General features: G+C 40.8%; 3 protein-coding genes across 5 annotated transcripts; all 3 read left to right on the top strand.

Moving 5' to 3' along the window:
- The first annotated feature begins 3,748 nt into the window (after positions 1-3,748).
- Positions 3,749-40,551, top strand: LOC109992920 (activin receptor type-2B). The gene is made up of 11 exons (XM_065948734.1): positions 3,749-4,297; positions 25,761-25,968; positions 29,153-29,259; positions 29,405-29,550; positions 30,021-30,164; positions 30,294-30,437; positions 31,027-31,175; positions 31,366-31,480; positions 31,570-31,708; positions 32,228-32,358; positions 32,897-40,551. Exons 1-11 carry the CDS (start codon positions 4,246-4,248, stop codon positions 33,116-33,118), a joined length of 1,557 nt encoding a protein of 518 aa, XP_065804806.1. The 5' UTR covers positions 3,749-4,245; the 3' UTR covers positions 33,119-40,551.
- A 619-nt stretch (positions 40,552-41,170) lies between these two features.
- Positions 41,171-102,254, top strand: sugct (succinyl-CoA:glutarate-CoA transferase). 3 transcript variants are annotated; one of them, XM_065948735.1, is made up of 15 exons: positions 41,172-41,358; positions 42,238-42,286; positions 42,397-42,470; positions 42,564-42,649; positions 44,068-44,118; positions 44,324-44,444; positions 46,296-46,387; positions 46,830-46,973; positions 53,198-53,293; positions 60,853-60,924; positions 61,013-61,110; positions 61,740-61,842; positions 97,792-97,855; positions 99,544-99,615; positions 101,533-101,670. In XM_065948735.1, exons 1-14 carry the CDS (start codon positions 41,238-41,240, stop codon positions 99,564-99,566), a joined length of 1,194 nt encoding a protein of 397 aa, XP_065804807.1. In that variant the 5' UTR covers positions 41,172-41,237; the 3' UTR covers positions 99,567-99,615; positions 101,533-101,670. The 3 variants fall into 3 exon arrangements, with proteins under 3 accessions (XP_065804808.1, XP_065804807.1, XP_020500732.2); XM_020645076.3 differs by lacking the exon at positions 99,544-99,615 and having other exon boundaries at positions 41,173-41,358; positions 101,533-102,254; XM_065948736.1 differs by lacking the exons at positions 97,792-97,855; positions 99,544-99,615; positions 101,533-101,670 and adding an exon at positions 66,436-67,531 and having other exon boundaries at positions 41,171-41,358.
- LOC114920929 (P2Y purinoceptor 8) lies at positions 84,663-92,074 on the top strand. Its single transcript, XM_029279730.2, has 3 exons — positions 84,663-87,129; positions 88,319-88,713; positions 88,902-92,074. Exons 2-3 carry the CDS (start codon positions 88,340-88,342, stop codon positions 89,353-89,355), a joined length of 828 nt encoding a protein of 275 aa, XP_029135563.1. The 5' UTR covers positions 84,663-87,129; positions 88,319-88,339; the 3' UTR covers positions 89,356-92,074.
- Positions 102,255-122,670: the final 20,416 nt, after the last annotated feature.

The following is a 122,670-nucleotide window of genomic DNA, read 5'->3' as shown; positions in this document are numbered from 1 at the left end:
AATAACAGCAATGTGTTAGTGTGTGTGTGTTTGATCTTCACACAGTGTTTGTGTGTGAAGCCTGCTCCATATGACAGAAATAGTAAATCCAACACATTTTGTGTTTGTGTGCAATAGGGAGAGATCACTCTATGTCTGCTGTTTGTAGAATGCCTGCAGGGTGTGTGTGTGTGTGTGTGTGTGTGTGTGTGTGTGTGTGTGTGTGTGCGTGCGTGTGCATGTGTGTGCATATGTGTGTGTGCGTGTGTGTGTGGTCTTGATAGGAGATGAAATTATATCTACCAAATGTTGTTTCTCAACCCCCAACAAGCGTTTACTAGTGAATCAATATTATAAGTCAATTTGGCTCACACACACATTAAACTAGAAAAGGTAACTTAATGTTCATATACATGGGGGGGGGGGGGGGGGGGGGGGACATGTTTATTCACTGTAAATGATGCATGACCATAGACTGTATGCACAGGACTGGTCCGATCACCGTGCGCAAAATGAAACTGCTGCATTATGTTTTCTGTTCTCCAGTTTGTTGCACTCTTTAGTTGATATTGTAATTCTGTCAAACTACACATTGATATCAATGCAAATATTCTCATTATAGCGTTGTATATCGGACTCTGATGCTTTGTCTACCCGCGTTGTTCTTCTAAAACATGTCTTGCCTCAGGAGACCCCCCCCCCCCTTCCTGTCAGACAGGGAGAGTTTCCCGCTGTGAGGTGCATGTGTGAACAACTAGATCAGGAGGTTTTCAGGGGCAGCCTTCCCGAAATTCGCTACGTTTTCAGGAGTGCATATGTGAAAACCTCTGTGTGCTGTGATGGATCACTGATGTCACTGCAGAATCCACACACAGGTGGAGTTCAACCCCTCAAACACTTGGTCCAAGTGTGTGTCTGTGTCTGTGTGTTTGTGCTTCCTACTCCTGTCTCCGTGTTTCTGGATGTGTATGTTTGATGCAGAGCCAAGAATAACACAGCTGTCTGCTTCAAGTCTGTATTTTGTCTGAACTTATGTAACTTGAGCTGAAATGTCCACACAGCGTGCAGATCATTCCACCCATTGATTGCTTGACTGTATATCTGAAGCCTTGATATGGCCGCCATGTTGGTTTACCTTGAGTGAGACATGATCATATTTGGACGAGAGGGTGTAGCAGGAGAGGAGGAGGCCAAGGCTAATTCATGAGCTGCTGGTGAGTTAGTTAAGCATCATGTTTTCTACAGAATAAGACATCTGTGGTGGCTGGCTCCAAAGTCATGGGTCCGATTCCCATCTCTACCTTAAAGGTAGAGTCAGTAGAAATGTTTGTTGCAGCTTGTACATTCAACATTTAAACTGGGCCCCTCCTCCTGGGCTCATCACCACCAGAAGCGCACACCCTGTAGGGTTAGCCTGTAGGTTTACTGCTTTTGCCAACACCACAAGATAACGTTTGTTGTAACGGAAAATTCAATAATTTAGCAAGCTAGCTCAAGCTAACCACCGGTGTTTGGCACCTGCCTGTCCAACAAAGGGCAGGCCAACTCCACACTCATGTCTGAGACCAAACCCAAGGTTCAAATAGAGTATTAGGGCCAGACCTGAGAAGTAAATAATCTTTTCCCCTAAGTGCATAAGGACTTTTATTTCTTCTTCCTATCATTATTTGGTTGTCTAAACAATCTCTGTCTTATTTTTGTTCAGGTTTAAATAATTCAACTCCATCCCGACTTTAATATCATTCAGATAGTTCAGTGATGGATGCATTGAATCTTTGCATTTAGTTTAAATGGGTCGATTTAAATGGCTGATTTTAATATTATCAGCTTCAAGTTTTGATAGCACATCATGCCTCAGTGAGAGGCAAGTGTTGCTGTGTAAACCATAATATCCGATTTACACAGTCATAATTATCTCTCTCTCTCTCTCTCTCTCTCCCCCCCTCTCTTCTTTAGGAGCCATCTTGGACTCGGTTCAGCTCGGTTCAGCTCGGGTGCACCAAACACGGTCAAGTCTATTAAAACGAGAGACAGCACTTCCGATCAAGATTATCAAAATAAAAGCAGCCTGCGTTGCATTTATTTGCTTTGTTTCAAACTGGAAACTGAACATGTGAGACAAAATAACTGGAGGAATTTTTATTCGCAATTAATCGCTAAATTTCAATAGTTCATTGCGATTAATTGTATTTTTAGTATGTTTGAAATGTTGACCCTGTATAAACCAGCTCTCTCAGAACGCTCCGTTTTGGTGTGTGTGTGTGTCTCTTTAAATGCAATGAGCCCTCCCTGAGTTTTCCCCGTAGACATCGCTCACTTCACTAGTGAGAATAAAAATGACGGACCTGCGCAAAAGTTTTGCTCTAGTCGGGGGTGAAGTCGATGGGTGGAGATACCAGGGGAGGGGAGGTTTTTTTTTTACCAGAATCTCACTGTGATGTCACAAGGAGAGCAGATTTGAAACGGAGCATTTCTCGCTTTGTTGTAAGACTTATGCAGACCACAAACAAAGGACTGGATGGGTTTTTGTGGGTCGGTAGACACTCAGCTTACCCAAATAAATGTTCACAAACACTGTAAACGTGGATTTTTCATAATATGTCCCCTTTAAGTATGTAATGCATTAATATTAGACCTTAATTAATTGCGACTAACTAGTTAATGCTGACAGCCCTAAAAATAACACATTCATGCTACAGTGACAATATATTGATTGAGTCTTTCGTGGTTCTGATTAATGGAAGATGTAACACAAAGAAAATAGACATTTTGGATGTTTGCTTTAAAAATATACTTAATATGAATAAATGAATGTCTGCACTCTGCAGGATGTTTAAAGCTCTAACAGCTAAACTTTGTCATCCTGTTTGATTTGATTGGTTGGTGCTTTCAGTCTCTTCATTGAAGTTAAAAACTATCACGGTAGTATTTGAGATCTATAATCAAACAGACTGATTATTAGTGTCATAAAACCGACAAACAAACAACTAAACTGAACAGAACTAGCAGCAACCTCTGAGGTGTCAAATGTTCCTCTAGTGTCCACTAGAGGCTGTCTCCTGCAGTGAGTCAATCCCCATAGAGCCCCCATAGATGTTATATTGTCCAACTTTCCAGCAGAAATAAACATATTAACAGCCTGGAACAAAACTGACTTCTCAGTCAAACAGTATGGGCTGATTTTTTTTTACAACTCACCTGTTTACATCATATTAAGGCTTAAACATAGATTAATACAAAAACTACATTCATAATGTAAATATTGCTTTATCTTGTATATATCTTATTTTAGTAGCCCTACTTGGTACTTATTGCTTATTTTATTTCCGACTGCTGTATTGTTAGAAGAGCAACGGTAACACCGAATTTCCCCCTGGGATTAATAAAGTATTTCTGATTCTGATTCTAAACTGAACCCGAATTAGGTGTGTGGGCTCTTTGAGTGACAAGTACGGCTGCACCTTCAACAACTGGGGCCTCAAAGGGTAATGACTGTTCAAGTAATAACGTGTTGTGTTTTTTAACAAACCATTTACAAATCCAGCCCTGAGAGGACGTGTATCTGTAGATTTTTGAAGAATCAAATTCTAATCAAATGTGCAATTGCAAATCAATGCCACCGTTCTGTGTTTTATTCTGAAGTGGGAAGCAGGTGACTTTGGGCCTGTTGGTGCAGCTTGACACTTCCTCCCGCCTGCATGTCCCCATCAGCCCCGACCAGAGAGAGAGAGAGAGGGAGAGAGAGAGAGAGAGAGAGAGAGAGAGAGAGAGAGAGAGAGCTGCACTGAGACAGGGGGAGATAGACAGAAAGGGGGAGACGGGCGGGGGAGAGCTGCTCTGCGGGCTGTTTTCACGCCTCCTGCTGCCTTCCTTTGAGTTTTGCGGACTGTTTCGGAGCCTGCAGCCAGCTGAGAGTGTGAGTGACCCCGGGCTGAATCGCCGCTGCTGTCCGCCGCGCATGGCTCCGGATCGGCTGGGAACTTCTCCGTAGAACCGTGCGGGTCTGGTGCGTTTTGGACGAGCAGGAGACCGGGGGGAGGAGGGGGCTGCTAGCTGGATTATTACACACTACACACACACACACACACTGCCCACACACACAAAGCCCAGAGGACTAACCCCCGGGCCTGGCTGCGGGTCGCGCTTTTACGCAGCGTCTTTTTCTACGCTTCTTGAACTCGTCTTTTAAATGCTGGAGAAGGATCCGGGGGACGACAGGAGGACACCCGGCGGCGCAGCAGCGACCGTCTCCGACTGAAAGGGAATATGTGGCTCTCCTGGCTGACTTGTGCACTTCTGCTGGGAACTTTATGTGCAGGTAAAGAGAGAGAGAGAGAGAGGGGGAGAAAGGAGCTTGCCTGGCGGGTCGTGTTGTTTGTTTTGTGGGTGAAAGGGCTGCAGGTTGCAACACTGCAGCCTGCAAACATCACACACAGCGCACGGGCTCCTGCACAGCATGCTACAAACATTTGTACTGTTTTGCATTAAATACGCGTGTACTGTGGCGTTTTGGCGTCACATACACGCGTGAAAACAAGAGTACACAGCTGATAAATGCTTTAATTGTTTCCCCTTGCCGAATCTCGTGGACTGATTTAAGAAAGATTTCCTGCATGCATGGAAGCTGGGTCTGTCTCTGTGTTGTAGTGTTTCTCCTGCAGTAGCACATGGCGATAAAAGGAGAGCAGGGCTCATGCAGGCTGAGGGAGGAATATAATGCAGGTTTTTTTTTTATTTTTTTTTAAGGAGTTCCAGTTTGATCTTGATTTATCTTCATTTAAACCTCCTCCCCGGACTCAGTGTGAGGAGACGAAACCGTGCATGTTGTGTCTGTGCTCACCGAGCTGCTGTGGCTGCAGATTAAAGGTGGACTGAGGATAGTGAACGTGCCAGTGTCCTCATTTTGCACCGAATGAAGGGAGATGGTATGTGTGTGTGTGTGTGTGTGTGTGTGCGGGTCTCACCGCGAGTGTTGACCGAGGATTGTGAGGAGCATCATGAGGACGCGTTTGATCCGTGTTTTGATCGGGTCACTTCAGTGCAAGCCTGCATTTGCATTCACTGTCAGTTGTGTTTGGCTGCATGTCGGGGGGGGGGGCTTGGCTGCTTCTGTGTGTGTGTGTGTGTGTGTGTGTGTAGCTGCACACTGCTGCTCCATTGTCTGCTCAGGCATGCAGGCGGATCGATACTCGATCAGCAGAGCGCTCGCGGAGAGCTCGCGTCTCAGAAACCACCGATAACCGGACAGATTTACTGTTGTTTTGGATCGTTTCCTCCGGTCCTTTTTTACTCCAACCACACGGCGGGTGGATGAATGGAGCGGCTGGCGCTGCTCGGTCATGTGGCCTCGTAGTAGAAGGAGAGGAGGCGTGCGCGCGTGCGTGCTGAGAAATACTACACAGACAGACACATGTGACACCAGAGAACATCCCATAATGTTATTCAGTTATATTACAGGGGTGGGTTTTATCAGGAGATGCAGGTGCCTACCTCTCCGCCATATTTAAAAAGGCTATTTGACTGGGCCTACAAACATGGAGGTCATCACCTTCTTGTCCTGTTTGTGTGGTCGCTGTGTGTTTGTGTTGAGTCACACGTTTTCAGGGAAATGTCAACTTCCTTGAAATGTCAAAGCCAGAGGTTTACTTTATTTTTAAGCATGAACAAAAACAGCTGCATCATGAACATAATGCAAGTAAAAGCTGCTGCTGCTGTTACTGGAGTTTACCACTAGGGGGCGCATCAGAGATCTTCGTCAGTATACAACTAAAGCTACCTGATGTGTCGGATGTAAACGACAGACATTTAGTGTGTTTTACGTGAACTTGAATATCAATCGGTTTTGAATGGGTTTTTTAAGTATTCTGTTTTTGTTTCTGTAAACATCATGTCATGATTTTACTAACAGGGACAACCCCTCGTTTCCACTTGCGTATGTGACTGGTGTAAGTAGATCCGTAACCCTCTTGATAATCAACATCGGCAACTGAATTGAACGGAATAACCTATTGGCTAGTTAGGAGCCGGTAAGCGAAGCTGGCACACTGCCGTACGGTCTCTTCAAACCCAATGCAAAAGTTAAATTTTTTAATGACCGTATAAGCACATTCTGGACCAACGTATTATGGAGGGGAGGAGTTTCGCAGACACATTTGATAGCAGGGAGCTTCCCATAGGAATGAATAGACTTCAGGTTAACTTGCCTACGCATACATGGGTATATAGAAACAGGTCCTGTGCGGTTTGAGAAACTAATTTTCTTACCTGGAGAACTCAGAAAGAAAGCATGATACAGTAGCATGTATACGCCTTACCCTGGTTTCTGACTGCTGCCGACTACCTGCACAGGCGCGGCCTTAGCCAAGTTAACGCATATGCGAAACAAAAGTGACCGCGGCAACAAGAAGGTCTGAAGACGGTGTGAAGTTTTCTCTTTAGGTAACGAAAGCATTAAATATAATTGGACGTTTAGATGGTAGAAGGCACATACTGAGCACTGAGCACAAAGACTGAAGTGCACAATCGTCAAGGTTGCGAGCAGCTGCATAATGTCTTATACTATATGTGCCTCTGCGTCATCAGTCTCTTCTACAATGATTTCAAAGTCGTGACCGCTGTTTTGACTTTCTGTCTTGTAACGGGCTGAAAGGAGGCATTTCATCAATAAAGAGTGCATGTAAACATTCTGACTGAGCAGCATTACAAATCAGCTGGTCTGCCTTTGTTGGTCATGCAGAAGCATGAATATTAATTTAATTCAGTTTTATAACCAGATAAAACATTTCTCACAGGAGCTTTAACTGAGACCAGATTCTGTGGTCTGTGAGGTGATGTCATATCGAAGTGTGTCCACCACAATTTGTTGAGAATGTCCCTGGCAGGCTCATGTTGCTATTCTAAGGGATCCCTACAGAGAAATACTTTTTTGTTACTGTGGAAGAGTTTTGTTTTTTCACTCTACAAACACACCACACTACCCTGATAAAAACAGAGGTTTTACCTCAAAGAACACAGGAGATGTTGCTCTACAATTGGCTCGATTGGTTTGTTTTTGTGTGTTATTCTGTGTGACTTTAGTGTATTTAACAGATCCAACACAATGTTTGTTCAACACACGTTAATAATTGATGTGAAAACGTTATATTTCTTTTGTACCTTTTGCAAAAATGAACAAAAATACAAGTGAGGTTTTTGATTTAATGTCCAATAGTTTGATAAACTGTTATGTCTTATTGTCTCACGTACACTTTTAGTTTATGTTGGACAGATTTTAGGGGTATGAACGATTTCAACAAAGCCCAAAAGACAACATCACAATCAGCAGAAATATAAATGCTGAAGGTCCAGTTTAAAGGGTTTAGTCTGATTCTGAAGCTCTGCATTGATTTATTACAGCTCACACTTCAATATTGTTCACTTAAGTTTATTGTAAGACTTTTACATGAGAAAAAGTGAAGAGGTTTTTTTTCTTCCTGATGTTTTTATTCAAAATAGTTGGATAACATTTAAGTCGGGTAATTAGATGTTTGTGTACGTTCCTGCACCAAGATATTTATTTATTTTAAAGATTCACAGTTTGTTTGTGGTGGCTACTATGAGGATGAAATATGTTCCAAGAATACACACACACACAAAAGCTACGTGTATGTGTGTTTTACAATATGAGCCCTGAAGAGCTGCAGCAGCAGGTTTCTGAACAAAAGGGAATGTTTATCGGCTGCGGTTCTCCTGCTCACAGCTCTACCTCTCGATCAATACAACACACACACACACACACACACACACACACACACACACACACACACACACACACACACACACACACAGGAGAGGCAAAACCCACCACAGCAGCCTGATGATGAATTCAACATGGATACTGAACTGATCTGGGATTTCTAATCAATACAAACATTTCAGAATTTTACATTTCTGATCATCGACTGCGCTTCACCATCTCCGACAGCAGCAGTAGGTGGAGCTCTCACTCGATTTATTCCCCTAATATTTATTTCACACACAAACTGATCAGCTGTGGATTGGAAGTTTTTCAGTTGAAATGCATCCTGGGAGTTGTAGTCTATTTTTTTTTTTTTTTTTTTTTGTCTATTTATGTGCGACTTTAAACTTTAGTTTCTTCTGCGTTGTCACCTATCAGGTCGTTAAACGTTGATATGATTCTAGTAAAAATGTAAGTACATTGAACTATTTTGTTAGCTGGCCTCCTGCTTCAGTTTGTCGAGCAAGGTCATCGCATTTGCACGTCATACCCAATCTCAGTTTGTTCGCATCGGTTAGATCACATGAGATTTATATGAAATCACGTGAGATTTTAATAGGACAAAGGAGCTCTAATAAGGTGTTACACTGCTCCCTCTGTCACATGTCAAACTTTACATCCTGCATGAGTGATGAGCTGTTTTAAGGTGTTGGTGTGCTGTGTGTGTGTGTGTTTGAGATAAGAGAGGAAAATGTGAGAGTGTGCAGGTTTCTCTTTTTGAATATCTCATCACAGCAGTACAACAAGAGTGTACGGTTATTGCACATGACAGCATTGTGTGTGTGTGTGTGTGTGTGTGTGTGTGTGTGTGTGTGTGTGTGTGTGTGTGTGTGTGTGTGTGTGTGTGTGTGTGTGTGTGTGTGTGTGTGTGTGTGTGTGTGTGTGTGTGTGTGTGTGTGTGTGTGTGTGTGTGTGTGTGTGTGTGTGTGTGTGTGTGTGTGTGTGTGTGTGTGTGTGTGTGTGTGTGTGTGTGTGTGTGTGTGTGTGTGTGTGTGTGTGCGCTTGTTCAAAAACACATCAGGTAGTCACTTTAATCGCTGACGCACGGTTGTCCCCCCCTGAGTACAGTTACCTTTTGTACATGCGCCATAATAATATGACACACGTGACTTTACGTCATCATGAAGCGTCCTTTAGTTTACAAGGAAAATAAACAAACATACACAATCTGTTCAAATATGACACTTGATATGTAGTTTCAAAAAGTACCAAAGCTTTAAAAAAAACAACCTTCACATCTTCTGTCAAAAAGCTGCAGCCAGAAGATCAAACGTGATTAATGAGATTGAACGTGGTCAATATTCAGTTTTTTGAAGACAACTGTAGTTTACGTTAACAAAAACATTGGCAATGTTTAAGTTCTCAAACATTGCCAGCACCTTTGTGCGATCAGTTTGCAGGAGTTTGTCTGCAATATTTGGTCTTTAAAAATGGTAAAAGACCCAATATTGGATGTCTATGACTCTTCAAGTCATTGATATGGTTTGATTTTATTGGAATTGTATCAAACAGAACTTATTGTGGCAGATGTTAAAGACAGTCAATGTTTAAATCTGAGTTTTGTGTCTCAAAGCTGCAGCAAATTAAATCATTGTTATTTATGCGGCAGTGGAAACATGAAGCTTTGCTGATCTGCAGCATCCTGTGTTTGATGATTACATCTGCTGCAGAACACACAGAAGGAGCTTGCCTCTGTCTAACATTAGAGATCTATCAGGGATCTATCAGAGATCTATCAGGGATCTATGAGAGATTCATCAGATCTTTGAGATATCTACCAGAGATCTCTGAGAGATCTATCAAAGCTATTAGAAATATTTCATAGATCCAATAGATCTCTATTAGAGATCTGTAGATCTATCAGAGTCCTATCTGGAGTCCTCAGTGTTTATGGAGCCTGAGTGCTGACCTCTCACTACTAGGACTCCCTGCAGGGCCTGAACACCAGCAGGGGGAAGGAGGGGGGGGGGGGGGGGGCACACAATGGTAGAGGGGTTGCCCGTGGCTGCAGGCAAGATTTAAATGGGCAGTGTCTGTTTTTTTTTCTCCTCATGGCTCCCCTAAGATTGATGACAAGGAGGTCAAGAGGGGGAGGAGGGAGGGGGAGGGGGAGGGGGAGGTGCAGGGTCAAGAGCAGACCCAGAGGGAGAAACTGAATCCAGGTTCAACGAGGAGAGCTGCAGGAGCGTCAGATTTCTCATCCTGCACCAACCAGCTTCTGAAAAAAACAGACCTGAAACTGCAGGAGGAGAAGAGAACAGTGAGAGCTTCACAAGAACAACAAAACACAACAACAACAACAACAACAACAACTGCAAAGTTTGAAACAGAGGCCTACAGCAGAAAGCAGGATGAGCTGTTTTCAATGTTACTTCAGTAAACTCTGAGTTTAAGAATCACTTCTACAGCTTAGAGATCAGCCTTTATAAAAACACTAACCCCTTACTGACCAGTCAGGGGGACCAAGTGATCCCCCTGTCTGTGCCACCATCAGAAGTAGGCGCTGTGCTGTGTGTGTGGAGCTCCTACTGTTTCTCTATACACGTTGTGCTTATGCAACTCTGTAACACAATGTGAAATCACAGACTGGGACACCAATAATACGCCGTTGTGGAATCAATATGATTGTCTATAATATTGTATAATAATAGTGGAGCGTTGTTACGGCACTGTTGCAGAATTGCACTCTGGGCTTTACTGTTGACTCTGAAATGTCTCCACAGCTGTTGGACTTCCAGGACACACATTCAGACCTTTGTGTCGCATCAGGACAGGAACACTCTTCAGATTACTTTTTTGTCTCTGAAAGAATAATAGTTAATAAATAACTGACACGCTCTTCAACAGGAGTGAACTGTGTCTGCAGCTTTAATAAAGACACAGTGTATGTTTGCCCCCTTGGGTTTTCCTGGGACGTTTCTTCCTGCAGGATGTTTGTCCCTGCATCATCACACACTTTCAGGGCCTGACAGTTTCATGATCCTCCCCTGGGAGAAGACTGCTCACTCTGCAGACTGTTTGTGTTGTGAACTTGACGTTTTCACCCTGAGGTCAGACCTCCTCCAATGACGGATGACTTCTTTTACAAGCTCTTGTCTGTGTTTATCAGTCACAGTCACCCGAAAAAGTTTGATCCTGACACCTCACCTGCTCACAAGCTGCTGATGGATATTTTTAGAAACACACAGCTACTGGTGGGACTTCTGTTTTATGCCATCTTGCATGTGTCCAATGCTTTCACACATACACAAAACTGAAAGTTTTCAGAAGTATTCATCGTGAGCTGCATGTGTGCACAACTAGTAAACATCTTACTAGATTGATACCTGTTTTTGATGCCATGGCACCAAAAAAAGAACGCCCTGTTTACATGACCTTTTCAGCTGAAAACGGGTTTGAAAACAGAACCATCTCTGTCGGCGAGTAAACTGGCAATATGCTGTTCGTCTGAAAACGGAGACTTTTTATACATGCTTGTTAGGCCGTGAGTCAATAACCATGAGCGAGTAGGTGGACTACAACAACAATGGCAGATTCCCGTGTTGTTACCGTGTAAACATGGTCCAAGACATGGTTGATTTTTTGCAGTGTAAATTGCAGAAAACTCCTCCTCGGTCTGAATTGTACTAAAAGTACTTATTTTTTTGTGCAATTTACGCTGTGCAGGAGTTTCACTGCAATTTCGGATTGGAGTTATTCCTCTTCTATAAACTAGAAATAAAATACATGTAGTTTTTAGAGTTTCAGTACTTTTCGATACCATGGATCATTTGAATAACGTAGATTGTATATTTTTCAAACCTGTGGTATCAAAAGAGAACAAAGGGATTTGTTCGATGTTCTTTAAGATTAAAAAAAAAGGGGAATTTTCATCACAGCTTTATGTTTATTTCAGTATTGTTGGTAAACCTCAATAAACACTGAGACTTCAGTTTAATGAAACAACCTCTGGTAATCACCCAGCTTCTCTTTTTTTAGTATTAGTTGTGTATTTGTTGTATGTTGGGTGTTTTTCTCATGTGCAGCTCAGACGTCGGCAGTGTGTTTACAGTAGCCGAGTTGCAGAGTCCACGTTTCATTACACTCATTGCTCTCTGTAATATACGACCAAAGCTCCTCTGACCTGCTTCCTCAGCAATCAATACTGCTGGTGGAGGAGGAGACCCTGTTTTCATTTCTCTCACACACACATAGGGACACACACATCGTATCGTATCATTATCTCTAAGAGAGGCCTGCAGAGATTTTTATAGAAGCAATTTCAGCAAACACTTTCTGTAAAGTACTCTTGAAAGCCTCACATACTCCAAACAGAACCTGAACACGCCACGGGTAACAACAACACCAACTGATTGTTCACAGAATTCGACCTTTACATTTCTTTTGTATAAATCTTAAAGATTTGCAATGAGAAATTTGTCTCATTTGCTTTGACCTTAAAATCCTCACAATCAGGACCAGTTCTGAAGGTGGTCACTGATTTATGGAGTTCTGTGCCTCATAATCTGGATTCAAATCTCAATCTGACTCTTAGTTTGGAGTAAACAGGAGAGCATCTGAACATTAAAAACATTGAGCTGTATTTTAGTACGGATCCCTGGACTGTATTGATGACTAACTTTGACAAATATTAACACAGTTTTAGTAACAGAACAAAAAGACGCCACAGTTATCGAATGTTTCACGCTCTTTAAACACGAGCAGATTTTGACAAACCTCTGAATGATTTCGGTGATCTAAAACTGGTGAAATGTTGTTTTCAAAGGGAACAATTCTTATCAAATAATGAATCAAATTGGTCATAAAGGTATTCAGACATTTGATACACCAAAAGACAAAATCTACAGACACGGTTTCCTTCAAAAGTCCACCTGACTCTTCTGAAGGAGTTCCTCAGGGAACACTGCTCAGTCCTCTGTGGTGTCATAGCTTGAGTGTTGTTGGATTTTTTCCTTTGTTAATTTAAGATCAAGTCATTTAAAGGCAATAATTTCAAGGCGAGGAGTATATTTAGTTTTTTGATTTGATCTATCCTATGCACCTTTTAGTATTTAAACATTAAAATACAAGCTGTTACTTCATGATGTTACTGCATATTGTGTATATTTTTAATTTGCAGTCAAATATTGAACCGCCTCTGAAGCAGTTTGGATGTTCAGAGAAACCTTTCATAAATTAGTCCTGCTGAGCTGTGAGCAGTCTGCCAATGAGTATAAACCTAATTTTATGGCCAGGACTGTCATCATAACTCTCTGTAAGACACACAAACACACACACTCACACACACATACTTTGGCAAACATGCAAAACACACACAGAGAGAAACACATAAAAGTGATTAGCAGAGAGCTGGTGAGGTTGTGTTTGTTCTGGCTGCAGTGGAGAGAAAGACGAGCAGCTAAAGGCTCTGAAACAGCCTCTCACTTCATCAGCTATTTCATATTTTTATTACTAACACATTAACTCGACAGCATGATCACCGCAGTAAACATAAACTTAACAGGGGTTTCTAAGAGGTCGAACAGAGTGTTAGATTTATTTAACTCTGTGAGCACTATATGATGAACACTGAGCTAATCACACTATGACTCTTTTAAAAAAAATCAGTTATTGATCCTGTTAACTTGTCTCTCTGTAGGTTGCTACTTGATGTATGTAGTGATATGATGTTCAGCTTGGAGCTCTGCTGTAAGGGTCTCTTTATATGATATAAAATGTGAGTTGATTGATTGATTAGTTTTCGTAACATGAACTTAAAATCCAAAACATTCCTGCATCTTCACCAGAACCCAAGACACTACTTATACACATCTGCTGACACAGGACACAGATCATCATTTAATAAGATTACTCTTTTAGGATCACGCTCTATATACATTATATTTGACTGATGATCAGTCGAGGCAGAGTGTACAATGCTTCCCAACAGACCAATCACAGGGCTTGTGGATTTGATGTGTAGTTATATTATAGAGGAGGTGCACGTTAGGCTATGCTGTAGGCGTCTGCATTGGTACAGGGCTGCACAAATCTTTGGCATATATGCTAGGTCGCAGATTCAACTCGGAAGTATAACTCAGGCTTTAGATGGAGAGAGTGAAGAATGAAACATGTTTTTTTTTAACCTTTAGGTCTTCACCTGCTGCAGATGTTTTCATACACACAGTTACAGATAAGTCTGCTCATTGAAACGTGCTGAATAAGTCAGTAAGTAGTCAGTTCATGTTCATTCAGTGACAGGTGTCCAGTCCTCTGTTGGCTTTTAACTAACAAGCTGTGTGAACCAATGTGTGTGTTAGAATCTGTGCTACTGTGTCAGAGTGTTAGTGTGTGCAAGTATGTGATAGAGTGGGTTAAAGTGTTAGTATGTGCTAGAGTGTGTTGATGTGTGTTAGTGTATGCTTATAAGTGTGTGTAAGAGTTTGTTTTAAATGTGTGTTGGAGTGTGTGCTGGAGTGTGTTAGATTGTGTAAGTATGTTGGAGTGTGTGTACCTGCACAGATAGTGTTATCTTGCTGTTTGGACCCAAACACACAGATAACAATGGAGCACAGGGCACTTTATCCAAACACACAAACACACTCTGCAGGGATGTGTCCAGTTCTGTTCAAACCGTCCAATCAGAGCACAGCGTTTCCTCTCATGGTTCAGACTGGGAGCAGTAAAAGGCAGAGTGTTGGTCTGCATTGTGTTTGCTGGGCTGTAAAGTTTGGAGCCTGGCGGTGACAGATGGGGGGGCTCTCTTTCATTGACAAACCGACGGCTCCCAGGGGCCCAGACTGCCCTCCTTCTCCCCCTCCCCCTTCTGCTCCTCTCATTTGTTCCTCTCTTCTCTCCCTCGAAGTCTACAGGAATGACTCTCCCTCTTTGCTGCCATTTGTGCAGGGACGGACGGGGGGCCCAGTCTGGGGGAGTGTGGTCCTGTCTGGTCTGCGGGGGGGCAGATGTTGTCTGGACAACAACAACAAAACACACACACACACACACACACACACTCTGACGCTGGTTCTCTTATCTGGTGGTTCCTCTCCTGCAGCTGGGATTTGTTTGGGTTGCATCAGAGTGAAGAAATCCAGTTATCAGCTGTTAAAACGGGACAAGTCACATGCACTCTTTGCCTTCTGGAAACTAACTCACATGTGCTTTCTGTAAACTGGGTCTGCTCATGCTGGATGGAGGTTGTCAAAAATGTCAAAACACGTGTTTTAAAAATGATTTATTGATCGATTGGATAGAAAGGTACCAAAGCTTTAAAAAAAAACTACATCTATTTCATAAGACAGGTGTGCAGGAGAGGAAAGAATCCATCAAACACTGCCGGTAAACTCCTGCAGACAGTCTGAATTGTACAAGTACTTTGTCAATATTTGGGCAATTTAAACAGAGCTCTTGTTGTCATGGTGTGTATTGAAGCAAGTGTCCATATTGATTAATTTTTACTTCACTCGTATCAAAATCTAAAATTCTTGTATTTTTATAACCTCATTTGGTTGCAGCAATTCTCAAATGTTTTAAAACAATACAATCTTTGTTATATAAGGATCAATATGATCTTAAAGTACCAAAGCTTTAAATAACTACATCTATTTCACAAGATGTGTGTAGACCGTGTGTCTAAATCGCCCCTGAGCAATGTTCCATTCCCAAATGTTACCAACATGTTTGCAAAATGCATATGGCAGGAGTTTGACTGGAATTTGTGGAAAACTGAAAACCGGAAATTACTCAATATTGGGTGACTTGGGTGACTATTGTTTGTTGCAGGGGTATCTAACCGGTATTATTATTGTTTGGTTTTACAATGCGGGGTACACCAAAAGACACATTTAGGTCCCAGTGGGTTGTAAGATGTTTTTTTTTCTATGTTTAAGGGTATCACTGAATGAGATGCAGGACCCCACTCAGGTTTATAGGTGGACCCTAAATGTGGTGTCTTCTGGGTGTTCTCTGGATTTTTATAGGACGTGTCATTGTTCTATTTGGGTCTACCACAGTTTTTTATTGGGCCCCAAAATGTTAGTCATTATTCTGGAGTTTCTTAAAGGTCTGCATTGTTTTGATCTGAATACTTGGAGGTTGGATCTTGGTTGTGGTTTAAGCTGTTTTTTTTAAAAAGAGCTCTCTGTTCGACCCCAACATCTCCTACAGTATTTTTAAGGGTTCGTTAGGGTGTTTCCCGGCTCACAAAACGATCCATCACAATATTTTAGGGGGTCCTCAAAAATCTTTGATATTTTTAGAAGCTCAGAGATTTTTTTTTTAGATATTCCAGGGTCATTAGTATCATCATGGACTTTGTAAAAGGTGATCCATGAATGCATCTGGATACTTTAAGGGAGGGCCTTTACTGGGACTCCATGTGGGGGTTTGTGGGGTTCTGTGATTTTTAGAGGTCAGATATATTTTAGATGTTTGTGCGTGAATTCCAGTTCTGACTTTTATGCTTCCTAAAGGGGCATTTAGTGATATTATCTTCCTTATATCAGGCTGAAATGTTTCAGGTATCCTAAATGATCATTATTTTATAGCTGGTTCTCATGATCTTTCTATGGGGGTTTAGTTGTTGATTGGGGTTGCTGTGTGGTCTTTAGGTTTTCTTTGAAGAGACTAAAAAGACAAACAAGATTTTCCCAGCTGTGGTTGGATGCTGGTACTCTAGTTTTTGTTATCCAGAAGCTGATGAAAACAGAATTGACTGTATGAGGTTATAAATCTTTGCTTTCCTCTGATTTGTCAGATTCTGCTGTAACAGAATCTGATGCCCGCTGACTCGCTCACAGGGTTGCAGCTGTTTGCAGCTCTCAGGTTTACAAATATACAGATGTTGGCCATAATTCAGATTCTTCCACTATGAGCATATGTTCAGAGTGTGTTCCCTAGAGAGCGAGCGAACAGATGGCTGCTGGTTTAACGAAGAAGCTGCAAAAGCATTGTACAGAAGTATACACAGGAAATCTGTGAGGACTTCAGATCATAAGTACATGAGTAAAGAATTCAAAGACAACAGTTTTCTTTTGTACCAATGATGGGAAAGACGTCCCAAACAGTGATCACTTTGTACATTCAAAAGGTTTGAAAATAAGATTACAGTAAGGTTGTGTCGATAACAGAATTTTAACCGACTGACAACATCAATACCTGTTTGATACCACGGCAACAGAAATAGAAGTCTCAGGCGCACAAAATTGGGTCATTTCATGTTTACAACCACCAACAATTGCAGACAAACTCCTGCACGCTGTCTAAATTGCACAAATATGTTGACAACAGAAATGTTGCCAACTTATGTGTGCACTTTAGACGGTGCTCTCGTTCTCTCTCTCACAGAAGCTTTTGGTAAAAAAAAAGAAAATGACTGCGCTGATTTTTTAAAAAAACTTCTTGATTATGTGGATCATTAAAATAACATTCATTTTAAAACATGTGGTATTGGAGCATCAAAAATGTTGGCGACCTCAGATGATAGAAAGAATAAAACATCATGACTTTCATGTTTTTTAGATTTTTATAATTGAACACAATCACACAGCAAAGTAAAAGATTGAGGCAGAGGTAGACCAGCAACTCCTATTTTCTGTGTAAGATTACTTTTTTTAAACAGATGTAACAGATGTTACATCAGTCTCTACTAACACACCAGACTACATTGATAAAAGCAGAGATTTTACCACAGAACACAGGAGTGGTTGGTCTACCTCCGCCTTGGTTCGTTTATGAGTTCTATTGTGTCACTTAGAACAAGACAAACCCAAATTGAAGAGGTAGATCAACTCCTGTGTCCTGTGAAAAAAAATCTTTTGTTTTTATAAATGCATGTCTGGTGTGTTTGTTGAAAGTAATGTCAGAGCTGTTTGTGGTTAAAAAAAAGTATCTTCCTATTATTACCAGTTAGTCCTTTAAAAGTCAAAATCAGACCCAGTTTGGCCCAGGGTTAAAACTACCAGATCATTCAGAACTTTATGTTCTGTTTAGTTTTGCAAAACAAACCAAAGTTTAATTTTCTAAAGCTGATATTTGGATGAAAATAAAACATCTGGATATACAGAAATGAAAAGATGAGTAGAGTTAGTCTCTCTCTCTCTCTTTGTGGTCTGCTCTCTGCAGCGATGAGGCCGCGGTCTCCGAGGTCAGCTCTATTGTGTGCAGCTCTGTGTGTTGTCAGGGCCAACACACTGTGACTGATGGCACTTAAAGCTGCTGTGTGTGTGTTTGCAATTAAGTGTGTGTCTGTCATTGTGTGTGTGTCTGCATGGAGCTAGAGTGAGCGAGCAAGATAATGACGAGGTCTTATCATTTTCAGAAAGAGTTCAGCAGTGTAGAGACAGATTTCTTAGAGGCTATAAATAGCTTCTGTGTGTGTGTGTGTTTGTGTGTGTGTGTGTGTGTGTGTGTGTGTGTGTGTGTGTGTGTTTGTGTGTTTGGGGAGGGGAAGACCGTTTTGGGATCCAGCTGGATGCGAGCCAGGACTCGGCTGAGAGGAGGAAGAGAGTAAAAGTGAGGAGAGGAGAGAAGAAGAGTCTGAAGAGCTCGATCAGTTCCAGAATGTAGTAAAATTTCAAATCATTTATATTCTGTGTGATCATTGTGATCAACAAAACCACTCCGTGATGTCAGCTGATCGATGAAAACTAATTTTGCATTGAGTTCGACTTTGATTAATGAGTTTATGATGGATATAGTCATGACGTCACCTCTTGTTATGTCTTGCTGAGAATCTTTGATGGCTTCTCTCTTCCAGCAGTCAAATGGATTAAATATGTTCCTTAAGTTTTTTTCCAGATTTGTTAACTAATAAGAGAAATGATTGATATCATTAACCTTAATGATATGTCATTTTCTTTACAGATATATATCCCCTCTTTGCTTAGATTAAATAATATTAATAGTAATACATTGTACTTATTTAGCACTTTTCTGAAAACTCAGAGACGCTTTTCAGTGTGAATGGTTTCGGACATTTGTTCCAGCTAAGGTTGGCTACACACTTGAAGATTTTAAAATAGAGACCACAAACATGAGGACAGTTTCAACAAATTTTTAAAATGATTCTCCTCCGACACGCACGCACCAGACGATTCAATCAGACCATGAGACATCACACCAGCTGTTTGTAGTAATGACTTCACAGTAAAGATTCCACAGACAATGAGATCTCACGAGAAGCTCTCGTTATCAAACGTGACTTAAGAAGAAAAACAGATATGGAGGATTCCACAATTCTACAATTCCCTTAGCAGACACTTTTATCCAAAGCGACGTACATCAGAGAGTAAGTACAACACAAGCAAGGATCTAGAAAAAAGGGAACAATGTCAGTAAGAGCAAATGATCAACGTCATCAGCTGGCAGTTCTGGCATGTGTTCCGTTTTGCAGCAAAAAACAATAAAAAGAATAACGGGTGAAATCCTGGCTGAGAAGACGGTTTAGACACGGGGTGCATCCGAATTGCCAAGTACCTACTCAGTCTGTCAGTAGGCAGTAGGCAGTAGGCAGTACTATCCGAGCTGTATGCTGTTTAGTACCTACTTTTCAGTAGGCGCGCACAGTAGGCAGATATTTGTTCCTACTTCGTCTGATTCATTCAGTATGGAAGTGGCGTCATTTACGTTACCCGAACCGGCCACATCCACCCGTTTTTTTGTTTTTTTGTTTAGCTTTATTCAAGAAGATGCGTGTATACAGTCAGGTAAAAAAAAAAATATATATATCACAATTTAAATCAAGTAAAAGACAGATTAAATAACTAAATAACATACAGTACATCAAGGAAAGTACAAATGAAAGACAGTAATATACAGAATATAAAATAAACCAATACAGACACATTTAAATAGTGAATTCATTCGAGAGGGGAAAGGTTTTATAATAATGCAGACATTTGTTATATTTTCTGGTGTTAATTAAAAGCAGCGATTTCAGTCGGGACTTTAACTCTAGATTAAAAATTGATTCAATTAATCCACGCTCGTTTGTTTTGATTTTGAGGCGCACATGAAGTGACGATTTGCACAGCATTATGGGTGGTAAAATGCAATTAATTTCCTGAAAGGATGCATCCGATCCATACTGCATAAAACCCGGAAGTTAGTATCCATGCTGAATGACCACGAAAGTTCAGTATACTGAAACTCCCTACTGAAAAGTACGCACTGCCTACTGAACTGTGGCTATTCGGAAACAGCCACGGCCTTATCAGTCACAGTGCGAGTTGTGACGCTTCCCTCATTGGCTATTGCGGGCATTCTGTCGGAGGCAGCCCAGTTTGGACTCATAAATATTATTCATGTTTGGTATTCATGATTACAGATCAGGGGAGGCTCCTTCAATCCCATAATCGTCTCGTGTGTGTGTGTGTGTGTGTGTGTGTAGCCAGCCTTAAAGTTTTCTGGAGTCTATTTTCCCACAGGGTACTTTTACCCCTGTCAGTCAAATCTGTGATATTTGGTTTTGCTTATAAAATAGATAAAAAAAAATTTAAACTGCTGTTTCTGTGAATATTCAATTAACTAAAAGTGAAGTGAGACCACCAAAGCTTCACTCGCTCACGCTAAATCTTCGGTCAAAATTGAAAAAATGCCAAAGAGTGCAAAAGTTGACCAGCAGCATCTGTGCTCTGAAATGTTCCACTTGAAAATTGATCATAATAACCATTAATTGTGTGTGTGTTTGTGTCTTTGTGCATGTGCTTTTGTGTGTTTGTGTGTGTGATAGACCTTGATTTCCTGCATGTGCATATCATGAAGGCAATTAATGATTTGGGCCTATATGTCTGTGAAAAGTTCCCATGGCTTTGCATCTCATATGTTGCCCTCTGATCTCAGTAAAATATGCACACACACACACACACACACACACACACACACACACTTGGGCGGCCAGATGCTCGTGTGTGTGTGTGTGTGTGTGTGTGTGTGTGTGTGAGACCCCTGACCCTGGTGTCTGGAGCACACAAAGGCTCTTAATAATTGTTCTGTGGTCATTTAGCATGATAAAGTCGCTCACACACACTCTGAGAGATCTGCATTTCACACACGTCTGTTTCCATATCATCTAGGAGACCCATTAGGTCATAGGTCACACACTTTCACACATGCATGCAGTTCAGACATGTAAATGTGTGTGATGTGATTGTGTGTCTGGGTCGTTGCAGCTGGAGGATGTGTGTGTCTGAATCCTCTCTCTCTCTCTCTCTCTTTTCTCACACTCTCTCTCACTCACTGCTTTTCATAACAAACCTGCAGCTGTCATAGTTTAAGACCTCGGAGACAAAATCTGAGCTCTGCACAGAAACGTTTGTGCTGGAAGGCTGTAAGATGGTCTGCTCTGCAAAGCTCTGCAACTTCTCTATCAATTTTATTATCACTAAGATCGATCAACGAAAGACACGTCCTGTTTGGACATATTTCAAATTGACTGAGAGGTAGAAACAGCTTTGAAATATCAATATGTAGGATATCTCCTGAATTAAGTCATAACAACAGAACGCAGAAAGATTTCAAGACCGATGCAGAGCTGGCTAAACACTGAAGCTTCCATGTCTGAAATGTGGCAACCTGCATGCACATTGACTATACGGAGGATGTAGCAGGGGTAGACAGCTCTCTACAATGTTTTGAATTTGGACTGCAGTACCTATTTTAGACCCTATGTGTCCGAGTTACATACTGCTCTTTTTATCTCTAAATTCTCATCTGAGAAAAATACAGATTTGAATCAGACGTGACTTGTTTACATCAATATAAATGTGAACGTGAGCTCAGCCGTGATTTGTACCCGAGTATGAGAAGTTACTACAGCTGCTACAGCTAGCTGTGAGGGGAGTTTTTGGAGCTTGGAGACCCCAACACATCGACTATGCGGTGCGTTCCCTCAAATTCAACGACTTGTTCAATACTATAGTTATTGGATGTGCTTCCTCCTTTGCATGAAGCAGGAAGTGTCTTTTCTGCTCATGTTGCACTTTGTGTCGTCATTATTTTTTTTAAGTAAAGCTTAGCTGCAGGTCGCTTGCTGCAGTCTGCCAGGATACTTTTCTTACAGCTTTATTAACACGCTGCGTCGCACATGACGTAATGTGACGTCAGCTCAGCAGGCTGGCAGATAAGTACAACTTTGATTTAAAGTTCTCAATACTCACCAAGGTTTTTACCCTGGAAGATTTATGCTGCTGTTAATAATTCCACAGATGTTAGAAATGGAACTATATCAGGTTGGAACTAGTTCGTGTGTGTGTGTGTGTGTGTGTGTGTGTGTGTGTGTGTGTGTGTGTGTGTGTGTGTGTGTGTGTGTGTGTGTGTGTGTGTGTGTGTGTGTGTGTGTGTGTGTGTGTGTGTGTGTGTGTGTGTGTGTGTGTGTGTGTGTGTGTGTGTGTGTGTGTGTGTGTGTGTGTGTGTGTGTGTGTGTGTGTGCAGTGGCCTCGGCTCGTTCGTCTCTTGTTGAACTTTGTGTAACTCGCTGCTCAACTTTTTAATTGAAAAAGAAGTTGTACTAAATGTCAACTGACACACACACACACACACACACACACACACACAAACACACTCGCTGACAGCTGCCTGGCCCATTAGCTCACACATCTCCATGGCGACCAGAGTTGACCTCCAGAATACTGATGAGGGTTCAGACGAGGTGCTGAGCTCCTCTGTGTACTCTGCTACAGTACTGTTACTACGAGGGTCGTCATGATACCGGTTTTAAACTTTGATAGGATTCTAGTAAAAATCAGAAAGTCCGAGACACTAATGTTGGCTAATTTATTGTTTGTATTGATCAAAAATCGCAAACTCCTGCAACACCGTCTAAATTTCACAAAAACATCTGCAACGTGTCTGTACTTGAATTGTTCATGGACTCATTCCTCCCCTATCTAATGTCGTATCAGAGCTGTGACATCACTGACCTGAAGTTTAACTGCAGCTGTGACTGCAACCATCACAGCTGCAGTGTGTGTGTGTGTGTGTGTGTGTGTGTGTGTGTGTGTGTGTGTGTGTGTGTGTGTGTGTGTGTGTGTGTGTGTGTGTGTGTGTGTGTGTGTGTGTGTGTGTGTGTGTGTGTGTGTGTGTGTGTGTGTGTGTGTGTGTGTGTGTGTGTGTGTGTGTGTGTGTGTGTGTGTGTGTGTGTGTGTGTGTGTGTGTGTGTGTGTGTAGAGGGTGGGTGGTGATGGGAGGGTCAGTGAGTACTCCCACATTTCCGGTTGCCTAGCAACAATTAATGCACAGATTGGCTGTAACATCTGTCACGGTGATCGCTGCCAAATAACGCTGCTCGCTCTGATTTTGCTCTCTCTCTGTCTCCACTCGTCTCCATCCAACTTTAGAAAAACTTCCACATCGTCCTCCTCTTTTTATTCTGCTGCTGTGATTGAATACCTTCATAAAAATACTTCACATGATTTATATATCACTTAAAAATAAGTTTGACTTTATCTCTGACTTTGTAAACTCATAGTTCATCACGAGTTGTTAAAATATTCTTATTCGAAGTTGAGCCTTTTTGTCTTCATTTCTTTTATTTGATAAATAAGCATTCAGGACACATTTTCTTAATCCTCTGATTTTATTATCTTCTATTTGTCATTTCTGAAACAAGTTGATTAACATCACAGACAGCATGAAATGAGGCTGGTGAACACACGGTCAGATTCTATCGCTTATCGGAGGAAGAAAACACTGAGGGTGATGAGCATTGAGATTTAAATGATAAAGTCATCACACAGTATGGGATTATAAAACAATAACCTTTCTGTTTGGGACTTCTTCAGAACACCATATTTCAGCCTGATGGTGTGGTTTTACTGGATGAAGCTGTTTCTCTTCTACCCTGCAGAGGGCGCTGTGTCCCATGAGAAACCAAGATTAACTGCAATTTATTATTTTCATACCCAAACCAGCACAAGTTTATTAAACTAAACAAATGTTCAGAGTTTGTTTAGGCTCAGGAAGATATCCTGTTTATGCCAAGGTCATTTTCCGCTTCAATTCTTTTTTGAATTTGAATTTATTTATTTAAAAGGGACAACGCAATTTAACATTGTTTCAATACAGAGCATGAAGCTGATGGGCTGCATAAAGAGTACATAGCTATTGCTAATTTCCAACTCTTGTCCCTAGTTTGATGCCACATGACATAAAACAATACAATATCTGAAAAGCCTGGCTCAGACTACAGGATATTCGTGCCCATTTTGATTAATTTCTCACTGATGTACCAGGATGTATATCTTACTTTGTTAGCTTGATGCGAACACCAACCTGGAAAATGCAAGTGGCTAACAGAATCAGCATTGCAATAAATTTAGCTTAGGAAACGTTCTATTTCCATTTTATTTATAAACTTTAAAATAAAAAATGCTGACTCATGCTATTCTGGTCCTGCTGCAGTCAATGCTCAGATCCTGTGACATTGCATGAGTCGCTCTTAACTGTATGTCTTCCTGGGACGTCCCCCTTTGCTGCTTCCCTTTGGGTGGTGGCGTGAAATGCTTTTAAGGACGCATTTTTCCTTTGCCAATCGAGGCTCCTATCTCTTTAATGAAGAGGAACAAGTGAGCATGTGCAACTTATAATGAGAGTCAGTGGCGGCCTGGAGCACAATCGTACTTACTTTGCCCTTTTTTAAATTGGACATGTATGTTCAGAGATAAAACTAATTAAAAAGTCTTAGTAAGTGATGGTCTGTCTTTCCCATCGTGAGGAGTGGTTGTTTCAGTGGTCGAATCTCTACCATTAAGACAGTGTGAAGGAGTTTGCTTTCATTCTATAATGAATATATGTTCCCAATACTGGGTGTCTAGGACTGCTGTTTTTTGTTGCCGTGGTATCAAACAGGTATAGATATCAAATGGTTTAAAAACCATTCTGAAGTTTGAATTTCTTGCATCATGACAACTTTAACTTTGGGCAAAAATAATCTGTAGACCTTTGAGTATCTGAGTACAAACCCCCATCTGAGAACTGTAGATTGCGGATGTGGAAATGACAAACTCTTTATATAGTCCTCCATATTTCCCAGTGTAAATCTGCAAGAGGTCTAGTGTTTGTTTGTTAGAGTTACTGAGATCTCAAATCTAAGAGCCTCTTCATAAACAGAAGATAACGAACAAACAGAAAATCATCTCTGTGTGACGTTACAGACTGAGCTTTGCCAGAGACGTCATCCACATTAGACTTAATAAATACTATTTATGGAACAGGTGAAACAGTTTATACAGACAGAGACAACAAGGCACTACCTAGCAGACTGCTTGAAGCTCCCATATGTCATTCAAAGAGACCATTCTCCTGATGATATATGATATATTATAATATAATGTAAACAGGTCAGTTGTATAAAAATTCAGCCCATACAGTTGTCATAAAGAGAGAAATGAGCTATAGAGAGCAAAACTGTTTTTGTACCAGGCTGTAAACATTTTAATTTCTGCTGTAAAGTTGGAATTTTAACATGGGGCTCTATGGGGACTGACTCACTGCAGGAGACAGCCTCTAGTGGACACTGGAAAAAGTGCAGTTTTGTTTGCACTTCAGGATGAGCTTCGTTATTTATGTTAATATTCTTTTTTAAGTAACTAAAGTCAGTGTGTGTGTGTGTGTGTGTGTGTGTATGTGTATGTGTTGCTGCTTTGCTTCTTTGGTGGTGACCTCATTTTCAGCGACCTCAGAAGTCAAAAGTCACATCTGGCGCCCATAACTTCCTGAACACGAAGCTCTTTGATGAAGGACGATCTGTGTGTGTGTTTCTGTGTAGAGGTGTGTGTGTCTAAAGGCTCAAGTTGCCTAAAAAATTCCTCCTGCTCCTTTCCCCTCTCTCTCTCTCTCTCTCTCTCTGTTTCTCGCTTGCCCCCTCTCTTTGTGTGTGTGTGTGTGTGTGAGAGAGAGAGAGTCTTACAGGAAAAAATGCTATCAGATCAACTGTATGTTAATTGGTTAGCATCACAGATAACATAACTCCTCTGCTGTGAGGTCCCTTTACACTGACTTGTCTTCTGTGTCCGTGTGTTTGCAGGACTCAGCGATGGCGAGGTCGACACTGCCGAGTGTCTTTACTACAACGTCAACTACGAGATCGAGAAGACCAACCAGAGCGGCGTGGAGCACTGCGAGGGAGAAAAGGATAAACGCTCGCACTGCTACGCCTCCTGGAGAAACAACTCGGGCTCCATTGAGCTGGTTAAGAAAGGATGCTGGCTGGACGACTTCAACTGCTACGACCGGTACACACACACACACACACACACACACACACACACACACACACACACTAGGTCACGATACCAGGAGACAACTAGTAAAAATCCAAAGATATTGATACCTGTTTCAACACCTCAGCACCAAAAATGGAAGCACATTATTTAAACATCCTGTTTACAGCAGTAGGCATACATTTCCCATCATCCACTGCATCCCCAGCTCCCTCCCTTTCTCCCCAGTTTGACTGACAGGTGCTGTCTAAACACTGTCCATGTGTTACTTATTTAGGTAAACGCAGACTTTACTGACGTTAAACTTTTGATTCCAAAAATGAAAAACTCAATGACGACATGAATCCATTATTTCATTTAGTCGGTTTTTCAGTGCTTACCAGGCTTTTCAGTTGTTATTCCGAGATAACCACACTGGTTTTCCTTCCGATAAGAAGTTATTTTCAGTTGTTTTCATGTGATTTTGATAACTTGTATCATGGGAAAACCACTTTTGTTATCTCAACATAACGACATAAATGTGTGGAGAAGATGTAAAAACAACCAAAATGTACTTAAAAAGTCCTCATCACAAGATAAAAATCGCCTCATTGAAAGGATTATAATTCTTCGGGGTAAATTCACCTGTTTATTTTCCTTGTGGTATCCCAACATCATCAGTTTTTAGTTTCTTCTGAAACACATTTGCATTCAGACTCCTTTTGCTCTCGTCCAGAACATTTTTCTGTGATTATGAAACGGCTCTTCTTTATGGATCTGCAGCTTTGAAAGCGACCTGCAGCAGAGAGAAGAGTGGCTCTTTACATGATGCAACAGCTTCTGTTCTCCTCCATAATCACACTTTAAAGATCATACTGAGGCAGAGCAGAAAAGAGAAGGGAGGAAAAAATAATAAAACGTCTCTTTTATAACACTTTTATGCTCACAGCTTTTCCCCGGACGCGACTGATCTGCAGCAAGTTTCACATTTTCCCCGAGGCCTTAAAAAAAAAAAATTCTATTTGGGTCAAGTACAACTGCTGCCAGACTACTGTGGTAATACTCAGCATTCCCCAGACACTGTTTGATTGACAGGTCTGCTGTTTGGCTCCCTCGGCTATTTAGACTACACCGGTGACTGACAGAGTGGAGCATCGCTCAGCGTAACAGATCTCTGCAGCCGTCTACAGAGAAAACTTCATTCTGTCAGAGTACAGGAGAACAAAGAAGAACTACAGTCACCAGTACAGTCACGGGGACATGTCCTGTTGATAACGTCGAGTGGTAGTTTGAGTGAATCTGAAACAGCTAGTAACAAATGTGACTCGAGTAGTGAGATGAAGTAGCTCTGGTAGTTGAAGTTGTGCAGTGTAAGGCAGGGGCGTCTCCAGGATTTCTGGGCCCCTTGAACAGATGTCACATCGGGCCCCTCCACCACAGCCTCAGCTAACCCTATGATATTACTACAACACACCTCCATACACATATGACTTTTCAATACCACATACCGCAAAAGATCCAATCTCTGTTATTTTAGTGATCAAAACCATCGAAAAGTTCTGAAGCTGTAAAAAAAAACAACAACTGGTTCCTGAAGAGAAGAATGAGTCCATCAAAAATTGCAGGCAAACTGCTGGACGCTGTCGAAATAGCACAAATACGTTGGCACCGTTACGCTAGGGCTTCATTATAAAACATCTGTACAGAACTCTGTTACAAAACTTAAAACATCTATTTCATATTCATTCATATTTGTCGGAGCTTTTCTAATAACAGTAGTAGTTTTGGTAGTAGTAGCAGTAGTTGTATTTCAGCAGGGAACATCATTCTGGCCTCACATCTTTCTCACACAGACCTTTTCCATCAGTTTGGGTTCATATGAGGGGAGGGGAGGCCTTGGTATCCCAGAAGGCTTTGCTCTGTAGTTGCCGAGATTAGTGTGCACTCACTTTGTTCTGTTCCTGGACGATCTGAGAGGAGGGGAGGAGGAGAGGAAGGAGGAGAGGAGGATGGACAGGAGGAGAGGAGGATAGGAAGGAGGAGAGGAGGATGGGAAGGAGAAGATGATGGGAAGTAGGAGAGGAGGATGGAAAGGAGGAGAGGATGATGGGAAGGAGGAGATGAGGATGGGAAGGAGGAGAGGATGATGGGAAGGAGGAGATGAGGATGGGAAGGAGGAGAGGTTAGGGAAGTAGGAGAGGAGGATTGGTCGGAGGAGTGGATGATGGGAAGGATGAGATGTGGATGGGAAGGAGGAGAGGAGGATGGAAGTAAGAGACAAGGATGAGTAAAGGTGCAGGGACAAACCTGCAAAGAGAGAAAGGAGGAATGAACACAGGAGCTGAAATTCAGGATGGAGGTTAAAACAGATAAAAAGTGTAGTTTGGTCTGACAGAGGGAGGGCGGATGTTTCTGGGCTGAAAGCAGCCTGAAGGTGTAGAGACTGAAGGAGTTTCACATGCTGTTGAGATAAATGAGTCTCTGTGCTGATGTGAAGCCTCTGGTGTGTGATGATGAACAGTCTGACACAATCCAATCACAAATCTCTCGCTCTGTCTTCTCTCTGCAAGGATAAACATACTAGTTTTATTTAGTGATTCACTTCTTTTATACATACAAAATATTATAATGTCTCTACAAATGAATATCTTATTTGGTTGCACAGTGTTTCATACACACAGGGTGCGATCGTTTTTCCCCACACGGTTTTATTCTGCTTTATTCTTGTTGCCTTGTAACATAAATTATTATCTTGGTTGTACAAAAATGTGATCTTGTGTTGACAAAATAAGTTATGAAATGATCTTTCTTATTTTAACTTATTGAAGAGTTAATTTGCATGAACAGATAACACCCATTCTGGGAAAGAATACCTGAGTGTTGTAATTTACACTTTAAATTACTTTAAATGATCGTTTTAAAAAGATGATCGTTGATGACATTTTAAAAAGATGATCTTGTAAACATGTTCATGAGAAGTTTGCTTTTACTGTACAAGTTACAATCATTCAGTACTCTGTTGTAATTCACTGGACTGTTCAGAGTGAAACATCTTGACAGTTATTGGTTTTATTTTTAAAAAACATTTAGTGGACACATTTATTGTACTTTTGAAACATTAAGTTGACGCGCTCGTTGTCCCCAGATTATGAACACTAACCTGTTGTGCTTAGAATATTTTCAGCTGATGTTGACTGTGTGTGTCTCCGTCTCTCAGGCAGGAGTGTGTGGCCACAGAGGAGAGTCCTCAGGTCTTCTTCTGTTGCTGTGAAGGAAACTTTTGCAACGAGAGGTTCACACACCTGCCGGACGCCACCGGTCCACGTGAGTCCGCATTATGATTGGACAGTGAAGAGTCCCGTCTTTTGTACTATTAAGTGAAGCTTTGTGCATGTCATGGAGGGTCTTTACATTTAAATGACAATGTCTGGTTTTGTGCTTTTTTCTGGTGTGTGTGTGTGTGTTACAGTGATTAAAGCCCCGCCCAGCGTTGGCGTGCTAAGTGTGATGGTGTACTGCCTGCTTCCTGTTACCATGCTGTCAGTTGTTTTGCTCACTGCTGTATGGATGTACCGCCACCGGAAACCTCCCTATGGACATGTAGACATCACTGAGGTACACACACACACACACACACACACACACACACACACACACACACACACACACACACACACACACACACATATAAGGCTAAGACTTAAATGTTGGTGTAAAAAAAGAAAAAGTTACCCACATATTCATTGTATCTGCCATTGTATCACTGAAGATGATGGTGTTATAGCCCCCTTTAGTGGTGGTTTGCTGGTACTGCAGCTGTACTTCTGTCAGCTCATCACTCAAACACAGAGAATCAAGTTGTACAAAAGCAGAATCTTTTTCCGTCCACTCACAACATCATCACATCCAAAAACAATTCAATACAGAAACAATAATATTATAAAATTCCAATGATGACTTTCTAAATCTGAGATTTTCATGCTACAAAATCAAATAGTTTTTATTTTAATGTTCGTCATCCTTCTGTTGATATTCTTGAATTTGTGATTACATCAAACCCGTTTCTCCTCTCTGTTGTCCTCCAGGATCCCGGTCCTCCTCCAGCCTCCCCCCTGCTGTGTCTGAAACCTCTGCAGTTGCTTGAGGTGAAAGCCAGGGGGCGCTTCGGCTGCGTCTGGAAGGCCCAGATGATGAATGAACAGGTGGCCGTGAAGATCTTCCCCATTCAGGTTGGAAAGGCAGATTTTTCTTGACATGCTCTTTTGTGTGCTATTTCTTTTGTGTCGAACCAACTTTTACACATCTCCTCCTCTTCCCTGTTCTCCTTCACCTCCTCCTCTCCCTCCCACTGTGGACAGAATAAGGACTCATGGCAGAACGAGAGAGACATTTTCATGACACCAGGGATGAGACATGAGAACCTCCTGAGGTACATCGGTGCAGAGAAGCGAGGGAGTCACCTGGAGGCCGAACTCTGGCTCATGACAGAGTTCCACGAGAGGGTGAGGTTAAGGAAGGAGGAAGAGAGGGAGAGGGAGAAGTCAGCACCAATAGAAACAAGTAATGTGGTTGATGTCCACATCAATTTAAGAGATCAGCTAGAGTTTGATGGATTGAGTCAAAGGCTTGTGTGCATTACTTTAATTTTTGAGAGATCAGACTAATACAATATTGTGTCCTCTCCAAAATGATTGATTTTTTTAAATTCTTAAATTTTTTGGTGATATCACAAAAGGGTTGTCATAATACCGCATTTTCAAACTTCAATATGATTCTGATAAAAAATAAACAATATCTAAACCGGTTTTGTACCACTGCAACAAAGGAATAAGTCCAGTTCAAGCGGCCCCAGAATAGATCCCTGAGGTACTCCTTTATTGATCACAAGGTAGAGGGAATTTAACCCTTGAGCTTGCATTGTTTACTGATGTTTAGTTTATTAATCTGCTGCCATTGAATGTCTAAAATAAATAAATCCATATTGAAAAAAAGATTTTGAGGATTCTGTAACAGACAGTGTCAGCTCTATTAGTTTGTTTTGGTTTTGAAGGAAGAAAAAGCTAATAAAACAATGTTTGTTTGTGTCTGCAGGGCTCTCTGTCAGACTTCCTGAAGGGAAACATTGTCAGCTGGTCCGAGCTGTGTCACATAGCCGAGTCGATGGCGTGCGGCCTGGCTTACCTTCACGAAGACGTCCCTCGACAGAAGGGGGAGGGGCCTAAACCGGCCATCGCTCACAGGTCTGCAACAAAGAAAATGTCCACCATTTGGTCATGGGCAAAACATTTAAGGTCCCAGAGCTGCACCTGCTGCTTAGACAATAAGCTTTATTGTGATGTCAGAGGAAAATGGCTGCCATGGGAATCAGGCAAAAATGTAAGATGTCAGACTGGTACATTTCATATATTTAACCCTTTGCTTCTCTTTTAGGGATTTTAAGAGTAAAAACATCATGCTGCGTACAGACCTCACAGCCGTGATCGGAGACTTTGGTCTTGCCGTTCGCTTTGAGCCGGGGGAGCCACCTGGAGAGACCCATGGACAGGTAAGCTGCTCTGACTGAAGCACAACAGTGTGTGTTAATCATTGAACATCCCATCATAACTCTGCGTGTGTGTATGTGTGTGTTTGCAGGTGGGGACGAGGCGTTACATGGCTCCTGAGGTATTAGAAGGAGCCATCAACTTCCAGCGAGATGCCTTCCTCCGCATAGACATGTATGCTGTGGGTCTGGTCCTGTGGGAGCTGGTGTCCCGCTGCAAGGCTGTTGATGGTACACACACACTAACACAAGACATATGTACATAATAAAAAGCTTACACTTAACAATTGTTTTGGTTCAAAACACTTTAAAAACTCCAACTGGTTTGTAGTCGACTGTTTTAAAGAGTTAAGTTTGGCATTTGGTCGCCACCATAGTTTTTTCGAACCAGGAACCTTCTCGCTGTGAGGCAACAGTACTTACCAATTTACTAAACTAACATTTAGTAGTAGCTGTATTGGAATGACTTAAAACTAGATAGATTGAGACCATGAATTCATAAGGAAAATGTTTACTGAGAGAATGAACCATCTAGCAAGCACAAACATTTTATCATAGACGTCTATACAATCAGTCAGCTACATACAATCAGTCCAGTCGTCCCCTGCTGGACATTAGAAAGACTACAGGTGAATGCCTTATACCCAGACAAAACAAGTGTATTCTGTGATTAATGATGAATCCTTTAAATGAATTAGAAAGAAGGGCATTGGTTTGTTAACTCAGTGCGTGTGTGTTTGTGCGTCACAGGTCCTGTTGATGAATACATGCTGCCGTTTGAGGAGGAAGTTGGTCAGCATCCGTCACTGGAGGACCTGCAGGAAGAAGTTGTCCACAAGAAGATGAGACCGGCCTTTAAAGACTTGTGGCTCAAACAGAGCGTGAGCATCCCACACACACACACATACACACACACCGTAATTAGGTACTTTTGTTGGGAAATTTCTAAGCGGCAACCTGCAGTTTTGAATAATGAAGACAAATACAAGTGTTCCACTGGAGGCTGACTCCTGCAGTGAGTCCCATGTTAAAATGTCCAACTTCACAGCAGAAAGAAACATGTTTACAGCCTGGTACAAAACAGTTTTGGTCTCTTTAGCTCATTTCTCTCTTAGTGACAACTGTATAGGTGGAATTTTTATGCAACTTTTTATGCAACCTGGTGTGTTGTAGCTTTTTGTCAGGAGGCTTTAGCTAAGTTCCATCACTGACTTTAAACTGTCGGCTTTTTGAGCGTGTTTCAGCAGCCAAGATTGATTTAGCCCACCTTAGCTCCACCTTATTGCTTGTTTCTAGATTAGCCGGAAGTGAGCTTGAGTCAGTATTTCCAATATGGCGACCACCATTGTTGTGGAATGCCTTTTTCAGAAACCAATGGATGACTTCACTGAGACATGTTTCCTGGTTTTTTCACTGCAGGGTCTGGCTCAGATCTGTGAGACGGCGGAGGAGTGCTGGGATCACGACGCTGAGGCTCGACTGTCGGCTGGTTGCGTTGAGGAGAGGATCTCCCAGGCTCGCCGCCTCACCACCAATATCGCCCCGCCTACCTCGGACCACAACGCCCTGCTGGTTTCCACTCTGGCTCCTGTTCCCATGGTAACCAACGTGGACCTACCGCCCAAAGAGTCAAGTATATGAAGATCACGTTAAAAAGAAAAAAAAGAAACACTTTTTTTGCAGGCCTGACGTTCCAAGAGATTCTGCTCAAGTTCGGTTCATCCTCCCGTGAAAACGACCGAATTATCTCAGAAACACACACATACACTCACAGACTGCACACACACTTCATCTTTTCTCAGTGGATTTTACAAACTTAAAGCGGAAAATGGCGTGAAAGCAGCTGCTTTTCGACCTCTCTGGACTTGTGTTTTTGGACTTGTTACGTTCTCATTTTTGGATTGTCTCTCTCTTCGTCCTTTTGGACAAATATTACCAGCACACGTCTTCATTTTCTTCGAGTTTCCTCGAGTCATTCGTGTCTTTTTTTAACCAAGTATGTGTGTGTTTTTAATGAGAACACCAAGCAAACATGCACACACACACACACACACACACATTCACAGGAAACCCAACACTGAAACGCATTCAGGTCCCGACTCAGTGAATGCTCTTTTATCTCCAGGTACCTCAGCGATGACTTTCATTACTTTCGCCAATTTTTTAAACCATTTTTATCGTGCATTCTTACATCTGCTGTCTTCTTCTATTCCTTCAAATCTGGACTTTTCTACCTACCTGGCAACTTTGCAACCATGTCAGCAAGCAACCACCTCAATCCGCCCACGGATGGGATGTTTTTTTTGTTTTTTTTTTACTACGATGCTGCAAAACCCGTGTAGGAACGCAATGACTGTTACAAAAACACCAACAGCGAACCTTCAGATATCTGTTTTTTTTTTTCTACCTTCTCTTGGACTGTTTTTCTTTCCGATTATCCTCCTGAGACCACATGATACATTTCACACATGACTAACCTTCGGATCCAACGGGTTGCATCCAAACAGACAGGAAACAGGAAGTGAGGTCAGAAGGAAGGACGGGAACAATAAAACATACAAGGACTGGTTGTGATTGTATGAAGGTTTATCTCTATTTTTGGTGTTCTACTGTAAAGACTTGAGGTTGAAGATCAAGAGAGGTCCGACGGTTTTTCAGGAAACCAGGAAGTGAACATCTTGCATGCAGAGATTTGATTGGCTGACTGCGTTCAACCACAGCATTTTGGTTGGCTCGGGAATAAAACTTCTCAGGTAACCAGGTCTACAGGGGGATTGTGACCCGACATCAGCAGCAGGTTTCCACACAGTCTAGGCAAGGGGCAGGGCCAATAGCCGATGGGAGGGGCTTCCCTGAGGGGTCTAACCTATTGGCTATCCTGAATATGTTAAGGTGCCCAAACAAGGGGAACAAATGTTACCCTGACAAGGTGCATGACCTCGATGCATACAGTGGTTTATGCTTTCAGGTCAATGTGAGAGTGAATGTGCAAATGTGTGTGAGTGACAGAGTGTGTGAGAGAGTGAGAGATAGAGAGTGTGTGTGTATGTTAGTGAGTGGTACAATGTGAACACATAAGTCACAAGATGTGACACTTTTTCTTTTTTCAATTTTAATGTTATACTGTTTGTGCTAAATGTTCAAGTTTTCAGTCTGGTTGTTTGTTTTCTAAAGAGGAGGTAAGTGACAGACCTGTGACTCTGAACTTCAACTCTAATATCGCCCCCTTCTGGTTGAGCTGCAGTACTGCAACAATCTGGCAAAAACGTATAAACTGAATTCTGCACAAAGTGCTCCCTTTTTTTTGTCCTCTAACAGAAATTGGCTTGCACATATACATTGGCATAATTTCTGTATGTGCAGTTGTGAGTTCTCTTTCAATGATTGATATGATAGATGAATTTCACCTGTCTTATGAAATAGATGTTTTATAAAACCTTTTTATACTGTTGAATATAAAATAAAAGTAATTGCATTGTTTTAAAACACGTGTCATCAAAAAGTAAAAAAAAAAGATTATTTTTAAAAGTTAAATTATTTTCCAAAATTATTCTAAATATAGATTTATCCGCCACTGAAAAATAGTCCACAAGTAAATCCACTCTTCCTTTGTGGTTTATTAAAAATCCACAAATGTTTAAAAAGTCATTCAAAGTCTTCGGCCCTCTACTCACTGACCTCCTCTCCTCTCATTGTCACTCTCTTTTGTCTTTCCTTCAACTGGGACCAAATCCGGGGCGTCTGTCTGTTGCCTCGGAAACAGTGAGTCCAGTTCAGAAACTCATGTCATCCTTAAAAAAACAACAACACGTTGTTCCCAACAAAAAGAAGCTGAAACATAAACAAGGAGCAGTGTGTTCTTTTTACGGTTCTTTTTGTTTGTTTGTTGTGTTTTAGTTCCTTCTGTGATGCCATACGTGTTAACAGTGAATGTCGATGATGATGATGCTGCTGATGATGATGATGATGATGATGATGATGATGATGATTCACAGTCAAAGATTTCTGTATATTCCTTTATTTTAAGTTCATTTGACTTCCGGTGCATTGAACACATGCAACACTCTGTCTTTGTACGAAGTCAGTGAAGCTAGACGAGGCATTCGAGGAGCGTCGTGCGTTTCGGCTTCGGGAACGAATAGTGCAGAAAAAAAAAAAGACAGAAAAGCTGAAAGAAAAAATACAAACAAAAAAACAAGTTGAAACAATACTGCTCATAAACCACAGATCACCTCAATACACCAGAAATACCTCAGAAGACTTTTCTACGTGTTTTTAGTTTCTTTGACGACTTGTAGTCATGATATTTTTTATTCTTTGTTTTTATTTCACTCTTTGATTGAAGAGGGTTTTTTTTTTGGTTTTTTTCATAAAATCTACAAACTGATTGAAGATTAATGCTACCAGGTAACAGCGAGACTCGAAACCTCCGTGTTGTAAATAGTTATTAGAGTGTGTTTTTGTTTTTAGACTGAACTGAACTGCCGATTTCATTAAAGCACCTGGACTGAGCTGGACTACTTCCATCCCCTCATCTCATCTCCTTTCCTAACCTCTTAACCCTGTAAGGCTAAACCATCAAATAATCATCAGAGAATTCTAATCTAAGATCTGGAGTTGTTGTAAAACTTTCTAAAGAGAGAGACTGAAAACTATTTTTCAGAAAAATTTAAAACATACACATTACATTTTGAATGAACCATTGGAAGTTCAAACTTTTATTCCCCCTCTGAGACTTCTGGCCTTTATTGATTGTTATTGTTGGATACATCTTCATTTCAGTATTTATCTAAAGATGTCCCTGTTGAAGTTTAATTAACAGTCTTTCTTTATCTTTTTCAAAATTGGCAAAAATATCCTTGAGGAATCACATTTGTGTCACCGATTGACTTTCATTATTTTTGATGTAGAAACGTCCTATTGGACAGCTTTCAGTGCCCTGGTGGATACTTTATGCACTGCATGTATCAGGTTGTATTCATTGGGATTTTCAGGAGAAAAAAACCATCTCACAAAAGATTCAGAAGTCTCAGAAGTTGTCTTATCAGATATGATAATTTTTTTGTTATAGGGTTAACTTTCCTTCTCCTTTCCTTTGCTTCCTCTTCTCCTCCTCGGCTCTTTGCGCCTCGCTGCCTTTTACCGCCTTAACCTTCCATTTCATCCACTTTTTTCTCCTTTTCTCTCTCGTCTTCCAGTCCCATTAAATGGTTCCTTCATTCTAACTTACTTCTCTGCCTTGTTGCACTTTGATTTGACTGATTATCTTCCTTTTACCTCCACATCTGTCTGAATCATTGAAGTTTTCCAATGTGGTCTTCGTTGTGCCTTTATTTGACTTCATCTCTGGAGCTTCCTTCTTTACTTCCTCTCTATCCTTCCTTTGAATGTAAAAACCTCTGATATTTCTAAAATCACACCTGAGTGTCTTTGGATCAAAACACGTTTAGAATATCTGATTTTGATGAAATAACTAAAGCAGTATTCTAAATGTATTTTGTACCCATAACCAGATGTGATCTCTATGTGACAAATACTCTTCTCAGATGATGCTGACCTGCTGTTTTTTTTGTCAGGATGCAGACCCACTCAGATCCAGGTGTTTCCAGGTGTTTCCAGGAACATATTACCTCATTTAAGCCACACGGGCAGAAACGATGTGCTAGGAATGCGTCAGTAGTCAGTGACGGTGGGAAAACTCGGGCAATATTATCATTCAGGTTTGGGGATGAGAAACACATGCTCATTTTCACATCGAAACCAAAATCTAAAAACATTCAACTGTCGGGGGAAACGCTTCTGCATCCAGCATTTAGAGATCAGAAATACTGTTAGCATTGTTAGCATCCCACAGGGAAGCCAGTCTAGTATTAAGCCCAAACAAACAAAGGGGGACCAATGAGGAGAATGCTAACGATGCTAAAGTTCTTGTTTTTAACTAACCCAAGTGCCAAACAGCAGATATTTCCCCCTCACAAAGTAATTAAATTGAAAAATACACGACATTCAATTCATTTCAATAAATAATCAATGCTTCAAATAAAACAAGTCATTTTTGACTTACGCTAATACACATTTAATACTCAGAGCTAGCTCTTAGAGCTTTGAGCTGGCGAATATATCACACATGAATAGCAAAGCCTCTTAGGAGTTCATGCGACCTTAGTAACTATGGCGATATCCGACAGAGTTTGAGGGCCACATTAAAGAAAAAAACGTAAGGATTAAGTCGTAAAATTAACAAGACGATAATCTTGAAAACATAATGAAAATTAAGTTGTTATATCACAAGTCATAACATTATGAGAAAAAAATCGTAACATAAGAAGGAGGGAATTGTTATATTACCAGATTAAAGTCGTAAGATTATGAAAATAAATCTGTAACTTTACGAAGAGAAAGTCGTAACATTTCGATGATGAAGTTACAATAGAGGACGGCATTTCCCTGTTTCTGCCTTCACAGTATTTTAAACTGAAAGTCACCATTGAAAAGCTCATATTTGAAGGCGACGCTTCCTTTTCTGTGGCCAATCAAGTGCCTGTTAGAAGAACTCAAGAAGTAAATTGTTGTTGATTTGTTCAGAACGTCGAGGAATCTTTGTTGTTTTAGTCATTGACAGAGGGACAGTGTGACAGACTGTGGTACAGTCAAACAGAAATGTGTGAAAAAGATACAAATACATATAAGAACTGACATCTGACACTCTTACTCTGGGAACATTTCTCTTGGCTGAAGCTGTAGAGCTTTCTATTTCTTCTGAACAACACTTTTTTTCAGACTGCTGTTATAAGTGAGTGATCAGATCTTAAACTTGTCCAGACATCACCAGTTAGTTTATATTCTGATGGGTTGTTGTTGGAGCGTCGTAAGAAGCTCTGGTGACGAATGTGGAAAAAAGAACTCCGTGTTTTAATTCCTTCCTGGTCTTTAGAAAGTCCTGATGTAACCTACCAAGAAAAGGAATTCTGCTGCAGTCTGAACAAAGTTTATGAAAGGGGTTTCCCAGGCATGTTGTCAAGGAGCCATTTTGAACAAATTGCTGCTGTTTCTCCCCGATACTGCAGGAGTCCCATGACTCTTATCCTCTGAACAAACAGGTGTGTAAAGATGGCCGCCTCATGTTTTGATGAAACATCCTGTCCCAGGTGTTCAGCAGTATTGACGATTAAAAATTCACTTAAGAAAAGAAGAACTGTGAAATAAAACATTTTCTTACCGGCATAACCCTCAATTACAAAATCTGCTGAGGAGGAAATTGGTTACGACACCAGAATTTTAAACTTTGAAACGATTCTTTTGAAAATCCATCGATATCGAACCTGTTTGTTACCACGGCAATAACAAAAGTCCAAGTCAACCAGTATCGGACAATTTATTGTCTTTGATTAACTAAAATTACAGGCAAACTCCTTCACACTGTCTTCATTGCACAACAATCCTTGGCAATGTCTTGGCCCTATAACTTGTTAAAATGTAAATCAGAATTTAAAATCCATGAATACGAGCAGGATTATTAAAATTCACTCCTTTTCTTTCGAGGGTTGTCCCGAGACTTGTCAATTTCAATACGATACTAATAAAAACCAAATGTTATTGATACCATGGCAACAAAAATAGAAGTCCTAAACACCCGATATTTGGTCATTTCTTGTTTTAATGATCCATGTATTGGCAAACACCTTAACACTGTCTAAATAGCACAAAAACATTAACCACCTTTCTCGTTTTTAAACGTTGCCAGATAAATGTTTTTATGCAATTTAGACAATGTGCAGGACTTTGTCTGCCCCCCCTCCCCCTCATCTTACTGCACCTTTTGGTTTAAATTATGACTGAAAATCTGCAGCTTTTTAATGCTTCAGTACGTTTCAATACTATCGATCATTGTAATAAAAGAGATTTTTTAAAAAGAGCTATCCAAAACTGTAAGATGTTTAACAACCCTAGTTCGCATTGTTCTGAAGACTTCCCAGATATAACCTTAAAGCTTTAAATGAAGACATTTTTTTCTAAATATAATCCAAATATTATTTTCTTCATATCTGCATCAAATTTGGATGATTTTTAAGTTGATTTGTGGATTTGCTTAAGTCCTTAATAAATATATTTATTTTCCAGTAGCACCCGAATTAAGTCGGATAAAAGCAGACGATAAATATAAAGAAAGAAACCGGTTTTCTTTTTGGAACATAATAAATACATGAACTAGGGGACCGTCCTTAAACACTGTTTTGGTCATGTTCACTTGAGGCGGCCATCTTGACAGATCTCCATCCTTCTCCACCAGTATGGTGACGAAGATGATGATGAAGATGATGTGAAATGTAAATCTTGTACCCTATGTTTTACTGTTGTAGAACCCAGAGACTACTGATTCAACAAATATGCTATAAAAAAAAACAGAAGAAGAAGAATGTGTGAGAGCTGGTTTCATGGCTGTAAAAAAAAAAAACTAAACCGACATTGTCTTTGAAACTGAATACATGTGGGCGAAGCTGTTTTTCATGACGTCTTTGAAATATATAAATATACTGTATGTACGTTCAGCAGGTGGAGGACATAAGTAAATAAACCCCGCCCCCGCCCCAGGTGCTGTCCATCCTGTCGTGATGCTGTTCAAAAGTTCCAGTGGGTTATTTTTTTATTTTCATTTAAAAAAAAAAAAGAAGCAATGATCACTGTAACATAGACGTTTAATTTACTGTCCAGATCAAATACCTGCACACCAGTAAGTTTTTTTTTAATGTGGTGGTTTGTAGAGAAAACTGCTGTGTGTGTGTGTGTGTGTGTGTGTGTGTGTGTGTGTGTGTGTGTGTGTGTTTGTGCTGTAGTTTACTCTTATTTCTATCTTCCTCTCTCCACCCAGTGCCAGGATCATTACTGTCTGAATGAATGTAGTTCCAGTACACACACACACACACACACACACACACACACACACACACACACACACACACACACACAGCAGATCGGTTACTGAGAAAATAAATAAACTCACTGTAGAAAAAGAAGGGTTATTACAATTGTATCTTTTTGTATATGGAAATAAACAATAAATACTGTCAAATCAGTTTGCACAGACCTCTGTTGTTTTCATTTCTGTCTTTACAGATTATTAATTTAAGAGCCTTATTTTGAGTTTTTATGTAAGAAAACAAACTGAAAGTTACAATTGTTCGATGGTAAACTATACACACTTAAGCAGCGCCAATAAGATCAGAAGCTGCCACGTGGCATGTTACAACATCACCTAAATGTTTTGTGTTCTTTGTGTAATGTTTGACAAAATCACTGAACAAAGATGATGATGGGCATTAGATCAGACTGCTTTAAATTTAGATGGATATAAACTGAGTATAACAATTTATTTTGCTCCATAATAAAACCAAGATCCAGTTTGTTTACAGTCTATAGTTTATATAGGCCAGTTTACAACAAACATGGGTGTGGCTGAAAGTTACCAGTTAACACGGTCCCTTTTTAAATCAAAAACAGGCAAGGATATCATTTGATTTTTAATAGTTTCTTATGTAGCCTAGTATCTTTTATATCTCTATTGTAATAAAAAACCAAACACCAGACCAGAGCATTATTTTTTATAGATCTATATATCTTTGTATATCTTTTTATAGGACTTTGCACCAGACTAAAGAGCTTCCTAAATCGTGACTTCATAAATTCCTCCTTACTTTTAATTTGAAGGGGACGACCGGAAGATGAGTTTCGGCGGGTGGAGGTTGATGCTAACAGGTTGAAAATGTCGGCTTCTTTCAGAGTGTTGAACAGCCGTGTGTCGGCTCTGTGTCTCTTCCTGACACCGAGGAATCATCCGGTGCAATGTTCGGTGGGTGGACGGTGGCTGTCATGCTCACAAACAGGTACCAAGAGGGAGCTAAAGCTAACTGCTGATGTTAGTCCAACCGTTCTGTTTACTGTTTTCACCGGGATTATGCTGCATTCAAGTGCTGCTCGGATGGTCCAATTTCCCTCTTCTAAAAAACATGGACGTTAAAAATGAACAGATTTATTTAATGATAGGAAAGTTATCTTGTGCCCTCAACTTGTGATTAAAAACCATTTAGCTGCATTATAATTAACAGCCAATAATTTTCGGCAGAGGTTTTTTAACCATGCAGCCCAATTTTACTTTGTTCCTTCAAGATGTGTGCATAATATGTGTTAAATAATTTTTTTTATTTGTTTGTATGTCAACTTGGTAAATTAATGAACCAACTTTTTCGTTTGACTTCTCTGTTATTGTTCCGGCTACACGTGATTTTTTTTTTCCCACGGTGGAAACTAATTTTTCCGATTTTTCGTACACCACGTGAATGCAGATAACTATGTAACTATAACGTGATAGAGTAACTCGTAATCTTGAATTAAAGAATAACTGTTCTTTTGAAACGTAATATTGCGGTGATAGGACTTTTTTGTATCACTTTGACCGGCTTTTATTGACATAATACATCTTAAATAACTTTGTTTTTTGCAGCTTTTAAACTGAAGTCAGTGATACACACATGAATACAGTTAATCATTTGTAGATTGTAGCTTCGATTGACGTATTGGCCCATATTTTACAACTAATAAAAAAAGGTGTGTTCTCAGTAACTCTTGTTTTAATCGTATGCAACATCTGAGTGTTATTGTTACTTATTTATAGTTATTTATATTTTTAATTGTTTACTTTTCCTCTTAAATGAAACAATCAATTCAAATAAATCTGATTTATCATTGAGATTTAATGTTCCCAGGTGATACCCTTCGGCCACTAGAGGGCGTCAGAGTGTTAGACCTGACCAGGTAAAGTCTGTCTGAAAACTGCAGTAATATTCTCTTTTTTTTTTTACATCTCTTTAATGTATTATTTATTTATATTCTGATGTAAAATGCAAATGTTTGAATGTCTGCAGAGTTCTGGCTGGTCCCTTTTCCACCATGATCCTGGGAGATCTGGGAGCTGAGGTTGTCAAAGTGGAGAGACCAGGTGAGTCATTTTTTTCTACCTCGCTTTACCTTGCCTCCTTCCGGATGTCAGACTGTGTGAGCCAAGACTTATGGGAGTCGTTGTGTGGAACAGGTGCAGGTGACGACACCAGAGCCTGGGGGCCTCCATTTGTCGGTGCAGAGAGCGCCTATTTCCTCAGCGTCAACCGGAACAAAAAGGTAAGTGTTTCCTGAGAGTCAACTCATACAGTCTCACCATAGACTGTATGTAGGAAAAAAATGTAGACACTGGGACGTCACCCTGCTGTGATGGCAGGTAGCTGCTAATTTGTGGTAACATCTAAATAAAAAAAAAGTTTTGACTGAGTTTAAAACTAAAAATGCAGCCTGTACAGTCCTGAAGGGAGAAATGAGCTATACAAAAACTGTTTTTGTACCAGACTGGCATGCCACTGATGGATGGTATAAAATTGATTGATTGATTTGTTTAAGCAAATTTGATCTTATCTTAAAAAAATAGAAATGGAAACATCATTTCCCAGCCCTAACTGCTGACCCCTGATGGCTGTATCTTATCTGAAAGCTCTTTTCTAACCGCTGTTAAATAACAAAAGAAGAAAGCAATGGTGTCCAATTACACAACTGGTGTTACAGACTAGCTGCAACCTCCGGTGTCGAAAAAAAGGAAGCCAATATCAACAATATCCTGCATTTTTTCGAGTAGCTGCTCGAGGACTGCTCCAAGAGATCCGAAAGTCACATACACAGCCCTTCAAAAAAAGTCAGTTTCTGAAGCAGAAATTAAAATGTTAACAGCCAAAAAAAAACAAAATAGGTCTGACTAGCTCTAGTGTCTCTATTGGCAGATAATTTGGGGTGATTTTTTTTAGATAACTCATCTGTTTTGATGTTCTGAAGGATAAACGTTATTTATGATAATGTCGCGTAGCCGACCTGACTGACATGCGTACACTGTGTTGCTGTTTGTCAGGAGGCTTTAAACCTGCCTCAGCTCCAGCTCTCAGCCTGTCGTGGGGAGACTGAAAGTTAGTTCGACACAGAATTTCCAGCATGGAAATCGCCATGGCTTCTAAAAGCCCCCCTGCAGTTGCAGATGGGTGACATCACTCAGGCTTCATCCATTAATATTTACAGCTTATGCTTACAGACTGTCCAGATGCTAAGAAACTAGCTTAGCATCTCTTGACTTAAGGAACAATCTATGTTAATAAACATTATAAAGGAAATGATGAATAGTTATATGAGGTTAAATGCAACCCCCCCGCCAACACTGTAAACTTGTTTATTTCTGCGCTAAAGTTGGACATTTTAATATGGGAGTCTATGGGGCCTGACTTTCTGTAGGAGACAGCCTCTAGTGGACAAAAGAGGAACTGCAGTTTTTGGTAATTCAGTGTTGGCTTCACTTTCTAGCTGGTGAGGTTAAAGTCTGGTTCTCAGTCATGGCAGGATCATTTATGAAACATGTACGGTATGTAAGAACTTGTGCATAATTTGGAGAATGTCTGGAATAAATCTCAAATACATTTGATTGATTTATCAGGAACGTAACACACCGAAGGCTCTATTAGTCTCGTGACTGTTAATAGCGTGATGCATTGATGGTGTGATTTCAGAGCATTGCTGTGGACCTGAAACATCCCAAAGGAGCGAGAATCATCCAGGAGGTACGAGTCACACCCAGAAGTACATTCTTATGGGTTTTAAATAAAGTCTAAAAACATGACAAAATATGATTTAAATCAGGATATACAAGTCTGGGATTCCTTCTCAAAGTTAGACGAATCAATCCCCTCTGCAGAGCAAACACGTCCGTAAACATGAAATACTGCTGTAGTATGTTATCGTTTTGTGTTTATGTTTATGTGTTAGCTGGCAGGAGTGAGTGACGTGCTGGTGGAAAACTACTTACCGGGGAAGCTCCTTGAGATGGGTTTAGGATATGAGCAGCTGAGCAGAGTGAACCCGCAGCTCATCTACTGCTCCATCTCAGGTACGGACACGATCCCTGATCTAACTACAGCTGTTTGTTTCACAACCTGATGAGACGTGTGAAAAGTAACCGTCAGTCTGACGTGCCGCTCACAGCTTTTTACCAAGACACGAGGGGATGTTTACAGACCGAGGGAGACAGAAATGTTATGATATGAGGAAAGAGACATTTTAGGTGACATCACTCCAAAGAAGAGCGGCTGTGTGCTCGGTTGGTGGAGTCGGTCTCTCTCTTCAGGGAGGTTGTGGGCTCAGTCTCCAGCTCCTGCAGCCACATGTCCGATGTGTCCTTGGGCAAGACACTTAACCACAGGCTGCTCGCACTGCTTCGGAGGCAGCGTATGAATGTGTTTGAATGTGTTTGAATGGGGTTAGTTACTTCTGATGGACACTTTACACAGCAAACCTCTGCCATCAGTGTGTGAGATGGATGGATGGATGGATGGATGATTTTGGTTCAAAGAAGTCATCTCTTCTACCTGCGGACCTGCAGTTCACAGACTGAGCCACTAGATGTCGCTGGTCTCAAATGAAAGACGAGCTGTGCTCCTGCTCTCTCATGTTTCCTCTCTTCAGAATGTGAAGTGAACCCTCAAGGCCTGCAGAGACACTCAGCTCATCACAGCTCTAATTATACCTCACACTGCAGAAACATGCTCTTTTTAAACAATGATTGGACTTAAAACCGTTTACATTTTTTTTGTCAACTTTCTTATTTCAACTTTGGTCTCATCAGGTGATGCATTTAATTGTCAAAGCTGTGTGTGACACATGCACGGAAACTGATAAACAACTTAATAATAAACAGAGATGAGTACAGCAACAGCAGTTTTTAACATTACAGGTCTTCTTTTACTGAAATCTTCTAATGTTATCCACATTGAATTGCTTTTTAATTGATCTTAAATGATCTAAGAACATTTTTAAACACTTGTGCAAATGCAACTACATAGAGGGTTCAAGTCCCCATAAAGTACAAAGTGTGACGAGTTCAAGCCTCCACAAAATGTCTTGATTTGATTGAATCAAAATGAATGATTTGCCTAAATCTTCAGGCAGAATGGTGATCCCTGTTGGAGATGTACTGGAAACATTTCAGTTTACGATCACAAAGGAAGCCGCCTGGTGAATGCAGCAGTTCTCAAAAACTTTTGCAACATGGGGCTCCGGTTGGCAAAAGCGGTTATTTCCTGCTGTTCTGTACAGAGGCTGTAATTCTCGAAGTTGGCAGTCCGGGTTTGAGTTCGACCTTCAGCCTTATCTCTCTGCTTTCCTGCTTTATCCACTGTCCTGTCTCCTAAAAAATACATAAACAGCCCCCAAAAAACTCTGCCGCTGAGTGAGCTCCAGTATATATTCCTCTCATCCAAATAGTCTAAGTTTTTTAAAAGCTTCTGTACTTCTTGGTAATTTAAACATTACAGAGATTGTATGTTTTTAAACAAGTATTGAAAAAGTATACGTTGCATGTATGGAACATTTGGATAGGCGTAGTCTTTCTGCTTCTCACACTGCTGAAGGTCATGTTCACTTCCACAGTTAAAGACGTGTTTGAATTTTCTGTGAACTGATTTCTGTCTCGGAGCTCGTCTTCAGTTTTCGTCTCAACATGTGAAGCAGAGTTCAGATCTGGTTTTCGTTTAAAGACACGATGGGATGTTTTCTGTTAATGTGAACCGTCTCAACTCTTCAGGAAATCAATCTGTGTTCAGTCAGAGAGGCAGACTAAACACACAGCTGGAGAAGGACGAGGGTTCAATTCCCCGCTGTGTTTCCTCTTTGATTAGATTGAAACTGCTAATGTGTGTGTGTGCGTGCGTGCGTGCGTGCGTGCGTGCGTGTGTGTGTTTAGGCTATGGGCAGACCGGTCCTCAGTCTCAGAGTCCAGGCTATGACTCCATCGCCTCTGCTGTATCGGGAATGATGCACATCACCGGGCCAGAGGTCAGACTCCTCTCTTCTATGTGATCTATTTGCTGTTATTTTTTTAAGCTTTTAAAGGTCACAAGTTATAATAATTTTCAACAAGTTTAAATAAGTGTCAGAGCTCCCCAAAAACAAAGTTTCTTGCCAAAAGTCCACTCAGATCCTGTATTTTATCATGCCTATCAACCCCTCTATTTCATCCAAACCAAATATTTCTTCATGTTAGAAAATCAAATACACGTCAGAATGTTTTGTTTTAATATCATAACAACAAAAGACACTATTAACAACCTTTTCATTTGAGTTTGTACATTGGTCCTCCATATAAAACCATCAGAAACTACAATCCCATAATACACTGCTCTCTAAGGGCTGTAAAGAGATCATCATAAAAGGAGCTGTGGATGTTTCCAGTCATACAAAAACCCTTACTCCCATAATGCATCACTCCTGCTTACAGGATGGAGACCCGGTGCGTCCTGGTGTCGCCATGACGGATCTGGCCACGGGACTGTACGCACACGGCGCCGTCATGGCTGCCCTGCTGCAACGGCACAAGACCGGGAGAGGGGTTCATATCGACTGTAACCTGCTGTCCTCACAGGTACCAGAGTGAGTGTGTGTTATTAAACTAAATGACTTTTTTAAACAAGCTGTAGATTTATATCGTAAAGTCTGAACATTTTAAACACAGTGATTCATTTTCTTCAGTTTACACAAATACAGCGATACGTTATCTTGAAACGGTCTCTGGACTCGAACGTCTTATTCGCCTCCTGACACCCGGGGGTGTGTTTGACTTATCACGCTGCTTGTGTGACAGTGTTGCTTTTAAAAAACAAGTTTTATGTTTCACGTTCTCTCATTTTTGAACGTCTTTGGCGGGAAAAGAGACTGCGACACACACCAGTTCAGCTCTTTGATAAATGTTATCGTCCTCCAGAGAGAAATGCAGCCTGCTGACAGAGTTTAGATGTTTGGTTGTATCACCTCTCAGAAGATCTAAACACATCTGAAGGACATCAGTTGGTGAGAGACAATCACAGGGAAGCATCATTCAGAAACTATTCTCAAAAGTTTATTACAATAAAATGTTGTCAAAATATTCAATTGTATGTTACTCTTTGATACCAACTGTTTAAAAGAAACAACCAACAATCTGTATTTGTATTTATAGTGTCAATAAGTACCAAAGCTTTAAAACACTTCAGTCACATTTTTAACCAAAAGCTGCTGAGAGGGAGACAACACTGTCTAAATTGCACAAATATGTTGCCAATGTATTTGTGCAATTAAGACACTGTGCAGGAGTTTGCCTGCAGTTTTTTTGATGATTTAAAAAAAGAAATGACCCAATGTTTGGTGTCTAGTGCTTCTGTTTGTGTTGCCATGGTATCAAACAGGTATCAATATTAGCTGTCGCTGTGAAGGAATTCCCACGGCGGAGATTGAGGGTGGCTCAATGGTGCAGTTTGCGATATTGTCACACCACCCCTTTTTTTATTTAATCAGGGGTCGGCAAGTGATTGTGACTTTTTATTAAGGCCCGAACACGAACCGTGCGAGGACCCTCTTGAAACCCTAGCGATTATTATTATTTTAATTTTTCTCCTTATTTTTTCTCCGCCTCTTTGCGGTCACTTTTGAGGGCCTGAACGTGCCCGAAAACTCACCAAACTTTCCACGGTCATCAGGTCTCGTGAAAAATCTTATATTTTGGTGGTTTCGTGAACGGAGTTTGCAAAATGGCTCAGTGGCGCCCCCTTGAAATTTTCAAAATGGCCTCCCCATCAAGGCTTTTTTCATGTGCACTCACAAAAATTGGTACATATATTAAGCTTGTCGGGACGGACTAAAAATCCTCCTGCGGAGTTTCAAAAAACCCGACAGGAAGTTCACAGTTGAATTTCACAATAATGGCCCAAAATCGCCGATTTCAGCCTTCCTATTTGAACGCACTTGTTCGAGGGCGCTCATCCGATCAGCGCAAACTCAGTGTCAGTGCGTTCTAGACAGTCTCAGCATATCTCGTTGTGCTCTGTACGTTATTTCGTCAAAGGGCGTGGCCGTGGCGTGCATTTTACGTTTTTTGAGCATTTTGGCAAGTTGCCAAAAAAGTAAATGGTTATATCTCTGTCATGCAGGGTTCAATCATATTAAAATTTCTCATAAATGATATGGGACCTGCCCTGAACACATCCATGATTGACATTTTTTGCTTAGTCACAGCGCCACCTGTTGACAACAGGAAGTTACTGCTTCTCAATTAGCATTAGCCATTGCTACAAGGTAGCTCATTTCCCGCTCAGAATTGGTGTGGACCATGCTAACACCTTGGCCATACAACACTTTCAAACTCAAACGTCTACGTCCAACGCTCTCGCCATACGGATACATCATTCGTCGTCAAACAGGAAGTGGTTGTAACTCTCATATACTTTGTCTGATCTGCCTCAAATTACTCAGGTATGATCAGGGTTGGCTTCTGAACACACTGACATAACAATAGTCAACTTTAACCATAGCGCCCCCTTCTGCAAGGAGTAAGTACTACGTCCTATATGCTTTGTCTGATCTACTTCAAATTACACATGTATGATCAGGGTTGGCCTCTGAACACATAGACATAACAATAGTCAACTTTAACCATAGACTTTAGACTTTATTGTCCCCGAGGGGAAATTCTTTTTCACAGCACCGGTACTGTCCAACAGACAAGTCCCACCAAAGAACATTTATACACAGAAAAACAGAGAATAACACAAACAAACAGAGTTAGACAACAGTCAAGAGTTCCCATTCTGGCCTGTTCAGCGAGGCCTTTTGTTCAGGACCGTTATTACAGCGGGGATCAGGCTCCTCCCGAGGCGAGCCTTTCTGCACCTTAGTGCTCTGTACCTCCGTCCTGAGGGAAGTGGGGCGAGGTGAGTGTTCAGTGGGTGTGTGATGTCCTGTTCTATTGAATTTGCAATGCGTGTGATGGCCCTGTTATTGAGTTCTGTTAGGTTGGGTGTGGGGAGACCGATTATTATATTATATCCTCAGCTACCAGCTCCGCTGCTATCTTGACGTTAGCACTGGGGGGTACATAAACACAGCTGAACACAAGTGTTGGAAATCCCCGGGTGAGATAGTAGGGACGTAGTTACAGGGTCAGCATCTCTACGTCGGGCATACACATTTTACGGTGCACCTTGATGTTGTTACACCACCTGTCACAGACCCCGCCGCCCCGCATCTTCCCCCGATTGTTCCGTTCTGTTGGACCTGATGATTGTGAAGTTGTCCAGGCTGACCTCGGCATCAGAGACGGTCTCGTCGAGCCAGGTTTCGGTCAGGGCGATGATACAGATGTCCCTGAAGGCCTTTTCCAGTTTGCGTCTGGCGTGTAGCAGGTCCATTTTGTTACGGAGTGAGCGGACATTTGACAGGATGATGGAGGGCAGAGGTGGTTTAAAAGGACGTATCCTTTATTCTGCTGCGAATACCTCCACGTCGTCCTCTTTTCCTCGGCCGAAGCTCTGGTGGGAGATCCACAACAGGTTTGATGTTGCTCAGCAGCGAGGTCCGGTGCAGCAGGAGTTCATCGCGGCCGTAGGTGAGTAGCCTGTTGCTGATGTCAACCGGTAGTGCGAAGCCATCGCAGACCAGCCATAGAATCGCGAGCTGAGTGACGATCACTTGGAACAACTTGACCATGTCTGAGCAGCAGTGTAGCTCAGATAGAACACTTAACAGTAGAGTGTGGAGTCAAACAGAGTGCGGTCTGTGATGTCGCAGCGAAGCGTGCGCCATCTTGGATCCCTGGGTGCACTCGTATTGCTAACAACCAGCCTCCTACTGCAAGGAATAAGTACTACACACCGCTCAATTTGCTCCATATTTCATAGCTATCATGACAGTGCCAGCCTGAACTGTTCCACGTCAAAATTTTCTGTGCTCTTCATTACGCTGCCTATTTCAGCATACCATAGTACGACTTTTACACAAATCGGACTGCACGGCCTGCTGCTTAGCCACGTTCCACGACTGCTGCACTCCCGCGGTCGCAGCACACCCCGACATAAACAGGGGTGCGAGGGCCCTTCATCACCGCTTGCGGTTTTAATTTATTTTCTTATTTTCTTAACAACAACGCTATGAGTCTGTGAGCAGGGCTGCAGAGAGTAGACAGCGCCTGGTGCTGAAGCTAAGCACCGTCATGGCAGCAGCAGGTAAATAGAAACCATGAAGTATCAATAAATGGATTGATAAAGAAAGATACAGATGTATGGATGGATGGATGATAGATAGATAGATGGATGGATGATAGATAGATGACAGATTGATGGATGGATGATAAAGAGATGGAGAGATCTAGAAATTGACTCCACTGTAAAAAGTGAAACGCGGTCTGTAATTGTTTGGAGGCTGTGAGGTCTCGATCTCTGCGGTTAACTCCCACTGCTGCTACACATAAAATACCCACAATCCCCCCTCCTCCTCTCCGTATCCCTGTGGTGCATTCCTGTACGGAGTGCTGCGACCACAGGCACGTCGACCACAGAGCGGTTGGACCGGAGCTGAACAATGAGAGCACACAGCAGCGGTGGATGTGGATCCATGTGGAGCGGGTTTAAGCTGACTCTGGTTTGGCCGTCGGGGGAAATTTAATCATTACAAACCAATCAGAGAGCACCGCTGCCTCTCTGCACGCCGCCTGCAGGTCCTGAAACAGCTGTAAACATCAGGAGACACTCCACACCAAAGGCTGAGGAGTCATAAGTCTGAAGTTCAGCCTGCAACGTCTTAAATTGTTGTGGTCGTTTGAGGAAATGGCTCAGTCATGCAGAAAAATACCGACGTTTGAAGATGAGAAACCGTTTTTGAAAGATGGGAAAGTTTTCCCCAAACACGACGAGAACAGGACCGTACTGATCTCTGTTAAATCTGACCTCTGCAGAATTCACACTTGCTGGGATTTTAGCAATTCACCATTTAAAAAAAAAAATGTTGGCTGATGAATACGACAACAATTACAAGAGAAGATACTCAGAGTTGAAATTTGGTTTGTTTGCTGTTATTCTTTATCAGAGTCATCAGTTTGTGTTGTTTGGACCTGTCTAGATTAAAATGCCTTCATCCAATCTGTGTTTTTATCTTCATCACAGCGGACATGTCCGGCACCACAAACAATAACTTTTAGAGCCGATTAGAGTCAACTCTATTGTCAGTGCACAAGTACAAGTACTGAACAACAAAATACAGTTTAGCATCTAACCAGACATGCAAAAAGCTTCAAGTGCTAAGTGTAAAGCAAGTATGAAATGAAATGAAGAAATAAACTGCTGTACACATTACAGCAATAATAGTCTCAGTTATTGAAAAGAAGAGTGAAAAAGTGATTCATCTTCTGATTCCCCTGTAATTGATCTTTTCTAGTGTGATGCTGGATTAAACAGAAACCTGGCAGAGTATTTTACATGTTTTTAAACAGCTGGCTGTGTTAGCTGTATACAATATATCTTGCACGACCTGTAGTAAGAGTAAGAGAAGATTTTAACAATAACAGTTTTTCCAAACAGAGCAGGGATTGACAGAACCACCCATAAGTTCAAGTCTGTTTCTCTTCTCTGTTTAAAGCGTTTCGATCACCTCTGATCTCATACTGTTCCTCTTTCTCTACTATCACACATTTCTTCCTCTGTTGTCGTCTTTTCTCGTCAGTGGCCTCGGGCAAAAGTTCAGAAACGATCACGAATAGGACTTTAAAACAACTTCCTTCAAAACAGACAAAGAGCGGCTACGTCTCACCAAAAACTACAGGGAATATAATATTCATAGTTTGCATTTTTATTAAGAAGCAACCTTTTGATGTTGAAAATGAAGCCAACACTGAAGTGCAGTTCCTCTAGTGTCCACTAGAGGCTGCCTTCTGCAGTGAGTCACTCCCCATAGAGCCCCATGTTAAACTGTCCAGCTTTACAGCAGAAATAAACATGTTTACAGCCTGGTACAAAAACAGTTTAGGTCAGTATAGCTTATTTCTCTCTTCAGGTATCAGTGATGCAGAGTGAGGGGCGTGGCCTCTTTGAGTGACAGGTGGGAGCTAGCTGTCTGCTAGGTGTCACCTCAGCTAATTCAGTCACTGAACTTAACCACTGGGCCCTATCTGTCTTGCTGTGCGCTGTTAGTCGAAAAAAAAAACAATGGGGGAAATTTTTGGTCCCAATGCATCATTTCTTTATACAGTCTTTGACTTTAATAAGTATTGGAAAGTTTTCCAGCTCTGTAAAATTGGTTGTCATTGCTTATATTTTGGATGTTTGGCCCCGAACCGAAGTTCAGATTGAGTTTCAACCAGCAGCAGCTCTTCAGAGCCGTGAAATATTAGTTGCTGATATAAAGGCCGATTGTGTTAACCCAAAGAGGCCCAGCACGCCTGTTCTTCTTCTCAACACTTAAAGATTTCACTGAACACAACACCGTCAGTATGAAACAGAACATGTGTTTAATAGGAGGAGGTATGACGTAGCAGAATGAGGTGTTTCTAACAAGCGGCTAACAACACTCAAGGCCAAGTCCTTCAGCAGTCGTGGAAATTCATTCACATGTTTTCAGCACCTTGTAAATTTAGAGAAAGCGCAGAAAAGGAGCTGCTGGTTTGTTTCCTGGTTTTCTTTTTTAAAGGAAGAAGAATTGGAGGAAAAGCTTTTATGTTCTGTTGTTACAGGAAGGAGTGATGATTGACCACAACCTCCAACACGACTGATGACAGCTCAGATTTAACACATTCTCTCCCCCATCCTCTCTCTCTCTCTCTCTCTCTCTCTCTCTCTCTCTCCTCAGGTGTCCTGTCTCAGCCACATTGCTGCTAACTATCTGAACGCGGGGAAGGAGGCACAGCGCTGGGGGACAGCCCACGGGAGCATCGTACCTTACCAGGTGACTTCCTAAACACTCAACTGTCTGTCGATTAAACACACAAACACACACACAGGAAGTGTTAATCGGGCTGCTAATGTAACGACAGCAGAAACACACACGCGTCCTGTTAGCATGTAAAAATCACTGTGACAATGCCTCACAATACAATAAAACATCAATACAAATATGGGCAATTTAAATCAATTTGACAAAAAAGTATATTGCGGTACTCTTTTGACAACCGAACCAGCAGAGGGCGCTGTCCTCTGTCTTGTTAGTTGAAGAGGAGAGGCCTACAGAAGTGGAGGAAGTGATTGAAGGTTTTGAGGTTCAGAAGATGTCTTGTTTCAAAGCTGGAGTGTAGACGTGATTCGGGCAGAAAACAGACGACAATAGACCAGCAGCAGTATTTGAAACTGAGCAGAGCGTAGTGGCGTTCACTGTGAAGCTTCAATTTAAATGTGTGTTTGCTCTGAAACCAACTCACCAGTGGTAACAGGATAGAAGCTTGACGCGCGGTTGTGTTAGTGTTCTCTTAATAAAGTTACATTTTGACTTTTGGTTAATTCGGTCCGTCAGAATACAGAGTTCCATATTTAAGTCTGGTGCTTGTGGAGTCGTTGGGAACACACTCAGATGTTTGACAGTTGTGGAAACGCTGAGCAAAAGTCCTGACAGTTGACGTCAGTGTTGAGGGAAATCAAATGGAGGCACCGAGACGATTATAAAACAATTAGAGAGCATTAGTGTCAGTCACTCTGGATGTGTTCATGTTGCTGTGTGTCACTCTGCTTCCTCTCTGGAAGTGATTTCCTCTTCTGTTATCGCTCATTATCTCCCCACATATCATCTTGATCAACACCGCTGTCACCAGACTCTTTTTATATCTTTGTTTTTCTGTTCCACTCCTTAACAGGTCAAACATGCTGTTTTTATGCCTCCATACAGGAGAGTATTTACAGTTAAGATCACGTTTAACCAAATATTTTAGAGTTCTTCATATTCCATTTCTATGTTTTTATCTTTCTGATTTGTTTGTTTAAGGATTGAAGTACATTTAGTCATTAAGAAGAGTCTAACCGGCCTGGGTTCGAATCCAACCATGGCTCCTTTCCTTACATGTCCTTCACCACTCTCTCTCTCTTTCCCTGATATCTGACTCTATCCACTGTCTGCTCAGCTTATGGCATAAAAATTCCAAAAATAAGCTTAAAAAAAAGTCTAACCATGAGGTTGATGAGTAAAACTTGATTATTTCGATAAAGAGTGCTGCAAGAGAATCAGTACATTTCCAGTTATTTATGGCTTGTAGATGTTTGAAATAATGCTTCATCTTTCATTCAGCAGTTACTTTTATATGTCACTTTTTTTTTTATTCTCCTTTAAATTTCTCGGCCTGTAACCTTTTGTGTGTCAGCTTTGGACACTCGCTGTCTTTAAGTTTAATTTATTTTTAAAGTCACTTAACTCAACCCGTGTTTAACTTTTTTTTTTACCTGTGTTAAACCGTGTGGACAATGCTTGTTATAAGAGAGGCAACCACAACTATTCCTGTTTGTGCAAAAAATGTGCAATCGGAATAGTTTATAAACAACTGCTGAATTAGTCCTGCAATAAACACGAGTCATTGCAGTATCATTTACAGGAGGGACGTCTCTCTTGGCAGAGCAGGGGATTCTCAGGAGAGCGAGGACAGATTGTCTCTTTGCCTGTATAGAGGATACAGTCCTCCTTGATTTATGTCTGTGAAGGAAAGTTCAGGTTTTACGAGATCGAAGTGTATATCACACAGTAACAGTCAACTGTGGCTATGACCGTACCAGAATTCTAAACGTTGATATATCTGTTTGACACCACCGCAACAAAAATAGAAGTCCTAGACCCTAGAATATTGAGTAATTTCTTGTTTTTAATGACCAGAAATGACAGTTAAACTCCTAAATTACACAAAAACATTGGCAACATTTTGATATCAAACTCTAGTGGGACATATGTTGCATGAATGTTTCAGTTTTTCCAGATGAAACCACCATATTTCACACTGACATTCACATTTTAATTTGAATAAATGGCTTCACTATAAAATACACTTCGATACAGTAAATCTTTTTTTTTTTTTACTAGATAATTCCCCTTATGTAGCAGACGGCTGATTTCACTCCTTATCAAATTGAATTTAAAACCAAATAAAACACATTTTTCGGATCTGGTCTTCTCTGTGCTGATGTAAAAACATTAATTATCTGTTTCCTGCACGGCACAAATACACCAGAGCACACAGGGGCATCAGCAGGATATTTTAAAATGACGGCATGAGGAGAGGAAACACAATTAGAAGCACACAGGAAAACATTAAAAACATTTTAAAATAGATGTCATTCATTTTTCGCTCAGGAACGAAGGAGCAGAAATATAACGCCACACTCTGTTTAAATGAAATAAATACATCCAAATACACACAGCATTGGTATAAAGGTAAACAACTGCCATCGTGTTGGACTCTGTTTCTTTGTCCGCAATCTTGGATTTCAGCAGGGCCTGTTTTATGTTCAAAAGGGAAAATCTCCCGTCATGAGGGACACGTGTAAAAGGGCAATGTTTGAAAATTTCAGGGAGAGGCTGTCCTGAAATTTGATGGTGTGAAAAATAAAATGTGTTGTTTTTAGCATATATTGCCTCTCTTAAGGTTAATGCTACTCACTACCTCTTGGTTTGTTTGGTTAGCACATTTTTCCTGTCAGTGAAGAAGATGAATGACACAAACATTAATGTTTCATGTTTGCTGGACCTCTTTTTATTTAATTGATAGAGCAACCTTTGTTGCACAGAGCCTTGTTACAGAGGAACAAAACAAATCTTTACTTTGTTGATGTGCAAACCAATCCTTAATTCAATACAAATAAAACACAGCGCCTTATAGACGACAAAACGTATACAAAAGAGCTTAAAATGTGAAATATAACCTTAAAAGAGATAACTATGTCACACAGACTAATAGGCCTATATTCATAGGATTATAGGCTGCAAAAACTTCCTGTGGCCACAGAGGGAGAACACGGACATTCCTTAGATGAAATCCACTGAGTCAGTTGTTTTCATCAGGATATAGGACATGTATTTCAGCCCTTATTAAACCTACTTTTGTCACAATGAACGCTGTGAATGTAGCGTATTGTTTTGCACTTTGTACTGTACTATGTACAAAGAAAGGGGAAAGTCTTTTTGAGCACTTTGAAAAGGAGCAACTTTCTCTTTCCATGACAAGTCACTGTTAGCATTCTGATAAGTGACATATTACTCTTATACTGGTAAACAACCAGATTGAATCAAACAGTAAAATGATCTGTCAGATAAAAGGTTAGTAAAAATATAAAACCCATGGAGCATTTAGTAATCTTATTGCAGGGAGGATACATGATTTGGATTTAAAACATAAAGACATAATGATGGCAACAGAGAAAATTCAAGAAAAAATTCAAGAAGAAGCTAAAACACTTTCAGAAAGGCCGCCTTCAAGATGTCTGGTACAAAAACTCCAAGTTTAGTGAGTCTGACTTTTAATGCTAACTGAAAAGACGTCAAAGTTTTCAGATGAAAACGTTTATCATCTGTTAATTTATAAAGTATATCTTAATTGAAAAATGTAGTGCAATGAATTCACTTTCTAATATCCAATAAATCGATTTCACACAGTCAAACAAAAAGAGGCTTTTCACACTGAGCTTCCTTTGTATCAGATTCTGTTTCACATTACCGTGAGCCTGAGGGAAGAGATGTTATTATGGAGGTTTATGACTCACATTTAACCATCACACACACACACACACACACACACACACACACACACACACACACACGTTCTGTGCCTCCTGATGTTTCCCTCCATCTGCTCGGCGTGAACATGGAGACAGCGGCTCGTTTTTTGCGGTTGTCGTCTCTCACCATTCATAGTTATAGCGGCGGACTATAACACCAGTTATAGTCCGCCGCTCGGATCTAATCCTCGTGTGAACCGCCTTACCCACAATGCCGCACTCTCTCCCTCGAGCAATGCAGATGAAAGCAGTGGAGACTGGTTCTTCGGAGATCATGACAGTTGAAACAACAGAATTATTGGTGTTTCATGGTTGCGGCTTTGCGAGGGAGATATTAGTGCAGGAGAAGTTATCCATCCTCTCCGAGTTCACATCTGATTTCTGAGATGGTTCAATTTAAATCTCCACAAACTGAGACATCTGGCATGTCAGAGAGGAGACACATGAGAGGTTCACTGCAGACAGTAAGAAGAGATGAACTGAGAGCCAACACAAAACTAAATACATAAATATATCAGATCATAAAAGGTCATATAAATGTTGTGCAACACAACTGTGAAACATCAACATATTTTATGGTTTGATTCAAATGTCTATAAACAAAATAGACTTATTTTAATAAACAGGTAATTGCAATAGCTTAAGGACTAAGATAATTCCTTTTAGAGTAAAATGTATTTTGCAGGACGATAACCGACTTTTCTTTTTACGAAAATAAAAAAATTCAAAGTGCTCATAGCATTTTAAATAGTATGATTTTTGTTTTAAATTTGTTTCTAGTGTCACACTAAATACACTTCTGCAGAAGAAGCTGAGAGACACTCAGCTCTTACATATTAGCAGCTAACAATTTGTCTATGATGTCATTTTGCAGAGTCATCAGTTATGGAGCAACATGATCCTCTAATTAACGTAAATATTGGCTTTTGGGGTTCCTCAAGGTTCCATTCTTGGTCCAAATAGTTTTAGTTTTTTATTAAATATATAAAAAATATATTGTATAATTTTGTTTGTGGCACCTGATGCATCTAAATGCAGTGTTCACTCTTACATCTTGTTTTTATTTGGCCTTGAACACTTCCAGAGAGGAAACAGAGTGACATGTGTCTGTAGCTGCTGAATGCTCTACTTTGTTAAAGGCTTTATATGCGACTTTTTTGATCCAGCAGATGTCGCCCTTGAAACCAAAACAACTTGCGCTGCATTGTTGTGTTAGCATGCTAATGCTAGCGATCTTTATTATGCTCGTATCTTCACACTGCATGTAAATTTACCCGAAATGACCGTGATCTAGAAACGCTTACGTGACATTCAATTAAGCAGTGAGTACAGTATGTTATTCTTTTTTTCTCTAGTCCCTCAATTAAACAACTTTTATACGTGAGTGGATGAGCTGGCCGGCCGTCCCGGCGATGTAAACAAACTGAAGATAGGACTTGGAAAACTCGGAAAGCATCTCAGACAGTGGGACTCGGGTGTTACACCCATTGTAGACAGTCATGAATCACAGTTATTTCCACAGGATATACTTGATTTCTATTACATTCAACTGTGAAAAATCACATATAAAGCCTTTGAAACTCTTACCTTTGTTATGTTTGCTGCTGGAAACTGGGACGTTATGGCCACTAAAGGCCCACACAAAAGCTGTTAAACACATCTTAGCATGTGTATAAATAGATTGGTTAATATTAGGGCTGGGCACGTTAACGCGTTATTTTCGCATTAACTCATTAATTAATTATCGCCGACAATTATTTTATCTCGCATTAACGCAGTTTTTATTATTTATTTTCTTATTGTAAAAGTCTGTTGCTCACTGGCTTTTATTTTGTAAAATTCCATCGTGAGCGAGCCTAGTATGTTGCTTAATGCTGCACATGTCTGCTGCGGCGCTCACAGGAAAGAGGAAACAGTGTTGCCAACAACTCTGCCATTAGTGTGTGAATGGTAGTGAATCAGTAGGTGTGCCCTGTGGTGTAAGAGCGCTTTGAGTGCTCAGAAGACTTATTTTAGCTTAAGCTTGGTTTTTGGTCTCCTCCACCTCAACCACAAATGCTGAATGATCCACATTGTTCACCATCTAGTCTCTGTGTCCGTCTGATGTGCGACAAAAATGAATGTGCTACAAAAGTTGATCTTGAAGATGTTATAAAGCTCTGTGGAGCTGCGGATTCTGAGAGAGTTTTTCTACTTTTTAGTTTTGTCCTTTTAGCTCTTTGACAGTTTTGTTTGGGGTCGATGTGGTTTGGGTATGGCCTTCAGCCAGCAGGGGGCAGAAGCTGCCTCCCTGCGACCTCACTGCACCGCCCAAGTCTCTGTTTGAGGCTTTGTGGTTGAATGTCCCATCGTAGTCCCCCTTTGGACTGTGTGCCCACAACTCCCTGAGGCTGGGGATGAAAGCGAGGCGGCGGCCAGGGCAGAGTGCTGAGTGTGGTGTGACGAAAGGGTTAGTGGTCTAAAAAACACACACACACACACGCACACACAGCAGTGGTATGTGGTCACTGCTCTGTGTGTGCATGTTGTGATGTGAGACAGCAGATTTTACGTCCTTTCATGTGGCGACAATTTTTTATTACAGCGATTGTTAGTGAGAGAGAGGAAGAGGAGAAGAAAGTGTTGGTAGAGGAGGAAGAAAAGAAAGATGACCTTGGGGAAGGAAAGAGAGAAGACAAAGAGGATAAAGAAGAGACATTCCCCTTCGACAGCTGGCCTTTAAACAGGTTTCCTCAGGGAGATTCATCTGATTAAACTTCTTTAAAAACATATGTGAGACTGAGATAAAATACAGATGAATCTCCATCTTCTCACCCCCCCCCCCCCCCCCAAAAAAAAAAAAAAACCTCACAGCCTCATAATTCATCAGAGTAAATTTCATATCTACCTGCTGGACATGATCACCTTGATTAAACTGATTATAATTCTCATAGTTTATGAAGTATGGTTGGATCGCCGATGCCTGTGAACCTTCTGCTGCAGCTCTTAAAACAACATCAGGACATTAAGTCCACTGCTGGAAATACTTTATAACCCAGGTACCACAGACTCTGCTTTCCAATCTCTTATGCATATCTACAGTGCGCCTAAAGGGATTTGTTAATAAAAATGTAATGTATTCTCCTAACTAAATTATCCAGAAGCATTTTAATTAATTCAAGAATGATTTGTGTCCTCTGCTAAAATACAAAAAGTCTGTTTATAGCAGGACACTCTGTGTGCTGTAGTGAAATAGTCCATTCATATTCATGGGATCATAAGGAGCTAAACTCCTCTTTAACACCGGTTGAAATAACAGCATCTTATATTTAATTCATTCACAATATCTCATATAAAAAAAATTATCGAAGCCAACACATCTGAGTTTGAGCAGCTGGACACATTTCTGCAAAAAAATCAAGATCTCTGTCATTAAAATAAAAACTGTCTTTTTTAGTTGTTTGTAACTAGTTTATAACTAGTTGTTTATACTTTATCAACCTGTAAAAATCCCTGATATGAGAAAAACACAAAGCTGTGCTTCTATTTCTTCTTTTTCTTCTTTTTTCATGTTTTTAATCATTGAAATCCTTCATGCCATGACATCAACAGATGTATTAAAAATCTCAGCGATCATGTATTTATTACTTTTTTTGTGGAAGTGTTTCCTTGCTTCCTGCTGTAGTAATTTACCACTGAAGCCGTTTCTGTCCTTTTTCCTACATCCAGTTCATTTTATTATGTTTATTCAAGTGGCTCTAAAAACTCTCCACTCTGTTTCAGGGCTTCAAAACCAAAGACGGACACATCGTTGTGGCTGCAGGCAACGACAAACAGTTTGTCAAAGTTTGTCAGGTAAGTCACATCCACAGATCAGCAGCTCTGACAGAAAAATAAGATTTTACGTCAAATATTTAGGTTTTTTTGTTTTTGGTGTTTGCAGGTTTTGGAGCTCAAGGAGCTCACAGACGATTTAAAGTACAAAACAAACAAGCTGAGAGTCCAAAACCGCAAACAGCTGCTGCACACGCTGTCTGAGAGGTATTTATACACAAACAAGCACACACAATAAACAATATTGATACCTGTTCGTTACCATGGAAACAAAAGTAGATGTCCTAGACACACAATAATCGGTAACTTATTGTTTTCACTCATCAAAAATTGCTGACAATCTCCAAGGAAGTGACAATATTTGGACAAGTAGTTGGAGCTACTGCTTAAATTGGAGATCTAATTTAAGCAGGGACCTCAAGTCAGAGTGTAACCACCAGCAGGTGACTCGTTCACTGAGTAACTGAGAAAAAATTAGAATAAAAATGCAGGTACTCTCATTAAAGAAATAACAGATCAGGCTTTTACTTTGAAAAGCATGACGCAGCCATGTCGGATGCATGCCATGTGCCACATATCCGACTCTGGAGACCTTGACTCTCCAGAGTGAACGACGCTCACGTTCTCATTCATTGGTTACAGATTTACTTGTTCAGTTCAAAGATATGAGCACGTTCAACACGTTCAGGCGCAGCACAGCGCTCTGAAAATAGCGCAGGCTGGAGAGACAGATGTGCTGAGTTTATGACACTGTAGAGTTGAAGGGGTCCAGATGATGATTTTAAAATGTGGGTGGGACTCCCGTGGTAGTGATTAGTCAGTGATGATGTTTTCAGGTTTCTGCAGGAGAAGACTTCTGATTGGCTGAGGAGGTTTGAGGGCTCAGGTGTTCCTGTTGGACCAATCAACAACATCCAGGAAGTGTTCTCTGATGCACAGGTCAGTCAGCCAGTAACTACAAACACACAGAAACACACCTGCGTCTCTTCTTTGTCTTGCTCCCTGTCTGCTCTTGTTGCCTCATATACCTCACCCTTATACCTCACTGTTAGGTGGGGGTTGTTTCTGTTTGTATAAATCCAATGAAGAAATCGTGAAACAGACTGGAGATTATAACACCGTTTAATCGGCCGAGGTCAGACAACTTCATCAAACAAGCATGCTTCCAAATCACTTGACTGACAAAGTGCTGACAAAGTAACAGTGTTCACAGTGCTGCTTATATTCTGTCAAAAAGGTGCAACCCCCAAATTCCTTTCCATTTGGGTACATCACCATAAAACAATAAAGATGACATGACACTGATTTGTATACGTAACAACTGTAGACTCTCTGTCTAGCAAACAGTTGCTGACAACATATGCTTGGCTCCTATCCAAACATAGATCTGCTACTACTTAGGTGCTTCACTCATATAAGGTTACAGCTTCAGACACCTAAAGGTAGGAGTGTTAACAGGTGGTAGGCAGACTTGATTAATACATTTCACGAAGTTACAAGATTAATGAATTTCATGAAAATTCGTACTAACACTCACCCTTTCATATTTTTTGTTTATCGTGATGTCGAATTTTGGAGTATCTTCAAACACTTCACATCCTTCAGATCTGCACAACCTACAGTACAATAAAAAAACAAGACTGGCCTTTAATGGCTTCAATCTACCACCTTCCTTCCTAAAGAGCAATGAGAAGGGTATTTAGATACATGAAGGATCCTCATCCTCATTCATTTACCTATGTTTTTTTTTTATGTGTTGCTATGGTGATGTAAAGGTGTGGTGTTTTTGTGAAAATGAAATAGTACTTATTTGCACAGAAAACCAACACACCTGCCATAGTTCACTCTGGTACTGAAATATTTTTGTGCAATTTAGTCAATGTGAAGGGGATTATTTGGGTGCAAATTTTGATGGACTCATTCCTCTACATACCTGTTTTATCAAATAGATATTGTAGATTTTTTTTAAGTTTGTGGAATGTTCAATATTCAGTTCAGTTTATTCGTCATATGCATTTAAAGGTACAGTGTACAGTACATGCAATGAAATGCAATGAAAGGCCCAGACACCATTTCATCCGTTAAAACCAAATGTAATAAATATAAGAAATGAATGAAAGACAGTCGATCATTACAAGACCGGATTGTGTTGTTTTAAAAACAAGGAATATTGTAAAGTATCGTAGGTACAATAATATTTTGACAACCTTACCTCCATGCAGAGATAGACCCCTCTGGACTAGTATTCATTTCCTGTCAGGCTTTTTCATCTGTCATGTGATCAGTTGAGGACTTTACGAGTAAAAGAGGAGACACCTGAACGCATCATTAAACCCAGAGCTGCAGTGTGTGAACGCTTCAATAAGACACAGCTGAGTGTCTGGTTAAAGAATACAGCTGCAGTGTGTGCGTGTGTGCGTGTGTGCGTGTGTGCGTGTGTGCGTGTGTGCGTGTTCTGGCTGCTCATCAAACTGTCCCTCCATATGGATTGAAAACACATGAGTCACAGCTAACACGTTACACAACTCAGCGTGTTACATTAACACACTGCTCCAGGCCCCATCATTGTGTGTGTGTTCTGGGAACAAAGCAACAGGACATATGGTGTGTGTGTATGTGTGTGTGTGCGTGTGTGCGTGTGTGTGCGTGTGTGTGTGTGTGTGGAAGTTAAATGAATCACGTAGCAATTATCTCTCTCTCTCTCTCTCTAGAATAAAAAACAAACAATCTGATTAGTCGATGAGTTAAGGACCATTCTATTTTCATTTTAGCTCCACCTCCTCCCAGTGACCCCCATTAGTCGTTATCACTGGTTGGCTGTGGCTGATTGGCAAATGCTCTGTTTGATGTGTGTATTTTTGTCAAGATCGCTTACAACCTTCGTCATGATAGTATCAGTTCTGCAGGCATGTGAGCTCCACAGTGACCGCCCATTTTTCGCAGCTGTGGTTCCTTGAGTAAATTTCCAGATTCAAATCCTTCATTAACAGTTCAAAAAAAATCTTTATATCAGTATTTTAAATCCTGGAATCAAGCCAACCAGCTGGTTCAAAGTTTGCTGCAGCTCAGCTCTCAGCCCCTGAGTCCCCCAACCAAGAGCCTTAATCCCAATGTCCACATAAAGTCGGTGAGTCCTGCCCCACTGGGTCTGCTTCTGGAGTGTGAGCGCTTTAAAGACTGCCGCGGCGCTTGCTGTGGAAACACAATTACTGTTTAGAGTGGCAGCCATGGTGGCGGAGTGTGCGGCGCTGAAGAACCGCTGTGCGCACGAAGTATGTGGAACAGGGTCTGCTTGAGCCACGGTCCATCAGCGCCACATTTTTGCTCCAGCCTATGGCTCTCGCCCTACCCCACTGGGTCTGTTTTTGGAGGGCCATTGGGGGAGCTTTTATCACAGGTTTCACTCAAGACTCAAAATGTGACTCAGTGAATTAGGATTCTTGTGCATGGTGCTGTGGTATTTATTGAAATAATGAAGATAACATAATAAAGTTGATGAACTGCTCTGTGCTAATGCTAATGTTAGAATGCACATCACTTAAGAGTGTGTAGACAAACATGTGACTCAAGTCCATCCTCTGTGTCTACTGTCTCTGAGGCTAAGACAAGTTTTCTTTGAATGTGTTTGGTGGACAACAGCTCCCATCACCACCTGGCACGGCACTGTCATATAAAAGCTATGACTCAGTGTGCGTGTGTGTGTGTGTGTGTGTGTGTGTCTGCGTGTGTGTTCGGTTGCGTGTGTCTTGTGTGTGTGACTGTGTGTGTCAGACCAGCCCATCTGCCTCTGTGATCGTGCTGCACCAACTTGTTTTTAACTGAGATTGTACACACCATCCCCTCCGCTCTAACACCCGTGAGTGCTGACTGATAGCAGACACGTTAACACATCTGGTACCATCAGAAAACAGCACCCCCCCCCCCCCCCCCAAACTTTTGTTGTACTCAGCTAAACTTCCACTCTTAAACCAGACCAGACTGACTGACTTTATTATGTTGTGTTGTTGGAGAAACTTGATTCTGATTGGCTGCAGGGAATCAAATAATTCCTGAGTTCTCGTCGTCATTTGTTACAAATGTAATAATAACAGAAGGCCAGAAAAAATTACAAATGTCTCTGAATGTTGATTTATGGACCTCAACAGAGCATCAGCGCTTCATCAGCATAGAGTGGTAGTGACAATTAACTACCTTACAATTTTGGTGTTTTTTAAAACGTTTTTTTTTTTTAACCTAAAAATTGGGCTGCATCCTATGTACTACAATAAAATGTTGGGAGAGGTTTTTGTAAGGCACTAAAATATATCTCAAGCCTTGTCATGGCCATGTGCTGCCTGCTACCACCTGAAGTGATCTAAAAATCTGACTCCCATTCATTGTGCATTGCTTTGTGCACAAAGTGTGATAGGGTACATAACGCGGGCCGTGTGTGTGTGTGTGTGTGTGTGTGTGTGTGTGTGTGTGTGTGTGTGTGTGTGTGTGTGTGTGTGTGTGGGGGGGGGTGTGTGTGGGGGTGTGTGTGTGTGTGTGGGTGGGTGGGTGGGTGTGTGTGGTTGTGGAGCTGAGTTTCCTTCACACAGCAGCTCTGCAGAGAAGCTGCTGCTAATCAGGACAGTAGGAGGTCACGACTGAAAACTGAAATCTGGAAGTCATTACCAAAGAGGCCTCTCTCTCTCTTTCTTTCTCTCTCTCTCTTTCTTTCTCTCTCTCTCTTTCTTTCTCTCTCTCTCTTTCTTTCCCTCAATTTGAGAAGTTTATTTCTGACAAAGCATCAGAGTGTTAAAAGCATTGAAAGTGTCTTACAACAGTGCAGTTGCACTCAGAGACCATCGGTGGGCACTAAATCCCACCAAACTCAATTCGTACTTAATGTTGCTCTAAACTTTGGAGATAGCTCTCAAGACTACAATACCCATAAGTCTAACCTGCTGCCACTGCAGAGACCTAGTAATAAAAATCTTCTGGTTACAACCTAAAAAGACAATTATTAAAATGTTATTGTCACTAATAATGTTATTAGTTGATTCAGATGTTTGGCCCCTTCTTCTCTCCAAGTTTCTGCGGTGCATTTGATTTATCCCAGCTGAAGCCTAAACAGCCTCTGAAGTGGATAACTAACATGTAAGATCAGATAAGACAGCCTCTCTTTAGGCTCAAACCACCCACTTCTACCATCATTAGTGCCTTACGCTATACTTAGCCAACAAGGGGAAACATTTATCCAACCTAGTCCCGTTCTCTCAACAACACGGAAAGCTGGACATAACCCTGACATTTGTACAGCCGTGATTTTTCAATCAACTAAAAAAAACCCAACCGCAGACAACACCAAACTGTGGAGATTTAAAGCCTTGCTGTCAGAGGCCAAACATGGACACAAGTAATTAAACCTGCAACATGTGTAGCTCCTTCAAACAGCACTGCCTTAATTGAGGGAATATAACTACAAACCATGCCAGTAAGGGTGGAACAAAATATCAATATAATCTCCTGAAAATCTTAATTTAATTTAAGAACATATTTCACTTCCAGTTTGACTCACCATGTCACTACTTCTTAACTTGAATGGAAGTTAATTGGCCAAAGAAGAGGAAGAAGAAGAAGAAGACGACGGTGTTTATATCGGACATATTTAATAAGAACTTGAAAGAGGAAGAACAACAAGAGGTGAAACATGCAAAAAAAAATCCATCCATCCCAAGACGTTCCTCTCCCCAGCAAAGTATTTAGCTCCCCCTGGGGGATCCTGAGAGGTTCCCAGGCACTGAGGGTATATAAAAATCCCTCCAGGGCATTGTGGTCTACGCTGAGGACTCCTGGAAAGCCTCCAAAGGCAGATGACCAAGCGGCATCCAAATCAGATGCCCGAACCACCTCTAGTGTCAATTTCCTTTCTAGAGAATTAAGTCTCCATTCTTGGGGATGTTTGTGCGTTACTTTATGGATATGAAGTGATTTTATTTAGTCACTAATGGCCCAACTAGGTTAAACTATAATGCATGGAATTTAACCATAAACCCTTTTAGTGTAAATTACTTCTGTGTTTTTCTTATAAAAACTTCTCAGCATTAAACCGTAAATACTGGATGTGTTGGCTTCTCTTTCTCGGAAACTGAAAACCTAACTCAGTAACAGACAGTTTTATTGCTTTTACTGATGAGTGAGAACTCCTGAGCTTTTACTGAAGGCATTTACTCGTTCTTTTTTGTTGAATTATAGCCTTGTTATCTTTAGAGCACTTTTTTTTAATCTTAGTTTGGAAAGAAAATCTACAAATAATCTTTATAACTGTCTGGAAACTGACAAATTAAACAGAAACACCATAGAATTATTGCTGAAGAAGATGTCAGTCTTGACTGAAGTCTCATTCCCAGGTCAGGAGGACCTCACACCGCGTCATGGAAGGCAAAGCGAGCGATCAGACGCATTCTTAGAGACACTCCTTCCATATGGGCTGGACTGAAGGACAAGTGGAAGGATTGAAGGTGTGGGAATCGACCAAACGTTTCAGATTTCCAGGTTAACAGAAAGATCAGATGCAGAACTTTAGCGTCAGATTCTATTCATATATATTAGACGTGACAGTATTTATGACTTTGTAATAAATGGAATGATCAGACCATAGAGTTTTTTACTAGCCTGGACACGTTTGGTCTTTATCCTGAGTCTGGCTTTCGTGGTTTTTCATTTCTTCCAGCATATTTTTTTGGAGAAGGTGGAACATATTTGAGTCCAAGGAATGCTTGATGACATCCCTGATTTGACTTTTATTCTAAGTAGAATTCACATTTCTCATTTTCACTTGTCATGTCAGGTCATGATAAGTAATTGCAGCTTGCGGCATGTCATATTAATCTTGTCATATTAACATTATGGCAAGTGATGTTATGGCAAGTCAATTCAGGCCATTTCAATTCATGGCTTGTCATTGCAGGTAAATGCAATTAGTAGGTCATTTCAGGTTATTGAACATCATATAGCACATGATATCAGGTTGGACATGCATTAATGGAGAGATGTCTGGGTAATGGGGGGTGCTTCACAGGGAGCAATCATGAGCTGTTGGGGGTTCTGTACATTGCTTTAGGGCACCTCAGCAGTACTCGGGAAGTAACCTGGCACTAACCAGGACTTGAAACAGCCACCATTCGGTTCCCAAACAAGTCCCTACAATATCTACTGCTTTCATGTCTCTATGGTGTCATGTCACATTACATTATATTATTTGTAATACATAGTTTCTACTGTGTTGTCCCAGTGTTGTTTGAAAGACTCCAATACTCGGATTTGATAATTACAAGGGGAGACATTCATCAGAGGAGAGTGGAACAGTAAAATATTTACACCCCACAGACTAAGAGGAGATGGATGAAAAAAAGAGGAGGAAACTTTTTGACACTTTGACGCACTGGATACTTTCTGAACAGATATTGAAGAATGTATGGGGTTTGTTTCAGGAAAGGCTGGATTAAAATCGTGTCGACAGACTCAAGGCTTCCTCCAGGTCACATAGTCCTAACCTCCACTATTCCCAGAGAAACCACAGGCTGACAGCTTAACAGAGCTCTAGGGAAATATGTTTCTGGTCTGGATGAGTGGTGGACTAGATGGCTGAATGTGGAGCTATGGGAAATAATTGATGACTGACGTTCGAAAATGAAGTGTCCAAGAAAATAAACATTCTTAAGAAGACAAGTGAGGGTTTATTGTAGTTTCAAAGTGAAGCCAATAACTTAAAGCTTTGGTTAATATAATGGCACATGACCTAATACTTCACTTTATTCCTACATCCTTTAGGAGTTTAAAAGAGGCCATGTTATTTTTCCAAGAAATAGACTAGTACAATTTTTGGAAGCACTGTTTCCGGTTCTGTTTGTTTCTTCAATGTTGGCACAAAAGAGAAATTCAGAGTTTCAAACAATGATCGTCTCCTCCAAGGAAACTTTCCACAGATTGTAGAGGCTAAGCATCACTTTTTATTGTTAGCTTTTTTCCTCCAGTATTTTGCTTCTCTCAGTCCTGCTTTGGCATTGTAGTAAAGCCTGGTCCACACTTAAAATAATCATGGATTCAACAGTTTTCTTCCTGTTGTGTGTGGTGTGCTGTTCTGGTCATTGTTGCTCTTCACACACTAAGTTTATATTCACCAAAACCAAATTCTTGACTCTCAAAACTGGATGTCATGCAAATTTTCTTGCTGTCAAACGTGACATTAGAGTAAACAAACGTGACTGACAGTGGGAATGAGGAATTTCAAGTTTTTGGGACTTTTTTTAGCTGAAAAATCAGAGAAAAAAAGTTGAACTATCGATGAATCTGTGGCGATTGTGTACACATTGCGTTGTACAAGTTATAGAGTGAGATGGAGGTGTATTAAAAAAGTGATTCTGGAGTTGTTGTGATTCCTTTTTCAGTCATCTCAATTTTCCAACTGGCTATCATTTCTTTACATTACAGTTCACAGAATGAGTGCTTGGATGTCCTCTGGGTTGTCCCCACACAGCTGGAGATCAGATCATAAGTATTGAACATGTTTAATGTATACAGTACAATTTGCATCGGGGAGGCCCCTACATCTTTTCGATCAGATTGGATCACTCTCAACACGCCTCACAGCACAGAAACATCTGGCAAGATCATCTATAGAACCATTTTTTAAAAATTGTGACTTTGCTAAAGATTGTCAGAAAGGGAGGATCGGTCGCTATCAGCCCTATTTTCTTGTAGTTTGTACTTAACTAAACATGAAACTTAACATGAAACTTCTCCTAACAGGATTGGAAAATGCCAACCTATGTTCACCTGGCATTGGTCTGAGTGACACTTTGAATGCATTAGGTAGATCAATCTTTGTTTCTAGACAGTCACAAGCTAATTGAACTGATGTTCCTTTAGTTTTGGTGGTTTGGGACAAAGAACATTGTCAGAAAAGCTTTGTCTGTTCTCTTGGGGGGGTTAGGTGGTTTGGAAGACACCCACTAAGCTTCTTCCTCTGCTAAGAAATGTTTCTCCTCCAGATAAATCTTCCTTTCTGTCAAACGATGACTACTGTGTTATCATAGGGAGTGTTGAGTCAGCAGGGATAGCTTCTTATAACTCTGCTGCGGGCGTTTTTTTGTAACAGACCCAAGAAGAAGCTTCAATGACAGAAAAGTGATGAGAAAACACACATGAATATTAACACTGTTGGCCCCTTCTTTGAAATCAGTCATAACTTACTCTTAAAAACTGCTTTACAAATTAACCGGAGCTCACTGTTGAAGGATGTTATCGGTATCTTCCTGAGTAGAAGATCCATCACTTGGGATAGAAATCACAGATGACCCAAAACTAAATTACTTCTTCCTAGAAAGCACAATGTGACCTAACAAGGATGAACTGAGGATAATGAATGGCTTTGTAACTTCAGAATGATATGCACTGTTATAAATCAACAAAAGCAGTGGCGTATATCAAATGTCACTTATTTGTTGTTCAACTTACATTTTTCAGTGACAGGCTTGTTGACATGGCGGACTCTTAAAACAAGGTGATATTTGATTGATATGTGAAGTAAGATTTACAATAAAACAATTTAATTGAACAGGGAATATTATTATTATTAATAATAATAATAATAATAATAGTAATAATAATAATAATAATAATAAAATATCCTTTATTAATCCTGCGAGGGGAAATTCACTCAGTTGTTTATACTCTGAAAAGTTGTGATATTTGTGAAGAAGCATGGTTATAAGCCCATAATGTAGTTGCAGGCAAGTTTGGTATTCTTCCTTTTTAGTCAAACTTTGCAGGATTTACTATAAAGTTATTCTTCAGCAGACATAGCTACTATATAACACCTTAAAATTAAAATTTAATTCAGATCTAAAACATTTACTTTTTCTTGGATTCTACCATCCTGAGCATCCTGAGATAGATCCAGAAATGACAGACGAGCATTTATCAGGCAGGAATCCCCCCCGGTTTGTGCCTCAGTGTTTCTATGAAAGCATTGAATCCCTGTAATTCCAGAGGTTTTGTTTCCTCTGGTGATACCACCTGCTGAAAGAATGATGGCCTGAGCACATTTGTCTTTCTCTCTGTCCACCAAGACTCTTGAAACTCAATTAGAGGAGGAGCTGTTCCAGCTGGCTGCTGTCTCCTGCGACTAATAGCTCTTATCTGCTGAACTCAACGAAGGATTTATTCTTCCTTCTAAGTCCCTGTGAAGACTCTCCAGTCGATCTGTGTGTTTTTGAACTAGAGTCTTTTATTTTATCCCAAAAGTATTGGAAAGCGGTGTGTAGTCAGAAGAGATGACTTAGTGAAGTTTTTTTGGCCAAGTGCTGTAGTTCAGTTTTGATCGTCGAGGGATTTGAGCACAATGAACCAGAAATGTATCAATATTCCTAAGCGGTTTGTTTGTTTCCATATACAAGCATGAAATTACCAAACAGCCTTCCAGATTGTCAGAAACTTCTGTGTGATGCACTGATAAAAATGTTTTAAAACAGCATATTTTAGGTCAAACTTGATGCTTTTACATGTGCTTGTTTTAGTGCTGACTTCTTGATAATGTTTGCCAGCTATATGCTTTCAAATCCCACTTTTAAGATTGTGTTGAAATATTCAGGAACAAAGAGTTGAAAAAATAAGGGCTGATTCCAAATGTTTAGAATTCCCTGAAGTTGTTAACCTGCTGACTCAAGGCACTAGTTCACAGGGATTGTGCGAGTCCTATGGTCTTTCCAAATCCATGAACCATTAAATTCACCAGGGATCTGGACCTGACTTTCTGTAGACTTCCAGGGAGTCGAGTTGGGGTGCAGACTTTGCAAACATTCCTCACATTGCTTGTTGTTTTGAAGGAATTGTTAGCTTCAGGGACAGCAGTGTCACATAATAAATTCACCACTTTGGTCAAAACCAAAAATATCCTGAAAACTACTTCATTGATTTGGATGGAATTTGGTCCAAATATTCATATTTTCCTCAGAATTAACTTGATGATCCTCTGAGGTTTCATGTAGCACCATCATAAGGTCAACATTTAACTGATTCAGGTTACTTCTCAATTCTGGTACTGTTGAATTTGAGTTCTGCCTTTGCCACAATTGATCAAACTGCAGCATCCTAAACAGTCTGGAGGACTGTGTGGTGTCTCTGGTGTTGCCCTGAAGTGTTTAATCTTTCTTTGAACTAGCAGACTGTTCTTATTTAGCTTAGATTCTTTCTAATTATGGCATCCCCCAGGGCTCACTTTTAGGTCCCATTCTTTTCTCCACTTACATGCTCCCTCTTGGTGATATCCTCGTAAACATTTCATTGATTTAGTTAAGGGGGCTCAGGAACTGCAGTAATATGATGTGAATGCATAGAGAGGAAGAGAGAGAGAGAGAGAGAGAGAGAGAGAGAGAGAGAGCGGCACATGAGCTTAATGTGCCAGATGCCCCAGCAGTCTTAGCTCATAGCAGCATAACTAGGAGCTGGTCCATACCTGCACCAGCCCTAACTAGAGGCTTTATGAAGAAGGAAGCCTACTCCAGAAATACTTGACAGTAAACTGTAATTTTTTTCAGATATACATGATAACTCTATTCAACAGTCATCAGAGGGTCGTTTTTTATTGCCGCCTTGTAGAACTAGTTTAATGCAAAAGACAGGGGAATTCATTATCAAGTTATCTGATTTTAGAAAGTAATAATAGTATAATAGTTTTCACAAAAAGCAGGATTGTGTTTATTTACAAAGGAATTAGTATATTGTAGATTTTTTGTTGTAATCTAGTTGCCAGATACTTTTGGTTTTTCTTTTCTGAACAATTTAAGTGAAAAATATTAAGTTAGAGCAGTAGACATTTTTTGAAAATGTTGTGTTTGTTGTGTTTTGTTGTACTGTGAGTATGCATGTCATGGATGTGTTTTTATGCATCTAACTGGAATTTTGTCAAAAAGATGTGGAGACTACAGGAAGAGTAGCAACTGTTTAACAGAAGCAAATGGGGATCTTAATAAACAAACAAACAAATACTCTTAAAGGTACAGATGGTGTCTGCCTTCGAAACCTGACTGGTAGATGATTCAAAAGGAGAGGGGCCTAATAAATGAACCTCCCATACTTCATTTAGAGAATGTAGGAACCAGGAGCAGGGTTGCATTCTGGCAGTGTAATGTTCTACAGGGGTAATACAGCACCATGAGCTCTTTAAGATACAAAGGTCCCTGACCATTAAGAAGTTTTTTTAAGTCAGAAGAATAATTTTTATTTCTATTCTAGATTTTATAGGGAGCGCGTCAACTTATCTATTTTGTCCATCATTCTGCTGTCCATTGAACACTTTAGTTTTTGACCAAATACCAGCAAAAAAAGGTTTCCATTACCAGGATTTTATAGACAACACTGATGACATCATAGTCTGAGCCATATGCTTAAAATCTGTATTCCTAATGTTGTATGATCATACAAGAGAAGGATACAGGCCTTAACACACATTAACACCAGTCCAATTTTGAGTTAAGTTATTTTCAGGGCTGCTGGGGATCTGATTTTCGACATGAAAAATCATACTGTGTGTCTAAACTTTCGGGGCTCACACTTACAGAAACTTTTCTGCATAATTTATCTGTAGTTATTTCCTAGATATGGTTTGCTCTTTGACGTAAGCTGTCTCTGCAGAGTGAAATCTAGTTTTTTAAAGGATGGGTCAGCTCCTGTGACCCCTTGACGCATGAGTATAAATGAGGTTTCTGGATTAGCTGTGATTGATCTCAGAGGTCAGATGAACCTTTGGTCTCTTTAAAATACAGAACCTGTTCATCCGTCAGCACATTGAGAGCATTTCTGAGGAAACGAGGAACTAAATGTCCTGTCATATGAGCAGAGCAATGGAGCTGTATTCTTCTTGTCATTCATCTTGTCAGGTTTTAGGCTGGTTGCGCTGTGCTGAACAACCTGTTCTTCTTCACTGTAATTTGTGTTCTCGGATGGAGAGAATGAGGTGTTTATTTCTGAAGACACTCATACCTCAATTACCTCCTTATAGAAGATCGACTCTCACGAATTCAAGCCTCCAGTTTAACTATCGGCTAAAAGTGAGATACAGTCGATAGTATAACAATGTTTTAACCAGTTAACTAGAAAATAATAGAAATTTGACATCACACTTTTGCTGAACCTTTCAAATGCAGGAGGAATAGCTGCATATTTTGGGGTGTTTTGGTTCGAGTTTTCCTTTATTTATTTCCTTAATTTGCTAAGTAACTGATACCGCTCGATTATGTTGGTACAAAAAAATACTTAAAACAAGATGATTTTCAAGCAGGATCTGGTTTTAAGAAGCATTATTATTCTTTGATAACATATGCAAGCTTATCATTTGTGTTAACAACTTACTAATAATGAAGCCAATAAATAATTGTGTGGGAACAACTGCAGTTCCTGGTACGTCCACTTGAGGCTGGCTTCAAAAGTGAGTGGATCCCCATAGAGCCCATGTTTAAATATCCAACTTCACAACTGAAACAAACATGTTTACAGACTGTTACAAAAACTTTATTGGTCTCTAAAGCTCAAGTATTCATTGGTATACTATGTAGGGGGTGAATTTCTTTCTTTTCTTTCTTTATGACTTATTTGTTTTAATTTTATTAGGATGAAGAGTGTTGCATAGATTTGCATACTTAGGGACGTGGTTGAGTTCACAAATAGGTGGATGTGATGTAAAGACTTTATCAGGAGGCTTAAGCCCCTCCTCAGCTCCACCTTTTGGTCTGTTTTTTAGATCGAAAAAAAATGTGTATTGTCAGCATTTCCAACATGGAGACCACCATCGTTTGGCTTTATGAAGAAACCAGTGGCTGACATCACTGAGACTACATCCATGTTTTTATAAAGACTCTGGTTTATACTCATTGTACACCAGACATAACGCTATCCCAGGAGAAACCTGGAAATGTTGTTCATGTTTGGCACAAAATAAAAATAAAAAAATGGCGCACCAAGAGTTAATAGTATCAGAATCACCAATAGGGGTTGACTGTGTGGAGATGATTAATATCTATACAACTTTGAATAAAGTCAATCAGATAGTTTTTCAAATCTGAACCAGTCTGCTGTCTGACAGACCAACATGTCCTCCTGTAGAGCAATGTAGTCCACAGCAGAGAGCATATATGGTCCCATGACTGAGCTTTAATGTAACTAACATGACTCAGCAGAGTCCTGACTTTGAAAAGGAGTTGATTCATGCTCTGATTTGTCACCTCACTGCTCTCTGATCACACGTATGTTCTCCTGCTCCGACGCATTAATCATGAGTACTGTCAGCTGTTTAAGTTTAGAGTCAGGTCATGGGGAAATTCCCACACATCCTGGAAACACCTGGAATCCCTAAATGCACCGTCCAAGGGAGGAAATGTTGTGGTTTATTTTATGGTTCTATGAATGTCTCAATATTATCCTTCTCTGGGATGCTATCCATTATTTTTGAAAACCCCTTCTCGCAAAATATTTAACAATTTGATCTAGTTAAATAACAGCCGGTTAATTATGTTTACTTTTGATTTTACCTCAAAACATTTTAGTCCGGCTGCCAACAGCTTTAATTATGTTGTCAAAAAGGGCAGGAGCTTCAAACGATGATTAAAGTGGTTTGGTTTATTTTTCTCTTTTCTTCCACTCCTCTCTTCTCCTCTGCTTGTTTATTCTATGTGCTCTTCCACTTTTTCCTCTTCCACTCATCATTTCATCCTCATGATTCACTTTCTTCCTCCTGACGATGATGTTTTGATGTGAAGCAGGAAAAAATTAGTGACAGCATCAGGGTGTGTTAGCTGTATGTGCTCACCATATGTTGCATTTTAGCATGTTCACTGTTTGTTATTTATCAATATATTTGTGGTGGCCCAAGAATAGAGTCAGGATGGCTGTTTTCTTAAGCAGAGACAACCCGATGTAGATATGAGATGACTGTTTCTTTTAAGTTAGCCAGTTATTGTTGGTCACCTGCCACTTTCTTACTGGAGATTTGTGCAAGCGGGCAGCGGGGGTGTGATGTTTCCTAATTTCCCGTCAGCTGACACCAACTAGCTAATTCTCCAGCTAATGGATCACCCTAAGGCACAGACTGTTCACCATTGCTGGTGGTGGGTTCCGTTTGATCTCAGAAGTCGGAAATTTCCTAGTTGCCAGTCAGATACGTCATCAGGCATGCGTCATAAAGTTGGAACTCGGACTCAGAAAGTTAGAGGAACTTCAGTTGCCTTGCTACAGGTATCAACAGTAAAGTTTAATCTGTACACTATAGTGTTTCCTAGCAACTTGGGCTTTATGTTGTGTAATTATTTCAATCACACTGATAGTATTGTTTAAGTTCTATCTGTGGACATGTTGTTATGTTGCATTTAATCTATGGCATAGTGTGTTGTTATCGTCATGATAAAGTGTTACAAGTTCACAAAACAAAAGTAGTCCTGGAGGTGTCCATGTTGTTTGTCTGACTTGTTGTCAACTGGTTACTGGAACATTTCTAGCCCCGACATCTGCCTTCTGAGGTAAATAGAACGTACCATAAGTAATTGTTTGCTAACCCCTCACTTCTCTCAAGCCCCACCCTCTTGTTCTAATATGGCCACTTTAGGCTCCAAACATGGCATTGGCTGCTGCCAAAGTTCTAAAGTTCTAAACTGCAGTTGACAATCCATCTGTGGACACCCCTTGGACTACATTGATATATTCAGTCAGTAATAAGTTCACACAAAGGTAGCTGAAAAGGTCCTTCACTCTGTCAGGTCATAATGTTACAGGAAGAGGAAGTGCATTCCTCACTAGATCAGAGACGTTCTCAGAGATCTTGATGTGAAGTTTTCTCAGAGGAAGGATTTTAAACCATTAACCTCAACAGAGACAATCTAAAGGAACATTTAGTTTTTATGGTTCTGATGAATTAAACATTTGTTTTTAGGTAACTTTGGCCCTCAGTCTGCTGACCATGTCTGGTTCATGAGGACACTGAGCAACCTGTTTTAGACTTTCCAATTCCTAAATGACCCAGATTACGAGTAAAGTGCAGGAGTTCAGAGGTTTTTGTCTCCAAAACAAAGCTGTGACCTCTGAGTGACTGTGGAAAGGAATAAGTAGAGTTTTCTTGTCGACAGTAATCAGAGAGGGAAGAGGATGTGATGGCACTGAGGGAGGGTAATATAATGAAAATAATCAATTGGAACAGCTCAGCGGTAAGTGGAAAGCAACTCTGGGACATCTGGGAAAGTGTGAGAGGTGAGTTTGATAGAATCCATGTACGCGTCAGACTACGAGAACCTTGCAGAGTCAATTTAAAACATGCTAAGAGGAGGAGGACCGTGTTTGTTCAGATCACCATTACAACAGTAATGATGAAACTTGAAGCACTTGTCTACTTCCTTTGAATATTTGCACCGACTGCAGTCATCCCAGCCTGTGTCGCTGCTGCAGGATGGAGCAAAACGACAAGAGACATTCAAAAACTTCTGTATGTTCTCATCATTCAGACTTTAAATAATGAAACAAAAATAGGGCAACGTTTTTAAATACCAGAAGTAACCTTACAAGATATTTGATTCCTCACGATTATGTATTTCCTATAAAAGATGGAAACACTATGGAGGAACTTTTTTTTTTGTTGCAGATATTGATTGTTGACAGCAGAAAACAGGACTACAGAGTGAGTCACCACTTGCTGTGAAATGTTACACTTAAACTCAGCAGCTGCCAGGCGTCAGAAATACAAGATTGACCAAGTTAATGTTACTTTTCACGAGAAACAAATTTGACAAATACATTACTTGAAAAACAAATCAATACAAAATATATTTTGTCCAAAAAAATGTAATGGATTGCAAGGTTTCAAACTTTTGTAAAGTGCAGATAAAGTTGACAAACATTCCTCAGGAGAAAACTGCCATGAATGATAAAGGGACCGTATGAGTTGAAAAAGATTTGGCACATCAACCTTCAGTGGCCTCAGGAATGCCTCAAGTGGTAAAAGGAAAAACACAAGTATTTGCAGCCAATAAAAACAGATGATTTGATGTTATGACAACAGGGACTAAATGTGATGTTTTAATGGGTTTGAATGGAGACCTTTTTGTGCTTCTCTTGCTCATTGTCAAATCTTTTGAAATAAACACAAGGTGCCCGAATGAAAGGATTAGCACTCAGGGAATGGTAAATGGATTTGAGCTTATATACTTTAGCTTTTACACTGCATGTCACACCTACCCATTCACACCCATTCACACACTGATGGTAGTGATCGCTATGTAGTATCATCGATCAGAAGTAAGTAATCCCATTCATACACCGCCACCGGAGCAGCGAGAGCGGGGTTAAGTGTCTTGCCCAAGGACACATCGAACCCTCGACCTTCCGGTTGAGAGGCGATGACTCTACCAACTGAGCTACAGCTGCCGGGGGAAGACACCCCTCATCCCATTTAGCAACCAAAACAGCATTGTCATCTTCAACAGACCTGGCTCAGTTTCTGTGCGCTTGTCAGGTACCAACAATGCAGATACTTGTCTTACTGCATGGCCCCTTCTGGCCCCCACATCTCAACCGTGGGAACCTCTCATCACCTTTATTTTCCCGATTTGTTCAGCGACTACTCGGGAGGGTCTCATAACCGTCAGCTTCAATATTTGTTAGTTCAGAGTGCAATAGTTTAATCACAATTCAAAACACCACTTGTTTTTATCTTTTGAGGACGTGATCTGAGCTTCAATCCAGAAAAAAAGAAGCCCTTAATTCTTCTTGATAGTTTTCTTTTGGACGTATTTAAAAGCATCAGGAAATCCTTTCAACTGGACTCAAAACTTGATTAGGGTTGTCAGAAGGAAGCCTGAAAATAAGAGTGATGAGCTGACATACATCTGAGCCTGTTTTCTGTCACAGAAACCAGCATGGAACATATTTTAGAAATGCTCTGATCGAGAGAGAGACAGAGAGAGAGGGGGAAGAGGAGAGCAGAAGGGAATTCATAAGTGAGAAACGAGAAGAAGAGGGTTTGTACTCTCTAAAGCAGTCTTTAAACCAGGATGTGACATCATTATTTATTTGTCTGACAACTTTGAACTACAACAGTTGAATGTGAAGTCATGGGGAAATCTACTGACGCAAAGGTAGATAATGTTCAATATTTACTTTAGAATATACAAAATGAATAAATTAAAAGTCCTGTTCAATAAAAGACTTATTTTCATTTCTTTAGTTTTACAATGAAATCAACTAACACACAAATCTCTGTGGTGTTTATTGTGCAAATACAAAAATACATCCATCCGTCAATCAATCCATCCATTCCTCTACTGTATCTATCTAATCTCTTTTAATTTATGTTTCTTTCTTCCTAATTGTCCTTCTCATCTTCTTTCTAGCTTTCTTTTTCTGTCTTCTTTCATTTTTCATTCTTTTAATTTATGTTACGTGTATGTTATGTTTTAAAAAATGTGGTAATGAAACGGTTAAAGTATGGAGAGTTTTCACAACCTTGCTTTCTTTTCTATTTTTTCTTTTCTTTTCCTCTCCATTTTCTCCTGTTCTTCTCTTTTTCCACTCGAACTTTATTATTTGTTTCCTTCTCTCCTCATCTTCTCCACTTATTTCTAACTTCTGATGAAAGTCAGCATGACATTTAGACAATTTTGTGTTGTTGCACTTTGATGCAGTGACTCCTCCCGCCTGCAGAGGGTGTTGTGCGTCAGCTGTATGGAGAAGAAGAGCGTGAAGGAAGTGGATTTGATCGGTTCATTGATAGATTTGGCAGTGAGACCTCCACCTGAAGTCAGTCAGACACATCTAGAGGGAAAAGAAACGTCGAAGCATCATGGCAAATGTTTGAGGGAATCAAACCCTCAAACGGTGGCCGCATGCAGCCTTGCGGCCTTGCTATGCAGTTTCCTCACATCATCTGTTTGTGGAAGCTGGAATGTGTCTGAGCATAGTTTGGTTTGTGAGCCATAATCAAATCAAAATGTGTCTGCATACTTTCCCATGGGGACGGAGGAGGAGGAGGGGACGTCCAATTAAACGGTGACACTCCAGAGATAAACAGACGGAAAATAATCAGGAGCGGACGGAGATCCAAACAAAAGAAGGGAGGGAGACGGAGAGAACATATGTGGACATCGGTTTATGTTTCAGATGTTATTTTTGGACTTTTTCAGAAGCAGAAATGAGTTTGTGTGGCTGCTTATGAGCTAAAATTCCAAAATGTGTTGATATAAGAGATCAAACAAGAGGAGAGCAGGCTGGAGTTTTCAGATGTTAGAATATGAAATCCCAATGACGTACATGTGGAGCAATGTATTTATACCAGAGCTTAAAACACATTTAAATCCTATCCTTAAAATGGTCAAAATATCAAATCAAAGTTGACTTTTTTTATGCGTCAACAAAAATCTGTTGATGAATTATTATATGTAAGAAATCGTTGCAGTGAAGACCATAAAGAGATTTTGTGTGTCTGAAACCTTGATCGACATCAGGTGAAAGTCTTAATGTAGCTCAAGGGCCTGTGTCCATCTGTTTTTGTTTTTCTTAGTGCCAGCGTCTTTTTCAATTGTCCCCAAAGAGCGTTAGCAGCAGCAGGCGGTCGTCTGGAGAAAATGCATGGCGCCCCGTGTCCTTTTTTCAGATCACACTGCCTTTTCTCATGCAGCCGCCCTGAGCACCTCTAGTCATTATCATTTAACTTTTCAGAAGGGCACAGCTGATGTCACCGGTGCTCTTTACAACCAGCCAATCATGTAGTAGATCGGTCAGGTCCTTGCTCTGTGTCTGATTGGAGCCGTGATAGAGGGTCCGTCATTATTATTAAGCTCATCATCCAGACAAAGTATAGGAGGGCAAGCATCCTCCGTTCGATCCTCATAATGAAGGAAGAAAAGGCTCTCCAATATGAAACAGTCAAAAGCAATGGAGCAGTGTCGGTCATAAAGCGGCCGTCAAGAGCCTGTTGTCATAGAGACGAGACGCATGTTCAGAGCTTTTATCCTCAACAGCAGGAGGACAAAGGGTCTTATATGTTTAAGTCAGAATCAGAGGAGAAAGCAGAATCCATTTGAACATAAGTCATTACAGCTGGTGATACTAAATTCATCTTTAGCATAGTTAGCTGTTAGCATGCATACAGAAAAAGAAAGCTACTGATTAGTGCTAACATGTAAACAGAGCTTGGCACACGCCCGCTAATCTGTTGATCATTAATTATCAGCGTTTAAATGATTATTTCTAAAGTTGGACATTTTAACATGGGATCCTATGAGACCTGACTCACTGCAGGAGACGGCTTTAGTGGACACTAGAGGAACTGCAGCAACTTGCAGCCTTTCTCTGACTGTCTGACCTCAGCCTCCTCACCAACAACAAGGGGGAAAAAAGTGAACTGAAGGTGAACTGTGTTTCTTTTGGACTCATAAAGGACAGAGCAGCGTGTTCAAACACACACACACACACACACACACACACACACACACACACACACACACACACACACACACACACACACACACACACACACACACACACACACACACACACACACACACACACACACACACACACACACACACACACACACACACACACACACACACACACACACACGCAACTGCACTGGCTCAATATACAAGCACAGGTTGAAACAACTGGAGCACAGCAGGGATTTTTCTGCTCTCTGGAAACTTCTGCAGTCCAGGAGACAGAGCCAAAGTGTCTGTGTGTGTGTCTGTGTTTGTGCGTGTGTGTGTGTGTGTGTGTGTGTGTGCGTGTGTGTGTGTGTGTGAGAGAGGGGCTTGCATATGGAAAACACACTGTCTTTTTCAGTCGCAATAAACCTTTACAGCTTCACTCTCATTCATGAAAATCACTGCAGCTCCTCTCCTTCTCTTTTCTCTTCCCGCCTCTTTCTGCCACCCCTCCTCTTCGTTTTTCCTTCCTCCTCTTCCCTCTTTCTCCTTTTACCATTCATATCCTCTATTTCTTCCTATCCTCCCCTAGTCGTTTACTCTCTCATTCTCCTCATATACCCTGTTTTTTTGTCATTGTTTGTCTTTGTCTTTTTTTTTTTACATTTTTTCCATAAGCTTTACGATATTACATACAGATCAGTTATTGGTAAGGAGGTGGTAAAATGTCATTGTGTGTGTGTGTGTGTGAGAGAGATCAGATGTGCAATTGGATGATTGTCTCTTCACTGAGCATCATTTGAAATCATTTTTATTCCTGCCTGAACACTTGAGCTCAGCCCGATCCAGAGGAAACACTCATCCTCTCCTTTTATCCGTCTCTTGTTGGCCGTTTGTGGTGTGGTCTTTTATGAGTTTAAACACAGTCACATAATTCAACATCCTCTGCTGAACGCTCCCATTTATGGTTCATGAAGTTTTACAATACCTTCATAAGTTTTCTATGATCCAAGCTAGAACTCATATCATCGAAGTGTGAGCTAGGCCTTCAAGACATGTGCTCTTTTAGGGAGGTTGAAGACGAGTCGTGCTGCTTTTCTCGGCATCAAGGTCAGAAACTTAAACTTCGACTCGTTTCCAGTTGTCCAGTTGTTGTTTAACCGAAGATATTTCAACTTTGCACCACCTGAGAACTTTCAGGACTCAAACTTTGTGTTGACGTCAGCTTTAGCTATCTGCGTCCGTTTTCTTTTTAATCTCTTTCACTGATTTATTGGGTTAGAAATGTAAAATAGATGTTTTTCTGGAGCTCAGTGTTTAAACACTTGCCTTCGTCTTTGATTGGATATTTCTACATGTTGTTTTTTTTTTTAGTGACCCTGCAGTGACTGAAGTTGATCTCCAGTATTTTCCTGTGAGATCTTCATGTTTTCTCAGCCTGCTTCGTTGAGTTTTACAGATGACTTGGAAGGTCTTCTGGCAGGCAGCAGGTCTGTGATGAAATGTCAAAGCCTCCGTAAAAATCACTTATAAAGCAGCTTTATCCTCCATAAGTCCTGGATCAGTGCCGAGTTCATGCCGACTTTATGAATTTATCACTTCCATCTCTGCGGACTTCACCACGCTCGTCTTTAAGCGGGGATTCGTATCAAAGACCTCTCACCCTCTCTTCACCTCGTCCTCCCTCCCTTCAAACATCTGCTGGCCTACGTTCAGCCCTGAGGCCTTCGTATAGACTTTAGATCACATTAAAGATTAATTTTCCACTTCTCTCTGTAGTCAGTTTTAAAGTGCTTTAAAGAACCAGAGTTTAAAATACTAAACTGCAAGTTTAAAAAAAAACGCCAGAGAAACCCATAGACAGAACTTTATTTTATTCATCATCTGACAGTACTGACATGGAAGACGTGAGTGAAGCTGGTGGCTCACTACAGTGGGATGTACGCCTGTCCTACCCAAGCTTTTGTGGCAATCATTTTCTATTAGTTTAAAGTCCATGTTTACTTGTTACATTGTTCGTTGTTCATTGGGGATCCTCTGGATTCAGTTGGTTGTTGTTTCCTTACACTGTGGGCTGCTGAGATAGGATAGGATAGGATAGGATAGGATAGGTTAATACTTTATTGATCTCCAGAGGGGAAATTCGGGCGTTGTAGAAGAGGGAGATGAGATGGAGATGAGCTGCTGAGATGGCTGACAGGAAAACCAGCAGCTTCATTCTGACTCTTCTGATGTCTATACTGTCTTTGTAAATCCTGTAACATCGGGGGAATTCAAATCAATCCAAGTCATTGTGCTATGTTCAAGAGCTGCCAAATTAAGTGTAATTTAAATATTGTCGCGCCTGTGAGCCTTGAGGAGGAAGATAGCCCTGCACACTTTCTTTAAATGCCACAAAAAGTTTTAATTCATCACAATCACAACATTTGGTCCAGAGGTCTTCTTCAATGGATCATTTTTGAACAAAGGAGGGGTGCCACACCCATATATTGTATTTATACAGATTTAAAAACTAATATTGTAGCACTATGAGCTTTGGCAATAAACACATCTCGAAAGTCTGAATGTATCACAATTAATAAAAAATTTAAAAAAACTTTTAATGTAGTCAAGCAAAGCGTTCTCCTTCAGCATGTGTACACTTTACTTGTTGGCTGGAGGCATATCAGAGTGTCTAAAAAGGAGTTTGGATTTATTTTTTATTCGGCCCTGACCTGGACTTCTTGAATAAATTAATTGGAGGAACAAAACCATTTATTTGGATTTATTTGTATTCAGGGGGTAAATGTTGCAAACACAGGTATTGTATGAAATTTGAATAATAGCATAAACTAAGCTACAGCTTATATTCACTCTTTTTTAGTTTATTTATTGAAATTTATTTTGTTACCGCTATATTGAGCGATGCTATCGCACATCACATAATTTTCTCAACATGCAAGCCTAATGTGTTCTGCTTATTGGTAGCATGACCTGAATGAGTTCTCAGAGATTTTTTCACATCTATCTTCTACATCACGCACACTGAGCCACGTTTCTGTCTTGGGTTCTTTTAATTTCCCACGATGCTTTTCTCCTCGATGGACTGTCGTTTGGAAAGTATCTCAGTCGCATGTCACTTTGGCCAACGTCATTTCATCCACGAATGTATTCCAATTTTTATTTCATCACCCTTTCTGTTGTACCATCTCTCCTCTTACACCTTTACCTAACAGCTGTACCACATCTCTGATACTGTATGAAGCATTGGGAATAATCAGCAGCTGTTAAAGTAGATGAGTCAGACTGTGTGTGTGTGGGGTGGGGGGGGGGGGATCTGAGGCTCATTTATCTTTGTCATGTTTTCATCTGACCCGCCCATGTTGATGCTGCCAGTGTCGCTCAGACTCTCATAACTCCAAGGTTTGGGATTAATGTCTCCACAAACAATGATCTCATACTTGGCTGTTTTCCTCACTGTCTGCAGCTCCTGAACAGCTCCCTGCTGACAGGAGGTTACTGTCCTCCTCCACACCTGGAGCGCAGCTGCTGTTTCACACACAAACACACACTTGATCAACTTTTCTCCCCGTTTGTCTCCATATGGGCAACTCTTCGATCCAAAACAAACTCGATCCATTTGTTAAAGTTTCCACTTCTTACACAGAGACTCTCACGCTAACCAAAACACAGTGTGCCTGATTCGCTCCCATGTATGCTGAGAGTATATTATGGAAGTGACACTAAATTGAATCTATGTGTATGTGTGCGTCCCATCGATTGTATAAAAGTGTCAGTGATGTCACCCATTGGTTTCTGAAGAGAAATTATGAAACACAACGATGGTGGTTGTCATATTGGAAATGCCACCGTTCAATCGGCTGTATAACTGCACACAATCCCAGTGTGAGCAGTACAGCATGAGCCGATTCCCTTGCTGTGGGACATTTTTGTCATGAATTTTTTTTTGCACAAACTGACAGTCAGCGTCTGAAATCGCCATGGCAACATCAGGCATGCCCTTTTAATCTATCTCCCCCTCCGATCATGAAAGAAACAATGGCTATTGTTTATTGGTGATGCAGATTGTGGGTGTGTGTGGGTGTGGTTGTGTGTGTATGTGTGTGCGTCATCATACCATTTTTACATAATCTATTAGTATTTTCAATAAGAGCATGTCAACATGCCAATATTTGCATTTGGCTCGAGGAACCTACACACTTACAGAGCTTCCGTGATTGGCTGTCGGACGATGTTAATCTTCTTGATGTGTTTTTGAAGTAAATGTATTCATCGACTAGTTTTATTTTGGGCTTGTATTTTTGGTGACAGTAGAGTAACTGACAAGAAATATCGACTGGGGGAATGGGAGTTTGACTAGAATCAAACAAGGGGCATTGTGGTCTTCTGCTATGTGTCCTGACCACTAAGCCAGCGGATGTACTGTTCTTTTTATTAAATTCTGTGTTTGTATCCTCTACGGGGACATCAAGAGAAGTGGAACTCTGTGGGAAACACAAACAAACACTCTTTAAAACACACAAACAAACACAAGAAATGACCAAACACAGTTTACTGTTATGTTGTTGAGTTGTTTGCTAATGTATTAAACACGTGTGGTTTGTGCTGCTAAGGTTTTTTTTTTTGGTTTTTTTTCCCTTGTATTTGAGTTTCTAGAAAAGCGCTATAAAAAACAATGTATTATTATAGGGTTGGAGATTCAATATGAATGTATGAAATAATATACTTTATTCACGAATAACTAAGGTCTTATAAATTGAAATCACTTTAAATCAATCGCAGATTGACAGCGTAATGCGGATATTTACGCCCTTGTTATGCCTCGCCTGCTATGTACAACACAATGAGCCTTTAAATGTGTAACATCAGAGGTGAAACACCACTGTGTATGTGTGTGTGTGTGTGTGTGTGTGCATGTTTGAGTTTCTGTGTATGTGAAGCTACTAAAGTGTGCTCATATGCCGCTCCTATTGAGCCATTGCAATGCAATGTGTAATGACGAGTGAACTTTGACACTGTTACAGTGCTGTTGCAGAACCAGAATCTGTGAAGGCATAAGGTAGTTATAGATAAGTGAAACTTGGATATCTGTGATCAGTATTCTTTTGTTAAATGTTGACGGTCTCATTTGACAACTAGCCGTCAGTATCTGTCTTTGTTGCATTTCTGCCGTTGTTGTGATTTGGAAAAAGTTCTATTACTACTATGATGAAAACATCTCCAGATCATGATCATTTTTAAGGAAACATCTAAGGATAAGAGGAACATTTATTTTTTAAATGATGCTTCGGGGAATCTTTGTCAACAGACATGATGGGTAAGTGGCACAGTTTTAAACATTTTTTGACGTGTGTTTGAATTTCATTGAGTTATTAATTACATCAATCATTTTTTACAAAGGTTTATGTATGACAAAGCAACCTCTTTGATAAGTAACTGTAACTGCAGCTTGTATTTTATTCTATTTGTTTAAATTGGTCAGCAATCTGTTGGCTCCACTGTTGAGGCTCCTGCTGGTCACTCTGGCTAACTACTGAAATAGCCTCATGAAAGTGAGCTGGCATTTTCAGAAATTGGACAGAATATGTACTATACATGTATTTCTCTAGCTTAAAGCGTATATGAAAACTCTGACCCATATAACTTATATATAATGCATCAGTCATGCAAATAAAGCAGGGGGGCTGACTCAGATCTTCTCTTCTTCCACCTGATGTTAGATGAATGTCCATTAGTGACGAGAACAAAAAGCCAAGTGATGCTTCATTACTGAGCTACTTCTGTTGAAGACAAGCTGAAGGTAAGTTTGACTCACACACAAAATCTTGAAAACAAACTGTTTTTTATTCACCTCACCACAAAAAAAAAATACAAATTTTAATCAAAAAATGCTCTTTATCAGTACTTAGAGTTGTATTTTGTTTTTTAAGAAGAAGAACTGATATCTTTAAAGTTTTCTTCTGGTGGTGTGTTTCAAATCAAACAGCATTGGTTTTATTTACCCAAGTTTACAAAAATCCATCTCTGATATTCTACCTTCATCCCATTACCAGACCAGGATTGTGTTTAATTTTTGCTGAATTAGAATTATTGTTACTGCTGCGGATGGTTTAGTGAAAAATGCTAATGCTAATTTTACTACTGGGGAACACTAAGAAAAACTTTATAACATGTACATTTTTATCCATTGCCCCAAAGTACAACTACTATATAAAATAAAACCAACCTGACCCAGAGTTTGACATTTAGCCACAAGTTCATTTGTCTAAAAAACTGATTCCATGTTTTTTTTTATTAGCACAATTATGTGTCATCTGAACTCTGATAAATCTCGTCCTGCTCCAGCTGCTGTTCTGTTTGTAAATTCCACTGAGAGATTACTTTATGAAATTAAAACCTGATGCAAATATGGTCGTAGCCTCAACCCACAGCCATTCACAGAAACCATATCCATGTCTTCATTCAGCTTGTTTTGAATACACCAGATGTATACTCGCTGTCTGCCATGCAAATCAACAGGTGGGTCCAGTTTAAAATGAGCTTGTGGTGAAACAATTGAGAAACAAAAAGGCCAAATTACAAACAGGAGTTCCTCTTGAATGCAAAACAAAGAGGGGATAGATGTTGTTTAGATGCAACTCCAGTCTGGAAACACACACTTGTGACTACGGTGAGGAAAACCTTAATGTAGATGGTTTTATTTTAGGAACCTTTTATCTGCGCTGATCTGATCTCGGAAAAAGTTTTAAGCCTGTAAAATAACTCCTCGTGGATATGAAGCAGATTCACTTTCTCTACTCGTTATATGGAGGGGTTAGAACACTCATACCCAATGTTTTGCTCTTAACCTATCCAATGGCTAAGTATAATTCATATCCAAAAGTTGAATTCTATTTATTTCTTTGGCTGGTAGTATTCACTGTCATTTCTTCAGAAGCATTTTTAAACCAATAATCCAAAAAACATTATTTGTTTTTTTGCTTCTGCAGGTTCTAGAAATTTGGGTGAAGATGAATCAGTCCGAAGACAACTCCACGTATTCCATGGACTACAGCTATTACTATCATGGACTGAGTGGCTTGTTCTCCTTCAACTTTTTCATTAGTCTGCCCGCAAACATCTACGTGGTGAGGCAGATAGCCGGTGGAGGAGACGGAGCCATGGCCTCAGAGTTCTTTGCACTAAATTTGTCCATTGCACAGCTCCTTTTTTCCATCTTGTCTATTGTCTATATTTTACTCAACAACCTGCGGAGGATGGATCTGACTGTTGGGTATCTGTTAGTGGTAATATTTGAGCTCATGTTGGTTTCACCAACAATCTTTCAGGGATGGATCTCTCTGGAACGCTACATGGCTGTGGTGCATCCCACCATCTTTCTCAGGTAATCAAGAAATATCAGACAGGACTGACTAAATCTGTAAGGTCCAAAGGTGGGCCAGATTTTATAATATTTTGTATCCTTTTTTAGAATACTGGCTTTGAATTTACAAAACTTAAAATGCAGTCATTTGTGTTATCAGCAGAACCATCTGTTCCTTTTATAGAAAGTATTCTCTTTCCTCCCGACAGGTTCAAACCTCTCAGTTACAGGTTGGCGTGCTGCATAGTCACCTGGCTGCTGGTCATACTGGACTGCTCCATTACAGTCTCTGTACTTTCCCCCATGGGAACAACCTACATGTTCATATTCAAAGCTGCGTTCTTCCTGGTGATCATGTTGTACTTCGGTGTCCACGCTCTCTGTGTGCTGAAGCAGCCGGGGCCAGGCGATCGGGGCCGAGAGCGTGAGAGCCAGAACAGCATGAAGAGAAAGGCCTTTAAGGTCATCATGATCACCCAGGGGTTCTCCATCTTGACTCTGTCACTCCAAGTCTTCGTCTTGGCTCCAACACTGTTGTATGCAACAACTCATGTCATTATAAAGGTTCTATTAGCTAGCTTGCTCATCAGCATCATCAGCGGGTTCATCCCACCTCTGCTCTATCTCCACAGAGCCGGAAAACTGCCCTGCATCAAGTTCTGAGTTTGATGTTATCAACCAGGTCTCAGGGTCAATCAGCCTAAACAAACATAAAAAAACCACTAAACATGTCCCTCTGTTCCTACTTTCAAAATCCTCTTGATGCAATAATTAAAAAAAATGCAGAGCAAAATTTACGTTTGTTTCTTTTAACTTTCTAAGATTAATTTATACAAACATACATTTTCCCTGATCAAGCAAGGCATGCTTTCCATGCAGAATCCTAACATGATTAAGGGTGTGGTCACACTGGTAATGTTGTAAGCACGAGCAGCTACTTTGTGTCTTTAATTTGAGTCATTTTAGTCAGATACAGCCAGAAAACTCTGGATTTCTCCATAGTAAAGGCTGTCAACGTTGCTTACCCGTATGCTTGTGCTTGTGCATGAACTGTACCGTGCCGAGGCACAACTCTCCGAAGCGTACTGTGGCCAAGGAAGTGTGTCGTGCATGAGCACGGTACGTAGCAGTGGTCTATGGTCTATGGTCAAACAAACTGGGTGAAGCGTGTTTAGGCAAGGTACTGCTTGCCAGTGTGACCACGCTCTAAGTGAGCTAATCCTTCCACTGAAGGGCCAATGCTATTTTGGACGGATAATTTAAAGCCTGGTTTGACCAAAAATTCACTTTCAAAGATACATGGCTACTTTTCTAATGCACCATGTTGCCTCTGATTCACCTGTTCACACACACGAACATGGCAGGGATCGACCATGCATGGTGCCTACCAACAGGAGCAAGTTGAGTTTTTTCTCAGGAACAGTTCAACCTGTTTAAATGAGAAAATTGGGATCAAACTTTGTTATGAGATAAATTTTATATAAATTAAGCTTCACCTTGCTTTGTTGTGTGCATGCTGTTTTGTAGTTTGGGAAAACACTTGAAACAATGTATGTCTCCAGGTTTGGCAGGTGATGTGGTTCTTGTTGGCTTCTTCAGACTGGGATCTCCAGCAGGCATTGGGGCAGTTTGCAGCGAAGTGCGAAGCGGTTAGAATGAGAACCTCAAGGTCCAAGGCCATGATTCTGGCAGAGTCACTCTAAACATGAAGTCTTTGCCCCAAGTGAAGGACTTCAAGTATTTGGGGTCTTGTTCTGGGGTGAGTTTAAGATGGACCATGAAATTGACAGGCGGATTGGATCAGCGTCCACAGCTTCGACAGCATCGCAGATGTTGTACCGGACCATTGTGATGAAGAGGGAGCCGAGCTTTTGATTTACCATCGATGTGTTCCAACTCTCACATACAGTCATGAGCGTTGGGTAGTGATCGAAATAATAAGATTGCTGATACAAGTGGCCAATGAGTTTCCTCTGAAGGGTGTCTGGGCTCAGCCCATTTTGGACATTGTTTATTCCTAAAGTAACTTTATTTTAGCTCTGGTTTGTTGGGATCAATTGTCAAATTGGATGTGAAAATCTGCAGGAGGTCTAATGTTATGTAGTTAAAGTTACAAAGATGAAAATCTGAGCATCTTTATAAATGGATGATGACAAATGCAAAATCATCTCTGTGTGAAGTAACGATCAGGCTAAGCTCTGCTGGACCTTTAGTCCACACACTGACACAAACATTAGTTTCAGAAAGCACTTCATAGTTCTGGAAGTTGATCCTTAAAGTGATGAGACGGCCTGATGTGAGCCACTCAGTGTGACACACAACGTGAAGCTCTGCCCTGTGGGGGAATAACTTGATTTTAGGAATTCCCTGCGTTGGCAATATTTAGAGAAACAGCATTTAGCTTTATCTTACTAGTGCTGTAGCAGTACTTTCAGAGTTATTAAAAACTTTAGAAACAGCAATGTCACTTTTTTATAAGGTATGATTTGTGTTTATCTGATCTTTATAAGGAGACGTTTGAACAGAGAGTCATGACTCCTCCAGTGTGACACATCGCTGCTTTATTCTTCAAAGTTAGAAATAAATATTTCTCCAACTAAAACACGATGAAGGGCATTATTCATGTCATGAGCTGGTATCATGAAAAACCACGTCACTTGGGACCGTAAACACTCAGGCTTCAGCTTTATGTAACGCATCTAAAAATCCTGTTAAGTGCTAATATGAGGCCGTATATGGAAGGAAAAACCTGCTCTGACACTTCACAGGAATGAAAACGCTGCGATATTCACACGCTGCTTTGATTGTCGAGGTCAAACCGAGAGCAGCAGGTTCAGGCAACCTCAGATCTTCACACACACACGCACACACTTTCACACATATACACAACTCCACATACATCGAGCTGCACACACACTCTATCCTCCGCTCCTTGATGTTGCAGTAACATGATGTAACAGCGGGCCTGGATGACTCCCATGGGTGCTGGTTAGTCGACTTAATGGACTGCCACTGCTAGCTTCAAAGACTCGAAGAGTAAAAAGAGTAAAGAGCGATAGGAAGGAAGAGGAGGCGTTAAAACAGCGAGGAGAGCAGAGAGAAACACGAGGGTGAAGAAGTCATCATCTGAGTTGGCCTCAGTCATTCAGAAGTTGGTGACCGGAGTTAGACGAGTGTTTAATATATATATGCCCTGAATCTGTTTTGATGCTCTAATGAATTCAAAGCTCCTGATAGGTCAACACACTCAAAAGGCTGTTTAAAGAGTCATGACCTGATTGGAGATAACTTTGTGTGAGTTTTTGGCTTTATTCAAACTGTTTTATTTACTCTTGTATACACCAAGGTAAAAAAAAATAAAGATTAAAAATCAAAGAATTTCTCAATGGGTTGGTTCTTCCTTTCTTTCAATTGTAGAAATAAGACTTTTAAATCATCACCGGAAAGTATTTGTACTAATTAAGTCATTTAGACCAGAGATCTGGAAGAAGTTTTCCATTTGCTCTGGCTAATTAGTTGATCCAGCAGCAGAGAAACAGGCTGAGATTGCTGCAATGTTAAAAGTCCCTGAAAGGCTCAGATTGTTGTTCTGAGTCTCTGACAACATTACAGAAAGGACCCCTACAGAGATAGAGCTTTTGTTACAGAGAAAGCCGCCAAAAAGTGGTCTTGCTACGTGCAGTGTGTTCTTGTTTAGTGTCTGAATGTGGAGAGAAGTTGTGTGCACCTACTCTACATGGAGCTGCACTCTCATGCTGACGGAGCTCAGTTCTGTCAGCATGAAGATGGTCAGCTCGGAGAGGAGGGGACACCCTTTAAACTTTATTGTGAGGCCATTTAAATACACCGACGCACAGAGATGCTGTTTGCTCTGCAGCGCAGTAAGGGGAGCATTTAACCATTTGTGTTTGTTTTGTGAAATAGACTGTGTCCATTTGACACATTTTCACAGATTTAGGGGACGCAAAAGCCACAAAATTCTCTTGTGAATCAGACCCAGAGTTAAAAGGATAGGATATGAGGAGTAGTATAAATATGAAAGAGAAATAAAGAAAGGAAACGAGGAGGGAGGAGGAAGAGGAGGCACGTGGCTGAAAAACCACAAACTGTTCTGTGATCAGTGCGTCTGTCTTTTGATCAGGCTGCTAACTGCACACAGACGCTGCGGTTTTCAGGCTCGCCATTTTCCACCGCGGCTGGCAAAGTACACATGGCACACACACACACACAGACACACATGCCATTCAGAAAGAAACACAGGATTGGCAGGTGAAGCTTTAGTCAAACACACACCATGTGTTCAAACACACAGCAGAGCAGGAAGGGATCCTAGAGCTGGGTATGTGTGCATGCCTGTGTGTGAGTGTGTGTCTGACGTTTGATGTTCTTCATTGAAGCATCTCAACATAATGCAGAGAAATTTAAAGAAAAGTCATCTTAACCCTCGACACACACTGCACTCACACAAACACACGTCTAGAGCAAAAGAGAAAAAAAGTGATGAAAAAAATGAACAAAATCTTCTGTCAGATGGAAGTTCTTAGGTTTGTGTGTCAAATAAACAAACAGTTTACTGAATAAATCTATAACTTTCTTACAGGATAAACAACTTTAAAAGTCGGTCAGAGATCAGAACAGACTGATTCTGTACTCGGACTAAAAGTTGAGTTGTGTAAGTTTGTTACTCAACCGAGTCTGACTGTTGGATCATTTGTGTTTATTTGTGTTTAAAAAAAAAAAAAACGTCACACACAGCTCTGTTTATTTAACCGTGTTGTTCAGAATCTGTGTGTGTGTGTGTGTGTGTGTGTGTGTGTGTGTGTGTGTGTGGATTAACTATCCTGCTGCCTCTACACAAACTTTTTGTCAATTTTGCTATTGTCGCCAATTTAATGTTTTAAAAAATTTTGAAAATCGAACATAAAGAGTGTGTGTGTGTGTGTGTGTGTGAGAGAGAGAGAGAGAGAGAGAGAGAGAGAGAGATTTCCATATGGATATAATGATACCCTGCATAACAAGCAGATAGAATTACACACACACACATGCATTCAATCATACTGTTACACTTGTAAGCACGCATGTACAGATACCAGTGTTTCCCCTAGGTTTACAGCGTTGGGGGAGTGGGGACAAGCCGACATGCCGACACAACGACGCGACGACTTGAAGCGGCCCGCCCCCCCCCCCCCAATATAATGGTAGGGGAAACACTGGATACAGCCACACACAACACACACAACACATACACACACACAGTATGTCAGAATATTAAAGGGAGGAGCCACCAGGTGTGTCTTGTGGAAACATTCAGCAGACTTCAGATACTTCACCAACATTTGAAAATGCTAAACTTTACTTTTCTTCAAAGATTTCCGACAGACGACAAATAAGCTGAGCAGTTACGACAGGCTCCCTTATCTTCTTTAGTCTGATGAATAAATAACAGCAGCCATCGTTCACCACTAACAGAGTCTCATTCTGGAAACATGTTACCCAGCTCATTAGCGGCTAATGAGTTAGACTGTTGAGCTTTGGTAACTCGGCGTTTGTTGACCCCTCCCTCCTCTGCAGCTCCTCCCTCTTGTCTATATATGATCACTTGTGGCTCTTGAAAACCACAGTGGCAATGGCCAAAATTCCAGGCTGGCTGAAGAATAAACCAAAGAGTGAACATTTTATAAAGTCGTCTCTCCAAACTACACGGCGAAGAAATGGAGTCGACAGACGTCATGTCCGTGCAGTGTTGTTTCCCCATCATGATTGTGAGAGTTTGAGCCGGTGGTCTCTGTTTCATCAACATGTTTTGTGTATCTCACAGGAAGATGAATGTCGGAGGCCTCGTTTTGTTTTGTTTCGTGTTGATCGTTTGCGGTTGTGGGGAAAGATGAAACAGGACTTTGCAGACGGCAGCTGCTGAATGTCTGCTGTGACTCTGTGAGAATATTAAACTGGGCTTCGTCAAGAAAATAAAAAATAAAGAAATGGTCAACATTTATAATTTGTTTGAAATGGTTTGCCGATTGTATGGTTTCCATAACAACAAGGACGTAGTGCAATGTGGCTTGGATCTGGAGGTTTCATGTTCCCAAAATATTTGATGTAATTTAAGTGCATGTGTTTTAAACATATACACTCTGAGGCTGTCTACCAGTACATGCAGTGACCACACACACACACACACACACACACACACACACACACACACACACACACACACACACACACACACACACACACACACACCCACACACTATAATTCACTTAGCGCTGGTTGACTTCCTGCCCAGTGTGTCATGTTTGATGTTTAAATTAAAGCCATCGATCAGTGGTTGTATCTTATTAAAGCTAACCCCTGTGTGTGTGTGTGTTTTATCTATTAATCTCAGTCCCCTGAGATTACATTTTATTTTTGTTGTATATTATTTTTTATCATAATTGATGCCTCCTTGCAGCCGAGACCACAGGCATCATGTTTCTGGTTGTCCACTCTGTTGAACACGGTATCTGGGTAAAGTAATTTAGCCTTTCAGTAAACACAGAAGTTAATAGATCATCCCTTCTTAGATGTTATATGACTTTGGTGTTTAATTTGCTTTGTTTCAATTTAATAAATAAATAATTTCAATGTTAGATTGACTGTTGAAGGGGGGGTGGTAGACCAACAACTCCTGTGTTCTGGGGGTAAATTACTGTTTTTATCAATGGAGTCTGGTACCAAGTTACTACAGGCTCTTTTATCTTTTTAAGTCTGATAAATAAATACCGCAGTCATCTTTCATCACAAATACAGTCATGGTTTACCATCTCATTAGCAGCTTTAAGTTCCCTCTTAACTAGCTATTAAGTCCATAAAGTAACACATTTTTTTTTTTTATTTCTTCAGTCCTATTCTACGCATCATACGTAAGCCACCGCAGCCTCTCCCTATAGTCACAGTGATGGAAAATGTGATGTCAAACATGTGATTCAAAATGTGATTAACTGAAATCAACTATTGAAATACAGCGATTGATTGCATTTTTTCCCCCTCTATCGCGTCAGCCCTACTCTTAAACCTTGATAAGTTGTACAAAGGCTGTAGTGTTGTAAAGACCAAGACAAAACGAATGGGCGATGTGAGGTACAATCTCTGTTTTTCTCAATGTCGTCTGGTGTGTTTGAAGAGAATGTTTGGTTATGTTGTAGCCTTGGTTCTCTGAGTGAAGAAACTATCTCTCAGTCCCCCGTACATATGGAATATGTAACTGTGTGGAGAGACATTCTCGATACGATAGAGAACAGCTGTTTGTAGTTAAAAAAAAATCAACTTCCTCTATTGCAAAAAGGTCTATCTCTCCCCTCCAGGGATCCTTTCTGCAATGTTTTCAGACACTTAGAATAACAGTCTGAGCCTGTCAGGGACAAAAACAACAACTTTTAGTGGACAAACTTTGATCCATCAAGGATTATGTGGCAGACATTACAGCCTTGTTCACTGCTGCATGACTCATCTACTGGAGACAATCAAAGATTTCAAAATATGAGTTATTCAGACCACAAATATGTTAAAAAACAGGCCCCAGGTTTGAAAACCATGAATTATTTAAAGATGCAGAAATAGGAGAATCCAGTAGAAAGGATGCAGGTGAGACATAAAAGGGATGGGGGGGGGTTAATGGAAAATAAGAATGACAGAATCAGAAACACTGGATGGGAACAAGAGGAAAAAGAAAATAGAAAACAAGGACGAACATGAAAAAGAAACCAGAGATGGAGAAAAGAATGAAGTTATTTTTCTGTCAGTTTGAGGCTCATAAACATGAGAAGTCAACAAACCAACACAAACATAACAACACATGTAGAAGCTCACACGCACACACACATACCGAGGAGCGTGTGTGTGTGTGTGTGCGAGACACATGTTTATGTTCTAGGCTCATTTTCCATTCACACACACACATACACACATCCTCCATTTTTTCCAGTCTGTCAAAATTCAGCTTCATGTTCTGACTCAAGTACCAACTCTGACATGTACGGTGTAATTACACTTTTTCATACCCGACAACCAACAAGAGTTTGATCTATGACCGGAACTAACCTAAGTTTGAAAGACGTGTTAAACGTGCAGTGGGGGAAATATCTTGGATTTTCAATAGCCCACCTCTAACAAGTCTCATCATCTCTCAATAAATGGAAACTAAACTTGTCATCTGAGTTTTTATCAATCTTTTTTTTTTTAAGCTCGTCAAAGTCTCGTCTTCGTCAAGGTAAAATTAGTCGTTGACAAACATTTATCATCATGTTTACCACTATTTCATAAAAAAATCATCACTTAAAGCTTCGTCACTAAATTATGACCCTCATTGTATTAAGTGAAAGTACAGTTTATTTAAAAAACACATTTAAACACAGCTTGAGCTGAAAGTGCACGATACTGGAAGAAAATGAAACTTAAGTCAAAAGTAAAATGCGCACAAAAAAGTCCAAAAACAAGAATGAATACAATGTGACAAACACAGAATAAAAGGAAGACATACTGGTAGAATAATGGGCAAAAGAAGGTCACATAAACAGCTACATGACACTGTAAGTGACGTAACAGTCACACGACTTAACAAAATTGATAATTAAATTAGTTTCCAACACTTTTAATAATTGATCTTTTAGTTGTTACTGCTTTAGTTTGATCAACCGATTAGCTCTTTTTGTTTGTATGATCATGTGTCTCCAAACTGACTTTAGGAACATAGATTCAAACTGAAACCCAGACAGAAACTGATCACCTCAAACACTCTGAATCAGATTCAGTAATACCTCATTAATCCATGGGGATCACGCACAGGGGATATACATATATATGTATATGTATGTATGTATGTGTGTGTGTGTGTGTGTGTGTGTGTGTGTGTGTGTGTGTGTGTGTGTGTGTGTGTGTGTGTGTGTGTGTGTGTGTGTGTTTCCTGGGTATAACCGTGATGCTCATTCACGTTTGTTTTTTTCAAATGAATCTTTAAGACACCTGAGTTTACAGGGAGAACACCTGTGGTACGATCACTGTTGGTGTGAGGTAATAGAAAAACAACAACCAGCTGACTTCCCTTTGATGTCTGTTTACAGGTGAAACACAACGGACTCATTCAGGACATGAACCACCCGACAGCAGGACGCATCACTGTACCTGGTGAGTACACACACACGCACACACACACACACATGCCAGTGCAGCCTCTGTTGGTTGAAAGTTCTCGGGTTGTTTCTACTTTAAGGAGGCCGTTTGTCCTCCATCGTGTATTAACAGCAGAATCTGTGTGTGTGTGTGTGTGTGTTCGTGTTTGTCTATTCACCGCCTTCACAATATCCTTTTCTTTGCTCTCTTCTTATTGTTCCCCCCATCTCTGTTTAGTAAACAACACCAGTGTGTTTGATTTTGATTTTTTATGTGTGTGTGTGTGTGTTGTGTGTACCTCAGAGGTTTAATTGAGCATATGAAGCGTGCAGCTTAGGACATTCATTGGCCGCAACATTCCTCTGTTTGTGTGTGTGTGTGTGGGGGGGGGACAGATAGTTGGTCCTCTTGGTTCGTCTTCACAGTTTTCAGTGGGAACTTGAAAACCATTTTTAATAACTCCTTGGATGTAAAATTGTTTGATCTAAATGTTTTTTGAAATTTCTTTTTGCACTATTTCCTCCTTATCCCTACCTGTATTTTAAGGTGTGTTTGGATCAAAAACAACGCAAATGAGCAACATCCACTGTGTTGTGAAAGTCTGTTACCTGCGCTGAGATTCTCCTGAGGTGCTGCAGAAATGCGTGAACCAAACTCCATTTAAAAGAACGAGCATTTTAAGAGTCGTTTGCCTGTCGTCTCACACAGACCTGACAAATCTTGAACTCAGACTTTTTATGAATCCTCACCCTGACCGTAATTCAACATCCTTTCATTCTATTTATTGCCATTAAATCTCAGTCAATTCTGTATATTTGTGGTTCACAGCGCTGCAGTCAGACAGATTTCAGCGCCTTGAGTGTGACTTACGGTGGAACTGTCACTGTCAGCAAGAAAGTTCATCTAGACACAGTCTCACTTTAATCTCTGCTGTGAGATCAATACAGATACTCTTCAGGTGAACACCTCCACAGTGCTGCTTTAAATCGTATTCATTCAAATTTTATTTTGAAATGTATATCTTAAAATACAAATAAATAAATAATACGATTGATAAAAACGTGTGACCCAAATTAAGCTTATGATGAATGAAACAAAACTAAAAATGTGCACGGATGAATCGAAGCATTACATAATCTTATTCATTAATAATTGGTCCTTACACACACACTGACACACACACACACACACACACACACCACACACACACACACACACACACACACACACACACACACACACCACACACACACACACACACACACACATACACACACATTGCCCCTGACACTTGTTGAGTGTCATTGGAGGGGAAAACAGGTTGCTAATGGGTGAAAATAGAAGCACTGTTCACACACACACACATACCCACCCACACACACACACAAGAACCGACACAGTCATGCATAAAACCATGATCCAGGTCGACACACACACACACGGTCATGTAATGATGCACGTGTTGGCTTACATACACACACGCGCACGCACGCACCGCATGCACACACACACACACACGCACACACACACACACACACACACACACACACACACACACACACACACACACACACACACACACACACACACACACACACACACACACACACAGAACTGTGAGAGTTCAGCTCATTAGTGCTGCTCTTTAAGAAAACAGATGATTGTTTTGCGTTTCCTAAAATAACTTGTTTTGTTCGCATCAGCTGCCGACTGCTTCGTCCTCTGAACCGCCTCAACACAACAGGACTGTTGTGTATCCACATGGGAATGAAGAGGTGAAAAAAAATGAAGAATGACCTGAAGAATGGTCTTTAATCTGCTTACTTCACACACAGAGGAGGAGCTCTTTGTCTGCATTTCTGTCTGATTAACGCTCACAGCTGAAGTGTGATGAGATGGAGATAGTTCGTTTCCTGGGATCAATGTCTTTGTAATTCAGATGCACAAGAACTTATTTACAGCATGCATGATATATTAAAGTGTCCTCCTACATTTTTTTATTTTTTTTATTTTGTTGGTTTGATTGACTTGCCTCCCTAAGTCATATTTTTTAAATTTAATTGTGTTCTCTTTTGATGTAAAAGTAAAATATAGAATGGAAAGAAGAAACCTTTTAGAAGGACAGAAAACATCGCAGAAGATTAAATGAGAGACTTGGACGATGAGGAAATTAATTAAAAAAGAAAAAGGAGTGAGAGAGAGAGAGAGAAAGGTCAGAGACGTCTTCAGTGATGTCTTCATCGTTGCATCTTTTTCTCATCATCATCTTCTTCCTCTCCGTTTCTCTTTAATGAGTCCCTTTGGCTCCGTGTTACATCCATCTTTTATTATCGCACTCTCAGTCAGAGGTGAAAAAGTCAGAGTTTCTGCAGCTTGCTCGACTCCGAAGTTAGAAAAAGAAGGAAGAGACAGGAGAAAGACAAAAAGAGGAGATGAGCAAAACAAAAAGTGAGTGAGGGACAAATTTACTTAGATGTATTTCGAATGGTAGCACAAACCCTTGGAGCGAGGACCCTCTTGGAATGAAAGTAATTATTGTAAAATGTATGCTGCTTCTTTAATTGCTTTTTGGGAGTTTTACCATGCCCCTAACTCTCCAAATTTGTCCAATAATCAAAAGTGGGCTAAATTAACTTGTCATTCTGCTTTTGTGTTGGAGCATTGCAAAATGGCTCCACAGCGCCCCAGTGAAAGTCCCTAGTTGAGGTTACTTTGACCTATATGTAAGAAATTGGATATGCAAATTAACCTAGTCAAGACCTACCAAAAATCCTCCATTGTGTTACAGTAGAAGATATAACTGTGTGTCGTCAGCATAAAATAACATTGTGCTGATGAATTATTATTAAACATTTCTTTGTGTAACTTGTAAAAAAAAAAGGGTATGACTACATTTAAAAAGAGTGCAAGCAAACCATAAAAATAACATGTTAGGTAAAAGAACAGTTTACACAACACAAAGTTGAATAAGTCTCTGAAATTTTATGAAATCTCTTTCGTGGAATTTTGCCGCCTGAAGATGAAAATAGTTGTCTTTATTTAGTAAAAGAACGTTTTGTGATATTAAGACAGTGTCTTAGAAAATTATGGCAGTGTGGATAATTTTGCTTTCGTGGAAGGTATAACTGTGTATCATTAGCATAAAGTAAGATTATGCTTGCACATTATGTTATTAAGTGGAAGCATGTAAATGGAGAAGAGGGTGGGGCAAAGAATCGAGCCTTGAGGTACCCCACAGGTTATTTCTGCTGTGGATAACAATGATATAGCAAGAAACAAAGAAAGCACCATAATTAACAAACTTGTTTTTTAATCTGATTTCATCCATCCACTATCAAAATGTCATGCAACACCAGTTTTCCAAAAGAGAAAGTATAAAACAGTTATTTTGTTTAAAAATACTTTTTAGAACAAGATGAATCTTTTGTTTTGTTCAGGTGTAATGTGGAAATTAAACTGATTTCCTCAGTAGTTGTATAAAGTACAGATAATTTCACTTTTTTATTTTAACGCTCTTTTTAAACTTACCTGCCTTCATTTGTGGGTTGAATACAAACATTTATTAATGAATTCTCTATACTTTTCAACTTAATTATGCAAACATATAACAAACCAGCGAACAGACTTGTATATATGTCAAAAAAAATCAATGTATCTTGTGTTTGTGTGTTTGTTTGTTTGTTTGTCCTTAGGCCCTGCTGTCCGTTTCAGCAGCTTCATTCCTGCTGGACCGATGCCCCCTCCTCTGATTGGCCAGCACACAGTGCAGGTGCTGAGAGACATCCTGTCTTACAGTGATGACATCATCAAAATGCTGCTAGAGACGAAGGCGGTGGCCCAGAATGAAGTGTCCTGATTGGCTGATATCACACACAAGAATATCAAAATATAAGAAAGAGACTCCAAAGATTTATTTTGGAGGGACAAATTGACGATTTCACATCATTAAGAAAAATAAGAATTTATTAATATGTTGGGAAGCTATTTTCTACACACTTTTAATAACAGTCATTTGAATGGTAAGGTTCTGCGCAGCAATACATGTTTTTCTAAGATCTGAAAGTGAATTATTTGACATTTTCTAAATTTTTGCACAACTTAAACATATTGTTTACATCACTACATAGCATAGCAGACTCCTGAAACGTTCTAAAGCACTCCTGATTTGTGGTTCCATTTTCTTGTTTTTTTTGTCTGTAAATTTCCTTTGCACTCCAGAAATGAGTGGTTGCTATTTATATAAAAGAAAATAACTGTTGTAATTATGCATTTGTTTTTGCTGAGCTAACGCGTTCATAACTCCAAAGAAAAGGTGATAAATGTACTGATATTCTGTTTTTCAGAGACTATGTTGGTGTGTTCAGGGAAACGCAGACATTTTTTATCATTAGATAAAACTCCATTTGATATCACATTTTTGTGAGTGTCAGTGTTTACTTCTTGTTTCATTTCATTTAATTTTTTTTGGCAACATGTGGGAGTACTCACAACCCTTCACAGAAAACGATTCACAATTTAATGTATTGATTTGTTTTATTGTATTGGCAGCAGATCTTGTCAATGTACTTGATTGCTTGAATGCACCAACAGAGAAAGTATTTCAAATAATACCAGCAGTGATATCTCACCAACAAACTTCAGTTTAAATAGACTGTAGGTATCCAGAAATCCATTGTTAAAGTTTCCACAAATTAACTTCTCTCTCTGGAAGGGATAGTCCAATTAAAAACAGATGGATGATCTGGGAAACGATTTGGAGTTATTTAAGGATTTATTTTCAACACGTCTCATCATCTTAATGACATCTCAACTTTGGTGAGTATAATTTCATTTCTTAAAGAAGTGATGGACAGGTTTATATTACCTGGAGGATAGTATTAACTGGGGACCTCTGATCATTTGTAATAAATGTAAGGAAAGTCTGTGTTTTAAATCAAGTTTGAATCGACCATGTCTCTTATATATCAAGTAAAAACACAGGGTCAATTACTAACCATCGTAACTTTTTTGTAGAAGGTCTCTGTGGCTATTTCTGCTTTTTCAGCAACTTCAGCTGGCTTATGAACAGGAAGAACAAACTAAAATCCACCAGAAAAACCAGATGTTGAACAGTGATTAGAAGGATGACATGCTCTGCAGCAACAGGCTCAAAGCAGAAATCTTTATAGTTCCAACAGTATGTATACACTTAACATTAACCATAGGTTCACTACATCACTTTTTGTGTACTTTTTTTTTTTTTTTTTTTAAAGAGAGCACTGTGTTTACTGTCAATGCTTTCAGCGTCTCATTTTTTCCAATCAGAAATGACAGGAAGTTATGCACATCCAGTGTGAATGCTCGGCACCAATTACAGAATTCCCAGAGGTCCCAAGTAATACTAATCCCTTAAGAACAAGGCTATAGCTGTACCTTCCTTGGACGTTATGGGTTATAATGTGGGGGAAAAACAGTTGCATTAAAAATACATTAAACCTGTTCAAATACTGGATAAATGGAGAGAGCACTTTAGTTTTATTGTTTTATTTCATTATTCTGTGCTGCACACGAGACGATTTGAGGCCTGATTAGATTTGATAAAGTAATCAGACATGTCCCAGTTAGAGTGCAGAGTTATGACCCATTGCGATGAAAGAATGACTGATATATGCAGATTCATGCTGTTTTATCTTTAGTCTCTACAGGGACTTCACTGCAGATCAAGTGTGAACAGTTTGGATGCTGACTGAGAGCTTCACTAACTGATGTGCAGATATTGTTCTCGGACACGAGCAGGAGAACACTGGCTTTCAGCTGAGCTTATGTATGACGTGAATTAACCTCCGTCATCACTCAGAACACGGAGACACATCAGAAATCAAACACTCCCAGCAGGTCGGTTCATCCTTTATGTCGGAAGTCTCCCGTCTTTCGGGGAAACGGTTGGAAGCGTTGATCGGGTCGATGATGTTGTCACAAAGAGTGGGTGGGAGGATGAGCGGTAGGTCGACAGTTTGATTAATGCTGGAGAAATCCTCTGGTAAAAGGCGGACGAATCCAATCGACGTGATGTTTACCGAATTAAAAAAAAAAGTGACGCATCTGGAAGGCAGCGGAGTCGTCGGGGGAGACGCAGACTGACATGTTTGTTTGAGTTGTGGGGGATATCAGGAGGAAGGGGGGAGACTCAGGTGTGATTCATCACAAACCAGGGACTCTCTGAAGTCTCAGCGTCCAAACCCCAACAAAGTGCTCCAGGATCTGTTGTCATTTTGCTGGAAGGAGTGATACCTCTGACAGAGCTCTGCGGGGAAATGAAACATAAACACTCTTCAGCTCAACAAAGAATGAGAAATGGAAGTTACTCTTCTTTTTTTGACACTCGGCAGTCGACCTGGATTTTAAAAAAAAAACCCGACCTGTGATTGTGAACCCTGATTCAGCTCTGTGAGTTTGTGGAAGAAAGTTCAAAATCTGGAGATCAGATCATCTTACTGACGTGTCTCACTGAAAGTCATATAAGTTAGTTTTCTTCAGAATCTCACTTCAGTCAGTCCCCCCCAAAATGGAGACGCTCATATCCTGTCTTTCTTTTCAGATTTTCAGGATTTTCATGCTTTGTGATTAGGAGATAATAATCTACGATGACAACAAAAACACAATCATGGTGAGTACTTTGAGAGGCTGATTCTGAGGGCTGCACCACAAAGCCAGCTCATCATACCTAGTCTGTCTCAAAGCCTGAAGCTTCAGTTAAGCCGTTTTCGCATATGCACTCCGGATAATATCTAGATAATTACAGGATAGACCGCTCCGGAGATTCTCCCGACCTAGCCGTTCACATATGCTCCTCACAGCGGGGGACTTTCCCTGTCAGAGGGGAGGGGCTGCGGGGGATTTCCCGACGTAAGACGTGACGTAAATAAACAACGCGGAAGTAGCATAAGAGTCCGCTACACAACGTTATAATGAGAATATTTGCCTTTATATCAATGCTATGTGTAATCCAATGGAATGACAACATTCACAAAAGAGAGGAGAACAACATACTGACGAACAGAAAACATAATGCAGACGTTTAATTACGTGCACGGAGATCCTAGAGGTCGCGGGCAGACACTTTAGCGGGTCACTCTATATAAACGTCATTCTCTTTTCATTGGCTGAAATTGAAAATCTCCGGAGTATATTCGGCCGCGTTCAGAAATCAGCTCCTCCGGATTATCTGCGGAAAAAATACTAGGGGTCTGACCGGATAAACTCCGGGCAATATCGGAGTAAAAAACTCAACTGTTGCGTTCACACATAAGGCTCCTCCTAGAAATCTCCGGAGTTTTTCAGGAGATTTCCGTGTGTGTGAAAAGGGTTTTAGAGATCTCATGTATCATGAAGCTGGTTTTAAACTTTCTCTGTTAACTCTTTCTGCTCCAGGCTCTGTACACACTCACATTAAAAGAGGTGTTTAGCATTATTTCAGGGCTTTTTCATTACCAAAACTAACGATCACCGACTGTCTGAGCCTGTACGGGAGGAAAGACGCTGCAGAAAAAAGATTGCGTTAATTTATTTAGTTGATTAGCATGAAAACTTCACACAGTACAACTTCAACTTTAACAATGATTTCTCATGATTAAAGCAGAATAATCAGGAGCTCTAATTAGGTCAAAAATCTGTCCAGGTTAAAAGAGAGCCAGCCTCAAAACTTTCAACACTCAGAACTTTGTGTTGTAGAAACACACAAAGAGAAACTTTAATGTCGATGTCAAGTTGTCCAAAATCCAAACATACAATATAATGATAGAATCTGACAGACCTTTTGGTGTTTTAAAAGCTGGTGTAATCTTTTAGAGAGCTTCAGTTTTTCTGGGATTCAATAAACCCAGGAAGAATCAGACTAAAGTGAAAGTTGTTTTAAAGAAATACAAGTAAACAACAGTTTCATTCAAAAAGGGAAAAACTAGAATTTCAGATCTTAGCTTGATGCGTAAACCAACCAGTCAAGATACTGTTTCAATCCATCCGTTTCCCACAGAATGACAGACTGACTGGGCAGGGAGACAAACAGGACGAGTAGAACATAGAAAGAAGGGAGATCGATCAAGAATGGTGTTGTTCTCTCTGACGGATAAATAAATGTATCAAAATTCACTAACTTCTAGGAATCTAAAAGTTTCATCCTTGAGTCACAGTGGATTTTCTTGCCAAATATAATAACACTACCTGGTTCTTGAGTTATATTGTTTACAAAAATGTGGATGGAAAAAATGTAAAGAATGTATTTTCCCTGGCGGCATGATGTCTCAATGAAGATGGCGAAAACAAATGTCATCATGTCATGTTTTTTTCCTGTTAAACATTTTTGTAAAATGGTGCCAATAATTAGAAAAATAAATCTTGAGTTATGGACAAAAAAAAATTTGACCACCAAAATCAAAACAGATCTTCCTTCAGTCCGAGGGACCATTTGTGCCAAATTGTAATTAATTCCCTGCTGGGGGGGGTTTTGAGATATTGCAGTCATAAAAACGTGGAGGACAAATAGATAAAAACCAAATAACATAAGTGGCTGAAGAGAGAAGTATTGCACTCAAAAACTGTAGGGGGCGCCAAGTAAAAAACAAAAACATATTTTTGTGTTTTTTAATTAAAAAGTGAATGGAGTGTGGTGGTGCCTGACTGTCTGTTGTTAAAAAGAGTCTTGTAGAGATGTAGAAAAAACTGAGCGTAGGACCAGAGCAGGGTGTCTTCACACTTTTGGCAACATAAAGCAGAAATGAAGCCCCGTCGACTTTTGTTCTTCAAATGTTAGTTTGTGTTGTTCACAGGAAGCTCGGAGCAGAAGCTGCTGCAGAGAATTTACGGGCGAGGAGTGACCTCTCTCTCTCTCTCTCTCTCTCTCTTTTGTCTCTCTCTCTCTCCCCATCTCTCCGTTCTCTCTCTCTGTTCTCGTCATGCTCGGTTGCCCAGTTGGCTGCCTCTGAGTTGAACTTGGTGTGTGTGAGAGAGAAATTCGGATGTACGTAACTCACCAGCTCTTTAAGTGTCCCTTATTCCCTGACATCTGGTGTGTGTGTGTCTGTGTGTGTGTGTGTGTGTGTCTGTATCTGTGTCTGTGTGTGCGTGTGTGCGTGTGTGTGCAGAAAACTAAAAGGGGTTTTGTCCAGCCTAATGTTGAATGCAGACACGGTTATATGAGAGAGACAGAGACTAATATAATGTTGGGCTATTCTGACTCTGAGGTCACAGTCTGATTTCACGTCAGTGGGGATAAATGATACTTTTATTTTGAAGGGTTATATTATACGGACTGTAGCGGCGGTCTGATCACCTGTACGTCACCTGTTAAGCGACTCAGCGCTGACAGAGGAAACATTAGTATAAAATGTATAACACACAGTATGTTTTAAATGTCCCTGAGCTATTATCAAGGGTCATATTTGTTTCTGTCCAACATTTCAGCTGCAGAGTGAGGTTTCTCAGAAGTTCCTGCTCAGACTGTGGTTGAAAAACCTGAGCCTGTTGCTGCTCTCCAGAGGGTTAACTCTTTAGATTTTAACAATTTCTCCAAACTTTACCAAACCTTCAGAACCAACTTGAAACATAATTATTCTATTTGTGTGGCAGAAACCAAAAAGACAAAAAATAAATGTATCTTTAGGCTCTTTAGCTGATAGGAGGGGCTGCAAGCTGAGCTGTACACATTAGCTCAGATTTTAGGTCTGAACTTCTTCATCTGAATTTTCATCCTTCAAAAGGTTTCTACTGGCTGCAGATTTATGTAAAGAGGTCTTCTCCGCAAAGCAAACAGATTCAGTGATTTGTATACCTAAAACAAAAAAAAGTTTTCACGTTACACATCAGAGTTTTGATGCAATTGACGGGGCTGAGAGCTGAGATCCTTGTTGAGTAGCTTGTTTTATAACTCACTTCTAGATATTTAAAGACTTAAATCTTTCAGTTGGATAAAAAAAATATTGAGATTGACAAAACAAGATTAGTGGCGCCAGTTTGCCAAGCGGTTCTGTCTCATGCCCCATGTACAGACTCTACAGACCTCTAACCTGATGCCCAAGGCTCAGGTCCAACCCTGTGCCCTTTGCTGCATGTCATTCCCTACTCTTACTCTCCCCTGTTTCTGATGCCATACACTGTCCTGTGGAAAAACCCTGAAAAATAATCTAAAAAAAAGTCTCTTGGGGTTCTTTAGCTGATAGGACGGGCTGCAAGCTGAGCTGTACACATTAGCTCAGATTTTAGGTCAGAGATTCCTCAGAATTCATCCTTTACAAAGTTTACTGGCTGCATAATTATATAAAGAGATGTTCTTGTCAACAAAGCAAACAAATTCAGAGATTCAAGGGGTTATTTTGGACTTCATTTGAGTTGTAGTGAATTTTCCCCAAGGTGACAACAAAGCGTATCATATCATACGGCAACACACCCCCAAAAAAAGTAGTTTTCACTTTCCCTATCAGTGTTTCTTTGCTCTATTGTTAACATAATCTGTACTGCAGGTCAACCCCTCTGGCAGCCATGTTGAAAAGGAAACATGGGGGCGGACTTCCTCCTCCCGATCCGCCTGACTTCATCTCAGTTACACGGCGACCAGGGGTGTGACGTTCAGAGACAGACGCGTTAAACTTAACCACCCCGTCTGACTTTCCTGAATCAGAACTCATTACACTGAGTGATAATGACAGGAGGCAGACACACACACACACACACACACACACACACACACACACACACACATACACACACAGGAGGTGACAGGGATGAGTTGCAGGTTCAGCTGCAGCCGTTAGAGTGTGTGAGGTGTTAATTACAGAGACACACAGGTTTTGAATACACACATGCTGAAAACGCAGATGCACACACACAGACACACAAAAACACACACTTGAAACTCGGGACTCCCTCATATGACGTCCAGCGAGAGTCTCTTTGGAAACCACTTCATGATGTGGGCCGGATGGAGAGAGGGAGAGAGGGAGAGAGAGAGAAAGAGAGAGAGAGGTGTTGTGCAGCTGGAGCAGCTGGATTTAACATTAAAGCAGCCGAAGCCCATGATGCACTGCTATGCACGCTGGCAGTCAGTTAGAAGAGAGCCTGCACTCTCTCACACACGCACACACCTGTCTCGTCCAGTATGCACAGGATGTGGACTCCCCGTTGCCATGGCAGCACGGCCATACTCCTCTTTTTCCGCTTCCTGTCGTTCGGTCGTCGTTTCTGTCTGAGTGAGCGAGACTGAGATAGATTCAACAGAGACGCTCAACTCTCTCTGATCTACGCGTGTTTCAAATATTTCAACCTGAAACTCAACTGTGACGCTTTTTATCTGGTTTTAAAATAAATATATATATACTGTACCATACATAGATGATGCAAACAGCTCATACCTGCAGGAAAATAAGATTGTCAAAATGATTCATTCTCTTTTCCTATTTAATGCCTCGTGTTTTGAAATGATACAATCTCTGTTTTGGTGATCAATAGTATCAGAAAGAACCAAAGCTTTAAAAAAATGATGTGGAGGAGAGGAATGAATCCATCAAAAATTGCAGACAAACTCCTGCACTTTGTCTAAATTGCACAATTACACAGGCAACATTTTGGTACCGAACGCTCAGAAGTGAGAGCGGGAGGGAAGACGATAAAACAGACGGAGAAAAGAGAGAGTTATGAGGAACACACCTGTTTCCTTACAGAAACACAGCAGCTCTGTGTGCGAGCTCAGCCGCCTCCAGCTGACTAAATAAAAGTCTGATGCTCCTCAAACTGCTTCAGTTTCCACATGAGAACCTGTGGCGGCCGTCTGAGAACGCGGCGACGGTTTCACTCTCAGCTGATGATGGATAGCTCGCTGTAAAATCTCATCAGGTGTGTTTTAATGTAGACTGAGTGAAAATAGGTTTAACTGCTGCCGAGCTGCAGACGAGGAGCTGATGAACTTCAGTCGTTCAGGTCAAAAGAAGAAAAATCTGAATCGCAGGTTAAATAAATTAGCTTTATAAACAGATCTTGAAATAAAAATGTCATTCAACTATTCATCATGAAACTCCAGATAGTATTAAAGCAGTCAAATTCACAGCAGGGAAAGTTTTATGGCAACAAAGACTTCAGCTTGAAAGCTTTACTTTAGCCGGAGCTGCTGGTTTGGCTCCAAACGCATCCTCTGAGCAAAATCAACCTGCAGGCAGTTTTCTGCTGTGAAAGGAAACAAGTTATAGTAAGGGGCATGGCTTATCTGACTGACACATGGGGTTTTTTTGTGAGGAGGCTTAAGCCCCGCCTTAACTCCTCATCTTTGCTTGTTACTATACCGATAGTCAGTTTGAAACTGCATTTCCAATATGGTGACCACCATTGTTGGCACTTCAAAAGGCTGCTTCAGAAACCAATTACTGATGTCACTGAGACTACGTCCATGTTTATTACAGACTGTGGACTTGCTGGTCTACTGCTGCCTTAAATGGTCAGTTTGTTTGTTATTGTCTTACTTTGGTGTTTTTAAGTTTGGATCACAATATAATAAAAAAAAAAAAAACTTTAAAAAAAACTGATCCAGGCACCAACTCCTGGGATGTACAAGCTTAAGTTACTGTTTTAATCAATGGAGTGTGTTGTTTTGATGGCAGATCCAGCTTGCAGCACGTGCCAAAGACAGCAACAAAATCAGCTTCATTCAATTGTTTCCTATTTGAGTGTCCTGATATCGCACGACTCAGGATGACGCACCACCCTGTTTTTTTTACATTCCTTACACTCGAGTAGAATGGGCGAGGAACGAGGAAGGACAGGGATCTCCAGGGGACTGGCAGTGTTTACTGGAAAATGTTTCTATGATTTTCTTGGTTTCCTCACTCAACAGAGCTTTTTAACTTGTTTTACAAAGTCAAGATAGTGGTGCATTGATAATGTCCGTGATTGAAATGTTGTGCTTTCCTTTCTGAAAACTTTAATTGGCTCACCAGGAGCCGTTTGACAAGACTTTGAGTCTTGTGATTTGAGTCAATAGCTCGTCAGTCCAAAGCACCATGTTATAATCTTTACAACAGCAGACTGAAACTCACAGAGCAAAGTCAATATTTAAAGGATGCAGTGTCTGGTCCGCCCGTTTTAAATAACAATCTGAGCCTGTCAGGGAAAAAAACAACTACATGTTTCAATGGACACACTTTGATCAATCAAGGATTAGGTTGCAGACATTACAGCCTGTTTCACTGCTGCAGGATCAACTCATCTGCTGGACATATTCAGAAACTTATTTTTATCTCCTAGTCATTTATACCTCTGAAATACATCAGATAATGGCAGCTTGTTCGACATCCGAGTTTGACAAAAGTGTCTCCATGCAGTCATTAAATGTTTAAGCTTTTATATTATTAGGTTTCGCTGTGACATGAAGTGTTTTTGTGGCCTTCAGTTTGAATCACTTGCAGGGAAACCCTTCGCTGTATGTTTCTGGTTAAATTGATCAGTAATGGAACAAACTGTGTGCAGCTGTTGATTGTAGTTTGGTTTTGAGAGCCGGGACGTCCACAGTTTAAAGGTGACTCACTGTTCCTGTTTTCAGCTGTAATGACGATCATTAAGACCCCACCCTGCACTCACTTCTTCTGTTTCAGACCGCTTTTTTCCCCCATCAGTCCTCCATCTGACCTCAGTTACCTCCGTTCAGTTTAGTTATTTAGAATCTGTGTGTGTGAGTTTAACTGCTCTGTCTTTTTTATCAATATAGTCTGGTGTGTTTTTGGAGAGTTATGTTACAGCTGTTTGGGGTTCAAAAATCATCTTCTTCTGAAACAAAAAGGTCTATCTCTGTGTGGATCCTTTCTGTATTGTTGTCAGACACTTGTGCAATTCTACAAGTCATATGGCAGACACTTTTGTCAAAAGCGGCGTACATCTGAGAGTAAGTACAACACAAGCAAGGATCTAGAGAGGAGGAAACAATGTCAGGAAGTGCTCACAAACAGCTTTAAGTCCGACACGGGTGCTGATAGGCAGAGGAAAAAAATGTTTATCCTCTAAAGTTAATATGTCATCATCAACAAAATCAACAACAGCTAGACTTGAGAGTTCTATGCAGCATCCAAACAATCCTGAATATCATCATCGTCGTCGTCAAGAGCCATATCATCAGTCACATTAATGTCATAAAGTGCGTATAGGTGTTCAGAAAACACAGAATATCAATCTGAGCCTGCCAGGGACAAAAACAACACATACAAAAACATCACATTTTAGTGGACACACCTCAATCCATCTAGGATTAGGTTGCAGACATTACAGGACACTACATTCATCTGTGATTGGGGATTCCTTGGTTTTTGAAAGCAACTTTAAGTGGACATTCAAAGAACTCCAATTGTTCACACTTTTGCATTAGCTTTATTTTTCAACATTGGAAGTTGCAGCTTGGGACATGCACTAACTACAGCCTCACTTTGTGTCCCCACTTTTTTTCTTTTCTTTCTTTCAACTATATCACTACCTAACAATCCAGAGCACCAGGCGTGACTCAGTCCAATTGTAACCCACAGACCCCCCCTGCCCTTGGCCTGAACTCCGAGAGTGAACACTGCAGATCAGAAGCAGCGTTCTTTTAACGAAACAATACCCCGGTCCTGTGAGAGCCCGACGGAGGGTCTGCCCCCGCTGGGCCCGGTCACGTTTTGTCCTCTCTGACTCAAACTGAGACACATGTCCTCCTCATTCACTGTGTCACTGTCTGAACGCTCACCACGAACCAGGAGTCGATTAAAGAGACCCTCTAAAGCTTTTTCTTCTTCCAAAATATACTCAAGTTCATCTAAAACTCTGCCTGATAAACATCGTATTACAGTTGGTCAGGGTTACCACTTCTAACCCTAACCCTAACCCTAACCCAGGCTACTACTATCAGTTCAAACGTTGATAGTTTGCGTTTTTAAACTTATAGGATACTACTTCAAATAAAACCATATCGATGCCTGTTTCGATATCACGGCAACAAAAATAGAAGTCCTGCACCCAATATTGGGTAATTTCATGAATTCAATATCAAAAAGTTCAGATAAACTCCTGCACACTGTCTTAATTGCACAAAAACCTTGCCAGTGTTTTTGATAGATTCATTCCTTCCCAACACATCTATCTTATCAAATATATGTCTAATTTGTACAGTACATGTCTAATTTAGTTTTTAATAACTTAAAGGTTTTTATTCATTAATATTTTAATACAGGAACTGGAAGAAAGATGTCTAGTGTGCTTTGTAACCTGCTTCTGGATGCTTTGAATTTCCTTCAGGATCAAATAAAGTATCTATCTATACCTAGAAATGTAAAGCCCCAGAATTTTACGGGAAATTCGATGGTTCTCAAAATCGATGGTTTAAAACACAAAGTGTCAAACATTTTGATCACGTTAATCCACATCTTGTTCTGCTGGGTTCTCATGCCCCACTGGTGGAACTTTTTCTTGGTTAAACCTGTGGAAATTGATACATCGCAACTCATAACAGTTCCACTTATTAGTTTCTGTTGTTGCCTGACTGTCTCCGAGGCTTTCGGGTCGTTTCTGCCCGAGTGTTTGAAACATACTGACCTCTAGAAAGTGAACAACACACACGAAACAAAGGGAGAGAACAACTGAGTGAGCGAGGGAGGGGAGGGAGGTGGGTCATCCTGGGTAAACTGGGCCTCACACCATTCAGAGGAAACAACAGAGGGAAGACAGACACGGGTCACAGAGACGGGACATGAACGGGACGGGGACATCCAACCGTGGGCTGCAGTGTCATCGTCAAATATATAAGTTATAAATAAACAAAAGCTGAAGCAGGTGACCTGTGTGGTTCTTACAAGGAGAAACAAATAGATAAATGTTCATATTTAACTGTTTAAGTTGAAGAGCAGATTGTGACTCGGTCATCCAGGTTCATTAAACCCTTCGTGACCTGATATACAGCGATGTGTTTGACAATCATAGGCCTCAAGTCACTCGAATCTATTGTACGGTGTTTCCACTGTAGTTCTTCAACTCCGAAACATTGAAGAGGAGCTCAGACTCACCTCACAGGAACCCTGCACGAAGCCGCTCATTCATCTCGGAAACAAAGCAGGCTCCTGATTGAATCCAGCCAAAGGAAGCGGGACTCAAAGATGTTATTTATACCACAACTAGTTTATTGATTTCACTGAAAAATATGTTTGAGGGTCTTTAGACAATCTAAAAACGAGGACTGAGGATGGATGAAGGCTGGCTACACACTAGACAATTGATTATAGGCCCAATTAGCACATTCATCACCGAGACATTAAAACTGTGGCTGAAGCAGACTGCACCTGAACTCCTCTCCACCTTCAGAGTTCAAATGCAGTACATTTCTGAGTCCGACATCAGTGCTTGAGTCCAAGTTGAGTCAAAAGGACTCGTGTCTGAACAGATTCAGAGTCCTAGACTCCAGTGCTGTAACACTGGGTTCCAATTTGTCATATTCCCCAGTATTTTTGAACAACCTGAAAAACAGTGTATGAGTGACAGGAAGTCAGGAAGTTTAGATGCTCTACATGTGGTTGGGTTTGGCTCAGAGTCCGTCAGTGTGAGAAAAAAACAAATGCATAAGTCGCAGTCACTGTTTCCTCTCTGACTCAGACTAAATCAATCAAAAACCATCTGGCCTTGTTTTCAGCCTGACATCCTCCAGCAGGCCAAAGTCTCGCCAAGACGATGGAAACAAGATGGTGTAAACCAGGCGGTGATGGCGGTCATCATGGGCCAGCGTCTCTGCAGCCATCAGGAGTGAAGTCGAGGTTTTCACCATGGGATCTATTGTGTAAGAATAATCCAGAACACATTGTCGGGTCAAGCCTTGGCCTGTTCGAACCCGGAGAGATGTTTTATCTGATAGCAGATCAGTCTGCAAAGACTCGATGTGGTTTAATATCACCATGGATGTTTGAAGTCTTTCATGTTGTGGTGTAAAATGTGTTTATGTGCCTGTGGAAAATATGTGAGGCTTTACAATTTCCTCTGAAATGGAAAATAAAGAAACTGTCAGGATCATTATGGACCTCATGATCCCCTGGATAAAGGGATTTCCCCCTAAAAGGAAACCTTTCAGTCACCTGGAAATCTGTGAAAGAAGCAGAAAATTAAAGTTTGTTCTTAGATTACAGATCAGTACTGTGAGGTCAACTCTGGACTTTGATTTCTACCAACTGATTCACTTCTTAATGTTGTACATCGTTACTCTGACTAAGAAACCTATACCTGCTCGGTTTAGGTTCATGATAATACAAGACAAATGAAAGGAACATGGAATCACAGTACAACAAGTCAGTTCAACTTCAGGGATATCAATCTGTCCATTTGGGATCACAGGTGATTGTGAATCAATTTCAGCTGCTTTGATGCAAATAAAAGTGACAACAGGTGCAATGGAGAGTCAAAAAGCAAGACGACCCCCAAACAGATATGGCTATAAATGTGGTGTACACAGAGTTTACCTCTCCTTCTCCTTCCTGACTGATTCTTTAGTTTTGTGTTCTGTCTCCTCTTCACTACTGGTAGCATGAAGCGCTATCCTGCAGCCAGTCAGGATGCACAGGTATAGCTCCTCCAGCATGACACATTTGTACGTTCAGTCGCAAGAAGGTTTGCTTCGTCTCCCAGTCAGAAGAGGAGAATGCCAGGATACCTGCAGTTACACAAGGAGAGCTGAAGAGGGTGGCATGAAGGGCATCAACCCAGCAGCAGGACCGCTATCTGCTCCTTTGTGTGAAGAGGAACAGGAGGGGCACTGAAGAGCCCTACTGGATGACCTCCAAGCAGAAACAGACGACATGAGGCTGACATGAGGACCCAAGTTCCTCTAGAGGGACCTGTGCTCACAGCCCAGCAACGTGCAGCTCAATTGGGGTTTCCCAGAGAACACTCTTCAGAGATGAGGGCAGGTTCCTACTGAGTACATGTGAAAGGCGATAAAGAGGCTGGAGACGCCGTGGTACTGTCTGCTCGTGAAGTTGACTCTTCACTCCTTTCTGAAACAAAAGTATAATCAGTTGTTGCTGCATCCTACTACTGTTTCCATTTAACTGTCTTTCAGCAGCTTCCACTTAAAACTTAAATGTTCTGGAGGGCTCCTGAATATATTATAGGTGAAATTAAGGGTTTTTGTTCTTGATGAGCCTTAGAGGAGAAAAAGTGAATTGAAAAAGTGAATTGAGAGCAGCACTGTGAACACAACATTCAGAGGTGGGGAGAGGCGGAGACAGACGATGAACACAAAGGCAGTTTGAACAGAAACAATAGAGACTCTAATATTTAATATCTAACAGCTGTGTGTCTCATCAGAGGGTGTCCTGTCTTTTATCAGCCTGACCAGCCTGTCAGACCACACTGAGGGCCTATTGTTGGACGTGTCTATGTGAAGAGTATGTGTGTGTTGTTCTGTGGGAAGAAGTTCAGAAAGTGTGTGTGTTTCAGCCGTGTCAAGGGAGAAGGACTCAGGCAGTGAGCACAGTTTGTGTGTTTCTGTGTGTGTGTGTTCATACCAGTGGTTCTCAACTATTTGGTAGTGACCAAAAAGGGTGTGGCTGAGCTGTTCTAAGTGTCGCACATGTGTGCTTGGAAAAGAAAATCAGTTATTTTTGTTCTGTCTGAAGTCCAAACTGCCCAACATTTCATTAAACCAATCTAAAAGGTTTAAAACTATCATGAATTGGGTCGCCATTTCTTTTTAAGGAGTCGATGGTGGGTCCTGAGGCTAGACTAGGTCAGAACTACGGGTTTAAATGATGAAACACTTTTTTTAAATTAAGGAGAAATTAATAAAAATTTGCAGCCCATTCCAAAAGTGTGTCAACCTTTAGATATCCTTGAGTTTACAGTTAAATAAACTAATATTTTTTGATGTGGCCTATTTCAAAAAATGTGAATTATTATCTTTCAGCTTGTTAGTACTTTGAATCTCAATATTGTTTTTCTGCAACCATTTAACACATGGGGCTGAGAAATGAAGCCAACACTGATGTGGAAAAAAAACTGCAGTTGCAGCTAGTGTCCACTAGAGGCTGTCTTGTGCAGTGAGTCAGTCCCCATTTAGCCCCATGTTAAAATGTCCTACTCTACAGCAGGATTTAACATGTTTATAGCCCGGTACAAAAACAGCTTTTGGTCTCTATAGCTCATTTCTCTCTTCTTGACAACTGTATGGGCTGGATTTTTACACAACTCACCTGTTGACATTATTCTAAGTAATCCTTAAAGTGATTTAAGGGCGTGGCCTCTTTGAGTGACAGGTGGGTGCTGCAAGGGAGTTAGGGTCGTTGTTGACCTTTCCCGCAGAGCGTTCAGCTAGCTAGCTAAGTTAGGAGAAGACGGATTAATTAAGTTAAATGGTTGGTTTAGTTCACCTGGACACGGAGGCTGCCCCACCCTCCCTAAACCCCGCGTGAACAGAGACATCAGCAACTTCCTCTGAGGCATCTGGAAATAACAGTATGAAACACACACACACACACACACACACACACACACACACACACACACACACGCACACACCATGTACAAACAGACAGACAGGAGGTTTAAAAGCCGAGAGTCACTGACCTGAGGGTGTGAGTGTGTGTGTGCGTGTGTGCGTGTGAATGTGAGTGTGTGTGTGTGTGTGTGTGAACATGTTCTGTTATATAATGGTAATATGATCAAGGTATTTACAATATCAGTTACACAGTGTGTAAATGTCATCCATCTGCCTCCTATGTCTGTGTGAGTCTGTGTGTGTGTGTGTGTGTGTGTGTGTGTGTGTGTGTGTGTGTGTGTGTGTGTGTGTGTGTGTGTGTGTGTGTGTGTGTGTGTGTGTGTGTGTGTGTGTGTGTGTGTGTGTGTGTGTAAATGGTCTCCATGTGTGCGATGTGAGCTCTGCAGCTGGAGGGGACTATCCAATAAACACACACACACACACACACACACACACACATACACAGCTGTGAGGTCAAACGTCAGGCGTAAGTCGGATGGAAACTGTCCTGGTCCATTTCCACTCCTGTAATAGATGGGTGTGTGTGTGTGTGTGTGTGTGTGTGTGTGTACAGGTACAAAGGAGCTCTCTGTAGAACTCTATGGTATAAAACACTTTGGTTCTTATTTTCAGAGTATTCCTGTTCCATGCATTATTTTTTGTACAGTTTCTAATCCACATTGTAGAAAATAAATTCTGAGTTTTCAAAAATAAAGATATAGCCTACTTTAACTAAAACAGGCGATGAGAATAAAGTTCTCATAATATTACAGCTTTATTAAAAATCTGAGATTTGTCCTTAATGTGGCCACAAAGATGACCCCCTTTCTAATGACTAAACTTTAGAAAATGACTTTTCTAAGTGAAAATCTGGTTTCTATAAAACAAACAATTTTCCTTCAAAAACAATAATACAAACACTCTGAAGTAAGGTTTTTGTTTTTAACTTCTCGAATATAGAATAATATTCTCATAGTCTTTTAGAGTAAATTGGTTATTCCCGCAGAATGACGGTATTCCTGTGGAGCTGTTGACGTGGTGGTGGTGTCGGCTACACACACACACACCTCTCGTTTCACACTCAGCAGTGTGTCCCATCTCGCTCTCTTTCCTGTATGTTCAGACACAGCTCCTGTTTTTGTTTCACTAACGATAATTCACCTCATTCCATGTTTAAAGAAGAGACTAACCAGAGGACATCTCTCTTTCTCTCTCTCTCTCTCTCTCTCTCTCTCTGATTACCTCCATATGCAGAGCATCTGCCTAGAGGTGGAAAGTGACCCGAATCTTCTATTAATTAAATGTTACATTTATAAACTGTATCTTTAAAGTGGCATCAAACTCCACCTCAGTTGTTGCTTCATATTTAGAGACCAAATTTACCAAATCTGGTCTCTATGTTCTGGAAAATCACTGTGTCTCTCCGGGGTCTCCCCCTGGTTTCTCCACCTGGTGTTTCCCTCTGGTGTTTCCCTCTGGTGTTTCCGTCTGATATCTCCTGCTGGTGTCTCCCTGTGATGTCTCCTGCTGGTGTCTCCCTGTGATGTCTCCTGCTGGTGTCTCCATGTGATGTCTCCTGCTGGTGTCTCCCTGTGATGTCTCCCCCTGGTTTCTCCACCTGGTGTTTCCGTCTGATATCTCCTCCTGGTGTCTCCATGTGATGTCTCCTCCTGGTGTCTCCATGTGATGTCTCCTGCTGGTGTCTCCATGTGATGTCTCCATCTGGTGTCTCCATGTGATGTCTCCTCCTGGTGTCTCCATGTGATGTCTCCTCCTGGTGTCTCCATGTGATGTCTCCTGCTGGTGTCTCCATGTGATGTCTCCTCCTGGTGTCTCCATGTGATGTCTCCTGCTGGTGTCTCCCTGTGATGTCTCCTCCTGGTGTCTCCCTGTGATGTCTCCTCATGAAGACTCCCACTGATGTCTCCTTCTGTTGATTCCCGCTGCTGTCATTTCCCCTCGATGTCTCCTCTGGTGTTTCCGTCTGATATCTCCTGCTGGTGTCTCCCTGTGATGTCTCCTCTTGGTGTTTCTCTCTGATGTCTTCTTCTGGTGTTTCCCTCCTGGTGACTCCCCCTGGTGTCTCCCCCTGGTGACTCCCCCTGGTGTCTCCTCCTGGTGTCTCCTCCTGGTACTTCAGCCGTAATTGACTTTTGGCCTCAGTTTGGTGCGGTACCCTCTCTGTACAGATAAACTGCTCAGTCTGTGTTTTGAACGTTACTTGTTGTATTTCTTTTAACTTAAGAGAGACATATTTTACTGCAGTACTTCTGTCATGCTATTTAGTTTATTAGTAGTTAAAATAAGCTGGAGCACCTGCACAGTGAAGTGTTCCCAGGAGGGAGAAATAAAATGCTAAAGTAAGGGAACAAATGTTTCAGTGGAGCGTCAAACCATCCAGATGACACCAGTCTGATATAAATTACTGACCACCTTGTCCAGAAATGCATATTTTATACCTCCATATAAGCACACCTTACACCTATGCTTGTTGAGTCTGAGAGGTAACATGCAATGTGCCTGTGCAAGTTACTAAAATGCACATGTGATTTACAGTATAAGACAGGTGCGGGAATGAAAAGCATATCCATGGCACCTCCCGTACTCTAAAGCATAATGAGGTGTTTCAATGTAAGTACAGTTTGAAACTTTTATTGGGATGGGTTGCAGATCAATCATGATCATATTTCAGGTCAGTTTTAGTAAACAGCAGTTTTCATTCAGAAGGAGGAGCTAAAAGTGCTTTAAAGCTAAGAAACAGGAGAATAAATCAAAGACGGCAAAAAAGTCTCCAGGAAATGAATGTAAACAGCCTAAACATGACTTCAGTTAACCTTCTGTGTGTGTGTGTGTGTGTGTGAGAGAGAGAGAGAGAGAGAGAGAGAGAGAGAGAGAGAGAGAGAGAGAGAGAGAGAGAGAGAGAGAGAGAGAGTGAGAGTGAGAGTGAGAGAGTGTGTGTGTGTGTGTGTGTGTGTGTGTGTGTGTGTGTGTGTGTGTGTGTGTGTGTGTGTGTGTGTGTGTGTGTGTGTGTGTGTGTGTGTGTGTGTGTGTGTGTGTGCGCGTGTGGCAGCACAGAGTTCGGTCATCCCTCTCCGGAGAAATAAAGTTTAAAGCAGATCTGGATTTTATTTTACTGTCTCCTGCTTTTCATTGTCCCTCCGAGTGTGAAATGATTTTCCTGATTTCCTCTCCGGGGTGGTGTCAGCCTTCGTCCTGCACAAATGTCTGCAGGCAACACTCTGAACTCCTGACTCTTGACTTCCCTGTGCAGAGAGGGTTTTTCTTCTCCATATTCAGCCTTTGGTTTTTGAAAACTTGGATATCGCTCCTCGAGTCTGAAGTGACAGAGATCTTAAATTGCACCAATGAAACACAATAACAAGGATTATGAGAGCTGCCTTTATAAATTACTAGGCATTTTCTTACGTCTTTAAACTTTACTTTGGCACAATACTGATAAAACATCTTTGTAACTGCTGCCCGGGGCCAGTCTTGCCCTCAGTATGGTCTGACAGGCTTGTCAGGCTGATAAAACACAGGACACTCGCTGATCACAACCAGCTGTTTAATTTTAAATATTAATGCCTGTATTGTTTTCTACTCAAACCGTCTTTAGTATCTGCTGTCCCCTGAGCTTCGGGTTAACTCCTTTATGATATTTTATGTTTCAGCCGCTTTTGTAACTTGGGACAAAAAAAGTTCATCGTTCTTTGTCGCTCCAGAAGTAAGACTCTCTCTCTTTGCTGCAGCTATGCTTGTTTTGCTCATAGGTTTTACTTGGCTGAGACAGCGCCTGCACAGGTAGTCTGACTTTACATGACAGTTTTTGCTACTGCTGTACTGTTGTTCTAAATGACCGTACTCTCGTTCTACTTCTTTGCATCTCTACAACAGTTGTTACCAGATGCAGCCGTAATCCCTCCATGGTGACAGCCAGTTTGCTGGAGGCTACTGAAAATGTAAGGAGAGTGGTTCTGATGAAGCTAGGCTAGCAGTTTCCCCCTGCTTACAGTGTTTATGCTAAGCTAGGCTTAATATGTCAGATTGGTCCTTTAAGGTCACTCACCAGATTCTCTGTCCTGTTCCGGAAACACAAAGAACACAGTGCGCAATAAAACCGTACAGCTCCCATGAGCCTTTGCATCAGGAAGCAGTGACTGGATGAGCTTCAGCTGTGTGTGTGTGTGTGTGTGTGTGTGTGTGTGTGTGTGTGTGTGTGTGTGTGTGTGTGTGTGTGTGTGTGTGTGCGCGTGCGTGTGTGTGTGTTATGCATATGTCAATGTTTGGATGATTGTGTGTGTTGTCTGAAGTACTGCCACTGGCGGACGGGTGTGTTCTGTTTACAATGCACCATGGGAAATTAGGGGCGTGATGCTATCGAAAACCAGTGTGTGTGTGCGTGTGTGTGTGTGTGTGTGTGTGCGTGCGTGCGTCCGTGTGTGTGTGTTTCAGCAGCTGTGTCTGGAAGGAGGACAAATGTCAGGCAGCGGGTGTGGACGGATGAGAGAATCCCTCCATGTTTTCTCTCTCTTTGTTCTTCTGTGCCTCTCCTCTCTCTGTTTGTTCATCACTACATTTAGCTGCGTCACTCAGTTACACACATTTAGCGGTTCATGTACACACCCGTGTCTATTCAATTCTATAGGGACGTGACGATACACTCAACTCAGGATACAATATGATGCGGCTTAGTTCACAGTTTAATTTTTCCATGATTTTTATAGGTTTCACTTACCCAGTTTATGTTCCAGCTTTTTGAAGAGAGCTTGCCTCATTTAACCGTTCATTTGCTTTTTGACTGTCTTACGCCGAAGTTACTTCATTTCCTGTGAGCAAATGTGTTTTTATTATGAAAGGACGCTTACAGAAATGACAGAGCCCATGGACTTCAGCATTAGCCACCTATGGGACCACAAGGGAGTTATGCCAAGCGTTGCTCTACAGTAGCTTGTCACCTTTGTCGTCTTGTCTCTAGTTCCTCCGCGTGATGTAAAAACAAAGAAATAATGTTATATTAGCATTTCTATAAAGAAAGCTAGGGAGCAGAACAAGGAATCTTTTGGCGGCCATGTTGCTGTTGCCTGTAGCAACAATATTCCCATATGTGCAATGTGTGATGCACTTGCTGACGGAACTTCCTTTCCCAGTGTTTTTTACTGGTTTATTAGTTGCACTGGTATTATTGAGGCTGCCAAATTTTAAGATGGAGAATTTGTATTCAAAGTGCGTATTCTAAACCAGATTTAACGGAACATTACAGGTAAGAAAAATGCAGCAAATTCAGAAACTAATAATTCAAAATCTAACTCAGAAGCACAGGAAAGCCCAGGACAGAAAC

Source organism: Labrus bergylta, chromosome 20, assembly GCF_963930695.1.
Source record: "Labrus bergylta chromosome 20, fLabBer1.1, whole genome shotgun sequence".
NCBI lineage: Eukaryota > Metazoa > Chordata > Actinopteri > Labriformes > Labridae > Labrus > Labrus bergylta.
This window is presented reverse-complemented; position numbering and strand designations above follow the sequence as displayed.

Coding starts and splice junctions, on each gene's coding strand:
- LOC114920929 (XM_029279730.2), top strand. CDS start 88,340: ATGAATCAGTCCGAAGACAACTCCACGTATTCCATGGACTACAGCTAT. Junction 88,714..88,901: donor CATCCCACCATCTTTCTCAG/GTAATCAAGAAA, acceptor TCCTCCCGACAG/GTTCAAACCTCTCAGTTACA.
- LOC109992920 (XM_065948734.1), top strand. CDS start 4,246: ATGTGGCTCTCCTGGCTGACTTGTGCACTTCTGCTGGGAACTTTATGT. Junction 25,969..29,152: donor GACTTCAACTGCTACGACCG/GTACACACACAC, acceptor TCCGTCTCTCAG/GCAGGAGTGTGTGGCCACAG. Junction 32,359..32,896: donor ACTTGTGGCTCAAACAGAGC/GTGAGCATCCCA, acceptor TTTTCACTGCAG/GGTCTGGCTCAGATCTGTGA.
- sugct (XM_020645076.3), top strand. CDS start 41,238: ATGTCGGCTTCTTTCAGAGTGTTGAACAGCCGTGTGTCGGCTCTGTGT. Junction 53,294..60,852: donor GGAGCATCGTACCTTACCAG/GTGACTTCCTAA, acceptor ACTCTGTTTCAG/GGCTTCAAAACCAAAGACGG. Junction 61,111..61,739: donor CTGCACACGCTGTCTGAGAG/GTATTTATACAC, acceptor TGATGTTTTCAG/GTTTCTGCAGGAGAAGACTT.